The sequence below is a fragment of the Magnolia sinica genome, chromosome 10 (genome assembly GCF_029962835.1).
Source record: "Magnolia sinica isolate HGM2019 chromosome 10, MsV1, whole genome shotgun sequence".
NCBI lineage: Eukaryota > Viridiplantae > Streptophyta > Magnoliopsida > Magnoliales > Magnoliaceae > Magnolia > Magnolia sinica.
Genome location: NC_080582.1, coordinates 56,364,491 through 56,508,669, shown reverse-complemented (window position 1 = coordinate 56,508,669; position 144,179 = coordinate 56,364,491). Strand labels below are relative to the sequence as shown.

Sequence of the window (144,179 nt, the reverse complement as noted above, 5' to 3'; positions counted from 1 at the left end):
TGAACACCAGTGAGAGGGTTTCTAAGAATCTGTGTGGTTGGATGATCTTTAACAATCCTTTGTTCAGAATCAGTCTGATTAGATGAAGTATCAGGTTTATCAATTACAAGAACTTAATCAATATCTGAACTTGAGACAGGTGTGCTTAAGTGATCATCAATGACCACATTGATGGATTCTTGAATCACACCGGTCCTTTTGTTCAGAACCCTATGAGCTCGACTGTTTAAAGAATATCCTAGAAAGATCCCTTTATCACTCTTCGTATCAAACTTTTTCAGATTTTCACGATCTCATAAAATATAGCACTTGCTGCCAAAAACTCGAAAGTATTTGACAGTAGGCTTTTTATCAAACCACATTTCGTAAGCCATTTTATTATTACCTTTACTAGTGTAAACCTGGTTAATAATATAGTAAGCTGTATTGACTGCTTCAGCCCAAAGGTTCTTAGAGATCTTCATACTATTCAACATGACATTAGCCATTTCTTGAAGTACTCTATTTTTCCTTTCAACTATTCCATTTTGTTGTGGAGTTTTAGGCATTGAAAATTCATGTAATATTCCCTGGTCGCTATAGAACTTCTCAAAACTGTTATTCTCAAATTCAGATCCATGATCACTACGAATCTTACTAACTTGAGAATATTTTTCAGTTTGAATCCTTTTAAGAACCTTTTTTACTTCTTCAAAGGTTTCTGATTTGTCCCTTAAGAAGACTACCCATGTATATCTAGTAAAGTCATCTACAATTACCAAGATATATCTTTTCCCACCTCGACTTTCCGTCCTGGTAGGTCCTACTGGGTCCATATGGAGAAGCTCGAGTGGTCTTGATGTGGTATTGGAATTCACCTTTTTGTGTAAGTTCCTTGTTTGTTTGCCAATCCGGCATTCACCACATATTTTATCTAATTTTTGTAGTTTGGGTAAACCTCTTATAAGTTCCTGTTTGCTCAATCTATATAGATTTCGGTAGTATACATGTCCAAGACATTTGTGCCATAAGTCAGTCTCGTCTATATGGACCATGTAACATGATTGATTAGATGATCTGGATTCACTAATAATACAGCAGTTTTCAGACATTCTACGTCCAGTTAGTATTACTGAACCCTTGTACTTTAGTATCTCACAGCTTTGATTAGAAAACCGTACACTATGGTTATTGTCGCATATGTGAGATATGCTAAGCAAGTTATGTTTTAGACCTTCAACATATAAAACATTTTTAAACAAAGGAAGGTTATAGAGTTGAACAGTACCTTGGCCCATAATCTTGCAGTTGCTACCATCTCCAAAAGTGACTGAACCGTCAGTCATATCTTTGAGATCGGTGAATAAAGCCTTGTCGCCTGTCATATACCTGGAGCATCCACTATCTAGGTACCACTTAGAATAGCTTGTTGCTTTGAAAGCAGTATGGGCAACCAAGCAAGTGATCTTTGGAACCCATTTCATAACCATTTTGGGTTTAGGAGGATAGCAGGTCTTCTTTCGATTGTAAGAGCTATAAGTATGACCTAGTGAGTTAGACTTTAGAAGCTCCTTAAGTAGATCAACTATCTTTTCTGCCAAAGGACTTTGGTTTTGCTTTTTATAGTTGATATGTCTTTTAGGTTTTTGAAAAGACTAAAAGTTTTTAGAAAACATTTGATCCTTCTCTTTTGAGTTTAAGATCTCTCCCTTTACAAACGTGGGAGAAGTATTCTTCGGTTTAGGAGTAACACTCTTGTCATAGCCCAGACCGAATCGATCGCCACATTTTCTCAATCCAGATAAGAGTTTTTCTAATTTAGGATCACCTTGGGCATATTTCCAGGTTTCCTTTAAACTCAAGAGAGAAGAGACTTCATGTTTTAGTTGTTCATTTTCAGATTTAAGATTTTCAAACTAGGAGGTTTTAAAATCTAAATCACATTTTGTCTTTTCAAAACAGTCTGAAATATGGGACTTTTCTAAAATAAGAGATTCATAAATTTCTTTGAGTTTAGAAAATTTCTCTTTTTGAAGTTTTAATTTCACAGCAATTTTACAACTTTCCTTGTATAGGGCATTGTAAGCATCCTGCAGATCATCTTCATTTTCATATTCACTATTCAGATTTTCTTCATTAGTCGAGTCATCATTATCTGAAAAAGTGAATTTGGCTAGAGTCATAAGGGCCTTAACATCACACCCTGACTCAGTTTCAAAATCTTCTAATTCAGAAGAGACTTCAGAATCAGAGGACTCATCCCAAGTAGCCATCATACTTTTCCTTTTTGACTTGCCCTTATTAGGACATTTGTTAGCTAAATGCCCATACTCATGGCAGTTGTAACATTGACTGTCTTTTAAAGATTTTCTAGTTTTAGATTTAGGTTTCCTTTTATCAAATGATTTTTGAAAATCAACCCTCTTTTTACTTTTAAAGATTTTATAAAATTTCTTTGCCAAAAGAGCCACATCATCCTCAGAGTTTTCAAAATCATAGTTTAAATCATTTTCAGAAGTTTTTAAAGCAATGATTTACCTTTTGGAGCTTTAAAGGTTAACTCATGAGTTTGTAACGAGCCAACTAATTCCTCAACCTACATATTGTCCATATCACAAAGTTCCTGGATTGCGATTACTTTAGAATTGAACCGTTCAGGAAGTGAGCGTAGTATTTTAGCATATATCTTGCTTTCAGGAATTTTATCGCCTAGACCCCACATAGAGTTTACAATGTCATTTAATCTGGTATAGAAGTCCATGAACATTTAATTTTCTTTCATACGTATTTCCTCAAATTTAGTTGTGAGGATTTGTATCTTAAATTTCTTAACAATTAAAGTACCCACGTGTGTCATTTCCAATATATCCCAAGCATGTTTTGCAGAATCACAAGATGTAATTCTTTTGAATTCATCAGGTAATAGTGCACAAGTAATTGCATTTAGTGCTTTAGCATTTGCACTACTCTCAGTTTTCTTAAGTGTGGTCCAAGAGAAATATGGTGTAATTTTCATAGATTTTGAACCATCAATCCCGGTTACTTCAGTGGTAGGAGGGGTCCATTCATTCATTGTGGATAGCCACACACTTTCATCCATGGATTTGAGGAAAATCCTCATCCTGGCTTTCTAATAGGCATAGTTGGAGCCATCAAAGGGTGGAGGCCTAGTGACTAATAGGCTATCAAAATTTGACATCTTTTATATAACTGAGATCGTTAGCTCAGGAATTAAATCCAAATAAAAAGTAATAAGAGCAAGCTATTAGGCTTTGATACCACTTGAAATGGCCAAGCTATATGTCCTAGAGGGGGGGTGAATAGGACTATGCCAAATTTTAAGATAAATACAGCGAAATATGAAACAAAGAATAGATAGCACTATACACCAATCACATAATAGGAATGGAAAGCAACGTCAAATAGAGAAATAGAAACACAAATTATTCTAAGGACAACCTTACACCAAAAACCAAAGTTTATGGTAGGACAACCTTATTTCTAGAACAAATAGAGAAACAGAAGCTCAACGTAATAAATAGATAGCAAAAATATAATGCTGAAATGTAAATCTAAATTATTACAACATTTCCCACTGAGCTTGAAATGTAAAATTTACAACATTCACATCCACACATACATTCCACAATTCTGAATGATAAAAGATAGGAAATATAAATCACACATCCACAACACAAAGAATTATAGTGGTTCGCATGTGTTCACCAACTATTAAACAACAGCCACACAAAATGCTACTCCACTCCTAATATCCTCACACAAGGGATATTAGCATTCACTATCAAATAGGTTTTCAAAGGTTCACCCAAAACGTTCACAATTGTGTCTTTTTCAAAGGGCTTACACAATTCAAAAACCCTCACTTCTAAGTTTTTTAGCTCTCTTCAGATAATCAACAACTTTGAGATTTTTCTAGCTTAACCTCAAATAAAACCAAACAAAGTAAATTACACAAATTATAAAATACCTGATTTTCTCCTTCGTTGTAGCAGCCCAGAAGAACCAAGTCGGAGTAGAGATTTGAATGTCAAAGTTCAATGTCCAATACTCACTTTATAATGGTTCTATGTTCTAATAGATTTTAAATTAAAATAAAAGGGCTAGCTCTAATTGATTTTGATTCCAGAAAAAGGAAAATAACAATTCCTCTTTTCAGATTAGATTGGAATGCAAGAAACAAAATCAATTAACAATACTAAAGAAAGAGAATATTAAATATGCACACTTAGCTTAAATGGAGCACCGACTTATCTCTTAGAAGACCGAATTAATTTAGCTTGAAGTTCTCCTTTCATTCTGAGATTCGTGCTCTATTTATAGGTGAACAAATCACACATTCGACTGGTCTAAGGACCTCTACGACTGGTCGTAGAACCAATAGATATTTGAAAAATTCGGGCGCAATAAGATTTGGCAGTTTTACGACTGGTCGTTGGTGGTCTACGACTGATCGTGGGTCTCCTACGACTAGTCATAAGTTTCACACAACTAGTCGAAGCAAGTCGAATTTCAGTGCTGTATATTGAGTCGTAGCTCTATGACAAGTCGAAGATGTAGTCGACATTGTACCTACGACTGGTCAAACAGTCCCCAGGACTAGTCAAAGCCTAACAGAAAATTTTTAATTTTTGTAACAAACTTACAACTAATCCACGAATTTCTTAGACAGGTCGAAGCAGTGCTAGGACTAGTCGAACAAAGTCCAGGACTAGTCTTAGAATAGACCAAACTCACTTATAGAAAATATATGAATTATGTATCCAGAATAACCTACTCTAAAGTCAACCTAAGGTCAGTCATACCTCAGGAGTGAAGTAAGGACATTGAACAAGGAGACAAGTGACCTTTAAAAGTAGTGAAGCTTGAAGTCTTTATGGAGCTCAAACTTAAAAGCTTCTTGAGATCTTGAGGTAGAACTTGAAAGCTTCTTAAGATTCTTGACTTGTGAACAGTGCTTGTCAACCTAAGTTGATCTTGAGTAGAGCATTGTTCTTCACAGATGCAAGCTTCATAATAGTGTCTTTGGCACCACAAATTTGACAACACAAAGGGCTATAAACTATGGCACTTACAAAGTCTATTTTGGAAATTATTTCAAGATTTCTCTTTTAGATTCAGAATTTCAGAATATCATTTTTCTGGCCAATTTTCAGGATTCCTTTTCTCCACTGCAAATCTTCGATTCTCTTCATTCATCACTTGGTTTCCTTGGATCTTTGGCATGTGAATTCTTCATTAATGACTTTCAAATCTCAAATTCTTCATTATCTTCTTTTGAGCTCTAAATCCATCCTTTTAAGCACATATTCATCATAAGTTTCTGAATCACCTCGCATGACAAAATTGTATATAATTAAATCAAATTATCAATTAAATGCTAGGAAAATTAATGTAATTGAAGGGTTAAATATGTAATATTTGAGTCTTAACATCTAACCGACTTTAAAATCAGATTAACTGGTAGTGACAACTCCAGTTAAACATATTCCTCTGACACTCTTTCCCAAATAAGGTGATCTCACCCCACCACGTAAGAGCGATCCTCCGTTCAAGATCTGACTTCCACACTAAGGACCATTAAAATGAGTGGACGTGCTGTGTGGGTAGGCGCTCACAATAACTAGTCAACCCGATTTTTTAATGGGTAAGGTCTGACATATTAGCAAGCTGCAGAGCAAATACTTGAGTCAATTGTGTGTGGAAATGCCATGTAAAAATGTAGTGCTGATGGATGAGATAAGAGGGGGTTTAAGAAGGGGATGAGTATTTCCTAATGTGAATGCAATTTGGATGATGTTGATCGAGATTAAGTGGAAAAGAAGGAAGGTTTGTCGCAAGGGTCAAATCAAGTGATTTGGATCGGGGTACTTGGTTGCTCAAGTGGCTAAGAATCAGACTAGGCTAGGCTGACCTGACTGGACTCGTCTCCTTCATTGCTCACTTCTCCTTGGTGGAGGGGTGGATATAGATGGCCAAGGGCTTAAGGGATAAGGGAGAATTTTCTAGATTGGTTGAAGATGTAAGACCCATATCCTAGTCCGTACTGTTCTGTCGACTCCTGCGATCCTTCCCGTCGAATTCCGGTAACCTGCGACGTATAATCAATATTTGCACATGACCCTAAGTCATATCCTATAGATTTGAGTCGACTTAATCTGAGACTTATATCATTGCGACTGCACCGTCGCCGCGGTTCCAACGCCGCGTCTTGCATACCGATCCGATACCCTGATAGGAAGATGTGGGCCGGCGTTTATTTCGAAGAAACGCCGCGCTTTTGCAATCCCAAGAGAATCTCTACAACATATTCCATCAATCAATTAATCAATCACCTCATGTCGAGTACAAAGTAACTCATGCTTTCTTTCTCCACAAGTTAAGCAACCACCAAGTCAACTCTCTCTCACCCTCTCTCTTACACAACCATACATATCAAGTACACATCACACATCACTCACCCTTTCACCCATCACACTCATCCCTCACTTCTCTTACAACCCTTTCTCTCTCTCTCATTTCTCAACACAACTCCCAAGCTAGTAAAAAATGCACGTCCAAGCTCTTCCATGAGAGAAAAGTGCATGTGTGTGGCCCACTTTCCATTCCAAAAATCCATCATCCTAGCCCTTCATTTCTCATCCTCTCCATCAAAGTGAAGCACAAGGAGACCGGCGTTCCAACGGACCGAGAAGATCGAACGGTGGGTGCTTCTATAGGCTAGTTTTCATATTTTTATGATGGGCCAAGTGAGGCCTACCGATCAATGGCATGGATCTTACTTTGGATCCTACGATGTGGCCGATGGCCCACCTTGATCTTCATAATCATTCCATGATGAGGCCCAGCCATTCTCCATGGACCCCATCATGATGTTTATTTTTTTAGCTTGAAAATGGGTCATCTAGACCTTCTATTTCGGTGGAGAAAGGATCTCCACCGTTGATTTTGATCGGTGGGCCCATTAGAAATGGGACCCACTTGGTGTATGTAATAGATCATGCAAGGGAGGGCCCATAGTGTCGGGGTCCCTCCATCATCACCTGTCTCTCTTTCTCTCTCTCTCTCTCCCCCTCTTTTTCATGTTTTCGTGTGATGATATGGCTGTGTGGCCCACCCGGATGGACCTCACAATGAGGCATGTATTTTATCCAAGTGATCCATAGGTGAGGGCCAACTTTATATGTATTGTATCCACACCATCCATCATTTGGTGGCCCACCTGAGCAAGACCCACCTTGCTATATATGTTTTACACAGACCGTCCACGTCCAGGGAAGTCCCTGGACGTGAAATGAAAACACAAATATGAGCTTGTTTCAAGCTCTTGGGAAAGGCCACTTGTATAGGCCCCATCTTGATGTATGTTCGTAATCCAAGCCGTCCATTTCATTCCTTAGATCATTTTAGGCGTTGAGCCAAAAAATGAAGCTGATTCGAATTTTTGATTGGTCATAGCATAGCAAACAACGTTTTCTACCATTGAAATTCACCCTGATATTTTTATACGCCGAAACACATCAAATATTGGGCTCGTTTGGACGGTCATGAGCCATAAAGTGAAATGGATGGGCTGGATTCAGCTAATGTGGGCCCCACATATGAAAAACCCCAGGATTTCAGTTTTTCAAAAAAAAATATAAAATAAAATAAAATAAAACATATAATAGCAGCATTGCTGTTGTGCTGTCAAAGGCGCAGGTAGCGCCTGCTGCTGGCGGGCGGACGAGCAGGGACCCACGAGCCCCAGCCGTGGGCCCCACCATGATGTGTGTATGTCATCCAAACCGTTCATTAGGTGGGCCCCTACTTGAAGTGAGCCCCCTCCAAAAATCAGCTACAACCAAAGCTCAGGTGGCCCACATCAGAGGAAACAGTGGGATTGAACATCTGCCCTTGAAACTCCTTTTCTAGGCCACAGAAGTTTTAGATCAAGATAAAATTTATTTTTCCTATTCAGCCAGGTCCGTGCGACCTTATCAACGGTTAAATGTCAAATAAACATTGTGGTGGGCCCACGTGGGACCCATAGAGATGTATGTGTTTCATTTCCCACCGTCCACTGATCGTGGATGGTGGAACCCCTCCCTGATTTATGTGTTCTATCCACACCGTCCACACTAGACGGTGGGACCCACCCCCACATGTGGGACGGTGTGTGTGTGTGTGTGCAGTGTGTGTGTGTGTGCATGTGATGCATCCAAGCCATCCAGCCCCTTTGAAAGCTCATTTGATGGCATGAGCTAAAGATTGAGTCAGATCCATAGTTCATGTGGACCCCACCCTTGATGTAGGTGTTGCATCCAAACCGTCCAACCACTTGACGAGCTTGTCTATACAGGCTTAAGGCTAATAATGAGTCAGATCTAAGGCTCAAGTGGACCCCATCATTGAAAATAGTGGTGACAATGACATCCACCGTTCAAACTTCTTAGGAGCCACATTAGCTTCCAATTAAGCTTACATTGTGCTTCCACTTCATCTAGCTCTATGTTAACTTATGAATTGGTTGGATCTCAAACACATCACGGCGGGCCACTCCGTGATATGAGCATCCATTGATGCCCACTTTGGTGTGTTTTGTGGCCATCTGTGAGGCCCACCTTGATGTACTTTATGGCCTATCCGTCAAGCCCACTTTGATGTATTTTTGTGGCCCAATCGAGGGGCCCACTTTAATATACATGTGACTCATCAGGATGTATCTTTGACCCATGAGCGAGGCCCACCTGTTGCCCATTTTGAGGCCCAGGTGCAGGGCCTACCTATCATGTATTTTGGAGCCTATGGGTGAAGGCCCATTGTGATGTATTCGAGGCCCATGGGCAAGACCCATTATGATGTATTCGAGGCTCATGGGCTAGACCCATTGTGATGTATTCAAGGCCCATGAACGTGGCCCATTGCGATTTGTTTGAGGCCCTTATATGAAACCCAACGCGGTATATGATAGGCCCATGAATGGGGCCTAACGTGATGTATGTGTGGCCAATACGTAGTGTATGAATCCCTGATGTGGGTCACTCCTTGGGAGCAATGTTGGTTAGATGTCCACATTAATAGGCAATGATGGTTGGATGTCCACATTGTGACCTTCCCTTAGGCCTTGTTAGGCCCATTCTCATCATTCTCTTAGTGGGTTAACCCAAATATGTAGGCCCCATTTGCCATAAACGGATGGCTTCGTGCTATCGAATTTGATATAATCATGGCTGAAGGCCAATCTTTATATTATGGTTTGATCGATCGTTCATATATGGATCTCGCCATGTATATAGGCCGATTATCGATGCCGATTATTGGTGTCAATTATCAATGCTGATTATCGGTGCCAATTGTCGAGGCCGATTGTTGAGACCAATTCTGACACTGATTATTGGTGTCGATTATCAATGCTGATTATTAGTGCCAATTATCGAAGCCTATTGTTGAGGCCGATTGCCAATTCCGATCATCGAAGCCAATTATCGATCGATTCCGATTGTCGTAGCCGATTGCCGATTAGCGATCGATGCTGATTATCGTGACCGATTGTCGATTCTGATTATCGAGGCCAATTATCGATTGATTCCAATTGTCATGGTCGATTCCCAATTCCAATTATCGAGGCCGATTATTGATCGATTCCGATTATCGTAGCCGATTATCGATTAACGATGGACGCTGATTATTGTGACCAATTGCCGATTCCGATTGTCGTGACCGATTGCCGATTCCAATTGTCATGGCCGATTGTCGATTCTGATTATCGATCAATTTTGATTGTCATGGCCGATTGCCGATTCAGATTATCGAGGTCGATTATTGATCGATTTTGATTGTTATGGCCGATTGCCGATTTCGATTATTGAGGCTGATTATTGAGGCCCAATGTGATGTATATGCGACCCATATTTGAGGCCCATTGTGATGTACATTCAGCCTGTGTTTGAGGCCCAATGTGATGTATATGCAGCCCATATTTGAGGCTTGTTGTGATATGTATTCAGCCCGTGTTTAAGGCCCAATGTGATGTATATGAGGCCTATGTGATGAGGCCCATTGGGATGCATTTGAGGGTCAGGCGATGGAGCCCATTGCGATGTATGTTAGGCCCATATGAAAGCCCATCATTATGCGTATTAAGCTCTTGAGTGAAGCCCATGGTGTTGTATATTTTACCCTTGTGTGAGGTCATGGGTCCACTGTATGGGCCATTCCTTGGGGGCAATGTTGGTTAAATGTCCACATTATCGAGGTTGATTGTCGATGCTAGTTATTGATACCGATTATGAGTATGTGATAGTATAACATCATGATACATGCCCGTACGCATCATCTGCATGTTTGTTATGAGATATGATGAACCATTGCATATGCCATAGTGCCGGTTGTTATGAGACTCCCTGATAGGCAGAGATTGTCTCACATGAGCGCACGATATGCGCAGGATTGATGCATGACTGGATTGTATGACTCATACATCTTGCATTGTGTGTTATGATTACTGCATGCCCTAGTAACATCAGGGTCATAGCCTCCACAGGCATATCGTGAATGGCTAGATGGGACACCGGAAATCTGTTCTACATGGAGTGCTATAGATATCCCTAGGTGAAAGTTCCTAAACCCTCTTGGATCCAGAGGTTGCTCCAACGTCTAGACCGAGTGGATGCATAAGCGCATGAAGGCCGTATACCGTTAGGCCGCGTCTCCTACTGTGTCGTGGTCGGTTAGAAGGAAGTGCGGCCTTACCTACCCGAGAGGAGGGGGCAATGCTAGGCTGAGTCTGACTAGCTCGAGGAATGGGTCCGTTATCGATGAGTCGAGTCCGATATTGGCAGGCGGATAGTGAGGTCTCTTCCACTCACCTTGTTGCGCCGATGGGACGGCAACCTGGTTTGGAGTGTAATAGACCTCGGTGATTTCCCCAGATAGCAACCATACTAATATGTGGACTTATTGAGCAGGAATTGCATATCCATTCATTCATTGATTCACTATCCACTCGGGCTGGTGGTGCGTAACTATTTGTTATGTGTACCTTCACATGGCCAGGATTTCGGTTGGGCGCGTGACTAACCTGAGATCAGGAGTTTACCACATTGAGTCAGACTATCCAAATTTAGGTATGGGACTGGTTTGGATAGAAGTCCCTTGTGGTGGACCCCGTAGCCTGCGATACTACGTACTATCACCCCGACTTCACATTCCAGCATGGTCATTTCATTCGCACCACATATTACATTGCATCTGCAGTACTTAGCATTTTTTGTTACTATGTTTTTACACTTACGTAGCCTAGATGATGTTGATGGTATTTATGGCTCGTCAGGATTTGCATATTGCACTGCATCCTTAGCATCTGTTATTGTCTTTTTATGTTTCGCATCGCATGGCCTTGGTATAGCCGATAGCATTCATGCCTTGCATCACATAGCTTTGGTACAGCTGATAACATTCATGGACTTACCGCATATTTTCGCATTACTCTGATATTGTATGATTCATGATCTTGTCAGTATTTTCGCTTATTCCGATGGTGTATGATTTATGGGCTTTATTATATACTTGGCACTTACCTTACACACACTTTCACCACCCTCTAAGCTTTCTATAAGCTTATGCACGATAGAAGCATGTAGGTGGCGTTAGGTTGCAGCAGCGTTGAGCTTGGAGCATGCAGTGGTCTTCTGAAGGTTTGATTTTTGACATATGTATTTTCCTTTTAGCATTGTATTCAAATATTTATATTAGTAGATATGTGATGATGATGTTGTCTTTGTGATTTGGGTAAACTTGTGGTTATGCTTCATAAAAAAAATCATACTGAAAATCCTCCTTGTAGGATCCCAGGATCGAAATCTGGCGGATGCGTGCTGGGAGCCGAGAATGGGGGTACTACAGAGGCTATCAACACCAGATTCGGCGATCGAAAATTTTATGAGCCTAGTTTCTGAGTTTGGGGCGTGACAGAAGATGCTTTGGAATGAGGATGGGGATATTTATAGCCTCTTGGACTGGTCTTTTGGTAATTGCTAAGAAGTCTAGGTGTAATGCCCCGAAAACCGACTCCTGTGTACATCTCACGAGATTCGAGTTTTGTGGTGTTAGATAATATGCTCAAGGAAAACTCTTTGTAGTTTTTATACATCACATGCATTCAGATTCATGAATATATACATTCATGATAATAAAATCAACCATACTATAATTCTTATTCCATTTAGCCATAAAAGTTCAATTAATCGTTTAAAGCTCACTCAGGTGGGAGCTTATTACAAAAATCTAAATTCACATTATGAAATGTAAATAAAAGTAAATTAAATTGGAAACATCAACAACATAATCTCACGTTATTCTTAATAATATTTTGTAGGGAGATCATCGCCTATGTCTTCAACTTGTGCATCACCTACATCATCTACATGGTTGGAGATGGTCAATGCCCTACTCATAGTAATGGTTATCCTTGAAGATTAACAACAATTCAAGTAATTCATCACAATGAGACAATATAAAGGTTCTAATACATCTCATATTCCACCACTATGAGTGGCATAAGTATGCACAATCAATCTATATGAATGAAAGCCTAGCATAGTATGCGCAACTCATCATACATAGTGACAACCACATTGTGGAATATAATTTATAAAAGTCCGAATCGATCCACATTCCATAACAATGGAGATTTGTTAGTGTTCGATGCTACCGTAGATTTACATAAATACCTTAAGACAATACAACTCATAGAGAGACTAATTGCGACATTCAATCCTGAAAAGTGATGTATCATGCACTTACGGATTACATACATAGATTTGTTCATCACTAACTAAATTCAAGTATTTATGTATCAACCAAGAGGGTCACTACCTAGAGTATATTACATCCACAATATATATACAAGTCACTAGTTTTGATTCATTCATCACATCAATTATATCAATAGAGAATTAAATCGAACCATGAGAGTTTTGGAACTTTAAAACATATGTGCAAGTCATAAAATAAGGAAAGTAGCATAAGGTTAACCTAATAAAGGAAAAAAGAGAAGCAATAAGCTAAATTAATAAAAGAGAAGAGTAGCAATAGACAAACTCAATAAAAATAGAAAGAGAAGCAAAAGTCAACTCAATACAGAGTGAAAACACACATTATTCTCAAAATCAGCAAAAGACATGGCTTTTATTCATCACTCGTGAATTCATAAAAAGCCCAATATTATTTTCATAAAATAATCAATCTAAAATTATAATAAAATAAACCCCAATATAGTAAAAAATAGTCCATACACTTTAAAGTGATCCATAAGCACAACAATATGATTTCGGGTTAGACGGGTCACCCACTAAGTCCTAAATACCCCAAAAGTGGGTCCCGTTATCCTAATATTTAAAATATGAATTTTAATTCATATTAATATCAATAAAATCATAAGATTTGCCAATATAACCATTCAGTCCACTAAATGCACAAACTATGCATCATTTGGGACCTGAACGCGTGTAGTTTTGCAATTTAAGACAATTTTGTGATCCAAACCACAAAATCTGTCCAACATGATTAAAATCATATCTTAAACATAATTATCATATGGATAAATAATTTATAATAGTCCAACAACTTATTATCATGAAAATCATAGTGAAAATCAAACTATCCAAATTTTATGGCGAAAATAAGACAAATTGTATATAAACTTAAATTAAATTGGTGTAAGCTTAAAAGAATCCATCACCTCAGATTCTAGATCATTTTAGGGCTTGCCCAAGTAGGAAAAATAAAAATTCAGATTTTGGATGGTTTAGATTTCACATTTATAGCGTGTATCGAAACTAGAACTTCGACCAGGCGGTTTATAAAATAGAAAACTAAAAAAATATTAATTTAATTAAATTAAGGCTAAACTACCTTAAGATCAATGGACAATGATGATAAAGAAGAAAATGAAAAACTCATTTGAAGTGGTTGGGACACCCACAGTTCTCTCTCTCTCTCTCTCTCTCTCTCTCTCTCTCTCTCTCTCTCTCTCTCACGTGGGAGAACGATAAGGGGGCTAGACATTCAGCCCTTCCCTCATTTAGAGGAAGGCTAGGACGTTCCCTTTACGTGGTGGAATGTGGGAGTAAGGGTGGCTCACTTATTGTATTCGGGATCCAAAACATTCACGAAATTAGGTTTTTCGATCCCTTTCCAAGGTGTACTTTTGTGTAACCATCGGATCATTATAGTTTCACTTTCCAACCAAGGGTTATCCACACTTTTCATGTAGATTGCTCACTTAGGTTGTAGTTCACTTAGATTGTCACGCCCCAAACTTGGAAACCGAGCTCACAAAATTTCCGATCACCGAATCCGGTGCTGACAGCCTCCGCAGTACCCCATTCTCGACTCCTAGCGTCCATACGCCAGATTCCGATCCTGGGATGCTACAAGGAGGTTTTTTTTTTGTACATTCAACTCGTAATAAGCATAACCACAAGCATACCCAAATCACAAAGGCAACATCATCATCACATATCCATTAATATAATTAGTTGAGTACAATGCTATATAAAAATAAATACAAAAATCGAAAATCAAGCTCCAGAAGACCGCTGCATGCTCCAAACTCGACAATGCTGCAACCTAACATCTCCTGCACGCATCTATCGTGCATAAGCTTATAGAAAGCTTAGAGGGTGGTGTAAGTGTGTACACAAGATAAGTGCCAAGTATTCAATACAATGCCATCATCATACAAGACCGGAAATACTGGTGATCCATAAATCGTACAATATCAGAATAAACAGATATACGAATAAGATCATGAATTATCAGAGTAAGCAGAAATACTGACAAGAGCAGGAATTATCAGAGTAAACAAAAATACTGACAAAGTCATAAATCATACAATATTAAAATACACAATACAAATCAGTGTGCAAATGACGAGTCATAGAGAGCCAAATATCAGATGCAGAGGATGCAATGCAATATACATTCCTGATAAGTAAAATGAATAGCGTCAACCATACCATATACTGCGGATGTAATGCAACATGCAGTGCAAATGGAATGACCATGCTGGAGTGTGAAGTCGGTATGGTAGTACGTAGTATCACAGGCTATGGGGTCCATCACAATGGACTTCTATCCAAACTAGTCTCATACCTAATTTGGATGGTCAGACCCAATGTGGTAAACTCCTGATCTCAGGTTAGTCGCGCGCCCCAACCGAAATCCTAGCCATTGCGAAGGTACACGTAACAAATAGTTGCGCACCACCAGCCCGAGTGGATAGTGAATGATGGATGAATGAATGAGTATGCAACTCCTACTCACTAAGTCCACATATCAATACGGTTCATCTCTGGGATCATCACCGGGGTTTAGTACACTCCAAATGGCACTACCGCTCTCCTAGCCGCACAGTCCAAGTGAGCGCAAGAAACCTCACTATCCACCTGGCCAATAGTCTGCCAATACCTATCCAGCATGTCGATAGCGGACCTATTCACGAGCTGGTCAAACTCAGCCTAGTATTGCCCCCTACCCTCGGGCGGGTAAGGCCACACCCTCTCCCAACCGACCACGACACAGTGGGAGACGCAGCCTCCTGGTATTCGGCACTCGGGCGCTCATGTATCCACTCAGTCTCGACGTTGGGGAGTCTCCTGGCCACGGAGGTTTAGGAATTTTCACCCAGGGACATCTATGGCGCCCGTATGCTAGAACCAAACATTTCTGGTGTCCCATTTGGCCATCCACGATATGCCTGTGGAGGCTACGGCCCTGATGTCGCTAGGGCGTACAGTAATCATAATGCGAGATGTATGAGTCATACAATCCAGTCTGCATCAATCCTGCGCATACCGCTCGCTCATGTGAGATAACCTCCGTATATCAGGGAGTCTCATAACAACATGCACAATGACATATGCAATGATCAACCACATCTCATAACAAACATGCAGATGATGCGTATGACCATGTATCATGATGCTATGCTGTCACATACTCATAATCGGTATCAATAACCGGCATCGACAATCGATCTCAACAATGTGGACATTTAACCAACATTGCCCCCCGAGGAATGGCCCTATAGATCCTAGCATATAGTGGACCCATGACCTCATACAAGGGCCCAAATATACAACAACATGGGCCTCACTCAAGAACTTAATACACATCATGATGGGCCTTTCACATGGGCCTAACATACATCACAATGGGCTACATCACATCGCCTAGCCCTTAAATGTATCACACTGGGCCTCAACTACAAGCCGCATATACACCATATAGGTCTCAACAATTGGCCTCGACAATCGAAATTGACACTCAGACTCAATAATCGGAGTCGGCCTCGACAATCGGAGTCGGTCTCGATACTTGGCCTCGATAATCGGGATCGATCAATAATCAGAATTGACAAATCGGTCACGACAATCGAATCGATCGATAATCAGAATTGGCAAATCGGTCACGACAATCGGATCGATCGATAATCAGAATCGGCAAATTGGTGACGACAATCGGGATCGATTGATAATCAGAATCGACAAATCGGTCACGATAATCGGGATCGATCGATAATCAGAGTCGGCAAATCAGTCACGACAATCGGGATCGATTGATAATCAGAGTCCGCAAGTCAATCACGACAATCGGGATCGGTCAATAATCAAGGTCGGCAAATCAGTCACGATAATCGGGATCGGTCGATAATCAAGGTCGGCAAATCAGTCACGATAATCGGGATCGGTCGATAATCAGAGTCGGCAAATCGATCACGATAATCGGGATCGGTCGATAATCAGAGTCGGCAAATCGGTCACGATAATCAGGATCGATTGATAATCAGAGTCGGCAAATCAATCACGACAATCGGGATCGGTCAATAATCAAGGTCGGCAAATCAGTCACGATAATCGGGATCGGTCGATAATCAAGGTCGGCAAATCAGTCACGATAATCGGGATCGGTCGATAATCAGAGTCGGCAAATCGATCACGATAATCGGGATCGGTCGATAATCAGAGTCGGCAAATTGGTCACGATAATCGGGATCGATCGATAATCAGAGTCGGCAAATCGGTCACAACAATCGGGATCGATCAATAATCAGAGTCGGCAAATCGGTCACGACAATCGGGATCGGTCAATAATCAAGGTCGGCAAATCAGTCACGATAATCGGGATCGGTCGATAATCAGAGTCGGCAAATCGATCACGATAATCGGGATCGGTCGATAATCAGAGTCGGCAAATCGGTCACGATAATCGAAATCAAAATCGGTCATGATAAACGGCATCGATCGGTAAATCTGCCTCGATACTCAGAATCAACAATCGGTCGTGATAATCGAAATCGATCGATAATCAGAATCGACAAATCGGTCATGATAATCGACCTCAATCGCAAGGCGAGGCCCATATGCAGACGACCGATGATGGACCAAGCAATATCAATGGGGTTCATTTGTTGGGTTAACCCACTGGAGAATGATGAGGATGAGCCTTATCAGGTCTAAGGAAAAGTCACAATGTAATAACCATCACTACCCAACAATGTTGACATTTAATGATCATTACTCCCAAGGAATGATCCACATAAAGCCAAATATATAGTGGGCCCATAGCTTCACACAAAGGCCTAGTATACATCGTAAAGGGCCATAATACATTGCATGGGCCTTACCACCTGACCATAAATACACCATAATTGGTTACGACTCGTGGAACTCAATATATAGCAATGGGCACACTAATGGGTCTCACACACATCAAGTAGGTTACATCAATGGGCCGCATTAATGGGCGTCATACACATCAAGTAGGTTACATCAATGGGCCGCACAAATGCACAATGGGTAGGCCCTGCACATGCAACAGATGGGCCTCACCAGATGGTTGTTGTGGATATAGAAGGCATACATCTAGTGGGTCACACATCCCACAGATGTCATGAATAAAACATACATTGAGGCTGGCCCTATATGACCTGGATGGTTAAGATAGAACATATGAGGTGGGCTCTGCTCACGGGTTCCAAATACATTACAATGAGCCTCAACTCACGAGCCCCAAATACACTACAATGGGCTTTACCAAATGGGCTGAAAATATATCACAATGGGCCTCAATCCATGGGCCCTATTACATCACAATGGGCCACATCATACGGGCCCCAAATACATAACAGGTGGGCCCTGCACCTGGGCCTCAAAAGACGCAACAGGTGGGCCTAGCTCACAGATACACCACGATGAATCTCATGTATGTCAAAGTGGGCCTCTCGATTAGGTCACAAAATACATGGAAGTGGGCACGACGGATGGGCCACAAAGTACATCAAGGTGGGCCTCTCAGATGGCCACAAAATTTATCAAGGTGTGATTTGCCGTTTGGACCGTGTGTTTGGATGGTGTGGATAAGATACATACAGCATGGTGGAGCCCACACGTGTGTGGGTCCCACGGCCGCAACGGATCATGGTGACGTCAATACATCAGAGGTATGTCAGCCAATCCCTCTAGTGGGTCCCATGTGCATGCCCACCAAATACAAGATATATGTATATATCATATATCTATATATAACATATATAATATTATTTAAATTTTATAAGTTCCAGCGTCCAGGTGTGGTGGGCGGATGGCTGGGATGTACAATACATCCTCCCAGCCACATACAGGCATACATCCGTGGGCTCCACCTCCACACGTGCAGCACGTGTGGAGTGGGCCTCACGGCAGCCCAAAGATGGACGGACAGTTGGATGGCAAATACATCATCGTGTGCACCACCGTCCAGCATCTGGACGTTGGATACAATGCATATATTGTGTGGACCCACATGGGTGCTGACGTCAATACAGCAGCTATATATAGCTGCGTGCCGTACACTATCCAATCCATTTCCATGCAAGTGGGTCCCACGTGGGGCCCACCATAACATTTATCTTCCATCCAAACTGTTAATAGGGTCACAAAGACCAGAATAAAGGGGGAAAAACAAATTTCATAATGGTCCAATACTTCTTAGATAACCTAAAAAAAAGATTTCAATGGCAGCCATCCAATCCCATTGTTTCTTATGATGTGGGCCATCCGAGCTTCATATATTTCTGATTTTTGGTGGGGACCCACTGCCCTAAGGGGCCTACCCAATGCACAGTGTGGATGTTCTACCACATCATGGTGGAGTGTACGGAAGGGACCCACGTTCCTGGCCCTCTTGGACGCCACAACAGCGCAGGACGCTGCTGTGCAACGTGCACAGCAGCAGCGCCTGCTGCTTGGATATTTTTTTTTTTTGAAAAACACCGTGTTCTCACGGTTTTTCTTAGGTAGGGCCCACCTCCGAAAAATCCAACCCATCCATTGGACTCCTTACCTTGAGACCGTCCAAAAGAGCCCAGTATCAAATATGTTTTAGTGTACCAAAATATCAGGGTGAGTTTTAACGGTGAAAAACACCATTTGCTACGCTATGACCCACAAGAACCTTGGATTGGCTCCATTTTTTTGGGTCAACGCTTAAAATGGGGTAAGAAAGGGGATGGACGGCTTAGATTAAAAATATATATCAAGGTGGGGCCTGCATGAGTGACCCACCCAAAACCCCCTTTTCTTTTCTTTTCTTTTTTTTTTTTGGACGTTTACACACTCACTGTAAGCTCTTCCTTCACTGACGTCCGACGCTGGGCGGTTTTGGATACAGCATATAAATTAAGGTGGGCCCCACCTTCAGACATGCTGTCCAGGTGGGCCACCATAGGCATGGAGGGTGTGGATAAAACATGCACCAAGGTGGGGTTCATCAGGGCGGCCACACAACCATATCGTCGCTCAAAAATAATGGAGAGAGAGAAAAAAAAAAAAAGAGGCACCCACCTTACTCTTCTTCTTCCCATATACTCCATTGCCTCTAGGAAGCTCTATCAATGGTGAAGATGACGATCTAGAAGTTGCATTGGTGAGGATATAAGGTAGGAGATGGTTGGACGTCCATGGTTTTTTTGCCAAGGAGAATGAGGAAGAAAGAGTGAGGGAGAGAGATAGGAGAGAGAGGGGTGAAGGTTTCTAGGCAATTAATGATTTTTTTTTACTTTTGGGGAAAAGGGGAAGGGGTGGTTGCTTGTAAGGGGTTATGGCTAGGGTAGGGTAGGGTGATGTCACCCCTAGGGTGACATCATAGTAATTATTTTTTTTTCTAGGAAAGTACAACAATAAGGGTAGGTGGGTCCCACGATTAAGTGATCAATGACCTAGATAATGCACGGGCCGGATCTCATAATCTGAGCGTCGCATTGACGCACAAGACGCGTCGTCGGAACCACGACGACGGCGCGGTCGCAATGACATAGGTCTCGTTTTGAGTCGGCTCGGGTTTACAGGATATGACTTAAGAGTGTGCGCCAATGCTATCTACGCGTCGTGGGTCGTCAGAATTTGACTGGGAGGACCGCGGAAGTTTATGGAATGATACGTGCTAGGATACGGGTCTTACATAGATTTTGGATATACTAGCTAGTTTCGACAAAGGTGTGCTATTATACGGAGTGAATTTAAGACTATGCAGGAAGGGGCCCACTTTGAGTGGCCGACTAGCCCTTTGAATGGTTTCACATGCCCAAAGGTTGGTTTGTGCATCATCTATCTTTTGGACTTAAGGTGTAACTCGATTTCTGTCTTGTTTGTGTGGTGTTTACATCATCCGATGTGTTATCTTATATAGTTTCTATGAACATCAACCAAAGTTGTAATTTTCACAATGGATGGACACGTAGGATGTGTTTTAGACAATTCATGAGATGTACAGTTCATCTTCAATGATCGAGTCCTACATTTTGTACAAACTCGTAGTAGAATGATTTTAGTGATTACGTGAATCTTCATTGCGAACGGATGGTGGAAAATGGTCCAACTTGACCTCCCACTCCAAGTTACTTATGCTTTAAGTTAACTAGTTTTAAAAGGATTAGGAAACTTCTAATTAGGTAGATTTTGAACTAAATCGAAGTGCTCTCCTAGATTTCGATGATCGACACATAAAAGGTGTGATCTAAGACCATCATTTAATCAAGTTCATTGCCCCAAATCTTAGAAAAATAATTTTATGATCATGAAACACTAAATGAAGGGTTTAGGGGCTGATTTGTTAGTTTGGATATTTCCATGATGATATAAGAGTAGAGGTTTGGTTTGATCAGTTAAATCATTCACAATAGCTTAGGTTTAAATTTTGGATTTGATTAGATCACCAGAAGTGGTCCGTTTATTCATTTCACGTATAGGTTAATGTGAATCGTTATAACTCTTGGGTCACTTTGAAAATAACATTTATATATCTCCATTTGTAATTCCAACGATGGGTTTAGGGTTTATCAACATGATGAAGAGAATGGTCGGTTTACTTTTAGAACCACCTTTCCCAACTGATGGTTACAATGTGTGGATACACTAGATTTCCATTATGGAGGAGTCTTTTTAAGATTTTGCTTTTACAGAATTGTTCCTTAAGTCATTCTACATTAATTCAAGTAATTGATTAAGATTATTTGGTTAGAAAATGTGATGGGTCTGTAAAATCATTTTCGTAAATTTTATAAATTATACTGGTGTAAGAAAGATAGCATATTTTGATTGGAATCTATATGCTAAGCAATTTTCATAAAAGAAGTTCCTCTTAATTTCTAATTAGGAAAGTTATATACACTATCTTTCGTACTGGTGGAAGTGAAAGCATTCTATAATGTATTTAAATGAAAATTTTCTACGTAATAATCTGAACTTTTTCAAATTCGAGTAGGAGAAATCTGGATTATTACAATACAGTTGGAAATGCTTAAAGGGCTGAGATTTGAGATGGTCATGTGTCAAATCTCATCAATTGAATGAGATAGTGAAATGGGTAATTTAGGTAAAGGAGACGAAGTAGTGGAGTCTCTTTCCATGCCCACACACTTGCCTGCCTTTCAAGAGAGCTCCACTTGTGTACCTTCTCCTGCCAAGGGAGAGGTGCCACGTGGCGTGTGACACCATAGGCTGCGCACATCACATGGATCCCCATCTTGCTTTCACTGGCATATTTTTGTGTTAGTTTGCGGGCCATTGGTTAATATGGTTATACTTTGCAGTAGTCCTAAAGGTCCACGGAGCCTAAGTTTGGGATTGTTTTGGGCTTGGTTTTGGGCTTGAAATGGGATTAGTTAATTTGTTGGCTTTAGCTCCCTTAAATTTAAGGTTAAGTTGATTGGGTGAGGTGCCCAGGTTCAATCCTGTTAGCTTATCGGTCTTAGGTGGGGGCGTCAGCAGGGATACTAGTTCAAAAATAATGCAGATCCAAAAATTCTCCGCTGGACCCAAACAAACAGTGGTGATTTAATCCCCCATCATTAAAAACTTCTTAGGTCCCATGGTAACGTTTATTTGCCACCCTAATGGCTGAAAAGGCAACAAATAGCGGGACGAAGGGAGGAAACAAATATCAGCTTGACCTGAGACTTTGTGCCCAACAACAACTTTTTAACGGTCAATCACCCCTGTTTCCTATTGTGCGGTCCACGTGAGATTTGGATCTACTTTATTGTTGGTCTCATGCAGTAAAAGGATCTGATAAAATGAATGGACGGCTTGGATATAAAAGAAATACATCAAGGTGTACTTCGAAGTCTGGGCCACACCGTATTGGGTGCGGCTGTCCGCACCTAATCGGCTACGTTTTCGTCAAGCCTCGTGGGCAGCAATTACTAACGCTACTTTTCTAGTGAACAATTATCCAAGCTCTCCGGCCATTGGACTTTGGGGGAACGGATTGGCTACTCCCCCTGCCACCAGCCCCGTGGCTGATGGTCGGTGCTCTGTGGGCCCTACTATGATGTATATGTTTCATCCATTCCGTTCATCCATTTTTAAAGATCATTTTATGGATTTACCCAAAAAATTAGAAGGATATAAATCTCATATGGTCCACACCACCTGAAAACAATAGTGATTGGATATCCACCATTAAAATACTCCTAAGGTCCACTGTACTGTTTATTTGACATCCAATCTGTTGATTTGGTCAGACATGCCCAGATGAAGGGAAAAAACAAAAATCACCTTGATCCAAAACTTTTATGGCCACCAAAATGTTTTTAATGGTCGACGCTCATTCAACACTACTTCCTATAACGTAGTTCACTTGAGATTTGGATATATCTAATTTTTGATTTTATATTGTAAAATTATGTGTAAAAATAGATGGACGGCATGGATGAAACACATAAATCATGGTGGGGCCCACAAAGCACCGACCACCAGCCATTGGCTGGTGTCAGGGGGAGTAGCCAATCCGTTCCCGGACTTTGGAGGCGTGGAAGAAATGTAAGGTTGAGATGGCTTAACGTGTAAACTTCTTAATGCTTACTCAGACTGGCCTGTGGGCATGCCAAACAAAAACATTGCGTGAATCTTAACCATTGAACTTATCATACATATTTACTTTGTTTGTTTTGTAAAAGATGAGATTAATTGCAAACTTCAGTAGCCCCCACAAATGAGACAGATCCAAAACTCAAGTGGGCCGCACGATAAGAAATAGCGAGGATTAAACGTTCACTGATGAAATATTCCTGGGCTAATATTTTGTGCTTTCAGTTCATCCCAGTAGAGATGAACTTATGAACGATATAGATGGTGCATAAACATCACGGTGGACCTATGGAAGTTTCAACCGTAGACATTACCCTACCCACTTTTTCTTGTTGTGTGGCCTGGTTGAGTTTTGGATCTAGGTAATTTTTGGGACCACTTTCTAACATGATCTGAAAAAACGGATGGACGGGATGGATTCATCAGAAACATCAAGCTGAGCCCCACCTGTGGAATCCTTGCGACTGCGGAATAGTTGCAGCCCGGCCTCACCCAACGCGGTGCAGGGCCCTGCCTCATGCGCCACGGTGCATCCCTGAAACTAGGACCTACCTAGATTCATTTTTTGCATATCCACGCCGTCCATCCGTTTTGATAGAAAATTTTAGTGTGAGCATTCAATCACAACTGTTTCCTACGGTTTTTAATGGTGAGTATTCAATCGAAACTATTTCCTACGGTGTGGTCCACTAGAGGTTTTTATATATTTAATCTTCTTCTTCATGACATAAAATTATATTTAAAAACGAATTTACGTCATGGATATACAATATATACACACATATGGGCCCAATAGTCAGGGCTGCACTGTGTTTGGTAGATCCGGGGCCGCACCTTATGCACTCTTTCAGTGGACTCGCGGGGCAGAGAGAAAGGCAGCTGAGTGCGTTTGCTTTTGATAAAGCAAAAGATGAAATAGTTACTTTTGTGCGGAGATTTCTTCCTTTCGAAGGTAGAGAGTTGCAGAAAACCTTGTTTTTAACATCGAGGCTTCGGAGAGAGAGAGAGAGAGAGAGAGAGAGAATAATGGCTGACGGAGCTGTTCAGTTCGTCATAGAAAAACCGAACGATTTTCTAACGAAGGAAGCGTATTTCCTAATTCGAGTAGATGAGAAGGTCAGATCTCTTAGATCCAAACTTGAATGGATACGTGCTTTTCTCAAGGATGCCGATCGTATGCCCAAAGATAATGAAAGAATTAAGCTTTGGGTGTCCCAAATGAGAGAAGTTGCCTTTGATGCCGAGGATGTCATCGACGCTTTCATCTTTAACGATGAACAACAACATCAAGGGAGAAACCCTGGTTGGATGGGATCCCTAACAGGTATTGCTCGTGGCTTCAGAGATATACTAACGATCCATGATGTTGGAAAGAAGATCAACGAGACAGAAGGAAGGCTCGAAGAGATCTCATCCAACAGATCTCAGTACGGCATCGACAATCTACCACCATGTGGAGAAGCTTCACCTTCTTCAAATCAAAGCCAGGCGTGGCGGGAGAAGAGGGATCCCATCGTCGAGGAAGCTGATGTGGTCGGTGTTGATGACAAGACAAAGACATTGGTGGGGCGGCTGATTGAAGGAGATCTACGATGTACGGTTATTGTGATCAATGGTTTGGGAGGAATCGGAAAGACTACTCTTGCAATGAAAGGTTAGTGTTTCAGTTTTCATGCTCCAAGTACCTGAAAAGGAAGAAAGATCTGGTGGTACTTGATGATATATGGACTAAAGATGCTTGGAAGGGTTCGGTTTCTGCATTTCCAGATGAGAAAAGGGGCAGTAGAGTGATGCTCACGACTCGCAATGAAACATAACACTTCCTGCACCTGAATGCCTTTTAAATCTAGATAAGTTGGGGAGAGAGATGATTGCGAAACATGGAGATTTGCCTCTAGCAATTACTGTATTGGGAGACCTTCTATCAAGGAAAGAGCAGTCTGGTAAAAAGTGGGTTGGATAAAGTGTTTATAAGTGTCCAATGGTGGCTAAATGAAAGCAAAGATCAGATCTAGGGCACATTGACACTAAGCTAGCATGACTTGCCCTATTACTTGAAGCCCTGCTTTCTTTATTTTGAAGCATTTCCTGAAGACTCTTGTGAGTGACTTGATTAAGCTGTGGATAGCAGAAGGATCCGTGCAACAAAAATGAGAAGAAGAAATGGAGGATGTTGCAGAGGATTATCTCGGTGAGCTCATTAGTAGAAGCATGATTCAGGTGGCGGAAAGGAAGAGGAATGAAACAGTTAAAAAATGCCGCATTCATGATCTTCTATGCGACTTCTCAATATCAAAAGCCAATGAGGAGAGATTTCTGTCCGTGTATGGGAACTTAACGCCTACATCACCGACAATAGCACGCTGGCTTGCAATTACTTCTCGTTGCATCTGGAAGTCCATCTCTCTCAACTGCGCCGCTCTACACATCCGCTCTTGTTGTACTTCAGTAGACAGACTGAAATTCTGGAGAAACCGCAGCAGTTGAAAATCCTCTAGGGAGCTTTCAAATTACTTAAGAGTGATGGATCTAAAAAAAGTACGAATCTCCAGCCTCCCTGATGAAATTGGGTATCTAATCCACTTGAGGTACATATGTTTCTCAGGAATGTACCTAGAGATGCTACCATCCACCTTTACCCACTTATCCAATTTACAGACTCTCAATCTAAAGAATACAAGTATCCACATGCTACCAGATGATATTGGGAAGATGGACCAGATACGGCACCTACTGCTCTTCAGACAGTGTCGAAGCAGCAATGGCACACAACTCCATCACTTAAGCAAACTTCAGACTCTCACATCAGTAGAAGCGGGCAGCTGGATAGAAGATGGGTTGGAAAAACTGACCAATTTAAGAGAATTAGGAATAACAGGAGTGGAAATAAGAGGAGATCTCGACATGAAACAGTTAAAAATGCCGTATTCATGTTCTTCTATGCGACTTCTCAATATCAAAAGCCAAGGAGGAGAGATTTCTGTCCATGTATGGGAACTTAGCGCCTACATCACCGACAACAGCACGCCGGCTTGCAATTAGTTCTCGTAGCATCTGCAAGTCCATGTCTCTCAACCACTCCACTCTACACATCCTTTCTTTGTTGCACTTCAGTAGACAGATTGAAATTCTAGAGAAACTGCAGCAGTTGAAAATCCTCTAGGGAGCTTTCAAATTACTTAAGTGATGGATCTCAAAAAGGTACGAATCTCCAGCCTCCCTGATGAAATTGGGTATCTAATCCACTTGAGGTACCTACGTTTCTCAGGCATGTACCTAGAGATGCTACCATCCATTCTCAGGCATATACCTAGAGATGCTACCATCCACCGTTACCCGCTTATCCAATTTACATACTCTCAATCTAAAGAGTACAAGTATCCACATGCTACCAGATGATATTGGGAAGATGGACCAGATGCAGCACCTACTGCTCTTCAGACAGTGTCGAATCAGCAATGGCACACAACTCCACTTAGGCAAACTTCAGACTCTCACATCAGTAGAAGCGGGCGGCTGGATAGAAGATGGGTTGATAAAACTGACCAATTTAAGAGAAATAGGAATAACAGGAGTGGCAATAAGAGGAGATCTCGACATGACATTATCCCGTTCCGTTAGTAAGTTGGTCCTCCTCAGATCATTGTTACTAATTGCGGGTCATCAAAGCACAATTCCAGCTTTAGAGTTCTCCTCAAATCATCAGCATCTATATAAGATGGAGTTGAGTGGATGCATAGAGAAATTACTGGACCTGCATGAATTCCCACCTAAGACTGTCAAAATTAGAGCAAGACCAGATGGGAACGCTGGAGAAGCTGCCAAAGCTTCGGATTCTCAAATTACAAATTAGTTCTTACATGGGAAAGGAAATGGTTTTCTCCGTCGGAGGGTTGCCACTGCTTGACGATTTGTATGTCTATATTGAATGAATTAGAGGAGTGGAGAGTGCAGGAAGGAGAGATGCCCAATCTTAGATGTTTATGTATTATTTACTGCAGAAAATTGAAGATGCTCCGTGATGGATTGCGACATGTCACCACCCTTCAAGAATTGATTTAAGATCCGACACATACCTTCTCTTATCATCTAAGATTGTAACTATGCTTTCTTCTTCTTCTTTTTTTCACTTTTTCTTCCTTTTTTTTTAAAAAAAAAATTCATATTCTTATCTTTTAGAAATATTTTGTATTGTGGTGTTACTATTCTCTCTCCCCATCTGTGTCTCTTTTAATTCAGTGCCAATCACGTGCTATCTGTATGGTGGAAATGGGCACGGCTTCAATGGATTGGGGCAAACCATGATGTTTGTGCCTTACATCCGCAACATGTATCTGTTTTGACAGCTTTCCATAGGGCAAGGTAAAATAAAATAATTTTTTTTTTAAAAAGGAGATTCAAATCTCAGGTGGCCTATGCCATAGAAGACAATAGTGATTGAACATTAAAAACCTACTGTGAGCAAAATAAAAATAAAATGGATCAATATAATATTTGTTTTTTCCTTTCATCCCCAGCTTATATAGATCCTTTTAAGGGTGGGTATTCAATCACTACCGTTTTCTTTGGCCTGGTCTACCTAAGATTTGGATCTGCTTCATTTTTGGATAATGTCCTGAAATGAGCTATCAAAATGGAAGATGGATGGTTGGCGTGGATTTAAGCCACCATACATCACGGTGGCCTCAAAGTCGGAAATCCACTGTAGTCGCTCCGGTAGCAAACTAGCAATGGTATTTCTCATGAACCCTGCTCCATGAGCACCTTAAGGTATAGTGCTCCTAGTGGCTTAGTTACACTAAGACGGCTTATTTACACTAAGACGGTCCTGTCCATCAATCTGAACTGTTCATTATATAGGGAACATATATCTTACACTACAGTGCAAGAAGTTTTCAATGGTGGTTGTTCAATCAATAGTATTTCCTATGGCATAGCCCGCTTTAGATGTGGATTTACCTTTGAGATCATGCCCTAAATTTTGTGGGCAAAATGGGTGTATATAAAATATGGTGTTGTGTGCTACACTGTGCAATCCAAGTCCTTTTTGGTGTCACACACATACGAACACTCACTCACATCATAAATGATGGCCCGGTCATATATTTTAACACGACCTTCTGTTATGAAACTATGTCAAACAACTACTTGCTCTAAAAGCCCGGGTTGTAGACTCCTTACTCTTACCCGGGTGGTAGACTCCCAAGAGTTTCAACACTGGGTCAAGGGTTCAAGTACCCACCAGTGATGAAATCCCACGGCATGCATGTGTGGGGTGTGTGTGCATGTGTGAGCGTGTGTGGGGGGGTGTTTGTGTGCGTGTGTAAAAAAAAAAAAACTCAGGTTGCTAGACGATGGCATAACAATGTATATAAAGGGACTTTAAACTCAACAACTTAATTTGATTTCGAATTGGTTTGGCTTTTTCTTTGAATACCCCTACGCACCAATTGCAAGCAGCTGCAATTTTTCTTTGAATACCCCCACATATATTTTCGATAAGATCTGAGTGGTCGGATCAAAAGAAACATGTAGTAAGAGGCCAAGGTCGAGCATCCGAGGTAGCCTATATAGCCGTCCCGATGAGTAGTTTACTGAGTTGGGCTCTTTGATGGTCGTGATCGAGCATCCCCTTAACATTAAGTAGATTGTCGACTTGTTGACTTGACCCTAAATATCGTATCCGAGCATCGGGACTGAGCTCCCTTCCTTAGTAGAGCATAAGACACAATCCAAGATGACCATCATCTTCATCTTATCGAACGGTGTAGGGGCTCTTCTACAAGCCTTTCGAGCAGGGTGTGCTTTGTCTTATACGGGGTCATGCCTCAAAGGCTCTTCCAAGATATTTGAACATCAGCTCTAACATAGACGAGGTCATGGGGGAGCTCGGCGTCGTACAATTGAAATACAACAGTATCATTTTCTGGCCGTTAATAAGCTCCTTGGTCATGACTGACACTAGCTGACAACGTGACGCGCACAGATGTTCGAGCCAACGTCGTACCTCTAACTAACCTATTTTTACCCATAACAAGGTGTATAAGGTATTTATCTCTTTTCATTTTTTATTTATTTTTTCATTTGGTTGTCTTGTTGGTTGTCGGTTGTAATAAATATTATTTCATAATATTTTGACTTATTTAATTTGAATGCATACTTTTTTAATTTGAGAATTATTTTAAACTTAAAGTGTCAGTGAAAGAATAAGTCCTCAAGCAAAAAGATCTCGCTGAGAAGAATTGGCCTCATTTCCTTTCACTAGTCGCCTAAATGAAGCACACTATCAGCGGTTGAGAGGGCTCTGGATCTCTGATCGCAGTGTCCAATCTGTTTGGACACCAACAATTCAATCAACCTTCAAACGCATCCTACTCACATACACATGTAAAATTTAGACCCTCAGTCACACCAGTAGTCAAATTTCATTGGATTGAGTGCAACAAGTGTAATTCTCCTGAGGCCAGAAATAGAAACTTAAGGTTGTTTGATGAAATATACTTAGGGGTCGTTTGGCATCGTGGATTGGAGGGGATTTAAGGGGGTTTCAAATCCATTGATTGTTTGGCAACATGAGGGGTTGTTTGGCACTGTAGATTGGAGGAGGTTTCAAATCCCCTGGTTGTTTGGCAGTATAAAGTAAATGGGGGTTTCAAATCTAGGGGGTTTGTAATCCACGATGAGAGCTTAGATTACACCTAAAATCATTTCAATAGTTGTAGGTGTAACATGTGTTTCACTATACACTATCATTCTATTGGGCACATGACCCACTAATATTGTCTAGCATGGTCCAAACATTGTCCATGTAAATCAACTATTAAAAATTGTTGATTAGTCACTCAAAAATGATCTTGTGCTTGTGGCCCATTTGAGACTTGGAATTTCATCATTTTCGAGTAAAGTATATATTTCAGTGGGCTTATCACAGCTATTGTGTCAAAAATTAGATATCTCACTCATTAAAAATATTAAAATTGATTTGGTAATTAAATTCAAACGCCCGTGAATATACCATGCATAGGTTCTTTTGGATTAAAGTTGATTGTGCCAAACAAACTGGGAGGGTTTCCAATCATGGGGGTTACAAATCCACGCTCCCAAACAGGCCCAGAAAGGGTAGATCCATGATGGGAAAACAACGGTCTGGATTACTAAGCCACGAAACCACCAACACGTCCGGTACAATTCCCTTGAAAGCTAATGTGTACAACACCACAGGAAACAACGCCTACCGTTTACGCCTTCCCAGGCCCACAGTGATGTTTATCTGTCAAACCCGATCATGAGGTCACTCAAGACCTAGACGCAGAGAAAACATAGAAGGGATATTGGCTGTGGTAAGCGTCCAATTCCCACCATTTTCTCTGCTATGTTACGCTTCAGCTTTGGATTTCCTTTTAACTTTGAGTTCACGGCGTGGACAAACCACATAAATCAAACCGCGTCGGTAAAGACGAGTATCTCGAGCAGCAATAGCCGACAACGCCAATGTTAGGCTCCAGTGGTCCACCATGTTTTCTCTGTAAAAAAACACACTCCATCCACCGGAGGACCATTATTTGAACCGAATACACAGATGAAAAGCCAAGTTAAAAACTCGCATGGGCCATACTCACGTGGTGAAGCGCCCCTGAGCTATGTTCCACGCTGATTTTTAAATATTCTCTTCATTCTGGTGAATCACACCTGATTAACGGTTTTGATGAAAAATAACAACATGGGTCCCCCCCGCCCAAAAAAAAAAACCTGTGGTTCGCGTCTTATCCCATTGTTCCATGTGGTGTGTCCCATGGGTCTAGCTGATTTTAGTCTTAGGGTTAGGGTTAATATCGGGGAAAGAATTAGATAGACGGAGTGGATTTTACACAGACAACATGGTGGGCCCCACAGACCTGGGTTGCGGAGGAATTCGTGTCAAGAACATCTCTCCTTTGTGAAAAATTTCAGTATGCAGCTGTGAAAATGGCGGCAACAGCAGCAGCTGCGAGAAACGCCATCCTGAGGCACGTGAGAGTGAAAGTCCATGCCCTTGGACGACCTCCTCCTCCTTGCTTGAAGGATCTCCTCCTCGTCCTCGGGCGAGGCTTCTCGGACGAGGTTAAAGGCTCATTCCTCGACAAATCAGAGGTCTCCGATCGCGTAATCTCCGTCGTCAAGACTTCCACAAAGTCGATCCCTCGAAGGTCCAAAAAACCCCAACCTTGTCTATCTAGGGTTTCTTTTCCTTTTCCTTTTCTTTTCGTCATAATAGAAAAAAAATAAACTAAAATAAGCCGTTTGTCAGCGTGGATTCTGAGGATTTGGTGCGGAATTCAGTTTGTTTAGGTCTTTTGGTAGGGAAGCAGATTGCCTGCGAAGGCTTTTGCAGGAACTTCCTGTTGGAAAAAATAACAATCTAGAACAGAGATGATAGACGAAAAATATAATGAGACAATCAGATCTGTCAGGTTCAAGGCTCGACTTGAATAGTCAATTTCTCAAGACAGATTTGCTGCCATTTTTCTGGTAGTTTCAGCAAGTGCAAACGAAGGAAATCTGCAAATTGTCTTCAGGATGCAATGAATTCTCAATCCGAATTACAACACAAAAAATTACATATTTAAGTGTTGAACAGATCTCTAGTTTTAACACCGATATGCCTTCTTAATGTATTGGAAAAACACAGTAAGAGGTCAAATTCGAGAGTACTGCACAATAGAGAGAGAAGAATGCATTTCCAGATTATAATATCCAGGATTTATAGTAATTGAATGGTCATGGAGTTCTTCATGTAGAGATACCAAAGAGCCTCTTTAAGACATCCACACTCATTCATAGCAAACAACATCCTTCATGAAAGGACATGACCCTTTGTCCTATGGCAGTTATTTATGTACCTTTTTAGACAAAAAATGGTCATCCAACAATTTAAAATTGTTGAGACATGTACAACCATATCACAGTCACTCTCAATCAACACTAAGGTTAATAATACTTCTGGGTAGTCAAGTTGCACCATGGTCAAAACAATTTGAACCACATGCCAAAAAGAATAAGGCTCTTTTGGCTCTATATGACGATGCGCACATGCGAAGTGCTAAGTGCGCCTAATAAAGGGCCCAAGCCGCACACGCACTATCCTTGAGGAGATTTGAACCCTGGTTGCAGAAGCAAAAACCCCCTCTCTTACCAACTGGCTATACACACTATTTATTGAAAGTTTAAATAATAATATATATATTTACTTTCTAAAAATAACTCTTATTTTTGAAATTTATTTTTATTACAAAAACACAGCACTTCCTCTGACGAGAATCTTCGTGGAGCTCATCGTGATGTTTTGAGAGATCCATGTTGTTTTTCAGATCATGACATGAGCCCAAAAATGTGGTAGATCCAAAACTCAAGTGGGCTGCACGACAGGAAACATTGAGGATTGAACGTCTACCATTGAAACATTCGTGGGGCCACAGAAATTTTGTATCAGGCTAATATTTTTTTGTGTTTTCGATTCATCCAAGTAGGAATATGGATGGCATATAAACATCACACTGGATCCCAGAGAGGTTCAACAGTAGGCATTTTCCTACCTACATTTTCCTGTAGTGCAGCCCACTCAGGTTTTGGATCTGCCTCATTTTTAGGCCCATGTCCTAACATGATCTAGCAAAATAGATGGACAAGTAGATTTCTTACAAACATCATGGTGGGCCTCACCTAGCTTCCTGTAAACGCTTCCACAAGCAATCTGCGTCCTTTTTGGTAGAAAGGATTTTGAAGGATTTGGATTTTTGATTCCTCCAAAATCCCACAAAAGCACCCTTTTTGTTTTCCCACCTGAAAGCTGATTCGAAAAATCCACAGGATTTTAAATCCATGCTTAGAAATGACCCCTAACACTTTCAGCAGTGTTCATGATTTTTTTAATGGCACATTAGGGTGCAGTAACAATTTTGAATTACACTAATTAGTGGAGTACCTTCGAATCGACGAACAGTGATTGGAATTTCATTGTGTTAGGTTGGACTTGAAATGAACATATTTGCATTTGATTAGAATGTAATTTCGTAATTCAGTTCCCTCGGGCATACAAACACAGTTTGGAATTCTCATTCAAGAACTGTCACTACGCTTCCTGACATTGAACAATCTGTAAATGCGCCATATATTGTGCGCATTTGCAGTAGTTTACATGTTGTGGCAACTCAAGCCGAATCGTACTGATCATGGGGCTGTTATGCATGGAGCATGGCCTGATATTCACACTGATCGGACGATCTTAACCATCTGGTTTCATTCGTAGAACTTTGGCCGCCGACGTTTTCTTCTTAACTGTCTATTTGTTGCCCACCACATTGATGGTTTGAATCACTGCTATTTATTCATTTCCCGCCCTATTCTCCATTGGGCACATTATTTGGATGGTCTTGACTCTAGATGGATGTATTCTGTGTTCCATGTGTATGATGGATGAATGCTGCAATTTAGTGAGTTGTGGCAAACACACACCTTGACATCATTTCATCAATTCAATGTAAATACACAATGTGAACAGGGTTTTAAGTAGTGGCAATTGTGTCCATATAGTCTAGCCAAAAAATTGATATGTAGCACTGCCCATACTGGTTGTATTTAAGTGCAGACTATCGTGATAGATTGCCACCATTTCCAAAATGACTGTGAGTCATCCACATATGTACAGCAACATGCACTGTCCGAATCCACATACACTCGGACCTTCCTTCCACTTCACCAAAAGTTTCTAGTACCCACCTTGGCATGTGTATACAATCTGATTGCCAAGCACATTTTCAATATTTCATCGCACTGTCATGGTAATCCAGGTGTCTGCATTGCTTGTTCTTCCTCATCCTTATGGGGTCCATAGTATGTGGTTCAATCTTCAAAATTGAAGATAGGGCTGATCTTCAATTCACTTGGAAGCTTGATAAGTTACACGCTCTCCAAGCCACTTTTTGGTGGTAATGACCCATATTCCCTGAATGCATTTTGCCATATGATCCTGTTGGGAATTGATTAAGCTTCAAATGCGCCATTTCTTGGTCGCCTTCCTTACATTGCGCTAACTGTTGCCTAGTTTCAAGCAAAATTTTTTTTTTTATAGTTTTCATTACATTTTGCAATCTTATGCTTGACATCACGTGTATCACTTTATATGTTGCGGAAAATTCTCAGATGCTGGCTCGGGCTTGTAGTAATTGGCAATGGTTCCAGATCGATAGGTTGTTGAGGCTCAATCCCACCAACAATTTTGAAAGGTGATGATGATCCCATCTTACGGTTCACGGAAAAGTTTTGGACAAACTTTGCTTGAGATAGGAAGGATCGCAGTTACTTATGCAGATCACCCACGAGTCACCACAACAAATTTCGTAATCTCCTGTTGACCACTTCAGTCTGGCTGTCGGCTTATGGATGGTATGCACCTGGGAATTCACTTTAGTTCCTATCTTTACCCTAGGTGTCGTGTAGAAGCAACTCATTTACTTCACATCTCACTATGATGCACCCCATCTTGGAGAAGTGATCAACTAAAATGCAGGAGTCATGACCATGTTGCATCTTTGGCAGCTCGAAGGCAAGATCTATGATCTTCCCATGGTCCACTTGGTACAGGTAACAGAATTGTACAGCCTAGTGTTTGTGTACATCCTTACCAAGTTGGCATGCTCGACATAGTTGCCCAACAGTCTCAACATCTCTCTTGACGCCAAGCTTGTAGAAATGGTCTTCAAGAATCATGGTTGTTGTCTTAATCCTGAAGTGGCCACCAGAGTGCAACTTGCACACAACTAGCTCTCACAACAAGCCTTTTGGAATGCATAAACTCATAACGTAGAACAAATGTCCAATTATCTGGGGAAAATCGCTGATACTCATCATCTGATCAGGTAGGCAAAGCAAAGTAAGTCTTCCAAAGTCTTTACAGTTGCATATTCTATCTTGATCTCGTCAATCCCTCTACAGAAACTGCACAGTATAGTCAAGAGAGCATTTTTCTGCTGAGGGCATCTGCTACATTTGTTCTCTATGCCCGCTCTCTGTTTGGGGTTAAAGGTGAACTCCTGAATATATGCACTCCACTTGGTAATGCCATGGCACTCAATTTCCTTTTGGAGTTTAGGTACCCCAAGGCCTCATGGTCAGAATGGAGCACTAACTTTGGATGAAATAGATGGTGTCTCTGTTTCCTGGATCAGAACACACATACCTACCCGACAGCATCACATGCTGCTTTGAAGACTTGGCAGCTTTTTAAACTCTTCAAAAGCGTCAATCGCTGCTTTAGTCTATTCAAAGGAACCTGCTTGTGTGCACTCAGTAATTGGTGCCATGATGGAACTGAAGTTCCTAATAAACGTTCAATACAAGACTGTTAGCATGTGAACTGTGAACCGTGAGAATGCTTGCCGGAGCCAGCTGGTCAAGGGTAGCCTTTATCTTGTCAGAATCAGCCTTGGCATGTTCAGTTGACATAATGCATCCTGGGAAGACTACGTTGTGTTACACTTCTTCAAGTGCATGAAGATTTTCTCTTTATGGTGAACTCCCATCAATTGTCGTAGATCGATTAAAGGATCATCAGGTGAACAACTGTATATGAGATTATAAGAAATATCATCAAAATAAATAAGCCTATGAATGGCCGTAGGATCTTTATCATCATCTGCATTGCTATCACACACTTTTGTCAGGTACCATCCTTCATTGGCATCGTAGCATAGCTGCATAGGCACCTGCAAGATGATTGTTTTGGATCCTGGTGGAATTCAAAGATTGAGTACCTCTTTTCCCTCTATTTCAGCCTTTGGTTAGTAGTTGATGTTTGACCTTGGGCTTGCCCAATCCACCCATGTCAATCCTTGGATTCTTGGTTTGGAAAGCCTATTAATTCATCTGCTCCATTCTTCCCTGGTTTGGAAAGAAGTGGTCCGCAGGTTCGTCCTTCACCTTCTTCAGGCCTGTCCATGCGTGTTCTTCATCATACCGTTCGAGACTTTGAGCTAATACAAATTTAAATTTGGTGTTTTCCAATTTGTCATCTACTAATCAAAGACTTCTTCATCTATCACAAACAAGGTATACCAAATTGGATACGTATCGGCTGTAACGGCCGATACGTATCAATAACGGTGGTACCCGTTACACGATACAGGGCTGTATCGGCCATTCCCAGTTTTTGTGCCCGTATCGGCCGATACGGGCCCGTAAAAAAAAAAAGACGTACCTCTTTTCCTTTCTTTTCTTCTTCTTCTTCTCTTTCTTCTTCTTCTTCTTCTCAGGCAGCTGCAGCTGCGGCTGCGGCTGCGGCCTTCTTCCTCCTTTTCTTCTTCTTCTTCTTCTTCTTCTTCTCTCTCTCTCTCTCTCTCTCTCTCTCTCTCTCTCTCTCTCTCTCTTTCCCTCTTTTTTTTTTTTCTCTCTTCTTTCCCTCTTTTTTCTTTTCGGTTTCCCCCTCTCTCTCTCTCTCTTTTTTTTTTCTAGGCGTACCACGCACCAGCTAGCCGCTGGCTGTAGGTACGTGTCACGCTAAGACGAGCCCTGACACTCCTTGAGCTCCGAGTTGTACGAACAGTTCAAAGGAGATCAAAGTTATATGGGCTCCATAGTAATGAATTTATTACATCTACACCGTTCATCTATTTTCAGAGATCATTTTAGAGCACTATCCAAAGAATGAATTATATCCCAAGATCATCTAGACCACACCAAAAATAGCAGCGGAGATAATATTTTCCCCGTTAAACAATTCGTAGGGCCCACGGTAACGTTTATTTTCCATCCAATCTAATCTGATCAAACCCGAGTGGGCGATGATGTATATATTTTATCCATGTTGTCCATCCATTTTGCCACGTCATTTTAAGTCAGGATCTAAAAAATTAATAATATCCAATTCTCAGGTGGACCACACCATAGGAAATAGGAAACAATGGTTATAAAATGGTCACCATTAAAAATTTCTTAAGGTCCATTGTAATGTTTATTTTCAATCTAACCTATTAATTGGGTCACACTGACGTGGATGAAGAGAAAACACACATGTCAGCTTGATCTAAAACTTTTGTCGCCCCCAATAAATTTTTAATGGTGAACGTTTAATTATTGTTGTTTCTTATGGTGTTGTCCACCTGAGCTTTGGATGTGCTGGGCTCATGCCCTAAAATTATTTGGCAAAATGAATGGACGATGTGGATATAACACATTCATCACGGGTGGGGCCCAAAAAATTTTGACACGTGCTACACTTCACAATCCGAATCCTGCCTAATTTGATCCTTAAAAAATTGTACACGTGACATATATTAACTTAAAATTTAGCAATTAAATTATGGACTGCAATTGCTAACTCATAATGCCAAAATCAAATTGTTTAAATAGTTTTAATTGTTAATTTGTGGACTTTTATTTTTTAAAATAGGGCCTTTTGATTTTTTTTCATGATTCACTATCCAATAAATGTCCACCAATTCATAAGTGGGATAATGACAATAAATTGCATGAATTTGAGGCTAATTTAGTATATAGATTGGTCCTCCAAGTCAGCCTCAAATTCGCAACGCCATCTACCTGAATTTAATTTCATTTTTTAAAAAAACTATTGGGAGAAATGATATCAAGTTGTTAAGTATATGAATTAGATATTTAGAAAATTAAATATGTGAATTTTGTAGTCAAATTCAGGTTATCTGATTCATAAATTCATCAGACAGTCTGATACAACTTCTCACCAAAGAGTGGACCGTTACACCACCATAAACATGTTCCAATTTGTAAATGAATGCATATTTGGAATGCTTAGAATATTCCGGATTTAATCCATATTTTTTTCATATTTTTTTGGCCAAAAAAAAAAAAAAAAATTGCGCCGTTACGGGCCGTTACGCCCTCGTATCCATATCGGTTTCGGAGGGCACCGTTACGCCAACCGATACCGATACGGGACACCTTGATCACAATTGTAAGTGATTTGTTGACTGCTTCAGCTCATCACAGATGGATGGTTATCCTTTTTTCTTCGTTTTCTTTTTTCCTTTTTTAATTGTTCTAGGGAAAAATAAAGGACCACAAACTCATGCTTGAAGCCCAAGTATTTTGTAACTCTTTGTTAAAGCGCTCAAAGATATACGATCCAGGAAAATTTCACCTCTCAGCCCACTCTCTAATTCAAGGAAAGAACATGCTTTAATGTACTTATAAAAAAAAAAATTGCATTGTTACCACTTAATATAGGACAAAATTCCTGATCACACAATGAAATTAATAATTGATGAAACAACGTATAAATACACCGATTGTTGTTGATGCCCACGTTTCTTAAAAGGGAAACCGCGGTAAAACCTCCAGCTAGAGCAGCTCAAAAGCTCCAGCATCGTGATACAGAACCTCCAATCACTCAAAATATATATTCATTCATATAACCATGAAGCTGGTTGTCATCTTCTCCATACCACATTTATGAGCAATCGTCATCATTATCATACAAGCTTATCCCAACTTAATGGGGTTGGCTACATGAATCCTGTTTCCGCCATTTCACTACTAAGGACTACAACCTGGGATAACCATAGGGGCTCAAGGCTTTTCTTACTACCTCAACCCATGTCCTTTTGGACCTTCGTGTTTCCCTTTTAGAGCCTTCAACTTGAACTTGAACCCACTTCCTTCTAACTAGTGTAGTTATTGGTCTCTATGGCACATGCCCAGACCATCTAAGTTTACTTTCCTTCATCTTATTACCTATTGGTGTTGTCCCAAGTTCCCTAAAATGCAGGCTAATCTTGAATTCTAGTTTCAGACATTAATTCTCTCAAATCTACTAAATCCTAATTACTAAGTATTTAAAACAATCCAAAAAGAAGAATACTCAAAACTCATCACAATTTTCAGCATAAATCTTTCGACCATGTTTTGAGGCCCACCAACTAATCTCGTGACCGGACCTTTGAGATGAGCTAAATAATACTCAAAATGGACATCTGAGCTTGAAATGATGCCTTCTGGAAGATGATTATCTTGCGTCCCGCGGGATTCGAAGATTGGGGACCTCATTTCCCACTAGCCATTCGTTGTAGCTTTGATTGGCACTTGATTTTTGTCACCTTGATGTTGTCTAATGACTCTGCCTTAGTCTTAGGACTTTTGGTTTTATTCTGCAGGTTACACCAAATGCCCATTTCCAGAATGACCTTGGTCTCGACAGTTTGGACACGGTAGAGATTGTCATGGCTCTTGAAGAAGAGTTTGGTTTCGAGATCCCTGACAACGAAGCAGACAAGATCAACTCTGTCAACCTTGCCGTCGACTTCATCGCTTCGCACCCTCAAGCCAAGTAAACCAAAATGAATGTCAGTGTCCTCTGCTTCCACGCCTTTTAAGCCCTCTCAGTTTGTTTGTTCGTTTGGTGTCTGAGCGTGAACCAGAATATAGAATTTTGGTCCTTGCAGTCTCTCAGGGGAATTCTAGCTGAATTGGAAAAATGTAAGTTTGCTTGCCCAGTGCTGCATATGTTAAGAGGACCCACCATTTCGTTTGGTGTTTCAGTCCACCGCCACGAGGATGTGGTGCCACTTGGGTGGGCCATGGCACAAAAGTACGGTTGATCCATCACCACTGTGAGTTTGTGGTGATACATGTTACCTAATCAGGACTAGTTGGGCAGACCGTGGCCGGAAAAATTGCAATGTTTGATGGTCCTAATAAAAAGTCCCAAGAACTCACATTCAATATTTCAAATAGCACTCGTAGCATAGTGTCGCGTAGTGTAGCTAAATAGCATAAATCCCCTATAGCGTACGCCATAGGAGTTGTAGCCTACGCTACAATGTATTTTTTGTTTAAAAAAAAAAAAAAAAAGTGAAGAGTGATAAGAACATTTATTTTTATTTTTATTTTTATTTTTTGTTTGTTAATAATAGTGTAGAATTCATAATATAAAATAAAGTTAAAACTAAACCTTTCTTTTCTTTTTTAACTTTCACTTAAAATGGCGGTGATCCTTTTTAAGTTGGTGTGAAATTCACATGCTAAAAAACCTTTAAAAGTAAACTTAAAGAAAAAGGGTTTGGAAAGAGGGTTTTTGAAAACTCTTCTTTGTATAGATGACATCTGTATTTTACCTAATACTCTTAACTTATGGGATTTTTATTTCTTTTCATACTTGTGAGTTGCGACTTGGGTTTCAATTATACATTCTTAATTAAAGTGGTTTGATTCAAAAAAAAATATATATTACAATGGTTTGCTTAGAAAGTTGTTGATGTGATAGTTATTTGATTTGATTTATGACTTTATATGTAGATTGGCTTTTGATAAATGATAGTTAATAACTTATTTAAATATACTTATAATATAAAAAAAAACTAATCATCTTTTAGCCATTTTTATATTTGTTTTCTTTTTATCTTACTATTTATCATATTTTCCCTATAGTTAAATTTAAAAAAAGAAGTATTGTGTAATTTACATTACACGCTATGCTATTTATGCTACACACTATAGAGGGCTGAACACTACGCAACACGCTACCGCTATTTAAAACATTGCTCGCATTCATGGTCAAATTACTCACCCAATTTGGATCAGCTTGTTTGGTCTTGAGTTGGGAGTGACTCAGAGTAACAGATCGGATTGGGTCTGACTGAGTACAAATTGACTTGGATGAGTCACACAGGGATCAGTTTGAATCTTAAAACCATGCTCACAGGATCGTAGGTTTTGAACAATAGAATATTTCTTGCGTTCTTTGAATTGGCTGTAGCGGGGCCATGGCTACCCCTCCAATCTCGGCTCCCCCCAGATGTGGACAGGTGACATGTTCATGACATCCAAGCTGTTCATCAGTTGGGCCCACCGTGTATGTGCCATGGCACAAAATTAGGCCAGTCTGCACATTGGGTGAGCCACGCAGATGATGGATGTGGACAGTTGGTCAATATGTTTCAATTTGTCCATTTTTCTTTCCTAACATGTGACCATCCTATATACTGAACTGGCTCAGTTAATGGGCCACCGCACATACGTGGTGGTGCCCACCTGATGAGTGACCTCGATCTCACAAACACATATCATGGTTGCACTTGTGGCTGTTCCATTCTGATGGACTTGAACTTCTTGAGGAGGGGTGCCCATGAGGGACATGTTCCGCAGGTGCATGATGTCTGACAATGTCAAGTGGGGATAAATGAATGACTTGGAAATTGGGTCTCTACTCGTGGCTCAGTGTTAGACTCAGTGAGTTTCAATACTGAGGTCATGGGTTTGAGTACTCATGTGGTGTGTGTGGGTATGAGTGTGCATGTGTAAGAAAGAAAGACCAAAAAAAAAAAAAAAAAGAAAAAAGAAGAAGAAGAAGGACTCAAATGTTTGTGATGTATTTAAGGCTTGTTTGGCTTTTGCTAAAAAAGTGTTTTTTTTTCTTATGATTTTGATTCTGAACATCAGTATTTAAGGCTTGTTTGGCTTTTGCTAAAAAAGTGTTTTTTTTTTTTTGCCTTATGATTTTGATTCTGAACATCATCTTTAGGTTAAGTGTTAAGTGTGCATGGTCGGCCAGTTGATTGTAGAGTCACAAGAGTTTCAACACAAAGGTCATTTTGTTCGAGTACCCATTGTGTTGTGTGTGGGTAGGTGTTAAAAAGAATGATTACTCAGGTTTTTTTTTTTCGCCTTCTTTTCCTGCACTTGTTTCTGCTTCTTTTTTTTTTTTTCTTTTTTTTTTTTTTGTAATTAAGAAAAAAACTGCCTGCTTAATATAGGATTTACAATCAGAAACCTTTTTTCAATTTTTATTTTTTTACTAGGTTCCCTGATTAAATTATCATTCTGGTGCCTTCTATTAACACAAAAGTTCAGGGAGGTCATGCAATCACAGGGGTTGGTGACAGGGATGGGCCTATTATGATGTTTGTGTGAAATCCACACCGTCCACCAAGTGCATCACCTGATGTTAAGATTAGGACAAAAAATCAGCCTCTTTCATGATTCAGGCGGACCACACTGTTGGAAACAGTGTACACGGCTGTGTTCACCCTCCAAGCTGTTTTCCGTGGTGTTGCCCACCCCAATCATAGTTAGGCCTCATTTTTTTGTCTAGGCTTGAATTTTGTTGTGGCATCTAATGGTTGAAGTGGATTTTATAAATAAAGGGATATCTCTCTCCCAACTGTTTCATTTGTTGTGGCCCACTTGAATCACAGATCAGCTTGATTTTTTGGCCCTGGGCCTAATGTGAGATTGCCTATCTAATGATGGGAGAGGATTTCACTTACACATGACAGTTGACCCCCTAAAAAATTGAGTGTGGCATCCTTCTCCCCACCATTCCCTCGTTTACACTAGGGGGCATGTGAAATCCACTCCAATGGTTATGTAATTTAGGTGGGCCAAAAAATCAGGCTGACATGTGATTTAGGTGGGCCATAAGAAAATCATTGGGAGAGGTCCACCCTTGTATTTTATAGGGCCCACCATTATATGAAATCCACTAACCATTAGATGCTACACCAAAATTTTGGACTGAGGTAAAAAAACAAAATAGGGATATTCGTGGTTCAGGTGGGCTACACCAAGGGCAACAGTTTTGATGATGAGTGCTGCCTTCGAATAGTGTGTTCCACCTGAATCATGGATGGGCTGACATTTGAGCCCTGGGCCTAACATGGGGAGAAGCAGCTGGTGGTCTGAGTGGATTTCACATAACATCATGGTGGAGCCCGCTCGAGCTGCAGGCCCCTATGCTGGCAATGCCTAAGAAATCACCCAACTTCGTTTCATGGGGCATTTCATGGGGTATGTCATTGAAAACCATTTTGAAAAAGGTACCCCAACACTGTAGTAGAGCAGTTCCCACACATCTAGTTCCAAGATTTAAGCCATCCACCAGTTGATCCAACCATGTTTTCCCAAAAATTAATTTGGTCCACTATGAATGTAGGCCCCAATATCAGAAACAGTAGGATGTGTTAGATTGGGTCCTTACTCATGTCTCCGAGCTACTCACAAGAGTTTCAACAGAGGTCATGGATCAAGTACTTGTGAGTGCGGTGTAAAAATTAATAAAAAGAGAGAGTTGGATGGGTTAGAAAACTTCTGCCAAGTATTTGAGAGCGAGCTGCACATTTGTTTTGCAAAATGTGGCCCACTTGACTAGTGCCTAACCTAAGTCATCGGCTAGGGCATCCATATATTGGTGCCTTTCTAATGGATGGATTGGATCTGGGACCCACATACCATGGTGGCTGTGGTGTGTACATAAGTTCTATTGCACATGCCCTTGTGGGCTTGGCAAATTTCATGTCTGCATCGGAAGTGGGGCGGACTGGACTTGATTAAACTGGACTTTCTTGTAACCCTGTGGTGGACTTGATTGAACTGGACTTTCTTGTAACCCTGTTGGAAGTGTAGGCTGTCACCATCCGTGACAGGGAGATTAGAAGAAATGAAGTATTGACAGTTTCAATCACAACAAGAGCTCAGGTGAGCCGCTCCCTCGATCCACGAATAGTGGGATCTTTTTTACTGCATCACTGTACTATTGATTTCCCAGGGTCGATGGAGCATCGCTCATCGCGCAGGTAGGGAAGCGAAGTGGGGATTCGGATGGAGATGCTGCTCGCTTCCAGAATGCAAGGAGCCAAATTCAGTTGGTAGGGCGAGCGGGCAGCTAGAAGTAGAGGTAGATCCAAGACTTCAGCGGGCCATGTCACACGAAACAACGGGGATTCAACTCTCACCTTCAAAACCTTTAATGGAGAAATTGTTTTTCTTAAGCATGCGCTTTTTCCCATTAGCAATTCTTTACTAGAGAATCAATTCATATTAGTTAATTCACGCCATCCATGTCTTCCCCATCCACATTCACCATGCAATCTGGGATCCTCATTTTGGTCAACCAGCTGTAGAAGCCTTTACTTGAGGAGGTGCTCTTGGCTCAATGAATATCGCTTATTCCGGTGTTTGTGGCACACATGCACAAGATCCAAGCCATCCATCAAAAGGATGCCGATGTGTAAATGCCCAGGCCTAAAAATCAGACCCACCAGGCCTGTGGGTCGTCAAGTGGGCCACATTGTTAGCCTTAGTTTATTTGTACATCACTTAATATCATATATAAAGTGTAGCTAGCCAGACTAGTGTACTGACCCAATTTTTGTCAAGGACATGTAGGCTCGGACCATCCGATGGATGGTTTGGATGCTGCACACGTGTGTCACATCAGCACGTCCTGCAGTGTGGCCCACTTGAATTTTGGATCTTTCTCCTTTTTGAGGTCGTGTCCTAAAATAAGCTGGTGAAACAGATGGACAGAGTAGATGTCACAAGGACATCGTGCTGGCCTCACACAGCTTAGGGTTATCGATTTTTTGGTAAGCCCTGTTTTTTTTTTTGGCTTAGCTTGTTAGTACACCCTCCACTATTAGCCACCCTAATCGATACCATGACCTCAGTGTTGAAACTTGAAACGAGGTATCTTCTCTCAATCTACCACTTGAGAAATGGATCAGGGCGTTGGTAAACCCTGGTTACTGGAAAGGTGTCCACTGCTGATGCATCAACGTCTGTTGTCACTCACACGTCTGTTATATGGGTCCTTAATTACTGTGATTTTGGGTTATGGCCCATTACCAGTGGGCCACAACATGTAATCAATTTGGGTTACATGTATGCCATTGCCACATGTAAATTGGCTGTATATGATGATAGAGGAATGCTCACCTGCACACCAGTTCTCAAGAGACTTTTTCACAACTCATCACACGTTATGTGGGCCTAAAATCTGAAGCTTCCATGTGATGCAGCACCCCATGAAACCGCCTGGGCCCAACTTTTACCCATAGACAAAAATTTGATGGGCCACGAAAAAGAGAGGAAACTGTTTCCTTTTTATATGGCCCACCACAGTTTTGGATCAGAGTGAAAGTCGGCCTCTGGCAGTTTTATGGGGTGCTGCATAACATGGACGGTTCAGATTTTAGTCACACATCACGTGTGATGAATTTTGAAAAAGTTCTCACGATTTCTCGTGAGAACTGGTGCGCATTCCTCGTGATAATCATACTACAATTTTAACTAAAAAATGTTGCTGACGTGGGGAGGACATGCACACGAGATCTGAGCCATCCATCATGTGGGTTTCCTTGACTATGTCCACGAACTAAGTATCTGGCCTTTCAATTAGCATTAGGCGAGCCACCACATGCACTGAAAATATTGGCCAATGGTCCACAGTCAACATGCATATGTGGCCACCTGATGAGTTAATCGGGTTAATTCTAGGGCAGGGAGCATCAGCAGTGGGGATGACCTGATGGACGGCTTGGATCTCGTACACGTGCTACATGGCATGCGTTGTAGCATGTGGATGGTAAATGGATGGCTGAAAAACTTAGACAAACTTCTCTAAACCATATAACGTTGAGGCCCCATTCGATGAGCCTCCCCCTAATTCTTAGGCAAGGGTGTCTAAACTGTGGACCCTCTTGATGGAGGGCTTGGATTATACATACGTGCAAACCTCCTTAAAAGGCAATTACTACTTTCCTTCTTGTACTGTACCTCCGGCCGCCCAGGCATCCTTCTCCACACGCATCGCACATGGCAGTTCCATAAGCGTGCAGAGTATTTGCATAGCGCACTTTCGTCGTGAGCATGCAAATAGACTAAGATATCCCACTCATCAGTGGTCCAATGAACGCCGGCCATTGATATGTTTTATAAGCGGTCCATGAATTTCTTACAGGGATGGCCCATTTTACGAGCGACTGACCTGATATGCATTTACACGTGGGAACTCACTTTGTGGAAAGATTTTTTAAGCTCACGCAGGTATTCCAATTTGGCTCGTGCGAAGGTGTGTGGTTCTGCTTCCTTATACACCCTTGTGTTAGCTTAGCTCTTTGTTTTTCACATAACCCGCTGCAAGATTTGCTCGAATGTAATACGTTATTAAGACAAGAATAGGGTGTATGGAGACGACAGAAAGGAAGAGAGACGAGGCTCAAGTTGTAAAACGCTAGGTACCTCGCCTTGGTACAGTACGGGGTTTTTTTTCATTAATAAGAGGTAAATGAATAAACGTGCATTGTTGATGCAAAAATCTTGTTAGCCTTTTCTGCACCTTCGTGTGCCTGCATAAGAGAAAAATAAAAGAGACCCTGTGTCAGGCCTGTGTCTTAGTAACATTCCGTTCCTTAGGATTCCGCGATCCACATCGTCAAATTCTGGCGACCCGTGACCTGTAAATAGCATTTGCGAGCAACCCTGAGTTACGTCCTATGAACTCGAGCCGACTCAACCCGAGACTCATGCTATTGCGACCACGTTATCGCCACGGTTCCAATGTCACGTCTCGTGCGCCAATGCGACGCTTAGATTGTGAGTTGTGGCCCGCGCTCTACTCCGGCCATGGACCGCACGTTATGGGACCATAGGTTACCTAATTAAGTAAGTTCCCTAGAACCATCATGATGATGATGTCATCCTAGCTAGCCTAGGGTGACATCACCACCCCATGCTTCTTACATGTAATGATGGCTAGCTAGCCATGCCTCTTACATGTGTGATGATTATCTTACATAACAATGATTACATCTCTACATCCCTCTTTCCTTCCCATTCTCTCTCTCATTTCCTTCCCTAGCAAGAGAGAAGCCATGAACTTCCCACCTTCGAGAAAAAAATTCAGCCACTCCAAGCTCTAGTTCTCCACTAATCCAACCCTCTAAACCCCATCTCAACCATTAAATCTTTTCCCTTGGAGCTCTAGAACCTAGAGGTGGAAGAAAAGGAAGGAGATTTGAGGTGGGTGTCATTCTTAGGAATAGATCTTATATTTTCTTCTTTAGAATTTTGATTTTCTTACATAGAGACATGTAGGACCCACAAATCAATGGTGGAGATCCTACTTGACCCCTTGGGTGTGGCCAATAGCCCACCCTTGTTGCATGCATGAGCCATGATGGGGTCGTTCTCCATGGACTCCATCATAATGTTTTATTTGAATCCATGCTATTGATGGGTCATCTAGACCCTTGATTTGTGGTGGGGATGGCATCCCCACCTTGATTTACTGATTTGAGGGCCCACCCAATCATGGGACCCATCTTGATAAATGTATGGTGTATGTTGTAGATCCTAGAGGGGCCCATAGTGGCGGGGCCCCTCCATCAGACATCTCTCTCTCTCTCTCTCTATTTTTTTATGATGATGTGTGGCCCACCTGATGTGCACAGCACATCCAGACCGTCCAGCAGGGTGGGACGACCCTATTGTCCAAAAATCTGGATGAAGGTTGGCCAACCTTGTTGTCCTGTTCTACATGCAAGGAAATACATTAAGAAGGGCTTGGTCTGATGTGTGTGGCCCATCCAAGAGGGCCCTACCTTGATGCTTGTATTTTATAACCTTGTTGTCCAGCAATCTGGACAGCACGTTGTCCCATTTGTGGCGCCCACCTTGCTGATGTCTAGCAGCATTACTGCTACCTGGACCGTCTGGGACAGGCCCTGACGGAGGGAAAACACGAATATCAGCTAATCCAAAGCTATGGTGGGCCACCACGTAGACCCACCTTGATGTATCTGTTATATCTCCACCGTCTAAAGGCAGGGACGATGGGGCCAGGTGTGGCACGTGTGTGCTGTCCACACCGTCCAACGTGGGACGGTGTTAGACGCACCATGTTGCATGTGTTTTATTCAAGTTGTCCAGTCCAGCTGGACGTGGACCCCACCTTGATGTTTGGCTGTTATCCACACCGTCCAGCCCAGCTGGGACGTAGACCCCACCATGAATTATGTATTATATTCACATCGTCCAGCCTGCTAGACGGTGGGACTAGCCATGATGTTTGTGTTGTATATCCACGCTGTCCAGTCCAACTGGACGTTGGACCACCTTGATGGATGTGTTTTATTCCACGCCGTCCAAGGGCCAGACGTGGGACCCACTAATGTATCTGTTTCATTCAGGCCGTCCATGTGCTGGATGTCCAGCAGACCCACCATGATGTGTATTTCCACCAGGCCATCCATGGGCTGGACGTCCAGCAGGCCCACCGTGATGTGTGTGCTGCATACACATTGTCCATTTGGTGGTGCCCATCTTGCAAGCCCATCATGATGTATTTTATCCACACCGTGCGGTGCTGCAAGCCCACCATGTTGTATATGTTCTATATTCATGTTGTCCATTTATTTTCTAGAACATATGGGCTGCCCCATAAGGCCCACTGTGATGTATGTGTTACACCCACTATCCTCCCATTGTGCTTAGATCATGGGTTGTTTCATTGGGCCCAATGCGTTGTATATGTGGCTCTTGTGTGAGGCCTAATGTGATAAATATGAGGCCTATGTCGTGAGGCCCAATGTGATATATACGAGGCCCTTGTATGTGGCTCATTGTGATGTACATGAGTGAGGCCCATTGTGGTGCATATGACGCCTATGTGATGAAGCCCAATTGTGATGTGTGATTCCACCATGATGTATATGACAATTTTTATGATGCCCATCCATCTCTTGGCTAGAATAAGGACTATGGGTCTCCATTATAGGATAGGTTCTAAATGGGTCATGCCTTGGGAGCAATGATGGTTAAATGTCCACATTGTAAGAGTAATGGTGGTTAAATGCCCACATTTTAATCCTCCTTAGGGCCCGTTGATTAGGCCCATTCTCATCTCCTCTTAGTGGGCTAACCCAAGCTATTGGGCCCCTATTGTTATTAGCATGATCCACCTCATTGGGATTACCCCAAACCGTTGGGCCTCCATTATTGTTGGTGTTTCTATCATGCCTTGTAGATTTGTCGAAGGTCATAGAGCCCACCTTGTGCATATCGAGCCCATTGGGAAGCCCAGTTTGCTACGTGTCGGAACGGGCGAGGAAGCTCACTCCTTGTTCCTAGGCCCATCCTTGTCATGAGGAGAGTACATCGTTACCGTACATAGAAGAATCTGGGGTATCAGATTTGGTATATCCACTGTTGAGGACTGACCTTAATATTATAACTGTTAATCATGCTAGTGTGCTTGAGTTAGTAGGACATACTGAGTATAGGCTAGCATAACATCATCTTACATGCTCATGCGCATCATTTGTATGCTTGTTATGAGGAGTGACTGATCATAGCATATACCATTGGGCGGATTGTTTATGAGACTCCTTGATAGACAAAGTCGCCCCACATGAGCGCTCGGTACATGAAGGATTGATGTATAATTGGATAGGGTGATTCATTCACCTTGCATTGTATGATTCGATTGTTGTATGCCCTAGTGATATCAGGACGGTGGCCTCCATAGGCACATCATGGATGGCAGGATTGGATACCAAAAATTCTTAATTCCAACACTGGGGCGCCATAGATGTCCCTGGGTGAAAGTCCCTAAACCCTTATGGTACCAAGAGGATGCTCCAACGTCGAGACCAAGTGGATGTAAGAGCGCACGAGTGCCGAATACCATTAGGCCGCGTCTCCTACTGTGTCGTGGTCGGTTGAAAGGGGTTATGGCCTTATCCGCCCGAGGGTAGGGGGCAATACTAAATTGAGTTTGACTAGCTCGTAAATGAGTCATCTACCGATGCGCCAAGTAGATATTGGCCCACTACTGGCAAGGTAGGTAGTGAGGTCTCTTCCACTTGCATGGTTGTGCGTCCAGATGGGGCGGCGATTTGGTGTATAGTATACTAGACCTCGGTGGTATTCCAAAGATGAGTTGTATTATTATGTAGATTCAGATGAGGACTGGCATGCTTGAGTTGCATCTCGCATATAGCATTGGCCATGTAGACCTTACATCGCATAGCCTTGGTATGGCTGATAGCATTCATGGGCTTGCCAGCATTTCTGCATAACATTCGTAGACTTACCAGCATGTTTCCGCATTACTCTGATATTGCATAATTGCCACTTACCTTGCGCACACACTTACACCACCCTCTAAAATTTCTATAAGCTTATGTACAATAGATGCATGCAGGTGACGCTAAGACGCAGTCGAGCTGAGGCAGGAGTGTGCGACTGAGCTTCTGGAGTTTCTGATATCGATATTGTATTTCCCTTTATGCATTGTACTCAAAGTTTTTTTTATTATAGTGGATATGTAGTGATGTTGTTGGTTGTTGTTTGTGGGTTATACTTATGGTTATGCTTCTTATGAAAGAAATTTATGTTGAAAATCCTCCTTGTAGGATCTCAGGATCGGAACCTGGTATATGGGTGCCAGGAACTGAGAATGGGGTACTACGGAGGCTGTCAGCGCCGGATTCGGCGATCGAAAACTTTGTGAGCCCAGTTTCCAAGTATGGGGCGTGACACCCTGGCTAGTACAGGGACCCACTGATGCCTAAGTCAGGTAGGAAATTTGGGTCTAGTCGAGTAAGGAGTTTTAGGCTAGAGATTGTGTGTACCTTTCACCATTAGAGATGCTTCTATTTATAGTTGAGAGAGGTGGTGGCATAGAAGAGATCTCCCTATTTAGTAGGGGTGTACCATAGAGGGATTCGGATCTCGAACGCGTGGGGAAATCTTTCGAGATCCTTGGTGAGGGTTTTGGGATCCCAAGCGTATCGCGGGTATCCTACGAGATCTTTGGAGAAGATTTCAATAGGATCTCTTTTAGATAATGTCTAATCATTCGGGATCAGCGGAGATGTGTAGTAGGAGGCCGATGTGATTTTGGCAGACCCGACCCGGGAGCATTTTGCTGACCTGACCTGGGAGCATTGTGCCGACCTGACCTAGGGATATCATGCCAACCTAGTTCCTTTAGTGGGTGGTTGAGCTTGTTGGGCAACCCAGCGAGTTCGGACTATTCTTGAACGATCGAATCCGTTCTTATTTCAAGCTCAGACTCGGTCGTCATCGGTCAAGGTCTTCGCATATGGCACATATATATATCTGAGCTATATTTTACTTAGTGGCTAATACTTTTTTTTGCCCATAACATGCATAAAGTCTATTCCACCCATAAGATAAACCCCCTAAGTTTGGCCTTGATTTGAAAATTTTCAGGCTAAATTAATTCTTAGGTGGGTAACCCCCAAAATATATACCCAAAATCTTTAGGGCCTGTTTAGGAGCGTGGATTTAGAACCTCCTGGATTTGGAACCCCATAGATTTGAAACCCCGTGGATTTGATATCCTCTTATAGTGTTTGGCACCCTGGATTAGGAATCAACTTTAATCCAAACGTAGATTTGCACGGTATATTTACAGGGGTTTGAATTTAATTACTAAATCAACTTTAATATCTCTAATTAGTGACGTATATAATGTTTGACACAATGGTTGTAATAAGCCTGCTAAAATATATGCTTTGCCGAAAAATGATGAAATTCAAGTCTCGGATGGGCCACAAGCACAAGATCATGTCCGAGTGACTAACCAATGATTTTTAGCCATTGATTTGTATAGACAATGTTTGGACGGTGTTGATTATCATATTAAAGTAATTATAGTGATGCAATTGATAATTTAATTGTTTTTTAATATCATTAGTAGGCCATTGCCCAATAGAATAATAGAACGGTGACACATGTTACACATGTAACCATTGAAAGGATTTTAGGTGTAATCCAAGCTCTCACCGTGGATTTGAAACCCCTCTTCCAGGTGATTTGAAACCCCCTGGATTTGAAACCCCCAGTTACTTTTTGCTATCAAATAACCAGAGGATTTGAAATCCCCCCAAATCCATGGTGGCAAACGACCCCTTAAATTTAAGTAGTATGTCTCGTTAAGTTTTGGAATATTGTTATTTTTGGGTAGTTCTTTCATCACTAGATGAATGGATTGGATGGCACATAAGCACAATGTTAGGCCATGCACAAAACAAGTGATGGGCATTCCTTTCCAACAAGTTCCCATTGTGTGGCTTAAGTTTTGGATAATTGTGATTTTTGGGTTCAATGAATAGAACAAGGCAGAGTATTTGATGGATGAGGTGAATCTTATGAAAGTTTCACTCATTTGTGACTTTCTGTTGGTGAAAGAGAAGCTTATGGCATGCATCAAATTTTATTTTATTTTTTTTAATCTTTTTCCTTGGAAAATATAAACCATAATGTGATATTTGTAAGTGAAATCTTCACCGCATGTTGTTTAACAGGTATATTTTGGAATAACTACAATACTTGTAAATTAATTTAAAATACCTTTTCATATCACTTAAGTAGAGTTGTTGCTTCTTAAAACTTACCATGATATCATTCCATTGGTTGGGGCCAACTTTGTATGCTTGAGAATAAATGTGGGTTTGGAATTATCTCTCTTGAAACATTCACCAAGGCTTGCTTTCTCAAACAATTTTGAAAATTTCTTCACAGAAAAGGAGAGATTTTGGGAAACGTGAGTTTGCTCTAAATCAAAATCCATATAGTAGCTCAAAATCTCTCCCAATGTGTTGTGGGCCAAGTAAAACATCCTCAATATTTGCGACATTGCCAAGATTCATATCAAATTCCTAATTGGCAATGAGTACCTTAATAACTTTTGAAATTACCCCTTATTGGGATAAAACAATCTCTTGGCCTATTATGGTGTACAAACCATCTAAGATCTTAATATGGTCCCTAACATTTTTGTTAATGCTTTTATTTAAGATACTGAGTGGCATTTTTTAAAAGGGCGAACTTAAATAATAAATAAATCAGAATAAATCACAAATCTCAATAGCACTATTATTGAAAAATTGATTCAAACTTAGTTCATAGGACAACTTTACACCAAAAACAAAGTTTTAGGTAGGACAACCTGATTTCACGAACGTTTGTAAGGATCAAGACTTCAAACCAAGTAAGAGATAATAAATCTATCTATTACAATCATTCACTAGTGCAGAAACAAAGTTACAATCATTCACCACATATACAAAAATTAAACATTCACTACAATACCAAGAGTTATAGTGGTTCGGTGTGTACACCAATTGTTCTCAAGCAGCCACATCTACTCCACTCCCAATAATCACAACCCACATGATATTGGCGTTCACTAAAAATAAGGTTTTCAAAGGTTCACCTTAAAACCTTATACAGTTGTGATTTTAGAAGGGCTATCACGAACAAAAACCCCACACTGAGATTTTCTGGCTATCTCAGTTAAAACCAACACATGAGATTTTCTGGTTATCTCAAAGAAACCAAAATATAAAGAAATAGAATTGTACTTATCTTCTCTTTGAAGACGTTTTTGATGTAACCTGTAGAACAGCTTCGCTTGAAGTAGAATGTTTAATGTCCAGTAACACAAATAAGGGTTTTAGGTTCTAGATTGATTTTAAATTAATTCAAATCAAAAGCTACTTGTTTGAATTCTTCAAATCTCAAAAAAATAGTGATTACTTTCTTTTAAAAAATAAGATTCATGAAAAGATATCAAAGAATTAAAACAAAAAGCTATATAAACAAAATATCAAAATACCATGCAATAGCTTGAAGATAGTGGGGACTTCTCTCTCTCTTGGTGAAGGCTTTTCTTAGTTTAGATAAGTAATTTCGGAATGAGAGAAAGCCTCTATTTATAGTTAGAAATGTTGTTGCTTCGACGCATTTAAGATCTAACAAAATTTCAAAATTTGGGCGTGATCGGATAAAACTGTTCTTCGACTGGTCAAAGGTCCTGCTCGACTGGTCGAGCATGGGCTTCGACTAGTCGAGGGTGCCAAAATATAGTTGTTGGACTTCGAGTCGAGCAACCCTCGACTGGTCGAAGGTCCCTATTCGACTGGTCGAGAAACTACCAGAAATATCTATTTTTTTACATTTCAAACTTAGACTGGTCGAGACACAGCTTAGACTAGTCGAATCAAGGTCTAGACTAGTCGAACTTAAGCCTAACCAAAGTATAAAAACCCATATAAGTTTGTCTTTTGAAAGCACCTAAGTCCAAGGTCTTTTTAGGGTCTATTATACCTGAGAAGAGTGGACATTGAAGTGTAAATCTTGAATCTTTTTCTTAAATCTTCAATAAAGCATAGTTGATCTTATACTTGAAGTGTGGTCGAAGGTGGAGCTTGATCTTCTACTATTAGTGTAGTAGAACTTGAACTCAGAACCTTCCAACTTCATGACTTGTACTTAAGCTTGCACTTTCTAACTTCATGACTTATACTTGAAGGTGAACTTTCCATCTTAATTCACTTGAAAGTGAACTTTCCCATAAGTTGTTTTGTCTCATTGAAATTTGACAAGCAAGAGTTTGCTTTATACATTATAGAACTTACATATTTTTTATACACAAAATTGGTGCTTTTATTTAAGATACCAAGTGGCATTTTTCATACACAAAATTGTGGGGCCTTTGAAGAAAATAGGGTTTGTCATATTGTTCTAATTGATGATGAAATAATTTAGACCTTACACCCTAAGGGCTTCTATACCTCTACTTTGACACTCAAGGCTTATCAAACTATGAATCTTGATCCCCCTTGGATGGACCTAATTTGGTTCAATGGCTCCATCCCCAAGCATTCCATCACTATATAGTTGGTTTTTTCTTTACCATCCAATAAGTCAAAAACCTTGTAAACACCTTTATGGGTCAGGTTTTTAGCTTTGTTTAGTAGGCTTTATTTCATGACCCTTGCATGGCATATTTAGAGAAAAAGAAATAATCGCACATTCAATTTTAAATTCCTCACAAAGTAAGTCATTATTAGTCATATTGTTAATGTAACGCCCCGAAAATCGGGGGTCGAGTAGAAGCTCAACTCCCGAGTTCCAACGCATCACTTATGCAACATAGAAAATGATGTTTAAATGTTGTCCACATTAGTGCATTAAACATGAGTGAGATTATACTAAAATAACATATCATACTCCAGAGATAATTAAGTTAAGCAAGCGGAAGACTGAGCTAAGTATATAATGTATAAGAGTGTTTCTCAATCCCCAAAGTGTGAATAGGTTACCAGGCTAAATATATACATGTGTTGATCCACAATATGCAAAATACAAAAAAATGTACATGTCAAACTAATTCATATAATCCCTGTGATCCTGTTGAATCAGAACAAGGTCAACAAGGACCCGCCTGATAGCTGAATATAGCAGAATTCTTCCTCCTTGTCCATGAAGTCCATTTCAGCTTCATAGACTTCGCCATTACCTACATCTACAATAGAGTCTGGGTGGTGTTTTAAAACACCGTCCTAGGTGGGAATGAGTAACTAATTTAGTGGAACTATAAAGCAAATGTTAATATGTTATCAATTCAGTCAAACAGTAATGATAAAGTAGTACAACAATCATGTCTTAAGTACTCTTATTAATGCAAGGATGGTATGCGACAATGATGAATGCCCTCGCCTGCACTCCCTCAGCGACAACATCTCACGATAGCGCATGCAATACTCCTGGTAAACGTGCACTTCCTCGCCAAAGCACATGCAATACGGTGCATGATCGTGTTAGCCAAGTTCATATTTAGGCTTATTCATATAACATATTGGGGAAGTTAAGGTACCTCTTTTATATCATTACCCAAACAATGATCCATCTAGGGTTGTCAATCCTAGTCAATCACATATGATAGGCAAGTTCATGTCACTACGGGAGGCTCGTCACCATCCGCGTAGACTTGTTTATACTCCAGGTCACTACGGAAAGGCTCGTCACCTTAGCGTAGTCCTAATGTATACTCAAGGTTACTCCACCAACGCCCTACCAACTGGCAGTCTATTTTCAAAGGCTTGTCACCAACCCGACTGGGGACCACAGCCAGGCTACGCCGGGGTAGGCCAACAATTCAAATAGTGTCCTATACCATCGTATTCGGCTCACGAGTTTGGGTTGCTTACTAGTCACTACGGGGAGGTTTATCGCCCCAGCATAGGTCGACAGCTCGACCACGATTCCCATACCCACCATGCCTAGCTCATGAGTCTTAGCGGATCGTGGTGCCATGGTTAAAACGGGCTTTTATATTAGTAAGTGATACCTTAGATTTAAGCAGTAACGTTCATACATGGTAAACATACAATAAGCCCATTGGTTTATTAGACAAGTTCGACTGGTACGAGCGTACGCTAAATTAATCGACATGGTACTACTGTCGACAATCATCGTATGACTCAGATTCATCGAACTCATCTACTGTGGCGAGACTAGTTCGGCCACTCAAACGGGAACGATTACTGATTGCCTGGACTACGTAGTAGTCCCGATCATACTCAAATGTAGCATATGTATGCATGTGATAATCATATAAGCATTTAATGAACATTTCAAAAATAAATCCCATTTGAGCATTTCAACAAACACACTGAACATGATATTATACATATGCATTTCATACATAAATCACATAATAGTAAGAGAGGTTACATAAAGGAAACTGTAGCTATAGATAAGGTAATTGAGAATCCTATCTCAACACCCTCATTAAATATATTTCAACAAGCATTTTCTCATTTAGGCATTTTATCAAACACTTAGACTACACATATTAACATACAAGTAATAAACTAGTTATAATATATTATAGCAAATCCTTTCACAAGAGAGTTGTCACACATACAACAATCATGTATTCCCAAACAGCAATCATGGCAAACATAAATCATAATTCCATATTCATACAAATATTTCAACAAACACATGGAATGCATTAATTTCAACATAGTTCATATATGTGTGTGTGTGCGCGCGCGCGTATGTGTAATACGTGAAAAACATCACATCTAAGCATACGTAATAGTACTTAAGTCAGTTATAAATCATTAACTGATATTGAAAGCTTTGAAAACCATAACCTAAACGTTTATAGTCCGCACCTTTCGTCGGAAAACTCGTTTCGAACTCGGTTTGAATACTATGCCTCCGTATACGGAACAACGGATACCTAAATCATGAAACAGGTTAACTATTATGTCGATTACTCTATTTGGATTCCTGAATCAAGATTAGGGTTAGGATTTCCTTCTCAAATTAAAGTTAGATCGATGGCGTAGCGATGGTGGGGTGGCGATTCGACGTGTGGAGTCATGTGAGTGAATTCCAGCAATGATCTCCCCATCTCTCTCTCTTCTCCTTACTCTTTTCTCCTCTTTTCTCTCTTCTCTCTCCTAGGGTTAGAGAATTCGCATGGAATGAGAGAAGGGTGGGTTAAGGCCCTTATATAGGCTCAAAACTGATGTCAATGGCCCCAGGGTCATGGTATACTTAAGTTACAGTCAAAAGGCATCTGTTTCGGGCCAACGGAGCTCATCTGAAGGTCCATTGCTCGCATACGATCTGAAGGAAGTTCCCTGACAATGGATCTATGCCAGGTTAAGGTTTCGGTCCAATCGGATCAGTGGATCGATGTGAGGGACCAATTTTAGTTCAACGGTCATGGCCACTCGATCAGGGCCACAAGTACACTAACATGTGTAGAAAAATTCTCCTGATCCAAGGGTGTAATTGGGTCAGAATCTGATGGCCTGAAACCTTAAATTTGGTCTGCAAGTGAACGGCCCAAATCACTTAAGTTTTAGTTCATTTTCTAAAGATATTCGCGTTTCTCACACACGTTGCTTCGGGCTCAAGTTGTGCATTTCAAAATACTATTTGAACTTGATTTCCGAGAAGTTTGTCAAGCCCGATAAGGTGATCATAACCGTGTAGTTTCGTGGTAATCGAATTTTCGACGCGTGGTCCAGGTCCGATATGGAGTTTCAAGATGCTCCCGAGAACAACTGGGTTTTAAGATTGATCCTAGATTTTTAGGTAATGTTGGGTTATCGATTCTAATAGTTTTGGGTCTTGCAGTTCGTATAAAAAGTGGTTCAAGCTAAATTTATCAATTATTTAGTTTTGTACTTAACTAAATTTCGCCCTGATTACGACAGAATAAAGTCCTAGGGTAGGAGAAGCTGATCTATCCAAACAACCTATTTATTTTGTGATGTTCCATAAGGTTAATGGTAAAAAGCCCATTTTTTTTATATATTTACTATTTACAGTAAATTTTAGTTTAAGTATTGTTCTCCATCATTTAAACTTTAGGATTAGTGTCTAATATGAAAGTACTTAGAAAATTTTGAAAAATAAGGTGGTGAAAGGTGAGATTTTTGAAGGAAATGGGTTGAAAGGGGATTTGAGACTTTGGGATTGAGTTCTGAGAAGTTAATAAGGTGCTAGGATCGACCCATTGCCTAAGGACATCTAACTCCAAGTTGGCAAAAATCCAAAATGTTATAGTTAATGACTTACGATCTAAAGTCATTTTTATTTTTGGCCTAGCTATCATTGTCGTCGCCACTCGATCTCTTTTTGCAACCTAAGACCTCTCTATGCCCCCCCTCCCCCAATGACTTAAAATTATCATCCAAGAGATCCTCGATCTTGCTGGATTCTTGCTTATGTTGAAATTAATAAATTTAGAATTGGCTTCCTTTGCTTCTCTTCTTCCCCAAGAGTCATCTAGGTAATTATCTCAAAAGTTGGTGTGCATAGATCGAGAGATAAAAGCCTTCGAGCTCTTTTTCTTGGAATCTCTATATTAAATAGTGCTTACATTTTAGGTGCTCTCATCGAAGTCTACAATGAGAAGGTATTATCTACTATATCCAACCCGAATTCTTCCTCATGGGTATACTGATGCAATGTAGATCACTGATTCTAACGAATCCAAGTATGCTACTTGAAGGATCTTTACAATTGAGGAGTTGTGATTTCTTGAAGATTCAAAAAGTAGACTTGTATATCTTATTCTATCTTGAAATCTAAATACACACCTTTGACAGCTGGTAGTAAAGAGATAGAATCATTACGAAACCTATTATTAGAAATATTGTTATTAGCAACGCATTTGTCACCTATTTTATTACTATAATGGTGAAGCAATATTGTCAATGGTATATAACAAGACTTATAATTGAAAATCTAGATATATCAATCTAAGGCATAATTTTATACCGCTGCTACTTGATGCTAGTTTTATAATAATTTAATACATGTGGTCCATCAATAATTTAGCGGACCCATTCATCAAGGGACTGACAAGGGATACTGTCAATAGAACATCAAAGTAAATGTGACTTGAGAAAATTTTACAAACACCAAACGAAGAAAATCTAACCTAAAGTTAATGAGTTCAACTTAGGCTTTCTTATCTATCTCATTATGTGGTGTATGTGTAATGTTAGGTACCTATAAAAAGAAAAAGAAAAAAGAGGATGACTATTTGCTCTTAATGAGTTCTTTCAATTGTGTTATATAGGGGCATTCATGAGGACTCACTTATATGAGTATTGGAAATAAGGTCGTTTCTTAATGTTTTAGAGTTTTGGCTACTCATGAGCTCATGAATCCATAATTGAGCACAAAGCCATTATTGTGCTGATGATTTTGGAACACTCGACAATTGATAATGTGTATGTGATATATCAGATTGCATCACATGAAATACTTAGTTCAAGACCGTTGTTATTGGTAATTTTGATGTAAGTTTGGTGTATATATATTAAGTTAATATTTAATTCTACAAAACACTTTCTCCTATGTACATATCTTCCTTAAGTGTCCTTTTTTATTTTGAGACATACTAAAATTTTATTTTTTTATTCAAATAAAATAAAACAAATGAATATAAAAATGTTATGATTTATTGTGAGTCTTAGTGACAGTTGGATTATGTCTCATTGTGACTCTTAGATTTAAAATTATGGGGAGATTTGACATTGATAAAAAAAGACATAATGAAAAGTCACGTCTTTTCATGAAAGGGAGTCTAAGTGGCCATTTTAAGTCTATAAAAACTCATCTTTAGGTCATTTTAACACACAATAATATCCAACAATTGCCTTCTTGATATTTTATTCACCATTTTTTTTTGTGCATTTTTTAAATTTAGTAAAAATTACATATATTTAGGGTACAAATTAAAAAAGTGTAAGCAAAAAATAATAAAGAAGTCAGGAGAATCGTAAGCTGAAATTGCATTAAATGTATATGAGAAGAGTAGGTTTGCAATTAGTAAGCTTAAAGCTTAAAAGCTTGAATTAGTAAATGCAACTCAACCTACTCCGCCCGACTTTCAGTCCTACACCACATAGTAAGCTTAAATTGTATTAAATGTATAAAACATTAAATGAAAGTTATCTTACATTGATTCACTTGAGTGTTGCATTTGATGGGGTTTTTCCTCCTCATGATAGAAGAGCAGACAGAGCAGCTCGACCGGTCGAGTGGTACTCAACTCAAAGTATAGCGAGTTTTGGTTTAGAAATTTCGTGGTGCTTGACCAGTCGAGGGAGAGGCTCGACCGGTTGAGGACCCTGTTCGACCAGTCGAGGTTACACAGATTCATGTCCGGATTTTGTGCAGACTGCGTAAATTTGAGGTGGTTTTCACAGAGGTGCGGAAAGGAGTTGTCTAAACTATAATTAGGGGTCCTAGGGTTATTATAGGGTAATGCAAGAGAGTTTCCTAAAGCTTTACAAGGGTTTGCTAAAGGGTCTAGGGCTATCAAAGGGTGAGAGAAAGAGAAAAAGAGAGAGAGAGGAAGCTTGTGGAAGGGAGGTTCTACTCGTAGAGGTGATTTACTTCGCAGTCGACGTCTCAGCGCTTCTACGTCCTCGTGATCGGTGAGATCTCTCCATTTTTTATTATTCTCTTATTGTGCATCCACTCCTGCATGAGTGAAGAAGGTTTGATCCAAGTAGTGTGTGCTTGGGATCGGTTGTAACATTCTACTTCATAGTGAATTATTGCTCTTGACGAGGTCCCGTGGTTTTTACCTCTTTGAAGGTTTTCCAAGTAAAAATCTCTTGTGTCGTGTGGTTTGTGCTTTGATTTATTTCATTGCTTTATTATCCCATAATTCTAGTATTTTTGGGAGGCTACATTATAAGGTTTTGTGCAACGGCCCTCAACAAAGTGGTATCAGAGCGTTTAGGTTGGTTGAATGGAGTGAGATCGGTTCTCAATTATGGAAAGTGGCTCATCAATGATGATCAGTCTCAATGGTTCTAACTGGACCATATGAAAGATCAAGATGGAGGACTTGCTTTATTGTAAGGACTTGTATTCTCCAATTCAAGGAATATCAGTAAAGTCAAAGGATATGTCAGATGATGATTGGAAGAAGTTGGACCGGTAGGCGGTGGGATTTATTAGACAATGGCTGGATGATTCCGTATTCCACCATGTGTCTACGGAGACCTCAGTCACTAGCCTATGGCTGAAATTGCAAGGGTTGTATGAGAGGAAGACAACCGATAATAAGATTTTTCTAATAAGACGACTTGTGAATCTCGAGTTCAATGATGGTGGTTCTGTGGCTGAGCACATGAATGAGGTTAGCAATATATTGAACCAGCTCTTCGCTATGAAGATGATCCTGAACGATGAATTACAGGCTTTGTTATTGCTTAGTTCATTGCCTGATAGTTGGAAGACATTGGTAGTGTCTCTGAGTAACTCCGCGCCAGACGGAAAGGTGTCCATGGAACAAGTAACTAGTTGTCTCTTCAATAAGGAGACAAAGAGGAAGTCTCAGGGGTCTACTCAATAAGAGGCCCTTGTGATACAAGATCGAGGGAGAGGAAAGAACAGAAAAGGCGGAAAGACTAGAGATAAATCAAAAGGCAATTCGAGTACTAAGAAGGATGTTGAATGCTGGAATTGTGGCAAGAATGATGAATCAGATTCCACTACGGTTGCTTCAGATGACGACGTTGTAGTTATTCTTTCAATAGATCATGATGTTTGTCTCACGGCTACGAGTCTAGACGCCAACTGGGTGATAGAATCGGAAGTCTCGTTTCATGCGACTCCACGCAGGAATTTCTTCACAAGCTACAAGTCAGGTGACTTTGGGACTGTGAAGATGGGAAATTCCGGCATATCAAAAATCGTAGGGGTCAATGATATTTGTGTGAAGACTGATGTGGGCTACACATTAGTTCTCAGGGATGTGAGACACATTCAAGACCTTCGCCTCAACTTGATGTCGACGGGAGGTTGGATGATGATGGCTATGAAAGCCGTTTTACTGGTGGGCGCTGGAAGCTCATCAAGGGTTCGTTGGTCGCAGCCAGAGGGAAGAAGTGTTGTACCATTTACAAGGCAAATGTTAGTATGTGTAAGGGTGGGTTGAACGCAGCGGAAGGTTCAGCTACTAACATGTGGCATAGGCGTCTAGGGCACATGAATGAAAAAGACTTTAGCTACTAGCAAAGATGCGGCTCTTTCCAGACGTGATAGGTATACCTCTCAAAACCTGTATTGATTGTTTATCAGGGAAACAACATAGAGTTTCATTTGTTAAATCTGTTTCTCATGTTAATAAAGTGCATGTATTAGATTTGGTTTATTCTAATGTTTGTGGTCTTATGAGGACAAAAACCTTAGGCAGGGCATTGTATTTTATCACTTTTATAGATGAGCATCTAGTAGGGTTTGGATTTATGCTTTGAAATCCAAGGACGAGGTCTTTGGTGTGTTTAAATTGTTTCATGCTATGGTCGAGAGAGATAGGTAGATCATTGAAGTGCATTCGCACTAACAATGGTGGTGAATACATTGGCGACTTTGATGAGTATTGTAAGTCCCTGAGTATACGGCATGAACAGATGGTTCCTAAGACCCCCCAACAGAATGGTGTGGCTGAGTGAATGAATCGCACCATTATAGAGAGAATTAGATGCATGTTATCCCATGTGAAGTTGCCTAAGATGTTCTGGGGAGAAGCAATGCACACAGCAGTGTATTTGATAAACACAGGTCTTCATCAGCCCCATTGAATGGAAAAGTACCCGAGAAAGTGTGGACTGGACAAGATCCATTGTACAGTCATCTCAGGGTGTTTGGATGCAAGGCATCCGTTCGTGTACCAAAGGATGAGAGGTCTAAGCTCGATACGAAAATCAGGCATTGTGTGTTTTTGGGGTACGGTGATGAAAAGTTCGGCTACAGATTGTGGGATCCGACTGCGAAGAAGCTCGTCAGGAGCAAATATGTGGTTTTCTTTGAAGACCAATGTATTCAAGACATTTGTAAGCTAGAAAAGACGGAGCCTAGTTCAGGAGAGCTAGGGGATATGAATCCAGTTATTCCTCCTGTGATGCTTGATGATGGGAGAGTACAACAATATGCAGAGGACGAAGGAGTTCCTACAGAAGATGGACTGGGAGAGCAGCCCCCACTTGATCCACCTGTTGAGCCACAGGTGAGGAGGTAATTTAGGGACAAACAATTGTTTAAGAGGTACTCGCCGCATGAGTACATTATGCTCATTAATGAGGGAAAGTTAGAAGATTATTCTGAGGCCCCAGCCGACAAGTATAAGGGGAGTGGTTGAAAGCTACGTAAGTGGAAATGAAATCCTAACATAAGAACCACACCTATGATATGGTGAAATTACTTAAGGGCAAGAAAGCTCTGAGCAACAAGTGAGTGCTTAGAAAGAAGATTGAGCAGAAGAATTCACAAACGAGATTCCAAGCTAGACTTGTAGTGAAATGGTTCCGTCAGAGGAAGGGTATAGACTTCGAGGAGATATTCTCACCAGTGGTGAAGATGACATCCATACCGGTGTTGCTTGGGTTGGTGGCTAGCATGAATCTAGAGATAGAGTAGTTAGATGTTAAAACTTCCTCTCTCCATAATGACTTGGACGAAGAGATTTACATGCACCAACCAGAGGGGTTCGAAGTCAAGGGCAAAGAGCATATAGTGTGTAGGCTAAGGAAGAACTTGTATGGGCTGAAACAACCGCCAAGGCAATGGTACAAGAAGTTCGACTCGTTCATGTTAAAGCATGGATATGACAGAACGGAGTCGGACCACTGTGTGTTCACGCGCAAGTTCTCAGATGGTGATTTCTTAGTTCTGCTATTATACGTTGATGACATGTTCATCATGGGTAAAGACATCGAGAAGATTGACAGGCTGAAACAGGAGTTGGGCAAGTCGTTTGCTATGAAAGACTTGGGCCCGACTAAACAGATCATAGGAATGGAGATAACTTGTGACAGAAGCAGCAGGAAGCTTTGGTTGTCACAAGAGCGGTATATTGAGAAAGTCCTAGAGCGGTTTAATATGAATGCAATGAAGCCGGTTAGTACTCCACTGGATGGTCACTTCGGATTGAGCGATAGGCAGTGTCCTAAGACGAAGGCAGATATTGATGAGATGCAGAAGATACCCTACGCGTCAGTAGTAGGAAGTTTGATGTATGCTATGGTGTGTATGTGCCCAGACATAGCATATGCGGTTGGTGTTGTTAGCCGGTATCTTGCCAATCCTGGTAAAGAACATTGGGCAGCGGTGAAGTCGATACTGCGGTATCTGAGAGACTCATCCAGATTGAGCCTATGCTATGGTGATGAAAAACCTGTGTTAGATGGCTACACAGATGCAGATATGGCAAGTGACATATACTCCAAGAAGTCTACATCGGGGTTCATGTTCACGTTTGCAGGGGGAGCGGTCTCTTGACAGAGCAAGCTACAGAAGGTCGTATCATTGTCGACGACAGAGGCCGAGTATATTGCAGTCATAGAGGCATGTAATGAGATGCTTTGGATGAGGAGGTTCCTACAGGAACTTTGTCTGAAGCAGGGGCAACATGTGGTCTATTGCGATAGTCAAAGTGCTATACACTTGATCAAGAATCCAAGTCAGTACTCCAAGTCGAAGCACATAGAGATTCGGTATCACTTGATCAGGGATATTTTGGAACATAAGGTGTTACAGCTTGAGAAGGTCCACACGGTCGATAATGAGTCAGACATGATGACCAAGGCTTTGCTTAAGGGCAAGTTTGAGTTTTGTAGAAACCTGACTGACTTAAAGAAGGTAAATTCCTCCTGAGTTGGAAAGAGGGAGATTTGATGGGATTTTTCCTCCCTAGGATAGAAGAGCCAACAGAGTTGCTCGACCGGTCGAGTGGTACTCGACTCAAAGTACAACGAGTTTTGGTTTGAAAATTCCGTGGTGCTCGACCAGTCGAGGGAGAGGCTCGACAGATCGAGTGGGCCGCTCGATCGGTCGAGGACCCTGCTCGACCAATCGAGGTTACATAAATTCATGTCCAGATTTTGTGCGGACTGCGTAAATTTGAGGTGGTTTTCACAGAGGTGTGGAAAGGAGTTGCCTAAACTATAATTAGGGGTTAAAGGGTTATTCTAGAGTAATACAAGAGAGTTTCCTAAAGCTTTACAAGGGTTTGTTAAAAGGTTTAGGGCTATTAAAGGGTGAGAGAAAGAGAAAATGAGAAAGATGAATCTTGTGAAAGGGAGGTTCTGCTCGTAGAGATGATATACTTCGCAGTCGACGTCTCAATACTTCTACATTCTTGTGATTGGTGAGATCTCTCCGTTTTTCATTATTATCTTATTGTGCATCCACTCCTGCGTGAGTGAAGAAGATTTGATCCAAGCGGTATGTGATCGAGATTAGTTGTAACATTCTACTTCATATTGCATTGTTGCTCTAAACGAGGTCCCGTAGTTTTTACCTCTTTGAGAATTTTTCACGTAAAAATCTTTTGTGTCGAGTGGTCTGTGCTTTGATTTATTTCATTACTTTATTATCCTATAATTTTGATATTTTTGAAATGCTAAATCTTAAGGTTTTGTGCAACGGCCCCAACAGCATTTGTCTTATTTTTCGGCTCACAACTTAAAAATGACGTGAGAAAATGGGTGAACAACGTGTATAGATAAGCAGATATATTACAGAGGGCCCCTACACAGATAAACTCGTATATTATGGTGGGCCCCGACAGAGATCTGTCGATTCTTGGCCAGAGAATCAGACAGGACGCAATCCACTTCCTCATGGATGGGGTATTGCATTTAAAATGAGGGAGGAGGAATTTTTGGGCAGGAACGACTGGGCCGAGCTCGGGCTTGAAATCTCTGAATTCTGAATGAGCGGGCCCGACAGCTCGGCTGAAAGAATTCAAAATCTGAGCTGACACCTAATGAGGCCCGGCCTGTTGACAACCTTCCTTGGAAACCGGAAGTCGGGTCCATCCGGAGGATCATCCAAAAGACCGACTACCATGGGACCCCCACCTGTCAGCTGTGTGTGGGACCACCACGGTGTTTTTCTTCCATCCAATCCATTCATCAGATTCTCGTCACTAGGATAGATGGAAATTTCAAAAACCACGACATTACAAAACCCAGGTGGCCATAACTAGTGAGTCACACTACCTAGTGTTTTTCGTTTGCAAAACGGTGGTAAACGTTCACAGGATTTCATTCTACCCTGAAATCGAACAAAAATGGGAACGAGAAACTTCTAGGGATTCTAGAGCCCGAAACTGTAGAAAATCTGAGCCCGATTCCATAAACGGGTCTGAAAATTCCGGATAAGATATCCATTTTCTCCTCCTATCTTCCTAAGCAGCCTTCTCCAACCATCAGAAGCAACAGCAGCAGTCAGCCATGGCGACAGCAGCTTCCATGGATTTCGCTACTACTTTCTTCGGCTTTGCAAAACGACAGGCAAACGCTCTACGAATCCAATCCTCAGTCTTTCCCTTTCCACGGAAACTCTCTCCTCACAACACCTTTACCACAACAACAACAGCAACACTGCCTTCCATTTCCCTGAAATCAATCCGTCTCCCAAACAGTCACAGCTTCTTCTTGAAATCCTCGCCATTGCCTTCGAAGAAGACGGGACAGCTTCGGAGATTCAGGGCATCAGCTGCGGCGACTCAGAGCGAGAGCTCGGATGTTCTTACGAAGATTCCTCCCGATGATCGCATTCCGGCCACCATCATTACTGGATTTCTAGGCTCTGGAAAGGTACTCCTCTCTTTGAGGTGCCGGTGGAGTATGCGGATGCTTGCGGCATACATGTCACTCAATCCAAACTGTTCAAATAGTGGGGCATGTTTTGGGTCTGACGTTACCCGAGAATTACTCTGAATGGAGTATTCGGACTGTCTGACTGACGACTAAAACATAGAAAGTTAAAATGACATGAGTCAATGTCCGAATTGATGAATAACTGTTATTGAATGGAGGTTAGAATTGTACAATCAATCTGATTTTGTGGTGTGCCCATCTGTAGTGGGTCCCATGGTATGGATGGTTTAGATTGAGTATGTGTTGCAGTGTTAGCAGTTGTACACTGCCAGAGTATCATTGTTTTTCTCTTACGGGTACAATATTCAATGTTTGACTGAGCGTAAATTGATGGACGTTTAGGATGCGATGATGCGTCCAAACCGTTATCGGATTGATTTGCATAATTAGTCTAATGAAGTGGAAATGGCCAAAATTGTAATAACATTCCATAGCATTAGTGCTTGAACTTTTCTGTTACCTTTCCAAAAGGAAAGAAAGTAAAAAAGAAAAAGAAAAAGAAGGGTTTGGACTCCAAATCGCAGCTATGCTACTTTCCATTTGAACTTGTAAGGAATGCAAGAACAATTTGAGGGCTCTTTCTCATTAGGGGCACTATCAAAATGGCATTATAATTTGTTCATTTCCTGTTGTTTAGGGTACCATTAGTATAATGAAATTTCATGATATTTGGTGCAACCAACCGAATGATGATGGTGCAACCAAATGCACCCTTAAACTGAATGTTCAGAAGTCAATTCATTTGTGTATCCAAACACAACCTTATCTAAAGGGAGTGATCCTCTTGACTGGAAACATACAATTCCATGTAGTGGCTCCTAGCATCCCATCGATTGAATCTCTCTCTTTGAAGATCCATGAAATCATTAAGCATGACCCAAATATGTTTCAAAGACCAACCAGACTATCACTGTCATGGGCTTTTACATAATCTCTATATGTGCCATTTAGTATTAAAGCTCTATTATGAAGGGTCAGAATCCAGGAAGGCAGATGTTTCTCTAATCCAATATCTGTCTGAAAAAAGAAGAAAGATCTTTCGACCATTTCCAACTTCAAATTCTTACAATCATTAAAAAAGAACTTTGAATTCTTACATTGCTTTACAAATTAGAAAATAGATGGACTTTTCTGCATGATAGATTTTCATATACCTTCACATAGAACTATTTCACCCTTTTCATTTGTAGGTAGATTCTCAATTGAACTATATTTTAGCTCATAAAATTCATTATAGAGGAAATGACCAAAGTCTGTTTGACACCATTTTATTTCAGAATGATGACCAAGTCCCTAATTGCAAATCCACGTGTTTGAAGGTGGACTTGAATGCTAGTAATTGGTACGTGGGGTTGCCCCATGCTCTTAATGTAGTAGGGCAAGCTCCACTATGTCATCAACTCTTTATTCAATTAAATTACTACAGTTCAATTCAACCAATCATCCAAGCTCAGCCTTAGACATAGCATTCATAATTCTTTACCACTATTTATGTTAATGCAACCACATTGAAGAACTTGATCTAAATTGAATATATCTGAAAATAATTGCCAAACTCGATCTTTCAATAGGTGAAACTCTAATATAAAGGATTGTTTGCACAAAATATCTATTAGTTGAAACTAGTATACATATGGTAGACTGAAAGCAACAAATGTCCAATGGGAGAAACTAATGCATTGAGAGGCAACACATGCTACAAAGGAATAACTTTGAATCAGTTGGTTAATCCACCTCCCTAGCTTTTTTGAACATCCTGCTTGGGGCTTTTGCCACCACACCAAAGATGAAGGTAGAGAATGCCTGAATTAGACCTCTTGATCCTCTGGAGAACCCTTTTAGGCGATCCGTCGACATTACAGAGAAAACCATTGAACTCATTCATTGTTGCATCCACTGCCTCCACCTCTCACCAATTCTCCTCCTTTGCCGGCATATAATTCACAAAATTCTAATCCACTAAATTGTGAGCCTTTCCTTTTTTTTTTTTTTTTTTTGAGAAACTCAATCGTGAGCCTTTCATGTCAAGCTTGCAGATGAACTTGGGCCTACCTCTGGATATCTTGAGTCTATACATTTATGCAGTAAAAGAGCCTTGTAAAAAATGTCTCTCAAAAACAAATGTCATTTCTCATTTTAAAGGCATACTCGTTAGTACTTTTGTAAGCCTTGTTGCTGAGACTTAGAAGGCCTGTAACCTCTCTAACATTCAGCTCTTTCCTTGGAACGAGTGAGAACTTCCTGCTATTGTGTGGTTCAAAAGATTGCCTTTCATCTCCTCTTAGAACCACTCGATTGTATCGATAAGAAAACTGTCCGGGTTAGCTCTTCATCACCACTGAATTTTCAGAACCCCTGGTCTTTACCTCCTCCTCCTCCTCTTTTTTTTTTTTGACTTGTGATTTTTTTCAAGTCCTGCAACTTGAGCTTGTCCCAATTTATTTGGGTGGGTCTTGGTTGACTCGAGTGAGTGAGCCTCAAGTGGGAATGTGGGATGCAATCTGGTTGCATCTTGACCCAGTCATGCAATTGGTAAAGGCGCTAAGCGGACTCGGAAGTCCTGGATCGATTGTCTTAAGGAATTTTGCGTTGCAGAAATTTACTATTGAATTGCATATTGCTGATTGCCCTTCACTTGTTTCACCACCTGACTGTCATCCACAACCAAGCTGTGAGTTCTATTGCGTCTTCTCCTGGCATTCACCATACCCTAAGAATACTTTGCAGTGTTGTAGCCTTCTTGCAACCATAATGTGTTGGACCTTTCCTTCCACTTATTTTTCTACTTTTTCTTCTTTCAGAGTTCTAACTGTAGCTCATTAAGCAGTGGTCTTTCATTCTTGGTGATATGCGTATTTTCTTCCATTCGGCTGATCTCTCAGAAAATTTTCCAAGATCTTTGCTTTGTCCTCCTCTACTACCCAAAGTGTCTCAGTTCTACTCTTTTATTTTCCTTTTAACATTTTGAGCTTCATGATTAACTATTTTCCCACTCATTCCTGATGCATTGCTTTCTCCTTCATTTTAAATAAAAATTCATTGCTTTTTAAAAAAGGAAAAAAAAAAAACCGAGTTTTTTTAAAAAAGCCGATGATTATTATTTCAAGGTTGAGGCCGAAAGAACATAAATACAAAGAGAAGAACAGAAAACAGAAAAAGCTAAAACAACAAGGGAAATTGAAGCTATTCTATTGCCATAAAAGCAAATGCCCATTCTAGTACATACGCTTTAAACCTCTTGAAAACCTCCAGATTCAAGCTGTGCCTATTCTAAAAACAGCTATTGTTCCTCTCTTCTCATATAGCCCAAATACCAACCAACAATGATATCTTCCATTACTCTTTCCCTTCCTTGCCAATGCCTTTGCCGTGCCACGCCCAGAATGACATTTCAATAGATCCATGCATGACCCATGTAATTCCAAATTCTTGAATTAACCTTCCCCAAAGTCCACTAGCAAAGGAGTAATGAAGGAAGAGATGGTCCACCGTCTCTGCATTTTGCATGCACATCAAACATATATTTATTAATACCATATTCCTCTTTCTCAAATTATCAATTGTTAGAACCTTATTCCTTCCAACCAACCACATCAAAGCTACTACTTTGAGGAGGACCTTGTAGTGCCACATATGAGCGGTATGACTAATTTTCCTTTCCGAAGAAGACTCTTAAATGAACCTGTAGAAAGATTTAACTGAGAATTTCCCATATTTTGCATTGATCGACACCATCATTTCCCTCTCACCATGCACTAGCACAACTTTTTGAAGCATTCTTGGGAGCTTGATCATATCTTCTACTTCATTTTCCAACAAATTCCTTCCGCATAAAGGCGTTCATTTCACATAATTTCTTTCCACAGAGAAGCAATTAGCAACCATAACCAATCTTGGAAAAATTGCTAGAAGAGACTTCTCACCCCTTTCCAAACCTGAATACCACTACCGGCCCCCAATGAAAAACCAACCCCCTCATTGAGTTTCTGATGAGGACATTACGTCACATACACCCTTACGTACATATCAGAGGAGGAGGTGGGCCGCACCGATTTCTCTGTGGCTAGGCGAGTACCCATGATTGTGCTAAAGACCTCATGTGCATGCGCTAGCATCTAGCAGACTCTACACCAGGAAGATGCACATGGGCTGCTTTATGAAGTGATTTAAATCGTTGGATCGGAGGGACGCGACGATCGGGTCATTGAATCGCATGGATTATATGATTCGGCCATTGATCGTTGATCATCCACATCAGTTTTAGACTTTATATTATATTTTAGGATTTAGTTTTTGATTATTTTATATTTGGACACATTATGAGTGTTTTAGTTGATTTTATTTAGACTAGGGTTATTTTCATTTAAAATTCACAAGACACGGGATTATTGTAATTTTTGAAACTTATATAAAAAGAGGGGGGGTGTGTGACCTCTCTCCCATTGGATTTTTGTGATAAAAAAAAGAGAAAAGCTCTTGCTTTCTTCTCCCATCTTCATGCGATTCGAAGATACTTCCATGCGATTTGGAAGGAAGATTAGTGCGGGGCTAATCTTCATCAACGGAGTAACGAGGTCTCCATCTATCCTCACACCATCTTCTCTTTTCTTCCCTATCCAGATATTTTCTTCAGGTTCTTCATTCTCTCCATCCCAGATCTTCGTTTTCTCCCAAACCCTATTTTCCCATAACCATCTACAGTCTAAACCCTAACCGACCTAAACCCATCCTCTCACACCACACGTGTGACCGTACGACCACACATGTGAATCTCACTCGCCTTTTCTGGTGTCCCACCATCATTATATCAAAACTCCTTTCTTCCATCCCCGAAATTCTAACCCTAAACTTAAAATTCCTAATTTTCGTACTTTCTCAAATTACCCAGACCCTAATTTTCATCCTAAGTTGTATTAGATTTTCTAATTTGAAGTAGGCTATTCCCTATGCTAATTGGATGTCCCTACATTCATTAGATCCCAGTTTCTTTTTTATTTAATGATCTTGTGTTACGATGTTGGTGGCTAAGTCAGGATTATGCATGATTTTCTTTTGATTTTCATGATATTTGTGATGAATATAGCGATGTTTGTGTTTTTTTATTAAATATCTTAATTCGGCTATTTAATCTTACACGTTACTTAGTCCATGCATCGGTCCTGCATCAGTTTCCCTTGCAAACCTGCTATTGCTTTCCAAGCCCCCGATCTCCATAAAGAGAACTTTCTCATCCACCTTTCTCATTCCTCTTCTCCATATTTTCTTGATGATAACCTGTCTCCATAATTGACCTTCCTCCCCTCTAAACACGCCTCAACCACTTCCACAATAATGCCTGATTGATAAATTCCAAACTTCTTATACTAGCTCCCACTTCCTAAAACGGTTTGCAAACCTCCTCCCAATTCAGTAAGTGGAATTTGTGCTTTTCTTCTTCTTCTCTCTAAAGAAAATCCCTTCTAATTTTGTTCAACCGGAGTAACACTGGCTGTGGACACCTAAAAATCGACATAAAAGAGACTGAGAGATTAGATATTGCCACCTTAATAAACGTTAACCTTCCTAAATATAAATGTCTTCTTTCTAACTTGATAACTTTCTTTCGAACCGTTCCACTTCCTTGTCCCACAAATGTTTGGCTGGTTTACCTATGCATAAAGGTACACCTAAGGAGGTTAAAGAAAAAGATTCCCGCTGACATCTAAAAATTCTAGTGATCTCACTAACCTCTTCTTTGGCCATTTGAACCCCCCAACAATTCACTCTTGCTCATGTTCACCCTTAAACCAGAAACTTCTTCAAAACACGCGACTGTTTTCCTTAAATTATCCACCTTTTGTGCATCTGCATTACAGAATAAAATTGTATCATCTGCATACTGTAAATGAGATACCTGAAAATTTGACTCATCCACCCTAAATCCTTCTATAAGACCTGTGTCCACTCCTCCTTGTAACATATGACTTAGGGCCTCCATTACTAGTTGCTACAACAAAAAGATACTGAGATAGCAGGTTCCCTTGTATTTAAACCTCTCGATACCGAGAAATAACCTTTTGGAATTCCATTTGCCAAAATAAAAATTTTTGGTGACATGACAAAACTCTGAAATCAGTTTCTCCATATTTGAACACAGCCCAGTCGAGTGAACATGTAATCAAGAAAAGCCCTATCTACATAATCATATCCCTTTTCAATATCAAATTTACATACTATCCCTTTTTTCTTGTCATTATGCCAAAAGTCAATTACTTTGTGAGCTATCAATTTGTCTCTCATTCCTCTCGAAGTGTCAAGAGGTTGGTATGGGATAATGCAGGCTAAATTTTGAGCTTAATCCATGTGTTGAACTATGCTCAACTATGATGGTAGTGACAAGGTATTGCGAGATATATAGGTGTCATATGGTACAGAAGTCTTGCAAATATAAGTGACAAGGTTGAGTTTTCCTTGCATATTGTGAACAATTTAAATGCTATTGAAACTTAGATGTTTGTTGCTTCGTACGTGATAATGCTCTTGATGGCAATATCACTTCGTCTTCAGGGATTTTGCTTACTATCGGTCCCTCAATGTAATCTTCTTTTGTACAATTATGGTTTTAAATACCATCCGATACAACTTAGCTCTCTTTGGATGAGTTGACCCCAAGCCAAGGTTGTCTGAGTCGCTGAGTCCACTTGTGACTCGCTCAAGTTTTTGAATCCCTACCATGTCAAAACTGGCGAAGACTCGGTGGAGGACAAAATCAAATGCTACTTGGGTGAGTTTTTCTGAGTTTTGGAGTGACCTGGTGATTCTTCCAAGTGACAAGAATATAGCGAGTCTTGACTGTAGTGTATTTTTAGGAATTTCTTTTCTTTCTTTCTTTTTTGTTTTTGTTTTTGTTTTTCCAATTTGGATTGTGATTTGCCGAATAGAAAAAGAAGGAAGAGGGGATCATGGCATTGCTATGAAAGATTTTGATGCGGAGAGAGATTACAAGCAATGGTTTGGTCAGTGGAGGCCTTCATCGACATGATGGGATCCCCTCTCTCTCTCTCTCTCTCTCTCTCTCTCCCTCTGTGGATGAGAATCAATGATTAGGGTTCCTTAATGAGAAGCTCTCAAGTCCAACCAGTTGGACTGTAGGTTATGATCCACCCAGTGGATAACTGCTATTGACATGTAGTTGTTTGTCCCTGGGTATGGGAAAATGCTCTTGATGGCAATCTCTTCCTCTTTATGGATCATGGGTGATTCTCTCAAGAATACTGTTTGATGGATGAAAAATGTTTCTCCTCCATGATGGTTTGTAATTCATTCTTTGACATGTTCTTGAGCCATGGCGGTTCTTTATTTGTTCATCTTCAGTGTTAAACCTTGTTAGGTTTTGTTATTCTTGTATCCTTGTTAAAAATATATTCCTTGAATGAATGAGGGGGAGTGGAAAAAAGAAGAAGCTTTGAACACCCCATAAACTAAGAATTCTGATATTGCGATCATTCCCCATATCCTCACCAATATTGCACGCTCTGCTCTTGGCTATTTTTATTCACTGGTCAGTCAAACACAGATCATCAACGTAGCTATATCCAAGAAATATCTTACTGGTTGATCAGCATTCTTTGGCGGATGCTCTGAATAAAGGGGCTTGTAAGCTGTCTCTTGTAATAGGAAACACTTTTCCACTACTTTAATGGGTTGTTGTTTCGCCTTTTCGGTTTAGTAAATTTTCTGTTGCTGATAAAAAAAAGAACTAGCTTATCTAACAACTAAAATTTTCTACACCAGCCTTGGTTTTTCTCAGTCTGTTTTGAGTCATAATACTTTATTGCCTTTGTGGAGTTATTATGTTATGTTTTTATTTGACTCCATGCATTGACAAACTAACTATTGCTTATGAACCTTAAAAGGTTCAAGGTAGTAAATCAAGTTGTGGTTTATATGTTTGTAATTGCTGCTGGTCTATTCCTTTTCTTCTCGAATCTTTGGCAACGTTACATATGATTTGCAGTTTACACCCTTGGCAGACATGATATATCCATGCAACTACTTTTTAGAACTTTTTAGGAGATGTGGTTCCTGGAGATCTCTTTTATGGCTGTATTTAATGTGCAGTCTTATGCGGAGATCTCTTTTAGAGCCATAATTTATGCGCAGTCTTGTGCATTTGCCTTCCTTTTTAGTAGAATTTTGTTACTGGAACTTCATTTCTAGACTCAGACTTTCGTGCTAGCTGATTTTATATTGTTGTTCTTGTGACAGACGACTTTACTGAACTATATTTTGACTGCTGATCATGGAAAGCGCATAGCAGTGATTGAGAATGAGGTATTTGTTGTTGGGTTTGTAATGTTTATTGAACATTATTGAATATCTTCTTTTGCCACTTTGAGCTCTGATTTACTAAAATGTTTATTGAACCCTAGAAATTAATCTTTTAACTCAATGGCAATGATTGATGTATGCAGCGTGAGATACATTATTTGAATCCGTTTGACCATCTCTGTGTCCATTTTTCTTTCTATATAATCGCTTGTGGCTGTGTGGTCGCATGGGTGTGTGGTTGCATGCGGGTCATGGGTTGATGCATGGAAGGTCATGTGGCCATGCTTCTTTCTATGTGGTTGTGGCTGTCTGCTTGCTTGGGTGTGTTCTTGCCTATGGGTGTGGGTCAATGGATGTGAGATCATGTGGCCCATGCTGCTTTCCATATATGTGCTTGTGGCTCTGGGTGTGTGCTTGCATGTGGGCGTGGGTCAATGGATGTGAGGTCATGCGGTCCATGCTTCTTTCTATATATTCACTTGTGTCTATATGGTTGCATGGGTGTGTGCTTGCATGTGAGTGTTTGTCAATGGATGTGATGTCATGCCAGATCATAAGAGAGTGTGTGTGTGTGGTTCAATGGATGTAAGATCATGCTAGACCATGTGAAAGTGTGTCTGATTGGGCGTCTGAGGTCATGCCAGACCGTTTGAAAGTGTGTTGGTGTGTGTGTGTGTGTGTGCTGCCATTTATCTTCTCCTAGCTATTAGGGTAGGCTTTATGAATCCTGTTTTGCCAATGCATGCGTGTGTGGGCTTGCTCGTGTGCATTTGCATGCTTTTGTGCATGGCATGCCAGTGTATGTCTATACTGCAGGTAGACATGTGCGAATGTGTTGTTTGTTCTCAACACACACACACACACACACACACACACACATATATATATATATATATTTGTCATGGTGACTTCTCATTTTACTTATCTAATAATATTATGAACAGTTTGGGTCTCTCCTTTTGTCATGTCTCGGTCTTCTCCTATGCATTGGCAAATAGGCAAAGCATCTTTTGGGATAAGGTAATTGAAAGAGTTGAGAGGAAGCTGTCAAGATGGAAGAGTAGTTATCTCTCTTTGGGTGGCAATTAATGTTATTAAAAGTGGCTTTGTCAAATTTGCTGCTTCATTTTATGTCTGCCTTAGGTGTTCGAAATCGCTTATGGATAGGCTTGAGAGGTTGAGACAGGTAGACAAGTGTATGTCCATACTGTAGGTAGACGTGTGCGAATGTGTTGTTTATTCTCTCTCTCTCTCTCTCTCTCTCTCTCTCTCTCTCTTTTATTCTATTGTCATGATGACTTCTCATTTTCCTTATCTAATAATATTATGAATGGTGTGGGTCTTTCATTTTGTCATGTCTCGGTCTTCTCCTAGCTCTGGCAAATAAATGAAGCATCTTTTGGGATGAGGTAATCAAAAGAGTTGAGAGGAAGCTGTCAAGATCAAAGAGTAGGTATCTCTCTTTGGGTGGCATTATTGTTATAAAAAGTGGCTTTGTCTAATCGAATTCACTTATCAGAGGATGGTGAGTTGGAGAGACCGCTCTAGATAGAGTTTCTAAGGCTAGCTCGGCTTTCTCTGGAAAAGAATATTCTCGTGTCTTGTTCTTTCTCAATCTACGGAGATGCAGTGATCTGGTCTCCCCCTTGCCATGGAAGTTTGTCGGATGAGGAAGCAGACAATTTCATCATGCTTCTGGAATGTCTTCACTATTTCTCTCTTTTAGTTTGGGAAAGGTACACGATGGTGTGGACTAGAGACTAGTCGGGCTGTTTCTCAGTTCGCTCTTTCTGCAAGTTGCTTGAGGATCTACTTTGGGAGAGCAAAGTGACCAAACTTCCTATACTTGGGTGGCTGGTGGGTAGGAAAAGGGTGCTCACAAATGATGACCTTCAGAGAAGGTCAATGGTGCTTTCCAACTTTTGCGTAATGTGCAGGAATAATGTGGAGTCAGTTTACCACCTTTTCATTCATTGCCCTTTTGCTAATAAAAGTGTGTAGAGCTGCCTCGATATCTTAAAATCTCGTGGGTGATGTCAGGGTCAATTGAAGTCCTTTTGGCTTGGCACAGAGGAGGGGTTGGAAAAGAAGGTAGGGCTGTTTAGAAGCTAGTTCTGATGGCAGTTTTATGAGCTATTTGGGGGGAGAGGAACAATCGGTGTTTTTAGAATATGAGTGGGTCGGTGATAGAGGTGGTTAGAAGGGTTAAGCAAGATGTGATGGAATGGGCCTCTTGTTTAAAGGTCGCCGCCTTATGTTTTTCTTTGGCGGTATCTTTTAATAAAAGTTCCATTGCCTATCAAAAAATAATAATAATAATTTTATGATGGGCTGGCATCTAGATTTATGTAGATTCATTAACTTTCCTTTAGACAAGTATAAGTTGATCATCATTAGTACAAAGACTTAACTACATCTGCATTTTAGTAGTTTATTTTTGTTGGTTAACCCTTTTCTCTAAGGCTATTACTGTTTGTTGTGCAATTTGCAGTTTGGTGAAGTTGACATTGATGGTTCATTAGTAGCTGCTCAAACTACTGGGGCTGAAGACATTATTATGCTGAATAATGGTTGCTTATGCTGCACTGTGAGGGGTGACCTGGTTCGTATGATTGGAGAGTTGGTTGATAAGAAGAAAGGGAAATTCGATCATATTGTAATTGAGACTACAGGTTGATTTTCATTTCCATTATTGTCTTGTGAGCTTTTAGCATATGTAACAGTTCCTTTAAAAAAAAAAAAAAAGTTGTAACAACACTTCTAGTAGACATATTTTGTTTACGTTTTCTTGTTGTTCTAAGATTTGCAATTCTAAAAACTTTCAAGTGTTGGATATATAAGGCACATGTTGGCATGGAATCAGATGTGTTTTTGTTTCCTACTATTTACTTCTACACATTCTATACTATTTCTTCATGATGTGTCTTTTGTTATTGGACTGCATATAGATCGATATGTCAGGAAATCATTTTTGCTGTGGGTAATGTCTAACAACTTGCATCCATTTTTAAAATATGCAGTTAAAGTAAATATTAAAGTCATATGGTACACCTATTTTGGTCATTATGATGTTAAAGATATGCTTTTCAAATGTCCAAGTCAAAAGACTTGATTATAGATTTATGCACATTGAAGATGCTTCAACCATGTAAAGGATTTTGTCACTCTCTTTCTCTGTTCTAATATGTTATGCAAAATATGATCCTTTATATTAACAATGAGTCATGTCATCATGGTAGGGATTACAAATAGCAATAGAACTCTTCAGATAATAGAAACTTCTATTCAACGGTTTCTCCAAATGTATGGTTTCTTTTTCCTCTCTCTTTCTACCTCTCCAGTTAGGTTTAGCTGCAGGCTCCATAAACATCAGTAATTTCCTTGGAAAGATGTAGAAAAGACTTCCGATATTGATTATCAGTAATTCTCCTTTTCTTTGATTTTTTTTTTTTTTCATCTGTAGTTCTTTCTCAGTCAAATTATATATATGTATGTATATATATATTTATATGTATCTATTAAGGCTTTTCTCCAGTGATTATGACTTACCAATCATCTGTTTGCATTTGCTTCCAACTTGCTATATTGCATTTCATTTTTCTGATTAATTACTTGCTGAAAATTTCAAATGTTCCCTCAGCTTCTATGGTTGTTATTGCTGCTGTACAGGCTTAGCAAATCCAGCACCGATAATCCAGACATTCTATGCAGAGGATGTAGTTTTCAATGATGTTAAGTTGGATGGAGTCGTTACCTTGGTCGATGCAAAGCATGCGGGTTTTCACCTAGATGAGGTTAAGCCCAAAGGAATAGTCAACGAGGCAGTGGAACAAATTGCATATGCAGACCGCATTATAGTGAACAAGGTATGTTTCCCAATAAATGTTGATTTCAATTTGAAATAGTGTTTCAATGCCTAGACCATGGTTATCTATTGCTATCTGGTTGAAATTCCTGAAAGCTCAAGTCTGGCGCAACCCTCACATGTTGAATTTATGGAGGTCTTACCTACATATTTCACAACCTCGTCAATCGTTAAAAGAACAGTAATACTTCGTTCTAATTTTTGTGGAGTTTCAGTAAATTGAACACTGCTTTGACACACTGAGTTGAAAACTGGATCAATTGCAATCTTCAATAACGGCCTGTTTGATTGGAGGTAAATGGTGGTAATGTGTGGTAAAACCATAATGATGGTTTTGTCCATCTTGTTTGGAAGAGACGGAATTCCACCTCGAAAACAGTGCACATTTCAACCTCATTTCAAAGAAAACTCTGTGGGGCCCACCATGATGTATGTGTTATATCCACACTGTTCATTCATCTTTTCAAATCATTTTAGGGCATGAGCCCAAAAAACGAGGCAGATCCAAAGATCAAGTGGACCATACCACAGAAAACAGTGGGTTCAATGGTGGACATAATTGTTCCCATTGTGGGCCACTTGAGCTTTGGAGCCCAAAGATGATATGGCAAAATGAATGGACGGCGTGGATGAAACACAGAGATCATGGTACAGCCCACAGTTTTGCAACGTAGCACGGTACCCAACGCGAGGCTTGTAAAGATGCTGTACATTTCTAAAAAATAAGAAGTAAATAATTATTACTCATTTACGGTTGACTACATGTAATTGTGACCAATCATACAAACCCTAAGGGCCTGTTTGATTTTTGTGTATCAGGGAAATACCCTTGAAAAAGGTCATTATTACCTTTTTACTCTGTTTGAAATTTCAAATGTATTTTCATCTCGAAAATTGGTCCAAAAAGCTGACTTAAATTTGTGGACCCCACTGTGATGTGCATGACATATCCACACCGTCCATTTGTTTTATCAGAAGATTTTAGGGCCTAAGTCCAAAATTGAGACAAATGCAACGCTCAAGTGGCTCATACCACAGGAAACAATGGCCTTAAACGTCCACCATTGAAAGTTATTTTGTTTATTGGGCCCACATTAATGTTTATTTGTCATCTAACCTGTTCATGAAGTCATAAAAACATTGATAAGGGGTAAACACAAATATCAGCTTCATCCAAAACTTCTGAGGGCGACATAAATTTTTATACGGTAAGCATCCAATTTCCACTGTTTCCTGTGGTGTGGTCCACTAGAGCTTTGGATCTGCCTCATTTTTGGGTTCATACCCTAAATGAGGCTGACATATAGGATGAACGGTGTTGATACATCAGGTACATCACAGTGGGCCCTACATTCATTTGGCAACCATCCTCGGTTCTAGTGCCGAAAAGTGAAGCCGTCAAGCGTAAGAAATGATGCAGTAATTACTTGGGTAAGTAATTATTACCCATTTACCAGGTAATTACCTCTTACCTGAAAAATCAAACAGGCCCTAATTGTCATCATCTTTATCATACCCTTGTCCTAACTGTTTTTGGTCGACTTTATAATCCTGTTTCGCCGATCAATCCTAAGGCCCCACGGTACATGAACAACCATTCATATCCCATTTCACCCCTCAATCCAAGTCTTTTTAGGTATTCTTCTCATCCTCTTTTCAGGGCTGTCAACACTTACCAACATTCCTCTCCTTGTAGGAGTTGTCTTTTTGGTCTTCCCACTTCAATGCCTAATAAATATTCCAGTGCACTCAAATACTTGATGGAAAACATTCATAAAAAATACTTCTTAACTTTGCTTTGCTATGCGCACAGGTGTGTGCAGTAAAGATCGAGTAGAGGCTAGTAAAGATCGAGTAGAGGCAACACAGGGGCCAGCATGTAAGAGACATGGGAGATCTAATCCATCCATTGGGTTGGTCTATCGGACCTTGTATATGTTTTAAAATCTGGTCCATTTAATATGTGGGCCCCGAAATTGGAAATGGGCGGATGAGTTGGAAAACTTCAACCAAGTTTTTCACAGCTGTACATTTGTTTTGTAAACATGGCCAACTTGACCAGTAGATCAACCTGATTCTTGGGCTAGGGCATCAATATAGTAGTGTTGTTCTTTGGGAGGCTGGCTAAATCTTATAAAAGCGGCATTCTCTAATATGCTAGTGTACTTTATGGCCCTTTTTAAATGTCCCAAGTCAGTGCTGGATAGATTGGACAAGTTGAGAAGAGATTTTTGTGGAAAGAGGCCGAGGAGAGAAGAAAGTTCAAACTTCTTAGGTGGGAAGAGGTTTGCATGCCAATTAAAGAAGGTGGAGCCAGTTTGAAGGATCTGGGTCTTGTGAATGGAATGCTCCTTCGAAAGTGGCATTGGAGATTTGGGAGGGGGCTTATAGTTCATAAATATGGACCTTAGACAAGAGGGGTGGGATGTGAAGCATTCTTCTCCCTATTGTGCTTCTAATATTTGGAGGGTAATAGCTTTGATAGAACAATTTTTTGATAGAACAATTCAGAGGTTCTTATAATGGCAATTTTCTAGTTTGGGCCTGCTTTGCATCCTGGTTTCTACTCGGATCAAGGTTTGGCCTGCATCTTTGTCTCCTACTTTTTTCTTCTTGTTTACATTGATATTGTTGAAAGACACATCATCCAGCTAAGTAGGCATTTGATGGTTATTTGTAGAAATATTTTACATTACATAAATAGTCAAATTATTTCCAGATTAGAAAATTTTCAACAACATACTATTTTAACATTAATACACATTTAACATTAGGGCGCTGCTGCTGTCCTAACACTGTTCTCTGTTTCTGACATGCTTGTCCGATACAATCATTTCGTTTATAAATTGAAATGCCTTACTACATAGAATTATGTGGTATCAACCATTTCGAAAATATCAGCCGATAAGTTATTAGCAGGTCTAGAGGCACATTTTAATTTAATGTAACATGGCTATAGGCAATATCAGTATTTTAATTCTCTATCAGAGTAGATTCTGGGAAATCATTCTTCTTATTTTTTATTGAATGGTAGAGAGAGAAACGTTAGGTTCAATATACTATGAGCAATATCACGTACTGATGTGCTATTTTGGCATTATTATTGAGAATACCATTTAAAGAGCTGTTGGATGCTGTGTTATAGCCAGAACATAGATTACAGTGCTTTGTTTCTTTAAAGTGAGGTTGATGAACTATTTGTTGCTGTCAGACTGACCTTGTTGGTGAGCCAGAAATTGCTTCCTTGATCCAGCGGATAAAGGTTAGAAATCCTGCTGCATTATTTCAGATATACTATTCGGGATTTGATTTCCTTTCTCGGGCTACTATATGATGTTGTCACTGAACACAGAACATCAATCGGATGGCTCATCTGAAGCGGACATCCTTTGGTAAAGTTGATCTGGATTATGTTCTTGGGATTGGGGGCTTTGATTTGGAAAGGTTCTATTTCTTTCTCTTGTTGCCTTTGGGTGATTAAGTAGCTAAATTTTCCTTTGCAGTTCAGTTTTATCTTGAACAACTTTCCTTATTAACTGATTATCCTTTGTATGTTTGACAACAAGTTCCTTTATTACTCGGTGGGTAAATATTTCCTGCTGACATATATTTTCATTTTGTTTGGAAGTTATTCCTGGATAAAGTATATTTCGCCTTTGGTCAGTGTGACATGTTGTCTTGGATCCTAAGACCTAGATCTGCAAAGGTAGTAAGCCTCTCAGTAGGATGAGTTGGGAGTTCCAGTCACAGAGTAATGTTAATTGCATTTGAAACGTTCTGGTAGGAAATGAAATCAATTTGTTGTAACATTCTTCATGTGCCTCTCACCTCAGCTTCTAGGATGTGAGGGTCACATTGTTGAGGTCATCAATTCAATCCCTGGCTACCAACAAAGGAAACATAATGGACTCTATGATGGTACGATGAACAATAGGTGTTATGAACCTCATATGAGTCATGAGATCATATCGATGCTAGTATGCTATTAATATCCGTAAGTTTCAGGTTGATAACAGTCAGATTCTAACATAGCGGACATTTGTAGACGGACAACTGTGCCCAATAGTTGAATTTTGTGTTTGCGTGAGGAGGAAACAGTCGTCCACTTGTTTCTGCACTGCTCTTTCGTGCAAAAGTTTGAGGATACTTTAGCCTCTTGATGGTTTCTTGGATCAGTCTGGAAAGATTGGGGATCTCTTCATTATGTGGCATTTTGTAAAAAGAGGGAGGAAAAGACGAACCATTCAGTGGGTCATGTTGTTATCCATTTCTTTGATCGTCTGGCTGGAATCCAAAGTGGACATTTAGAGATAAATTGTGCAATCTGGATCAGGCCTTTCAAAAGGCGAACTGCTTTGCAGTAGATTGGGCCAAGTTCTCCAATGCCTTAGCCGGTTGTCCCGTCAAGGCCTTCCAGGAGTTGATCTTCATCATATCTAATATTTTCTTCCTTTATAATTTTAATAAAAATTTAGTCATTCTTTAAAAGAAAAAGGCACTTAGAAATATGTATAAATGCTAACTCAATGAACAGGGGGGGGATTGCTTGACATTGTCTTGTTGACAAGTAAAACCGTTTTATTAATAAAAGAAATATTACCTTTTCGCGTTTAAAAAAAAGAGTCACTCTTCCATAAAAAAAGGAATAAGAAGAAGAGGACCTAGAACATGTATATGTATAAAATGCTAACTCAAGGAGCAGAGAAGGGCCTTCTTATGAATATCAAGAAATTTTATTAGAAAGAAAAGAGAAATACAACCTTAGTGCAATAAAAAAAGGCCCAAGAAGAATGGGCATTAATACAGAACTCTTTATTATTATTATTATTATTATTATTTTATTATCTACAATCTCCTTGGAAACGTGATAGATCGCTTGGCCAGGGAATCTGCTGACTGGTTACCCAATGCAGAATGTGGTGAAGAGAAGCCTGCAATTTATCCTTTTGGTCAGCTGCTTCATGCATCAAAGAAGCTAGCTTCCACGGCCCTTGGTCTTTTAATATCTGCTTAATAGCCTTCTATTATGATTGGACTAAATTTTGATGTACCGCAAGATGAAGGCCAAACTTGATGTACCACAGACGGCAACTATATGCATCTAAAAAGACTAAATGACCCTACGAGACTCTATATGAAGGAGATTACACACCGTTACTAAAATTCAGCTACATATATCAGGGACTACAGTTTTCTAGCAGCTATATATGATGGATTGGATGCATGAAGGACTCAAATAAACGAAACCCTAAATATGTGGTGAATTCCCCTACAAGAACCCTAGGCTCTGATACCAAATTTGATGCAGGACGTGAATTTAAATATGATATGCAAGATTTCAGGCTTAGATCACACCAATTCAGAAACAATCACACAAATTCCACATCCCACATGAAAATCCAAACATTCAATTAAAGGGGAATCTATGCGGATCCAGGCCTACACACGTTAGGGCTGGATCAATGAAAATTATGAACCAAACAATACTCAAAGGGAAATAGAAATCAACCACACATGCATAAGAATCAGTCCCTAATCCAAGGGATTCCCCAATCTCAATTCAAGGAACCCTAGGATGAGAAAAGAGGCAAATCAATTAGGGATAATGTAATCTAGGGTCAGGATTTATGAAATTATGTATAAAAGAGAGGAAAATAAGAAGAAACCTGAACCTAAGACAGTCCCTGCGTGTGGACAGCGAGCCAGGTGCAGGTGCATGTGCGCCTGAGGCTAGCCGCACGTGTGGTGGGGGACGGAATCCAGAAACGGATTCCTAGGCCTTGGTCGGCCAGGCTTGGGCTGCAAAACCCCCAAATCTGACGTCGATCCGAGCTTTGGTCTGAGTGTGGTGCTCCGCCGAAGTTTCAGCTCGCCTGCGGGCCGAAATCTGGAAACCTGCTGTAATGAAGAAATCTGATGCAACAAAAAAGACGAATTCGAAGTACGGATGGTGAGGGAAGATGGAAAAAAAAGATGATGGAGGATGGGGGTGGATCGGGATCGATGTGGCTTCGCACCACGGTAGTTAGCCCTTCGAAAAGGGAGGGCTTCGCACCCACTTTTGATTTCTTCCACAACTCACGAAGAGAGCAGAAAAATAAAGTAGGAATTTTTTTTATTAACTTCAATGAATCAAAAGAACTATAAGGTGTGTCTATTTATAGGAAAAATCCTATACCCCAAAAGTCGCACTGTGTGCGCAACCTATTACTTGGCGATAAAGTGAACTAAAATAAAAACCAAGCAGAGAAATCTAAAGCGTTTGTAATGTTCTAAATAATAACAATAAACAAAACCTAAAATATGAAATCAATCCGACGAGTGGGTTACGATCATGAGATCCCATGATGGGCTTTTCTTGACTATCGGGCCCACTTTTTTTGAACAAATACTTGTCTTCTAACTAGGAGGCCCTCCCTGGACGTCGTCATCGAGCCAGATCGATGATGGGGTCCACCTTCTGCGTACGTACGTGCGTAGGAGTGGTCCTGTGTGGGCTTGCATGTGCACGATGTCCTCATCAACTTTTAATCCCTTTATCTCATAGCCCAGGCCCCACATCGCATGGGTTAGGACCTCGGCCGAACCCCCTTCGTGGGCCCCAAATCACATGGGCCGCCCACCCCGAGTGTGTCCCCGCATCCCATGGGCTACCCCACTCGAGCCTGGTGTGAAATGTGCATTAATCACCCCCGGTGAGGAGTCTCGAACACGAGACCTCCTTCGTGGGCCGCACCCACCCCAAGTGTGCCCCTGCATCCAACAAGCGACCCCACTCGAGTCCAATGTGAAAATGCCCTTGCATTACGGAGCTAGAATCGTGAATCCCTGGCAGGCAATGATTCAATAACTGATCTACCATATGCTGTTGAGAATGCCCCTCCAATGCTTGAAAGACTTGATTGCCAAGTGAGCAATGATCGAAGTTGAGCTTTGAATGAATCTGGGGAAGGTGGGGACCACTTCACTGAAACTTTGGGATGGAGATTGTCCCCTGAATGATCCCGATCCAATTACTTGAATAGCACCATAGGGTTACGTTTCAAGTTTCAGCTGACCATGCTGCAACCCCCACTCAATCGCGGATACAAAAATCTTCAGCAGTAGGACCTTTGCTGAATGCCCCCTGCTATGGAATATCTTAGCGTTCTGCTCAAGCCATACATGCCAAATCACCGCCTTGATATTTAGAGCCCAAATGATAGAACCTCTTGCCCTTGGTCGCTTCGCATCCATCTTCTTAGGTGCGATTGTGATAAAAGAAGAGTTCATGTCCCTGCTTCTGATGCCTCTATCAAAGAACTCCTCAAACATTGCCATAATGTCTTCCTATTGAAATTTTCTTTTTGAAAACCAGCACCATTTTATTAATAAAAGAAAAATATATGCAGAAGTTAAGAAAAACATGTGTGAAGGTTAACAAAAAATGTCATAACAGCCTTTATAATGGGAACTGGTCATATGTGGTGTTATGTAAAGAAAAATACCTATCAGACAAACCTGTTAAATAACAGCCATTATTTTCTTAATGATGGCTTTTAAATAACATTGACAGTTATCTATATGGGATGCTTCTTTAAATTGAATTGTGTTACATTATGGTTACGATGTTGTCTTGCAGTCAAAACAACTGTTTTTTCTCATGGCACGATATTTTCCATTTTCTTAGTGGCCTTTCTGTAAGGAGGATGTTCTTCTCTATATGACTACATGAGATTATGTTATATGACACTGTTTTCTGGCCATTGTGTTATGTAACGATAATGCTTTTATAATGCGATTACAGTCTTTTGAACCTTACTATTTACAGGAACTAAAAGGGAAAGGTGTTACTATGTTTTACTGGTTACCTTCTATAACAAATAATTTTTTTATATTTTTTTGGCAACTTACAAGGATTACATTAAACACCAAAATGAGGAAACATACATACATTCTTGGGTGGGGTTGAGCCCTGCTATTGTTGATATTAATCAAGCGTGGATTTAGACAAGATATCTGAAGCATGTTCACTTCACTATAGATATTCTTGGTGGACCAACTATGGATCTTGAAAATCTGGGCCTGACAATTCCATAGTTGCAACGAGTTCCAAGTGGGGACTACCTTATTTAACAACCTGGATAGATAACAGAGAGTGACCCTCAATTTACTGCTGAATGTATAAGTTGATTGCTAGATTAATGTCCAGTAGGAGAGCAGTGAACTCCATCATGTTAGAGGAGCAGCTGTGTAGCCTTTTATAATAGGAAGCTATACATTTTCTACCAGAAGTCCGGAATTACTCCTATGCCCCTAACCTGACGACTGCCACAAGCAGATGCGTCAAAGTTAAGTTTCCGATATTTGTTTTTCAATAAAATTTTCCCAGTTAGAAGGCACCTATTTTGCAAAGATGAAAATCCCATTTGCCAGAGACAATGGCCTTTGGGGTCTGTTTGGATTGAAGGAAAGGAAAGGAGATGTTATTTCCAAGGAAAGGGAAAGGAAAAGTTGGTTGAAAGGGAAAGAAGTTTACTTTGTTTTTCAATAAAGTTTTCCATAAAAATTTGGACCCATTTTCAAATCAATTTTTTGGCAAAATAAAACCTGTCATGGGAGATTTACCTGGGAGTTGGTGGCATGTGGCATAGGTGGGACGCTTGAAGATGGACAGTGGTACATGGGGCGCTTGAAGATGGATGGTGGCACATGTGGAATATTGGCATGGGCTACATGTGCATGCTTGAAGATGGATGGTGCCGCATGTGAGGCGCTTGAAGATGGATGGTGCCACATTTTGGGGCACACTATTACATGCGCCCATAGTAGAGAGTGGTTTGATGATTATAATGTGAAGAAGAGAGGAGAAATTGAGAGAGGAGGAGGAGAGTTTGGAAAGATGTCGTGTTAGGCTATCTTGCCCTAACACACAATATTTTATTATAATAGAGCATATAGTACACTGCAGGAGAAGAGGAAAGTGTGCAAATGCACTTACACCAAAAAGGGCCACTACACTATACACTAGCATTCTCTATACCCATATATGCTACATTAGCATATGTAGGGGTCTTGAAGATGAACATTGACAATGTTGCAAATTGGCACATGAAAGCCACTTGAAGATGAATGGTGGCAAATTGGAATGTGTGGCACATTTGGGGAACTTGGGGATGGATGGTACATACCACACGTGGCATATTGGTATATTGGAAATTCCCTTTCCTACAAGTGTGGGAACCGTTGCGGGAATTACTTTTCCTTTTCTTTCCACCAATCCAAAGAGGTTGATGCCAATGGGTGAGAATACTGCCTTCTTGATGATAACTTTTTTAGGATTTATCAAATTAAAAAAATTCCAAAACAAGAATAATAAAGAGAGTAGGATAGAATATTTAAAGATGCAATGATTTTGCTTGAGCCAAATATGGCATGCAATGATTTTGCTTGAGCCAAATATGCCATAGAGTAGGGAAATAGGGACTTCCAGATTTTTTACGCACTGCCCTTTTCAACATGAGGCACGTTGTAGGCTATAAAGGCATCATGAACCGAGGCCAGCATTGGAAGATACAGAAAAAAAGGTTAGACCAGTGAATCCAAATTTTGATGGAGAGCGTCACTTCTTTTGTTTTTTTGTTTTTTTGTTTTTTTTTTGTCTTTTGTTTCTTATAAAAAGAGTTTCACAATGGAAAGTTAAAGTGGGAGATGAACTTTCCCTTTCTTTACACCAATCCAAACAGGTTGATGCCAGAGGGGTGAGATTACTGGCTTCTTGATGAGATTTAAAAAAAAAGGATTTATCAAATTACAGAATTCTGAAACATCTCTTCAGGTGTTTCCAGTGTATAGTGTATCGATATCATTACATGTATTGATGACTGGGAATATGGAAACACATATTGATATTGTTGATATTATTTCCAATACTCATGAAAAATATTGCTCACGGAGGAAACATTGGAGAAAAAGGTGGAATTTTCAGTGAAACTTCATGTGATGCTAAAAGACTTTAGATATTTAGGAATCAAAACATTGCCAAAAAAAATCCTCCATTTAGGGGGCCTAAACCATGTGGTATCGTTAAAAACCAGTGCAATAGTAGCCAAAATGAGTTCATATCATACAATACTAGTATAGCATACGTAATACATCTACAAACTAAGGGAAATGGGGGAAAAAGAAACCCTATCTGGCTGTCCCTCAAATACACGTGGGGCTATGAGGCAGCTCGAAGCCATCATCTCTCTCCCCATCCATCCATCGATCCATCCACACAGAGAAACACGTACATTATATACATGCATGCATCCATCTGTAAAAAAAAGAAAAAAAGAAAAAAAAAAGAGTGCCCATCCACACATACATGCATCATACATCCGTCTATACATAAAAAAAATTTGAAATGAAAAAGAATGTTTATAAAATAAACAGATTTTTTTTCATAATTTTTAAATAATTGAAAAAGTATTTTTTTTTTCCTCAAAAAATGGAAGACATCATTAAACATCCATCCATAAATGAAAAAAAAAGTATTTCATATTGAAATAAGTTTATTTCTAAATAAAATAGATTTTTTAAATTCATTTACGTAATTTTTTTCTGAAAAATCAAAAAGTTCAGTCGAATCGATAGATCGACTAACTCTCACCATGATACTAAAAATTCAATCCTCAATTACAAATTTTAGTGGTGAAATTGGAGAAAAATAGGATTTCTCCAATTTTCCCCAGTTTATACCCCAAATATTGACATTTTCAACTCAAATCCATATCAATGCATGAGAATCATGTATAAAAATGGATTTGAGTTGAAATCCATGCCAAAATCTTAAGAAAAATGGATATTTTTGAAAATAAAACTCACCTTCAAGGTTAGGCCCACTTCCGCTCTCGTTGTGTCAAATCTCTCCCAAATACAAGCTTTGAAAAAAAAAAAAATAAAAAATAAAAAATGGACAGTTTTCATTTTTTAGTTTTTTTTACTTCTCTAATTTGGCACTTTTCTAGAAGCACTCCCGATGTCAGCGATAATATCACCTGTATCACCAATGCACAGAAGATTTATACTGGTGACATGCTCATTAATATTGACATATGTTGGCAATATGCATGATAAAGTCGATAATATCACCGATACAAAGAAATTCTTCGGTTTTCAGCTGTTTCCATATCGCTACCCTAGCAATACCGATAATATCAGGAATATTATTGATAATATCACTAATATTTTGAATGACGTGTGTAAGAGTCCTAGAGGGGGTGAGTTAGAATATTTAAAGATGCAGTGATTTTGCTTGAGACAGATATGCCACAGAGTAGGGAAACAAGGACTTGCATATTGTTTACGCATCAGCCTTTCCAATATGAGCCATGTTGCAGGCTACAAAGGCATCATAAACCGAGGGGCCAGTATTGCAAGTTACAGAAAAAACTGGTTAGACCAGTGAGTCCAAATGTTGATGGTAAAAGGGCAGGTAATAAATAGTTGATGATTGGTTTTGGGAGGCATATAGAGGAGAATTGGGAATATTTTTTTTTGGATAAGCATATAATATGTAACATCTTGCCATACATATTGTTGTGGAATCAGATCAGGGAGAATCTTCTGTAGGGATTGAAATTTGAAATTGGGAGACACCACTCTTAAGTTTATTAGCTGGATGAAACTTGCGAAAATTTGGAACTTCTTAGAAAAGAAATTAAATTGGCAATTGGAATCATAGACAAGGGTCTCTTGACTTTCTATTGTTGTTGGAATGTGAAAGGTGTTAAACACTATTTCTGCTTATTCGAAGACTGTATTCTCAACTAGGTAATGCTTGGGGTTTCAGGTCTTTGAAAAATGACAGCACCTTTATTGTTGAAATTTCTGCTAAGTACAGCTTGATAGAGGTTTGGGAACTGAACAGTTTACACGAACCAGCATTCTGTTTCATATCTTGAATTGTACAACAAGTCAATCTTGCAGGGAATGGGTGGCATGAAGGTGAATATTAATGGGTAGTTTGCTTAAAAAACGCTAATCCATCCTAAAAGCTTCTCAAATATTGGATCTGTAGCTTGTGGTGACCAGGAAGAGAAAGGAAAAGTTCTGCACAATAATTATAATAAGTGCTGATTATTGAAGACGACCTTGGAGAGACCGAAGTTTGATCACACCAATAGCATTCGAGGGTTCAGCCCTATAGCTCAATGGAAGGTGTTGTTCGCGTAAACCCTGAGGTCTTACCCACCAAAATGAAGTGCTGAATGGAGAAAAAAGTGTGAATTTCTTTGATCTAGATATGCTGCCTCTTGTGATCTGTCATTAACAGCCTTTACTTAAAATAGATCTGATTTGCATCTCTGATTACATAGAACAGAATCCCTAAGAAGCTGTGATTGGATCCACTTGAACACTTAAACTAGATCTAGTAAATGATGATACCACTAAATGTTGTCAACTGATAACAGTTGTGCACCATTCCCTTTCTGCACTTGAGATTCACCTTAATTTTACACAGGTTTCTTTTTTCACGAGAGATTGGCAAGTGACGGAAAAAATGCACATTTACCTATTCTTGTAGGCAACTCAGGGGAGGGGGCCTTTGACCTTCATCCATTGAAGATTTTGCTTTTCTCAGTAACTAGTGATGAAGGATAATCTCTAATGCAAATGCTGTAAATAAGGTCCCTTTAAGAAATTTATTTCACAGTCCACAGGCATTATAAAAAATGTAAAAGTGGTTCCTCCTCTTGTAGGTACATGGGGCCAGTCTGACCAAGGAGACTTTCAGGGAATATCTACTTGCTCATTCTAATGAAAATTGAGAACTTGGTTACGCTTGCGCTGGTGCAGCTGGCAATGTACTTCTAGTATGGACCAATCCGTGTCAAATTCACTTGCACCATACCACAGTCCCTTGGGTGGACTTTCAATTCTTTGATATTGCTTGTACATTACTTTAGGACATTTTGAATAGGATACACACTTAGAATCTAGGTATAGTACAAACTCATTTCCATTACTTGGTTTTCATTTTTTCTGAATTCTACATGCTTTCTAGTTTCATTGCACATCTTATCTGATCCTTCTATTTCTTCCATATCTTAAACATTTTCCCAAGATTATGCTAACTGTTCATTCAAACATTGCCAGGATAGAGAGTGCTGTCAATGCTGAAGGTTCGAAGGATGATCACGATGATCATGATCACAAGCATGACCATCATCATCATCACCATGATCATGAAGAACATGACCATAAACATGGTCAGTATATGCTCTTTAATCTTTTGCATTTCGGTTGAAAAGAAGCTGCTTCTCCCATCATTGTATATTGATGATAGTAGCAGGATGTTTACTCAAGTTTCGGGCATGCTGATATGTATCTGCATGTATTCATATCTACAGGCCAAGATACTGATCGTGACATGCATAATTTGATTTGTACAGTATGTCAAGGCTACACATATCGACAAGGGTGTTGATATTCACAGGCAGCTTGTCATGGTGTTTGACTTGCTCTGTTTTGTTTCCGAGCTGAAAATAGCTGTACTCATTCTATTCCTTTCTTTCTTTAGCAGATTTAGGTGATAGACCTGCTGTCGAATGATCAGTCCCTGTTGGATCAATTCCGTTAATCTCTAATACCATATGGTTGTCAATTCCTGACCAATACTTCAATGTTATTACAAGATACTCATGTTTGTCACTATTTCATGATATAATTTGTAGGTTGTACTTTACGGGTATATTCTAGCCAGTTGTCTATATCAGATAATACTTTTCTTTTTCTAGCCCACACTTTTTAATTTTTTGGTGATACCTTTTAGGTCTATATGATTTTTTAGTGGATAACATTAAGAAGCCACCATGGTCAGATCAAATTTGTAATGCTTTATGCATCTCTCCAAAGATGTAACATCACTTTTTAGGAAAATATTACTTTGGTGTCGAGGATTTTTCTCACATACATTCTAGCCCTTACATGATAAGGCTTAAATGTTGATGATGATGATGATGATCATGATGACAACAATGATGATATTTTAGCCCTTGCAGATTACAGTGAGTGCAACTGTTCATCTTCATTCAACAAGATAGAGAATGAGTATAGCATCTTATCCTTGCATGTCACCATATCCATAATCCTTTATAATTGGGTAACACCAAAGATGGTATTCATTAAGAAATTATTAATCTGAGAAATGTAGAAAAAGAAATTAATTGGTATCAAGAAAACTTGAAAATAATAGAAGATATGCTTTGGTAGTTTGATATATGTATATATGTGGACGGATTTGTTGGCATTTTATTTGTCATGGACACATTGTCTTCATGTTTTAATCTTGATCAACATGAACCTGATCAGTGTTCCATTTGCGGTGCAGAACATCATGCTGATCACCATGCCCATGATCACACTCATGATCCTGGTGTTTCTTCTGTTAGCATAGTTTGTGAAGGGAGCTTGGATCTCGAGAAGGTTTGTTTTCAATGTTCTTGCATCTTATTCTTTTGAATCTGTATGCTTGTTTGCTTCCCTGATGTTTGTTTAGCTTCTTTTATGAAACTTTGGAATGAACTTTCTTATTCATAACTCGTGCACTTTGTATACATCTCACCGAGCAAAGAGTTGGTATTGGTAGGCCATCGTGACCATGACCAAAATTGACTTTGTGAGTTTGGTAAACATCTCACCGAGCAAAGAGTTGGTATAGGTAGCCATCGTGGCCATGACCAAAATTGACTTTGTGAATTTGGTAAGCATCTCACTGAGCAAAGAGTTGGTATTGGTAGCCATCGTGACCATGACGAAAATTGACTTTGTGAGTTTGGTAAAACTTGGCTGAGTTGTTTGAGTCCTTTACTAAAAGTTCCAAACATTATGGTATGTGGGACATGGTCCATTCAGAACGGTGTTTCAGAAACCAGGTGACAACGGTCATAATTACTGAAAGCCAGGTATTCTAATTGCCGTTGTTTCATGATGTAGAACAATGGAATTGAACTTAATTTGAAATATTATTATTATCTTCCACTTTAGGATCACAAATCCTATCATTGGGTGCGACAAGACTGACAATAAAACCCAGATAATTGACTGTGGAAGTACATCCAAGCAGTCATCTAGTTGATTCAACTAGGGAAGAAGAAGAAGAAGAAGAAGAAGAAGAAGAAACCCTCCAGCAAGAGTGAAGGGAGAATGGAAGAATCTAACAAGTTCTAGTATAAAGAATCCACCCTTCCATGCATATGGCTCTTTATATATAGGCCTTCTTTACAAGCTCTCCCATTTGAAATTGATTCTTACTTGTATCCACTGTTGCTCCTAATTTTGCTTAATTACTTGTGACAATCCTTGCACATTAATCTTCAAAAAAAAATAAAATAAAAATAATAATAATCCTTGCACAACATGGATAAAGGGTACAACCAATTGGACCTTAATAAGACTCGAAAAATTTCTGAACTACTCAAATACTCAAATATGCCCAACCATATGGCTTTATAGGTTGTATGGTTGTACAAAACCACAAAAATAAAGGTGTGGTTTGTGCATGAACCCCTAAAAAGCCTTTAATTGACTTGTGGTTCCCACCAAGGTGTTCTGTTGCGGTATCGATGGGCGTAACGGTGCTCACTGTTATCGATACGGAGTGTGTAACGGTGCAAATTTTTATTTTTGTTTTAGTAAAAAAATTATGAAAAAATATCCATTAAATCCGGAATATTCTAAATATTCCAAATATGCATTCATTTATAATTTGGAACATGTTTATGGTGGTGTAATGGTCTACTCTTTGGTGAGAATGTTATAGCGGGTTGTCTGATGGATTTATGAACCTGACAACATGGAATTAATTGCAAACCTTTTATATTTAGTTTTCTTACCATATAATATCTATATAAATTTACTATAATGAATGTAATACCAAAACATCTTATATTTTCAAGTTTTCCTTTTATTTATAGTGCTAGTGCATTGCATACTTGGTGACTCACATGCATTTTATTTCAATGTATAGAGTTTAGGGACTTTTGTATCTTATTATGTAATTTATATACCTAACAATTTGATATCAATTTCCCCCATAAATCTTTAAAAAAATTAAAATTAAATTGAGGTAAATAGTGTTGTTGATTCGGGGCTGATTTAGGGACCATTTGATGCCCCAAACTAGCCTCAAATTAATGCAATCTTTTGGCACTTATCCCACTAATGGATTGGTGGACATTTATTGGACAATGAAAAATGAAAAATATCAAATGGTCCTATTTCAAGAAACAAGTGTCTGCAAACTAATGGTGAAAATTGTAGGAGTCATTTAATTTTGGGATTATGACTTAGCAACAATGGTCCCAAAATTTAATTGGTTAATTTTGAGTTGATATATATGTCATGTATAAATTTTTAGGGCCATGTACTGGGGTCCACTCGATTATGTATTATATATCCATGTCATCCATCTGTTTTGGCAACTCATTTAAGGGCATTGGAAAAAAATAAGGTAAATCCAGATCTCAGGTGGACCACTAGTGGGCCAGGCAGGCCACCTCGATGTATTTGTATATCAATGCCATCAATTTGTTTTGCCACCTCATTTTAAGGCATGGTCCAAAAATTCAGGTAGATCTAAATCTTCGGTGGACCACTAGTGAGCATCCCTTTAAAAGTGGGGCCCACCTCAATGCATTTGTTGTATATCCATGTGGTCCATCCTTTTTGCCAACTTATTTTAGGGCATGGTCCAAAAAATGAGGCTGATCCAAATCTTAGGTGAACCACAAAATAAGGATTTAATTCCCACCATTAAAAATTTCTTAAGACATTTTTATTTTTTGGATCAAGCTGTTATTTGTGTTCTCCCTTCATCAAGGTCAAAGTCTATGTGACTTTATCAACAGGTTCGATGGAAAATAAACATTATAGTGGATGGCATGGATATACTACACATAAATCAAGGTGGGGCCCACGTAACAAAACAGTGCAAGTGCACTGTGTAGCATGCACCGCAGAACATTTTAAAAAACAAATTTGAAGTGCGTGGCTGTGAAACAGCCACGCAGTCCATTCGTTTTTCCCAAGACCGAAATGAAAAGAAGAGAGGGAAACTGAAAAGAAGAGAGAGAGAGAGAGAGAGAGAGAGAGAGAGAGAGAGAGAGAGAGAGAGAAGAAGAAGAAGAAGAAGAAGAAAAAGAAGGGCAGCAACAGTGCCGCAGGAAGGAGGAGGAGGAGAAGGAGAAAAGAAAGAAAGAAAAGACGTTTTTTTTTTCCTTCTATTTTCTTTAGGGTTATGGCCCGTAACAGTTGTTACGGTACCGTAATGTGTTGTTATGGACTGTAACGGCCGTTATGGGCACAAAAAAGAGGGGGTGGCCGTTACGACCCCATACACGTAATGGTCACGGCCGTTAACCGTTTTCGAACACCCTGGTTCCCACAGTCTAATCGGACTATTGAAAACCTCGTGCATTGACCTTGGGTGTCCACTCTTTAATCGGAACAGCTTGTGGGGCTGATCTTTGGACTCCTTTATAGATGGATGGCTTGGATGTTTCAGTTCCCCTGTATTTGGGAGAACTTATCCTTGTGTTTTTGCTAATAAATGGGCACTTGTCAACTTTGTATCACATCTTCATAAAGTTTTGCTTGAACCCAATGATGAAGGCAAGGCTTGATCATCACTAGGCTTCCAATTAGGTTGTTGTTGTTTCTTCCAACCGTTCATGAATGGAGACCTTCAATTGATCTTCAAACTGTCTGCTCTAATAGTCGTTAGGATGTGATTAAGGTATCTATCTCAACTTAACACATTCCCTCTCAGAATTTGCCAATTGATTATTGAGCTGTTGGTCTATCTTCTTCTTCAATCTAGCCAAAATTTCCATCTTGTAGTCCATCTGATCCAATTACTAACACATAAATCTGTTCAGCAATGGATCTGCTAGTTGATTCATTAGTAGATTCAAGAATCCAACCATCAGTATATCCATCATCTTGGATTGGGCAACTTTCTTTTGAGACTTCTTCCATTAGATCTTTATACCACTTCTCAAGAGGTTAGGTTCCGTTGCAGTAACGTTTTTACTCTAACTTGTCCCCACTGAATGAGATCCGTTGTGACATTTGTTTCTATGCCAGCTATCAATGATGTCTTGGAGCTGTTCGTTAGTGTGTTTTTTTTTTGGGTGCAGCAAAATCACCGAGCGAAAGTTCTCAATTCGTGTGCGGTTGCAACAATGATGAAGCAATCAAATCATGAAGTGAAGCCAAAATGGTGAAGGCATCTGGTGATACAGAATCCAATCACCACAGGAAGGAAAGACAATCACCCCTTGGATCCAATTCATAGATGGCAACCTGATGAAGAATGACTGCCGAAGTTAAAAATAACAAGGCTCTAAGATCTAGTTATAGAGGGCGTCTTTTGGTGGGGGGTGTTATTGATGAGCAAACAGGTCACAGTGGAGATGGCTAGGAAGCGAGGCCACATCTTTTTTCACTTCGTCTATTGTTTTCTGTCACAGAGATGGTCTACCCCCCTCTTCCTCTCTATGTATATAGGCACTAGGCAGGGAGGGAAGAGTTTCCCAAGGAGGCAAATTGTTCCCTAAGAGGGGCCATACAGATTTTCCCAAAAGAGGAAATTTTGTCTCACTAGCTTCAGGGAGCAAGTAATGTGGGGATTGCATAAATAGGAGTCCACAGTGACCCACGTCCAACAGTTTCTTGTCATTCAAAACATCTCATTAACTTTTATCTACATCTCGCTAGCAACTTATGATGGTCCAATATGCATCTCCATCTCCGAATAACTAAGTAATGGAGAAGATTGTTGCAGTAAGTGGTGGAATATGGATAAGGGCTATTTTAACTTGTAAGAAGCGTAGGAACGACAGCTTTTTGTAGACTTCTCAACGAGAACATGTAACTAGAATGAGCTTTTATAAAGTGAAGGGTGGGTATCGGAGATATATGACAAGAAAATCAACAAAACCTAACTACAGATAGCTGTTAACGGGGTGAATTTGTAAACAGGTTTTAGGGCTGTCTGTTAGGTTAGAGATGGGATAAGGAACTAGGTTTTGGTGTAGATTTGGGGCCTGTTTTGGGCACAGAAATGGGACTCAACTGAAGTTGAATTGGGGGCTTAACTGTGGGCAGATTTAGGACTGAATTTAGGGTTTTCTATGCAGGTTATATTTGGGCGATGACGTGGGGCTGAGATGTTGTCTGTTGTTGGAGAAAGTAACCGGGCCGCAGTTATGGACTGATTTAGGGACATGTTAAGGGCTGATTCCGAACAATTTGGGGACTTGTTTTATGGTGGGTTAGTGGCTGGTTTAGGTTTTGACACAAGACTAAGGGACAGGTTAAGGCTATTTAGTTGGCTGTTAAGGAATTGTCTGAGGCTGAGACTAGAACCGATTTTTAGGGCAGATTGCTGGCAGCTTATGTTCTGTTGGGGAACTGAATTCATGGAAAAAGGGAGCTGTGATGAGATCGGGTGAAATGCTGAAGTTGTAAGTTGGTTTGGTCGTAGCTGAAAGGATGAGCTGGCATTTAAGTTTGGTTGCGGATTTGAGGTTAAATAATAGAGGTTGAGATAGGACTCCTTTAAGAAGTTGGGTGGGAATAGGCCTGCACTTAGGTTTAGGTGCTGGGTGTTAGGCTAGGGTTTTAATTGAGAGGTCTAGGTTGGAAATTGGGAAGAGAAAAGGGGTTGCGATTAGGAGCAGGTAAAGGATTAGGGGCTGGGGTTGGCTTTGGGAGTGGTTGTTGGCGTGGGAGAAAGGGGGGGGTTAGAGTTAGGGTTTAAGACGGGAATTGTATTTAGGATTATTTAGGGATTTTAGGGTTGGGGTTACATTTCAAGGGGAAACCTGAAAGCAAAAGAAAGAAAAACAGAATTCCCTAGTCGGAACTGCTCTGATATCAGAATTGGTGTAGCACAAGGATGAACTGGATCTAATCGAAAGACTACCCTTTATGAGAGCAAGTTTGGACACCCTTGGATGCCACAAGATTAAAATTAAAAACCAAAATAATGGACTGTAGAAATAGAGTCCAACAGTTTGTAGTTGATTCAATGAGAAAGAAAAGATGGAAACCCTCCAATGAGGCTGAAGGGGAACGGGAAGAATCTAACATGATGTTTTAGAACTTGGACCGGGCCATCACCCAAATATGTGGGTGTTTCAATCCAACTGCAGGTCCAATTGAACAGACCCCAACTGGTACTCAAAGATGCCCCACAGTATGGCCTGTATAGGCTGTATGGTTGTACAAAACCACAAAAAATAAAGCCCTAAAAATCCGTTGATTGGACCATTTCTTGGATTTGACTCATTGGATTGGATGTGTGGGCCAAACTGCCCAATCATATCATTGAAATCTCATCTGATGGATCTTGTGGGGTCCAAATGTCAATTGGATGTCCACACTTTGATTGGACAGCTTGTGGGGGCCATCTTTGGACTCCTTTTGTAGATGGATGGTCTGGATGTGTCAGTTCAGTTCCTTATCGTCCCATATCCATTGGTTTAGCTTTTGACATCTCTATTCTACGTCCTGGAAGGTAGACCCAACCCACTATTTCATTTGTTATTCTGTTCCAAATATGAATGTTTTATCTATGTCATTTGTACTGCGTCTTGACTTCCATTAGTATTTTCAATAGAATGGTCAAGACTGTCTATCGATTTACTTAGCTCACACCTGTGTGTGTGGGTTTATATATGTACAAAAGCATTATTCACATATTTATGTACCAGTAATGTGGCCTGAGGCTTTGCACAGCATACACTGATTTTCATTTCTGAAAAATTGAGCCTGGTTCAATAATTGAGACTGTTGGCCTGTTTCTTCCTGTCTGAAGGGATCATCCACCAAAATCCCCAAGATTGGAAGATCCTAGCCACCCTTGGGACGTGTTCCTAATGAATGTACACCTTTGCTGTATTTCTCTCAACTGTATATTTGTAGGATACAAATCAAAAGGTTGCATATCTCCCACTGAGGATATTTCTTTCTTCATTGTCCAATCCCCCAAGGGACACTATAGCTGCCATCTAGATTACAAAACCATAACCCCAATTATCAGAATTGAAAACCCAAATGTTCCATGCTGAACCTCGTGCCAACTGTCGGGTACCCTGTAATTCCTCACTATAAAAGAACTCACCCAAAATGTGGTTGGAGTTCTTTAAACATGGTTCTGACCAGAATAATTATATAATCCACATGGTACCACTTAAGCTTTAGGTTCTGACCAGAATAATTATATAATCCACATGGGTCCTTAGTCTTGCTCGGGTGGTAGACTCAGGAGTTTCGACTCCCGGTCAAGGGTTCGAGTACCCATAAGTGGTGAAATTCCACTAGCGTGAGTGTGTGTGTCTTAAAAAAAAAAAAAAAAAAAGCTTTAGGTTTGGAGCAGTGTATTAAATAGCGCGTACGCTACGTAGCGTAGCGTTGTCGTAGCACTACATAGTGTAACCAAATAGCGCAAATCCCCTGTAGTGTATGCTACAGGGGTCTTAGCATACGCTACAGCTATGTCGCACAGTTTTTTTTTTTTTTTTTTTTTCAAGTTTTATGTATGTAAAATGGTGTAAAACTCATATTATAAGAAAATCTTATAATGTAAATTTGAAACCAAAATTGCTTTATTGTTTTTAGGGGTGTACATTGCGTCGAACCGAGTCGAGCAGGCCTCAGCTCGACTCGGCTCGGCCACTAGCTGACCTCAGCTTGAACTCGGCTCGGCTCGGCTTGGTTTGGTCAGCAGCGCGGGCTGAGTTCGAGCCAAGATTGAGCCGAGTTTTCCATTAAGGCATTTTCACAAACACCTGGACTGCAACTTCAAAATCCCACTGTATGTAAAACATAAGCAATGGTTTTATAGGTATTTTATCAAACACCTTCTAAGCAACATAAAAACCAAGAAAAAAAGGGTATTTGTTTCATGTACATACCTTCCTTGCCACTAGCCACACTTCGTTGAGTCATTTCATCAAACACTTGGTGAGCAACATCAATAGCAAAGTAACCGAGTCACCGAACTAGTTCGATTCGAGTTCGATTCGAGCTGGATTCGATCCGAGTAGAGTCGAGCTGGGGCTAGCTCGAACTCAGCTCGAACTCATTTTCGAGCTAAAAAAATCAGCTCGGCTCGGCTCGAACTCGGCTTTGAACCGAGTTGAATCGAGCTTTTTCGAGTCGAGTCGAGCGAGCTAACCGAGCTAGCTCGGTTCGTGTACACCCCTAATTGTTTTTAACGTAAAACAGTGGTGATTTTGATGCAGGACAATTAACCACTTGCTCTAAAAGCTTGAACTGTTAGAGTATGGCGAATTAATCCATTTATCTCATAGCCCAGGCCCCACATCTCATGGGTTAGGACCTCGGCCGAACCCTCCTCGTGGGCTCGTGGGCCCAAAATCACATGGGCCGCCCACCCCGAATGTGTCCCCGCATCCCACGGGCTACCCCACTCGAGCCCGGTGTGAAATGCCCCTGCATTAGATTTCTTTATTAAAACATGTGTCAAACTCACAACATAAAGATAACTAAAAAACTTAAACCTTAAAAGAAAAGAGTTTGAAAGAGGGTTTTCGAAAACCCCTCTTTCAAACCCTAGCCTCCGACACAACTACTCATTCGCTTCTTCGAATCTATCGATCCAAAAGGCCATTGAAGGGGGTTTTTTGGCCGATCATTAGAGCATACGAGATAGTCTATTTGCTGTATTTTGAAGAATATTGGAGCTGAAACGAAGGAGAAATCAGATTTCCCTTTATGCATCCATACGGCTATGAAGTTGCTAATTTCAGATTTTTGATTGATTAAATCTCTTCTTCAACCTGCAAGAGATATTTTCCTGCCCCTTAACGAGTTCTTTTTTCATTTAGAATGAATATTTATTTATTTATTTATTATTTATTTATTTTTAACTTTTCAAAATGCTGGTTATCATGTGATATTTGTAGGATAAGGTTGGTATGCAATTTTTTTCGTTTTCTTTTCTTTTTGAGGTGGTGGTAGGCATTGTTTTCTATGGTGTAGCCCACGTGGTGCCCACTGTAGGTTATGTGGGTGTGGATATGCATTGTTTTCTATGGTGTGGCACACGTGGGGCCCACTGAGGTGTACGTATGGGTGGATGTGCATTGTTTTCTATGGTGTAGCCCAAGTGGTTTGCTTAGAAAGTTGTTGATGTGATAATTATTTGATTTGATTTATATGTGGATTAGATTTTGATAAATGATCATTAATAACTCGCTTGAACGTGCTTATACTTGAAATTTTCTTTGGGTCTTTTATATTTTTTCCTTACCATTTATCATATTTTTTCTATTTTAAATTAAAAAATAAAAGTATCGTGTAGCTTACACTACACGCTATGTATTTACGCTACACGCTATAAAGGGTTGAACGCTACACCACACACTACTGCTATTTAAAACACTGGTTTGGAGATGTGGGGCTTTTGGTTCAGTGATCCAAGCTTGCCTTCTCAGCCATTTATTTGTTTGGCTGCCTAACATTCAACCAAAGAAAGTGAAATATTTACTATGGCTAGGATCTTCCAATCTTGTGCAACTGACACCAAATATACTGTACAAACCCTTGTCCCAGTAATTGCATCAACACATGCAACACAACTGTCATGGATTCATTTCTGATATCTTGACCAATATGAATTAGTATCACCTGATTCACTTTTGCTCCAGATGTGCATGCATTTAACTTCTTATCTTCAGTTATGGTTCTGAATGAGAGACCATTGAAAACCAGTCCTATGAGAATTCTCAGCAATCTTATTTCCACTGCAGGCTAATATGTGGTTAGGTACATTATTATTGGAACGCAGTGATGACATATATCGTATGAAGGGTCTCCTTTCTGTTGAGGGTATGAATGAGAGATTCGTCTTTCAGGTCAGTACCATACATCTGAAATTATCTTTTACTGTGGCTGTATGCCTTTTTCTTTGTTGGTGATTTAACTAATTATGATAATGTTTCATAAAAAATGGATGTTCCTTTATCATAATCATGGTGGACATTTTTTCTCTTCGTTAGAATCTCACGATAAGTAACCTTTTAGTTTCAGTTGGCTGCATAACTTGCACTAGCTTCACTGTTTTTTTAAAAAGGATATCCTTCTGTTTTATCTAGCTCCATTTTTTGTTAAACCTCGTAGTAAAGCTAATGTTAGTGCATGTTACTTGCTGCACTTGAGTAGGATGTGAACGGGAGAAGAAAATAAGAAAAGAAGAGGTTTTTGGCATACACAACAATTCAAAGAGGTTAATTTAGTAGGATTTTCTCCCTCTGAGAATATTTTCTCCAAACTCAATTGTTTTCTATTACAATCTCCTTGCCATTTGGCATCTACAAAGGCACACACACACACACACACACAACACACATATCCGAACCTTCTTTCATTGAACTAACGAAGAAATCTGCATTAGACCTATCACAGTCTAAGTTATGGGGTTCTTGCATATGATATAACCATTCTTATTCTTTACTAATGCTAGGGATTAGATTGGGTAGGTTCTGTGGGTGTTGGGTTGGGAAATGATAATTCTTCCCTAGTGCAAGGGATTTGATTAGGTCAGTTTTGTAGGTCGTGGTTTGTGAAACATGTTTCCTAACATAGCTTGAGTTCCCAATCGAAATTGTTGGAGACTGTAGGGATTGGGGAAAAGTACCATAGGCTGTTGGATGAATTGGAAATTATTGAGAATAGTGTAGTTACCATGAGGGCATTCTTTATGATTTCCGTCTACTATGAGGTTATTAATGTCATCTATGTAAATACCTGAAAAGTTTGACAAGTTATTTATAATCTTCATAGGTAGACTTGAAAAGCTTTTAAACACCATACCTTTGTATTCATTTCATTTACTCAATAGAGAAACGATTCCTAAGCTTCAAGGTTTCGTGGTATCAGAACGGGTCCCTAATTCAACTCTCATCCAATTCTGTCAATCCTTTAGCATTCACAATTTGTCAATCTCTGTTCACGTGGCCTGCTAATCTCATCTGCACGGTCCGTTTTGTTCCTCTTTCCTTATGTTACCATTTTCTTGCCCAAGCTCAGGAAGAACTTGGACATTAGACCCTTCTTGGCTAAATAATCATTATGGAATTCCCTACCCTATGAATATGAGAAAAGGACACTGAGAAGGTGCTTCTTAACTCTTTTTTATTTTCTCCACCTTTCTCCCAAGCTACATGGGTAATCTCCTACAAAAAGATCCCACGAGATTGCATTTGAAGAATTTCCCTTGATGATGGAAAAAGAGTGAATTTGAAGGAGTTTGTGGAAACCCCCTAATTTCCACTCATTTGAATCTGATATCCTAATTAGCTCGGCATCGACATAGCAAATTTCCCCACCAACATCTCTGATAATTCCTCCAATGTTGTCTTGCCAAGGATTGGCCCTAGAACAACCATCGAAGTTTGAGCTTCCACAGTCCTGGTGGTGGGGGCTTCCATGCCACTAGGGGACCACATGGACTAAAGTGTTGTTTAGTAAAACTTAATTTTAGGACCTATCACTGAAAATCAAGGTATTCTGTAACGGTAACGGTGGCCATAATGGCCACCACAATTACCTTTACGATACGGGTCGTAATGGCCAATACGGTCTCTTTTATTTTTATTGAAAGAAAAAATCCAGAAAACCTGTATTTGTCCTATAATGTTGAAAAAAACCTTGAAAAACCTATATTTGACTCGTAATAGACCATTACAGGGCTGTTACATCCTTTACAAGGGGCATATGGGCAGTTAATGGTGTTATAGGTAATTTTTTCCATAACTACTGTTACAACTATTACGACTCCATAACGTGTAACAATTGCCATAATTACCTTTATGTAACGGCCTTTACAGCCTCGTAATGGCCTTTACAACACACCGTGTTGAAAATTATTATTTTCAGTGACTGTTACAGACCGTTTGGTGAAAAAAACAAAAAGAAAAAAGAAAGAAAGATTAAGCACGTAATGTTAAAAATCACTTAAAATCAATGATTTTTTTACGGCCACATGCCCTTCACTTTATCCCTTATTGTTGAATGGGGTAAGTGATTTTGCTTTAAATTTTTTTTAATGACCATTGATAAAAATATCCCTGTCAACATTTTGAAATGACGCCATTGCCCTTGCAAACTCCATAAATGTAATGCAAGGTGATGTGGGAAAGTTCTGAGCCCCACCATGATGTATGTGTTATATCCACACCATCCATCCATTTTGCCATATCATTGTAGGGCATGAGCCAAAAAATGAGGTAGATCTGAAGCTCAAGTGGACCACATAAAAAAGCAATGGGGACAATGATGCCCATCGTTGAAACCTTCCTAGGGTTGACCATGATGTTTATTTTCCATCCAACCTATGCATAAGGTCACATGGACCTAGATGAAGGAAAACGCAAATATCAGCTTGCTCCAAAACTTTTATGGGCCACAGGAAGTTTTCAATGGTAGACATTCCATCTCCACTGTTTTTCGGGGTGTGGTCCACTTGAGCTTTTGATTTGCAACATTTTTTGGTTCATCCCCTAAAATGACTTGACAAAATGGATGGACGGTGCAGATATAACATATACATCATAGTGGGTCCACAAAATTCTGCCACGTTAACTAGGTACCGACCTACCCATGTGCCGTGTTCTACAGAACGCAATTGGAGTAAAAGGAAGCTGATGAGGCGTTACCAGGCTACACGTTAGTGGGTGTTGCCCTAACCATGGGGCCTACCTCGATGAATGTGTTGTATATCCAAGCCGCCCATCATTTCTTTCTGAATCATTCTAAGACATGGTCCCAAAAATGAAGCAGATCCAAATCTCAAGTGGACCACACCATAGAAAACAATGATAATTGAATGTCCACCATTTAAAACTTCTTGAGGGCCACAAAAGTTTAGGATGAAGCTGATATTTGTGTGACCTAATCAACAGGTTGGATGACAAATACATTACAAAGGACCCTAAGAAGTTTTTAATGGTGGATGTTCAATCATCATTATTTCCTGTGGTGTGGTCCACTTGAGATTTGAATTTGCCTCATTTTTGGATTCATGCCCTAAAATGGCTTGAAAAAATGGATGGACGGCGTGGATATAACGCGTACATCATGGTGGGCCCAAAAAACTATGCCATGTCAACACAGTACCACCTGGGTACAATGTTCTACAGCATGCAATCTGAGTAAAAAGGGAACGGAGCAATAGTTACAAGATAACACGTTAGTGGGTGCTATCTTGACCGTGGGGAGAGCAGTAGTTACAATTTAACACGTTAGTGGGCGTTATCATGACTGTGGGGCCCACCTTGATGTATGTGTTGCATATCGAAGCCGTCCATCATTTTTTTTTTTGGATCATTCTAGGAGATGGTCCCTAAAATGAAGCAGATCCAAATCTCAGGTGGACCACACCATAAGATCCAATGGTGATCGAACGCCCACCATTAAAAACTTCTTGAGGGCCACAAGTTTTGGATGAAGCTGATATTTGTGTTTTCCCTTCACCCAGGTCTGTGTGACCCAATCAACGGGTTGGATGGAAAATAAACGTTACAGAGGGCCCTAAGAAGTTTTTAATGGTGAGTGTTCATTCATCACTATTTCTTGTGGTGTGGTCCACCTAAGATTCGGATCTGCCTCATTTTTTGGGTTCATACCCTAATATAGCTCGGAAAATGGATGGACGGAGTCGATAAAATACATGCATCACACTGGTCCCACGAAACTTTTCTTGCACGACAAGTACCAAGTGGGTGCAGGCGGTGTCACTATGAATTTGAGTTCGCGTAGAACACAACACGCATGTCGTGTTTACATAGCAAAGTTCTGTGGGTCCCATCATGACTGATGTGTTATATGCACGCTATCCATCTATTTTGCCATATCATTTTAGGGCACGAGCCCAACAACGAGGCAAATCCAAAGCTCAAGTGGACCACACCACCAAAAACAGTGGGGATTGAATGCCTACCATTGGAAACTTCCTGGGGCCACAGAAGCTTTGGATCAAGCTGATATTTGTGACCTTATGAATAGGTTGGATGGCAAATAAACATCATGGTGGGCTTTAGGAAAGTTTCAACTGTGGGCGTCATTGGCCCCATTGTCTTTTGTGGTGTGATCCACCTGAGATTTGGATCTGCTTTATTGTTAGGCCCATGCCCTAAGTCGGAAAAAGAGATGGATGCTATGGATATACAACACATACATCGAGGTGGGGCCCACAGTCAGGGTTACGCCCACTTGGCTGGATCCAGGTTTGTTGAAGACTATTTTGCTAGTTTATCCCATCTTTCGTACATGTTGCATTTTGTAGATGTATGCCTGTCCAGAGTCTGAGCTGAGGGTTCCATTGTAAATGGATCATAACCTCAAAATCAAGGTCATCTAAAGATCTAACAGTTCAATTTTTGGAGGTCAAATGGATGGCTAAAACTAAATTGGTTAGCACACAATATCATTGTGATAATCTGGATGGATTAAAATCATCCAATCAGTATGATCTTTGAGTTATTTCTCCATCTAAAATGGAGTCCACCAATGGTGTGGCCCATCACCACAAAACTAAAGGCCATGTGTAGAAATTGAAAATCTGAATATACAGGGCATATCCTTGGGACGAGTATCTTCTACTTGCCTCCTTACACAATTAATTCATGTTACTACACATGGCAAACATAAAAAATCCAAACCATTCATCTACTTGGCTTTATTTGGCGAGGAAAGCATTAAAATTTTATTGGATTAGACCAAAGTGTTCCAAATTTGGAGGAATGACAATAACAGGTTACATCTCATACTCTACAAAAGATGAAATTGGGACAATAGGGGCAAATATGACAAATTCCTGATTTTCTGACATTTTTAGTTTGCTTTTACCTAACATATTTTTTTTGTGAAAAAAAAGTACTTATTTCAGATATCAGGACTTTTTTCACGTAAATTACCAAACAGAATTTCCAGTACTTAATAACTAAAATTCAGCACTTTAAGTTTTCAGCACATTAATTAATTTCAGACCTTATTTTTCAGTTTACCAAATGGAACCTAAATCGGTCCTCATTGATCTCCAACAACACTCTCTGGAGATAACATCTTTAAACATTCTTAAATTCCTTGAAAGCATAGGACCACAAGATGACCCTTCCCTGACCCTTTTCAACCATCTGGGCCATAGGTTCCGATGCACTCCTGGTGGCTTTATTATATGTCTACTTCCAAATCAACCACCAAACTATAGGGAGGGTCAGCCGCCACAAAATTCTGCCTCTAGGATTTTTAAAGCTGAACATCGATGATTCAGTAAGACTCCACTGAACCTGAGTGGGTCAAGTATGTACCCCAACAAGACACAAAACCAAACAAAAAAAAAAATGAAGAAGAAGAAAGAAAGAAAGAAAGAAAGAAAGAAAGAAGATGAAGGGAATAGGCAAAGAACTGGCGTCCTTTTTAAATGTAAAACTCCAAATTGAATTTCAATCCCAATAGGTGGCCCACGGGATACCTTCGACAATAATAGAGGCCCCTGGGCTCAAATCTAGACCCAGAAAGAGCTTCGAACAGAAAATTTAGTGGTCCAAGAGGTACTTCCATGCTGACAGGTGTCAGGGATGAGTTCTAACAAAGCGAGAATGGACTCTGGTGGGATCCAGCAGCGTTGGACTGCCTTCAGTGTAATTTTGGTGCCAGAATCAGGGTCTGGAGGTATTCCTGTGTGATTCGGCAGTGTTGGACTGCTTCTGATGCAATTCCGGTGCCAGAATCAGGGTTTGGAGAGATTTTCATGAGGTGTGGTGTCTGCAGACTGCTTCCGGTCAGCAGCACAGGAAGATGTTCATGCAGATTTGAAGCAGGAAAACCAGCTGGAACTAGATTCCAGTGTTGTTCAAGGCTTTCTGAGATTTCTCTGGCGGAGTTCTCTGCTTCTTGCCGGATTGGATCTGGAGAATGGGGTTGGAGACTCTCTCTCTCTCTCTCTCTTAATAGTAAATTAGGGTTATGTGAATGAATTCTAATCTAATCGGGGTGGTTTCATGAACAAGAGTTCTAATCTAATCACCAATCACAATCACGATAAAGACTCCTAGCCTAATCACATTTAACAAAACCGAGTAAAAGATCAGAACCAAAAGATATTGTTTATTGCAAGAGTACACAACTGTGTAAATTAATCTCATTTCCTGATTTCCACTGTGTCATGTTTCCAAGGGTGTTTTCCATGTCCACATTTCGATGTCACCCTATCCAAACACCCCCTAATGGAAGAGTATGAGAAATGATGACGGAGAGCAAAGAAAGAGGAGATGGAGAGATTGAGATTAACAAGTGCTGGATATTTTATGAGGGTGACACTTTTGCTAAGCAACTTCAGTCAAAAAAGATTAAGCTAGATCCTAGTTCTCTGTAATACACCAGTAATCCTTTGTAGCACAAAAATCACACAAGAAAAGGTTCCTTCCCTTGTGCAACAGACCAATGGCCTGTATTTGGAAACAATGGGCCGACTTGTCCAAACAGAAAAAACCTGGGAAGACCACATATCCTCGTGTTGAGGATTATATAATCCCACTATAATATAGTTGTTTTGTAAGCTGGGTTCTTGATCATGCTTCATTAATTACTCATGGTATGTTAATGGTGCAGGGAGTTCATGATATATTCCAAGGTTCTCCAGATAGATTGTGGCAGCCGGACGAACAGAGAGTCAACAAGATTGTATTTATTGGAAAGAATTTGGATTCAGAGTCCTTAGAGAAGGGCTTCAAAGCCTGTTTGCTGTGATTTGATGACGGCCCACCAAAGGGGACGAATACCGTTCAGGTAACGAGCAACAAAACCCGTGTGCTTCAATTTTTATTTAATTTACAGTAGAATTCAAGCGGGGTATGTTTTCTTCGATGCCCACGATCTAGCCTCAATGGCATCTGACATGTGAATCTACCTTCATTGCAGTTTGTTATGAATGGAGAGTATTGGACGACTTTATCCTCCATGACAAACCCACATACTATTTTTCCTGCAACTGCGTGGTGATCAACTGCCCTTTGGGATATTGGGATTTTGGATGTCGTGATCAAAACCACATGGCACGTATTTTATAAATAACCATTCATATAGTTTTATCAGTTTTTATTCTCTCTAGGTCGGCAGAAGCTGATTTTCTTCTCTTTCTTACAAATTGTAGATATTGGTAGGCACCTGTGGCCATGGTCCGCTATCATCTGATCGTAGTTCACGCATTACGTTTACTGGAATTACTTGGGTTAGTCATGCTTTGGCTGACCCGACCTTTGTGTTGAAATACCTATGGATTCACAATCGAAGGTCTGTCAGGCCGGACCAGTCTTACATTTTCACCGTTGAAATACCAATGAATAAACATTGGACGGTGGGAGCTGTTTGATAAACGGTCAGTTTTACCCATCATAGACTCAGTCCTATTTCCAATCAAATCAATGCAGCATCTAATTCTCCAACTATGCGGAGAGAGGTTCGTGATTGAATGCAGGACCCCTGGCTGATGAATGGCCCGGATCTCTGATACTCATGCGGCATGCATGGATCTAGGAAACATCAGTGCTTGGGTGGTGACACTTTGTGATGGACAACTTCATGTGGATGAGATCCACACCGCCCATCAGGTGCACCACACATTTTAGGTCCTGATTCGAACATCACATTGATCCAAAACTCTGGAAGGCCTCACTATAAGGAAAAATCTGTTTTGAAATCAAGTGGTGTGGTCCACTGGTTTTTTTTTTTTTTTTTTTTTTTTTAATATAAAAAAAAAGAGGAACTTCCAACTTGGTGAAAGAGTGAATTGAATAGATTGGATGACAAATATATACCATTGTGGGCGCATACACAATTAGCGGTGGGCATCCCATCACAACTCTTCCTTGTGCTATGGCCTACCTGAGTTTTGGACTGACCCAATTTCTTCTTTCCAAAGTGAACATGAGGCAGCGCACCTGATGGAAAGCATGGATGGACCTCATGCAAGTTATCATCCAGGTGTTGCCCGGTTAGCTGTGTGACACTTGTAATCAGGACAGCGCGGTTCCTATGGAAGCCACCACCAAAACGCATCAGAGGTGAATAATATCTTGATGCACTAGTTTTTTTGTCCCTAGGGATCGAACTTATGAATTTTCTCCCCAATTGGAGGCTGCTAACTTTCAATCGGTTTCTTACAAACCAACGACTAATAACAAAAATACAAAGACCGACTATATACACGGAACATTAGATGGTTCATGTCTGCAGATATTGATTATTTTTTTGGTGATCCTCCATCTTCATATTGTAACCTCTCCAACTATGTAGGATCAGTAATAATCCTGATGGACAGCGTGCATTAATGGTTGTAGTGCTGGGATAAAGAGAAGAAAAAGAGGAGGAGATATTGAATATTTTTTTGGTTATTTTCCATCGTGTAACCTCTCCAACTATGTGGGTCCTTACTCATGCCTTGGGTGGTAGACTCACAAGAGTTTCAACCCAAGGTCATGGGTTCGAGAACCCATTGTGGTGAAATCCCACCGTGGTGTGAGTGAGTGTGATAAATAAATAAATAAATAAATAAACTCCAATTATTTTGGATCGGTAATAACTTCGATGGAAAGCGTGTGTTATGGTTGTAGCGTTGGGATAAAGAGTAGAAGAAAATGAGGGGAGAGAGAACGAATGTGAGAGAGAGAGATACTCACACCCGCACTAGATTGTATTAAATATGTCCAGAAAATGCCGGCCTAAGCCAAGCGTAGAAACACACTTGAATATATATGATAAGCTCAAAATTACATTTTCTAAATCTTGAGTCTGAGATTCTCGACTGGTCGAAGGTCCCTTTGACTGATCGAAGCCCTCCTTCGACTAGTCGAGGGTTATGAAGACGGTGTACGGTTTGTGCGCGGACTGAGTAAATTTGAGGCGGTTTCTAGGGAGGTGCATAAGTGGGAGTTCCTTATCTATAAATAGGAGTCTCTAAAGCCATTCTAAAGTATTCTAATGCTTTCTAAAGGTATTTCAAGAGTTCTAAAAAGGTTTTAGGGTTTTCAAATGGTGTAGTAAGAGTGAGATTTGAGGTTATTCGAATCGGGTAAGTCTCTTCTCTTTGTAATTTTTTATTTTCATAGTGAAGATCTGTTGCTTTGTGCCATGGTTTTTTCCTTAAAGGTTTTCCATGTTAAATCTTTGTATTCTCTTGTGTTTGCTTGGTGCTCTTAGATTACTATCCTATATCCAAATCTGTGTGATTCCGTAGATCAAATCTCAACAAGTGGTATCAGAGCTATCGTTGGGGCACAGTTCTGAATCTGCAAGATTAGCAATAATGAGAAGTACTAGGTATGATATTGAGAAGTACTCAGGCAAAAATAACTTTGAGTTATGAAAGATCAAGATGATCAGTTCCTTAACTAAGCAAGGCGATGATGGTGCTCTTGAAGCGAAAAAGTCTACTATGACTGATGATGAATGAAATACTCTTGATAAGAAGACATTATCCTCAATCCGTTTATGTCTCACGGATTAGGTTCTCTACAATGTTTTGAGGGAGAAAACTGTGGCTAGTTTATGGGTGAAGTTAGAGGATATCTATGTAAAATTTTTTTCTGAAAATCGCCTACACTTGAAGCGGCAATGGTATAACTTTAAGATGGTAGATGGTGGAGATCCGGAGGCCCACATCAGCAACTTTAATAAATTGGTTTGCAAATTGCTGGATATAGAGGAAGTGATCAAAGATGAGGAACAAACATGTATGTTGTTGAATTCTCTTCCGGTATCGTATGAGTCATTCAAGGACACAATGTGCACCATAAATAAAACCCTGAGTGTCGATGCTGTTATCTTAGCCCTTCAACAGAAGGCCATGAGAAAGCTAAACGACCACATGGGGACATCTTCTAATGCACTAATTACGAGAGACATAAATTCTGAGCGAGATACAGGATCTTCAAGACTTAGATCCAAATCGAAGGGCAAGGACAAAGGAAAACTAAAGTGCTGGAACTGTGGGATGTCTGAACACATGAAAAAGGATTGTACCAATCCAAAAGTAAAGAAAAAAAAATTCAACGGCTTATTCCGAGGAGGCCAATGTTGTCACATCTGATGAAGAGACAAGTGGTGGTGAAGTTCTGTTTATGCCCAGCACAACAATCATGCAGATGAGTGGATCCTAGACCCAGGAGCGTCATATCACATGACTCCTCATCGGATTTGGTTCGCCAGTTACAAGGAATGCGATGGTGGACTGATTTTTATGGGCAATGACAATACATGTAATGTTGTGGCTATTGGTACGATGAGTATCAAGATGTTTGATGGGATGGAGCGTACACTGATTGATATCAGGCACATTCCTGATATGAAGAAAAGTCTGATTTCTTTCAATGCACTCGAGGTTATAGGGTGCAAGTTCACTGGTATTGATGGTGTCCTTAAAGTTTCAAAAGGGGCATTCGTGGTTATGAGAGTGCAAAGGCATAGAAACCTTTACAGGTTGATCGGGAACACTTCAGCAGGTGGAGCCGCAGCAGCTATTGCAGATTCCACGTCTCTACGTATGTAGCATGCTCGTCTGGGCCACATGAGCGAGCGATGCATGAAGGTACTATCTGATCGCTGTTTGATTTCAGCATTTAAAAATTCTGATTTAGATATATACGAGCATTGTATATATGGTATACAATCTAGATTATCTTTTAAAATTGAAAAACATGTATGTAAGGGAGTGCTTGATTATGTGCACTCTGACGTATGAGGGTCATCGCCAGAGGTTTCCATTAGAGGGTCGTCATGGTTTATTTCATTCATTGACGACTACTCCAGGAAAGTTTGAGTTTACTTCATGAAACGTAAATTCGAAGTTTTCACCATATTCAAAATTTAAAAGATAGTGGTGAAAAAACAGTCAGGGCGAAAAATAAAAGTTTTAAGGACTAACGATGGTGGAGAATTCACTTCCACTGAGTTTAATGAATATTGTAAGGATGAAAGGATAATTAGGCACAACACAGTGCGCCACACGCCCGAACAAAGCGGTGTGGCTGAGCAAATGAATCGGACTCTCTTGGAGAGGGCTCAATGCATGTTAAGTACTACTGCGTTGGGCAAGGACTTATGGACTGAGGCCGTTAAAATGGCTTGCTATTTGGTGAATCGGTCTCCTTCTACGGCAATTGAATGTAAAATTCCAAAGGACATATAGAGTTGTCATAAGGTTGAGTACTTAGATTTGCGCATATTTGGTTGTGAAGCTTACTCTCATGTACTGTCAGTTAAGAGAGATAAGCTATACCATAGAGCTAAAAAGTATATTTTTGTTGGCTATGGTGTTGGTGTGAAAGGTTACAGGTTATTTGATAAGGTCACACGCAAGGTCATCACTAGCCATGACGTCAGATTCGATGAAAGCTCTCTATTTCGTAAGAATGATTAAGATGAGTAAGAGGAATTAGAAAGGTTGATCGTAAACATCTAGATGGATACAGATGATACTCAGGTAGAGACAGATGCCCACACAGAGGTACATGATTAGGTGGAGTAGCCACCTGTGAAGAAGAACCTATCGCGTGATCGCAGGTTACCGGTAAGATATAGGGACGACTCCAATATTGCATCTGCCCTCGTTACAGATGAGGAGAACTCGTCTACTATTCAGGAGGCTCTGAATGAGCCTAATGGAGAAAAGTGGAAGGCGACTATGGAGATGAGATGGACTTGTTGCACAAAAATCACACATGAGAGCTAGTGGAGCTTCCAGTGGGCCGAAAAGTGATTAGATACAAGTGATTATTCAAAAGAAAATAAGATAGATACAAAGTTAGATTGGTAGCAAAGGGTTATGCTTAGAGAGAAGGAATCGACTTCACAGATATATTCGCGCCGGTGGTTAAACAGGTGTCTATCAGATTTGTGTTGGCACTGGTTGCCCAATACGATCTCGAGCTGGAACAAATGGATGTTAAGACTACATTCCTGCACGGGGAGTTGGAGGAACAGAGATACATGAAGCAATCAGAGTGTTACGAAGGGTAGAAAAAAAGTTTGCAGATTAATGAGGTCATTGTACGGCCCGAAACAGTCGTCTAGGCAGTTGTATAAAAAATTTGATTCTTTCATGTTGAGTTAGAAATTTACTCAGAGTGAATACGATCACTATGTCTATTACAAGATACTGAGTGATGGAAAATTCATCATCCCAGTATTGTTTGTTGATGATATGTTGATTGCCAGTCATAATATGTATGAAATTAATGTACTGAAGACTCAGTTATCAGGGACATTCGAGATAAAAGATCTGGGGGCTGTAAAAAGGGTTCTCGGCATAGTTATTCATAGAGACAGGAAGAGGAGAAGACTTTAGTTATCACAAGTAGAATACTTTGAAAAGGTATAGAGTAAGTATAGGATGGACTAGGCAAAGCCGATGAGCGTTCCCCATGCGGCTCACTTTAAGCTTTCCTCAAAATAATATCCTAAATCAAATGAGGAAAAGTAGGTTATGTCTCATATACCTTATTCAATTGCAGTTGATAGTTTAATGTATGTCATGGTCTATACGAGACCAGATATTTCACAGGCAGTCGGTGTTGTGAGTAGATACATGTCAAACCTCAGCAAGCAACCTTGGGATGCGGTGAAATGGCTACTTCAATACATTCGAGGCATAAAAGACTACGTCTTAACTTTTGAAAAGACGGGGGCAAAGTTGGTAGGGTATGTGGATTCATACTACACAGGCCGTGTGGATTCCTGAAAGTCTACTTCAAGATACTCATTTGTACTAGTAGGTGGAGCAATTAGTTGAATTTCGAAGCTTCAGTCCATGGGGATCTTTCCACGACCAAAGCAGAATATATGGCAATGATGGAAGCATTTAAGGAAGGTATTTGGTCAAGAGGCATGATAAATCAGTTAAGACTTCAGCAGGAGCCCGTGCCAGTTAACTGTGATAGTGAGAGCGCTATCAATTTGGCTAAAAATTCTGTTTATCACTCACGTACTAAACACATTGATGTTCGTCACCATTTTATCCGACAGGTACTTGAGGAAGGAGGCATAATACTGGAGAAGATTCACACCAGCATGAATCCAACAAACATGCTCACCAAGGTTGTTCCTATGGAGAAGTTCAACTTCTGTACAACTTCTCTAGGCTTGGCGATGACATAAAAGAAGGATGGAGTATGCACGAGAAGCATTGATTGTAGTTATGATGTGATGCAGAGATAAGAGAAGAGGGCAAGAAGATACACGTTTGAAGGTTTAAGTCATGGTGGAGATTGTTGTTAAAACAAATGCCTTAAATCTTGAGTCCAAGACCCTCGACCAATCGAGGGATTGCCTCGACTAGTCGAAGGTCCCTTCGATTGGTCAAAGCCCTCCTTTGACTAGTCGAGGGTTACATAGACGGTGGACGGTCTGTGCGTTGACTGCGTAAATTTGAGACGGTTTGTAGGGAGGTGCGTAAGTGGGAGTTCTCCATTTATAAATAGGAGTCCCTAAGGCCATTCTAAAGTATTCTAAGGCTTCTTAAAGGTATTGCAAGGGTTTCTAAAAGGGTTATAGGGTTTTCAAAGGGTGGAGTAAGGGTGAGATTTGAGGTTGTTCGAATCGGGTAAGTCCTCTCTCTTTATAATTTCTATTTTCATAGTGAAGATCTGTCACTTTGTGCCATGGTTTTTTCCTAAAAGGGTTTTTCACGTAAAATCTTTGTGTTCTCTTGTGTTTGCTTGGTGCTCTTCGATTTCTACCCTAGATCCAAATCTGTGTGATTCTGCAGACCAAATCCCAACATATTATGTTTTAACATTAGATCTAGCCACTACATTTTGTTACTTGCTTTTCTATGTAATTAGATTACCTCTAATGATTGTGCAATACCCAAAGGTAGAATGTCTATCCATCATGGATCCAACCCAATTAGAATTGGCATACCCTTCTACCCAAAGATGATAATTGAAACTGTACATCATTCCTTGTCCAGAAGAGCCCTTAAGTATTGCAAAATATGAATTATAGCTTCCCAATGCTGAGTCTGGGGCTGATGTATAAACCAACTAACGATCTCTACCACAAAGAATGTCTGGCTTGTGACTATGAGATAGATGAGCTTCTTGACCAGCCAACAATACTTTTAGGATGTTTGAACAACTCTCCCTAGTCATTTATTAATTTACAATTTGATTCCATTAGAGTCACAAGGCTAGCATCCCATCATACCAGTCTCTTCTAAGAAGTCAAGAACATAATTCATTTGGTTGAGATTAATTCCAAATGAAGAGTGAGCGACTGCAATTCTAAAAAAGTATCTAATGCAACTGAGATATTCGATTTGAAATTGTCATTGAAAATGACATTTAATATTAGTAATTCCCATTGTTCGTTGTCCATGACTATTATGTCATCAACGTACAAGATTAAGATCACAATTCCCTTCTCACTTTGCTTTAAGAAAAATGAGTGGTCTACTTCACGCCGACGAAAGCTGACAAGGAGAAGTGCATTGTTGAACTTTACAAACCACACACATGGTGATTTCTCAAGGCCATATATTTTTCCAAAGTTTAAAGACGTTCCCCTTCTCCTTTTGAGCAACAAACCTTTGAGGTTGCTCAATGTAAACTTCTTCAATTAAATATCCATGTAAGAATATATTCTTAACATCCAACTAATAGATGAGCCATATGTGAGTTGCAATAGGAAGCAACACTCAAATGGAATTTAATTTGGCTACATGTGAAAATGCCTCATCATAGTCAAGTCTAGCAATTTACATATAATCCTTATCCACAAGGCACACTTTTGGTCTTTTAGTAAAGCCATTTGGCTTATATTGAAATGTAAATGCCCACTGGCATCCAACTGTGCATTTATTAGGAGGCAACACGACTAACGTCTAGGACCAATGTACCAGTATAATTCATTGCTTCGATTTCATCTTCCAAACCCTTCACTAAGCAGAGCGAACCAAGGTGTCATAGTATGAAGTTGGGGCCAAATGGCTAGTTAGGACCATAAAAAATGATTTCAATGATGGGAACAAACAATAATACAAAGAAAAACGAGAGAGTGGATGTTGGGTGTAATAGGTATTGATCTTATATATTGAGTGCATGATCTTTTACCTTTTTGAAGTGCAATGGGTAAGTCGAGATAAAAAACAACTGATGATGTTTTGCAAACCTCGATAGGTGTTGATTGACATGGGGCTTGAATTTTCAATTCCAGTATCTACACTAGGAGTAGGATAGAGGGTCACCTCATTTGAAGGGTCAAAACATGGGTGAGGTTGGACTATAAGAGGTTAATCAGTCGAGTTCATGTCCTTTTTACGGAATAAAAATGAACTTGTTCAAAGAAGCTTACATTGAAACTAATGTGGACTCAATGTGTTATAGGATCAAGAGAAAGATAGGCTTTTGGAGACCTAAATTATCTAAGAAAATTTTATTAAAGAACTTGAGGGTCCATTTTTTTTAATTGGGTGTCCATCCTTTGAATAAAAGCAATACACCCAAACACACAAAGAGGTATGGGAAATGATTGTTTATTGAAAAAAAAAAAGAATAGAAAAGGGGTTACACGACCATGAAGAATAAATAAAGGTTGACCGTTGTTAAGATAATGGCCATCAAAATTGCATAGCTCCAAAGATATTTTGGGACATTCATATGTAGCATGAGAGATATAGCCACTTCCAACAAATGCTTATTCTTCCGTTTTGTGGCATCATTTTGTTGTGTTGTATATGCACATGAAGTTTGTGTTAGTGCACTTGTTTATCAATCACGTGAGTCAATGTGTCAGTGGGTCGGTTGAGCCCTTAGAAGCTGAAGACCGAAAACACATGAAGACATGAAATATCAAGGAGTAAAGGAACAAGTAAATTAAGGTACCTTAATGACCCAAACCTTAGACCCATTTACGTCCAAAACAACCTTAACCCCTAGATGATCCATTTTTCTATAGGTAAATCTTTGCCTGGTCATCTCATAGCCTTAGGACCTTAATTTGATCATGCTAAGATAGGCTTTAAAGGTTTAGAGTTGTTGTAAATCAATATCCCAAAACAGCAGAACTCTTGGCATTTTTTAGCAGATCTCGATCTTATCAACAGGCCGTCGATAGGACTCGATAATATAAAAGAGTATGCTCAATTCGATCGAAAATGGCTGAAACAGTCCAACGACAAAACTGACTAAATCGAGAGTTCTTCGATCCTATTGAATGATAGTTCAATCCTATCAGTAGAGTCTTTATTTGCCCATTTTATAGTTGTTGCAAACCTTTTCTTTTATATTGGGCATTCGTTCATTAGGCTTTTTGATTGGCTTTTTGTATAATTAAAGACTAAGTGTTTCCACACTTTATTCCTCTCCTCGACTCCAAAACAAAGAGATTCATGTCATCTTCCATGTGATTAATCACTCTAATGAGCATTCCAAGCTCTATTATGAAGATGTGGTTGAACTTTTTCCTCTTTTAGACATTAGAAATAAATCAATAGGTAAATCTTGTCTAAACATTTTTTTAAAACACCCATCTAAGTGAATCTCCAATTAGAACCAGTTATCACATAGTTGTAGGAGATTCAACATCTCTCTCATTACAATGTCATCTCAATAGGAAGATCGTTGTCGATAGCCGATTTAAAGAAGCGAAAGAAAATTGACTTCAAAGATCGAGAGAGCACAAGAGAAGAGGATTCAAGATTGAAGAAGCATCTTTATAAAGGCACAACAACGAGGGTAAATCCACCCAAGGGTTATTGTTTAGAGTCCACAAGTACTCTTTTCCTTTGTGGAATTAAGTATAGAGTTTGTAACCCAAACTTGAATTCACTGAACACGGGTGTGTACGTGTTAGTCTCAATGGAAGCCTCTAGTGGGATTGTACGTAGGTCCTTGGATTAGGACCGCATCAATTTTAAGTAAGCTAATAGAAAATCTAATAAGTCTCCGCGGAGCCACCGACATTGGTGGAAACATGGTCCATTGACATGGGTGTATACATGTTCCACCAATATGGGTGCGTATGTGTAAGTTCTTTTGTAGAATTGAAGGTTCGTGGTGAACTTATTAAAAACCATTGTAAATGTTAGTAGTAAACCTATTGAAAATCATTAAGATAGTGAAATCTAGTATACTTGAGTTTGAGTGCACTCATCGAGAATGGAGTAGGTACTTAACCAAACCACTATACATCGTTGTATCTGTGATTGTCTTGTGGATGCATTTCTTGTAATATCCCGGAAAATTTCGTGTAAAGACCCGAGTACCACCTCAATCAGGATTCTCATAGGACTCAATCCTTTAGAAGTTAAATGTGGAGTAACTAGCGCTAAAATCGATTACTTGTGAAATTAGTACCAATTACTTTAAATTCGATCTGTAAGACCCAAAACCTGTAGAATCGTTAGCGCTACGTTACCCTGAAATCTAGGATTCAATGCTAAATCCAGTTGCTCTCGGGAGTACTTGAAAACTTTGTATCGGACTTGGACCGCGCGTCGAAAGTCTGATAGTGATGATCTTAGACAATTATGATCACCTTGTTGGGCTTGACAATTATCTCAAAAATCAAGTCCAGATGATGTCCTGAGACGATTTGCTTGAGTCCGGAGTAAAGAGTGTGAGAAAGGTGAAATTGTTTAGAAATTAAATATGAATTTAAGAAATCTGAGTCGTGTCGCTTGCGCGCCGATTTTAAGCATTCTGACCGTTGGATTCTGACCCAAATTTACCCTCGGATCAGGGAAGATGGCCCACACATGTTAAAGTGCTTGTGGCCCTGATCGAGTTTCGGTGATCGTTGAATTGAAATTGGTCCGCCATGAGCGATCTGGAAACCTGATCGGACTAAAAATTTAACTTGCTTAAGATCCAATATTAGTGAGCTTAAGTTCGATCACACTCAGAAAAAGGACCTTTAGAAACACTCCATTGGATCGAAATAGACCCGATTTGGTTATAACCTAAGTATACCTTGATCCTGGGGCTATTTCCATCAATTTTAGGCCTATATAAAGACCTTAAACCATCACTCTCAAACTCCATACGAATTTTCTAAACCCTAGCTAATAAAGAGAGAAAAAGAGAGAGAGAGAAGTTGGTGAATCATCTTGGCATTCTTTCTAGTTACTCGGCGTACTTAATCCTTCGCATCTGAATCGTTATTCCGACGATTCAAATCTCATTCTTGGGTAAGTCAATCAAACCCTAACCTGTTTTGGAGCTTAGAATAGTCTAAGTGTTGATGTAGCTAATTTAATTCATGCCTTAAGTTGTCTAGTCGCTGTTGACGAAGACTTATCGTCTAAATCAGATCTGTTGCGTACTTTTTGGTTTAAGGTGCGGACTATATTCATATAGGTTATGGTTTTCAAAGCTTTCAATGTCACTTAATGATTTACTATTGACGTGGGTGCCATTTCACATGCCAAATGCGATATCTGTTTTGTTTTACGTATATAGATAATCTATGTTGTAAGTAATGTGATTCATGTGTTTGTTGAAATGTTTGTATTGCATTTGAAATTTGACGTTGTGATTGCCATGACTAATTGTCGTAGGAATATGATTCTTATTTATGCGACAACTCCTTGTCAAAGGGATTTGCCCTAATATGTACTATGGCCGACATACGTGATGTATGTTGCCAAGTATAGTCTAAGTGTTTGTGGAAATGTCTGAATGAGTTAGTACTTAGTAAGGTGTGAACCATGAGGCAGTTGAGATATGAAATCCCAATTACCTTACTTATGTGTACTATTTCCTCCATGAACTGCTTAGTCTAACTATCCATGTTGATTATGTGTATGATTTCCTCCATGCAAGTTATTAATTTTACCGCTTTACTTATGAAATGCATGCGTATGGATTCTCGTTATCTTGCATCTTATAACATATTTGCTATTATAGTTGAATGTGTATGGGGCCATATTATGGTCCAGGCAATCGGTAACAAGCATTGAGATCGTGGTTGAGATTCATTCGTCACGTAGGACGTGTTTGACAAACCCGAGTCGTATTAGGGTTGTCGACAGTGGTTTGGCCACACAGAGTGTTTGCGCACTTCATGTCGTTCAATTCAACGTGCGCTCGTGCTAGTTGAGCTCGTCAAATAACCCGATTGGCCCGATGGATGTTCACCATGTATGGACGCTACTGTTTGAATCTAGGGTACCAAACTTACCAGTGCAATCCCGTTAACCATTGTACCTTGATCCGCTAAGACTCATGAGCTGGGTATAGTGGTATGGGACATCGTGGTCGAGCTGTCGGCCTACGATGGGGCAACGAGCCTCCCCGTAGTGACCAGTGAGCAATTCAGACTTGTGAGCCGATTATGGTGGTATGAGACACTATATTCGTGCTGTCGGCCTACATTGATTGATGACGAGCCCATTGTAGTGACCTCGAGTATACCTTGATACTGCATTGAGGCGACGAGCCTTATTATAGCAACTAAGGTATGATTAGGCATGCATTGATTGGTGACGAGCCCTTTGCAGCGACCTAGAACCATAATATCGTATGAGATTGTCTAGGACTGACGACCCTAGAATAGATCACTGTTTGGGAACCGATATAAGGAAGGTACCTTACCTTCCCAATCATGCTGTATGAAAATTACTAATAACAACTTGGTAATCATATTCGTGCACCGCATTGTATGTGCCTTGACGTTGTGGAGCACTGCGGGAGGTTGTCATGCGTACCGTAAAATGAAGACGCTGAGGGAGTGCAGGTGAGGGCATGCATCATTTCTACATACATCCTTGCATTAACAAGAGTAATTAGGACATGTTTGATTGTATTGCCTTATCATTACTGCTTGATTGAATTGATAATATGTTAACTTTTACTGTATAGTTCCACTGAGTTGATCACTCACTCCCACGTTCTGGGACGGTGTTTCAACACCAACCAGATTCTGTCTTAGATGTAGATGATGATGCGACCCCCAAGGCAGAGCAGGAGTATGAGGATGATGAGGAGGCATTCTCCTCTATGCAGTTCTCAGGCGGGTTCATGTGAACCGTGTCCTGATCTACAGGGATTCAGGATTTATTTTGTAATGGTTTATTTCATTTTGATACTTATATTTTGAGACAAACACTTGTAATTATGACCTGGCAGAGCATACAGATCTTAGGGACTTATACATATACACATATATTTCTTCAGTCTTCTGCTTGCGTCTTTCACCTATCCCTGGATTATGTTTGCAGTTTGGCTTAATCTACTCCATGTTTTATGCACTATTACAGACAACATACATTTATCATTGCATATGTTGCACAAGTGATGTTTTGAAACTCGGGAGCTGAGTTATGCTCGACCCCCTGAATTTCAGGGCGTTACAAGTTGGTATCAGAGCATAATTTGGATTAAACCGGACTGGGTTATGGTCACACAACGCATGCTGATGCCACCTTAGCATAGGAGGGTGTGAGATAAATCTAGAAACAGTGTAGGATTTCCAGTTGCACCTATCGGCGAAAGTTTACTGAAAACGATCACTGAGATCGAGTCTGTGTACACTCTTGATCACACACAACGACCCCAAATCACTTCTAGACCCTCCACTGACGGGTTTAGACCGTGTATCATCCCATCCTAGCCGTTAAAAACCCGGTAAGCTTGGATCTGTATCAGGTTCTATTCATAGTGACTCGAAATGAGTCGAAACGGACTAGGGGCCCAATCGGGGCATTACCAGGGGGACCCAGGGTAGGACCCACATCATTTTTAGACCTGGGGAGGGGGAGGACCTCTCCCCACCGACGAGCCATCACCGGTTAGTCCAGAGACCGGTGAGGCCCTCGCCGCCTAGTGGGCCCGGACGGGCTGGGCCGATCGGGCCGATGCTGTTAGGGCCTAGTGTGGCCCACTCATCCAAGGTTGGCCGAATATAACTCCTCCCAAACCCTCCTTCCTTCATAAATCAACCTGCATATTTGGCTAAGGAAGCAAGTGCCACCTTTTGAAATCGAAAGTGTTTTCTGTCTCAGAATGTAATGGCAGCTTGTACTTTTGATATGAAATTTGTATATGTGCTTGCGGGTTGGGATGGTTCGGCCTCTGATGCTCGAGTTTTACAAAATGTGTTAACCCTTCGACTAGATTGTTTCCTTGTTCCTCATAGTAAATACAGCTTGTTGTTATTTCCTCTAAAGAGTAAGACAATGGCAAATGTAATATCCTTAATATACATACCTTGGTTTGTGTAGGAAAATACTATATGGTTGATGCGAGATATGATCATTCTCCTGGGTTTATGGCACCCTATCGAGGTGTCAGATATCATTTGAATGAGTTTCGTATAGGACGAAAGCCTGCTAACAAGAAAGAAATCTTTAATTATCATCATGCACAGCTACGAATGTCATAGAACGTTGTTTCGGTCTCTTGAAAGGCCGTTTTCTTGTACTACGTGTAGCACCACAGTTCAAGTTTATAACTCAAGTAAAGATTGTTATAGCTTGCTGTGTTATACACAACTTCATTCGTGTGATCAATATTGATTTGATATCCCGACTTCTGAACGTGCCGCTTGGCGAGGTTCATGCAAGCGAGAAGAATCTGAGTAGTGCGCGTGAAAGGGATCACCACACGCTGTTCCTTTGTGGTCGTCTGGTTGAATGGCAGCCTAACAGAAGCCTTTTAGCGATCAACATGACGGACGACTTCCGCTTGCTTCACCACATCTGCACATTCAACGTCTATCTTAGGTGGAGCAACCGCAGTGAGTGCACGCGCCTGATGGTAGATTTCTTGTACCAGGTGGGGCAAGGAGAGAAGCTGTGTGTGCCTATGTACATCTTGCGATAGATAATCCTTATCGCACGTTCGAATAGAAGGACTGAATCACTCCCATTTGGCCGACTCATCTGTAAGATTGCACATGAGTTTGGCTACAGACTCGGGGTGGAAAAGCCGGTACCTGTCTATTACATCAATGAGACGACTCTTAATCAAATGGATATCGGGCCTCGTCGACGATAAGCCTTACTTGACGAAAGTGAGTATGAGACTGAGAGCGATGAGGAAGAGAGTAATGAAGAAGGTGGAGCTGAAATAGAAGAAGAAGAAGAGAAGGATGAGGAAGAGGTGGAGGCCCAGGACTCGAGTGAGAGTTCTCCTCCTGTGGCACCTGGGCAGGGCACGGATCAGGCTGCTAGGGATGCCCGTATAGCTCAACTTGAGGAGGGTCAAGCTGTCCTACCTTGATCCGCTAAGACTCATGAGCCGGGCATGGTAGTATGAGACACCGTGGTCGAGCTGTCGGCTTACGCTGGGGCGACGAGCCTCCCCGTAGTGACCAGTGAGCAATTCAGACTCGTGAGATGATTATGGTGATATGGGACACTATATTCATGCTGTCGGCCTACATTGATTAGTGACGAACCCATTGTAGTGACCTCGAGCATACCTTGATACTGCATTGAGGCGACGAGCCTTATTGTAGCAACTAAGGTATGATTAGGCATGCATTGATTAGTGACGAGCCCTTTGCAGCGACCTAGAACCATAATATCGTATGAGATTGTCTAGGACTGACGACCCTAGAATGGATCACTGTTTGGGAACCGATATAAGGAAGGTACCTTAGCTTCCCAATCCTGCTGTATGAAAAGGACTAATAACAACTTGGTAATCATATTCATGCACTGGATTGTATGTGCCTTGACGTTGTGGAGCACTGCGGGAGGTTGTCATGCGTACCGTAAGATGAAGACGCTGAGGGAGTGCAGGCGAGGGCATGCATCATATCTACATACATCCTTGCATTAACAAGAGTAATTAGGACATGTTTGATTGTATTGCCTTATCATTACTGCTTGATTGAATTGATAATATGTTAACTTTTACTATATAGTTCCACTGAGTTGATCACTCACTCCCACGTTCTGGGACGGTGTTTCAACACCAACCAGACTCTGTCTTAGATGCAGATGATGATGCGACCCCCGAGGCAGAGCAGGAGTATGAGGATGATGAGGAGGCGTTCTCCTCTATGCAGTTCTCAGGCGGGTTCATGTGAGCCGTGTCCTGATCTACAGGGATTCAGGGTTTATTTTGTAATGGTTTATTTCATTTTGATACTTATATTTTGAGACAAACACTTGTAATTATGACCTGGCAGAGCATACATATCTTAGGGACTTATACATATACACATATATTTCTTCAGTCTTCTGCTTGCATCTTTCACCTATCCCTGGATTATGTTTGCAGTTTGGCTTAATCTACTCCATGTTTTATGCACTATTACAGACAACATACATCCATCATTGCATATGTTGCATAAGTGATGTTTTGAAACTCGGGAGCTGAGTTATGCTCGACCCCCCGAATTTCAGGGCGTTACATTTCTATACTTGCTTATGGTTGAATTTGGTAATTCGTATGGATGCATAATTAGAATGTATGATAGACACTTGATTTGTTGCACACACAATTGATATTTCATATCTCACCTCATAAACTAGTTTCTTAATTAGTTATATATTTGTAGTTTATGATCTTGGACCTAATTAGCCTTTTGGCTTAATTGCATTAATTGGTAAATAATTTTAAAAGGCTTATTCAATTCCCCCCCCCAAAGGACTTAACCATAATTCTAAGCTCCTAGCATAGCGGATAGACCGCAATTTCAATTTGATGTAAGATACCAATAATAGATAGGTCAGTATGGAGTGAGATAGATAAATATTTAAGTGTATTATTTGAAAGAAGATATCAAATTTCTCTTTAAAACTACGTTTGAACTTCGGCTTAAAATAATTTAAAATAGTTAAACACTTTAAATCTAGTACAAGAGCAGTCATTAATAAATAAAATAAAATATCTAAATTTATTTAAACTTTGAATTCAAAAGGAAACCCATGCGTATGAATGAACTAATACAAATATCATAGGTTCATGATTATTAATTCTATGAACGTAACTAAACCCAATGTGTTTTGTTAACTAATAAGTTTCATAATTTATTTGAGATATAAAAGGTAATGATGGAATAACTTTATGAAGAATTCAAAGGATGGCTTTCCAAATTCGCCATGGTACTGAAGAGCTTCATTATTTACAATACTGGCAAGAGCAGATCCACATCTGCCTAGATCGAAGTAGAAAAGACCTCAAAATTCACGCTCCCCACCAATTGTCACCTTCATCCTGGGGTTCTAAAATACACAATAAGATGAGAAGAAGTTTATAGAACAATTCATTTGTTTTGTAATCTAACTAACGGAAAAAATATTAAATAGGTGGAAAAAAGATAGATATAAGAGTAATATTGTGGATGCTGGGATCCCGTGTCGGAATCGACTTGAGGCTGCTTTCTCCACAGGTTGCCTTTATTGAGGGCTTTGTGCTGTGATAGATTAATTATATTTGACTAGAGTTGCCAGTAGCCAATTTCTTCGTCTCTACAGTCGGTTAAACCCTATTGAAATGTTAGGGTAGAGATATGAAGATTTCATATCCTAAGATGACTATTTGGTTTTGTGATCAGAGATTTTAAGAAAGGAATTGCGGTTATGGAGAGGGAAGGTGTTAGGCACCCACTTTGTCCGTACAGATATACGGTCTTTACTTCACAGGATCTAATTGTTCTTGAGGGTTAGGATTCAGTTCTCGTGTATGAATGCGTGCAATGCTTGTACCAAAGTACGAAGTAATTGGCAGGTTTTCTGTTGGATAGGATCCGATTTAATCAGCAAGCCTTAGAGCATACTTTCGAGCCAATTTGGTGCAAAATGTGTTGAGTGATGAGATGAATTTTGCGCTATGCAAAATACTATGGCTAGATGCAGCTTCATTGAAAACAGTTGGGTAGACAATAGTGTCGCAAAGATCGTATTGAGTGACTGGGATTGAACTTTGATCGACTCAAGAGGCTAGTGTTAGGGTTGAAGCTGGGCTAGGCTATCTTCCTCACTATCACTCTCCTTGGTGGGAATGGCTAAGGGGGATGCTTATGGATGGGTAAGGATACTTGATTGTGGATGCTTCTTGGATGCTTGAAATGTGAAGGTAAATGGATATTTATAACACTCCAGCCCGATTTTCTGGTAATTTTTATAGAACTTGAGGTTTAAAAGAGTTTGGATAGCTAACATTTGAGATCACCATGTGGCAAGATTTCATGTGTTGGTTTGGATGGCATAAGGTATAATTTTGGCTTAAGGGAGGGTTAGCAGAGCAATTACTGAGATTTGCACATGCATAAAATAGGTAGAGAGGACAACAACACATGAGTGGGCAGCTAGCCAAAGTACGGCCAATGCCACATGGCGAGCGGCACCCTGGGTGCCGCTTGTTCTTCCTTTTTTGCTTCAGCTTTGGAGGGAGGTTCCTCTTGCACACGTGGACAGATTTGGTCCTCCGAAGCCGCCTTGTTGTCTCTCCTTTCCTCCAAATTGGACTTTAGAATTGGCTTGGGCCAAAATAGGTATGGACTTGGCTTGACAAGGTGTGTTGATTGGGTAGGTTATGTGAGTTGACTAGGTGGGTTGACTCAAAGGTTGACTCCATGGGTTAGATTTTTCCTAAAGTTTGGGTTCATTATAGTTTTAGGGTCGGCTTCTAGGGTTTTAGGGTTTGGATTAGGGTTCATATTAGGCTTAAGGGTATGGGTTATGTTTTGGCTTAGGGTTTAGAGTATGGATTGGGGTTTATGTTCAATCAAGCTTATTGCCCTAAGGTGGGGTGTCTACAAATGCCCCTCTTTTGGTAGAGGTTGTGTGCAACTGAATGCTAAAGCGAGTGGACACCCCACCCTCCGTGGTCATATTAAAATGCGGTTTAGAATCATTGTCTACCTTTGTATTTGAGTCAGTTGATTGTTTGAAAGTAGATGACTTGCACATATTACGGGGGTTTGGTGAAAATGTTGTGAATGTCCCTGTTGTTTCTATAGCTTTACAAGCAACCAATCGTAACCTTTTCGTTCTTGATTAGTACTAACATCCAAAGAACCCAGTACACTAGAGCCCCTGCACTTTCTGCGGCCTTATGAGCATACTGTCTGGAACTAGAATGCCCATTGCTTCCTATATCACCCCAGGAGTACTTGTTTCATTTGATCATCGAAGTAGTTAGCTTACCCTATGCTTTATGCGGCCTTATGGGGATCTCACTACGCCGACTTGGACTCGATCAAAGTATGCAAATATCCAGGACTAGGTATGTGCAGGTGATCCTTTTTTGCATAGTGTGCTGGTTTTGATACTTAGGTTACAATTTATTTTTTCACCTTTTTGAATGGTTTCTTCTGACTAGGACTTAGCCTATCATTTATTCATAGCATTAACATTTAGTGTGATCATTTTGTCACTCTTAGTTCAGACTGACCGTTCTTCATGTGCATGCAGATCCAACAATTATGGGGAAACCGAGAATCACCAGATCTTATTTGTTTTTGCACTCGCCCCCACCTAGAGATATGGAAGATCTCTTAATGGCTCAGAAGCTTGGAGCTCCTTTTGAAGTTTTCTTGGTAAAAATCGCTCCACACTGGGGAGTGATACTTCGTGGGGATTTTTATTGCAAATGATTTTTGTAAATGTGATCCATCCCGCCTGATTATCTCCACTAGGGATGCTTGTGGGATTTTCCGCAAACTGGTTTTTATTGAAAACATGCAAATGACCTATCTATCTTCCCATGGTTGGGTAGTTGAGCTCGGAATTTAGATCTGTTAGGGATGATAATTGACAATTCAGATTGTTTTCCTCTGCCACGACCATGATCTAGATCAGTTTGATAGTCGTGATCAAGATTCCAATCTATGGTCAATTGATTCCGTCATCTTAATGTCGTAACGACTCATTGGAGCTGATTTAAAGCTTCGATGGGGGATTTTTCTTAACCTTTCATGAATGCTTTTATTGGAGATATGTTTTTTAATATTTTTTGAAATGATTTGATATGTCAAATTGTGAACTTGTTAGTCGTAGTTGATGTTGATTTTTATTAAAATATTTAAATTTTTTGAAATGATTTAGTCTATTGGATCACGAAATCGACAGTCGCGATTGATGCTAATTTTTATTTGAATTTTTTTAAAAGATTTTTGGAAATGATCTAGTCCATCGGATTGTAAAATCAACGATCATGATCGATGTTAGTTTTATTAATTTTTTAAAAATAATTTTTAGAAATGATCCAGTTCATTGGATCGTGAAATCGATGGTCACGATCAATGTTGGTTTTTATTGAAATATTTTGTGATTTTTAAAAAATAATACATTCCATCAGATCGCGTAATTAACAGTCGTGATCGATGTTGGTTTTTATTGAAATATTTTTGTGATTTTTTAAAATGATCCAGTTAATCAGATCACAAAATTGACAGTCACGATCGATGCTGATTTTTATTGAAATATTTTTTGTGATTTTTGGAAATGATCCAGTTAATCAGATCACAAAATCGACGATTAGAATTGATGCTAGCATTTATTAAAATATTTTTTATGATTTTTAGAAATGATCTAGTCCATTGGATCGCAGAATCGACCATCACGATCGATGCTGGGTTTTATTGAAACATTTTTTTTTTTGTGATTTTGGAAATGATCCAGTCCATCGGCTCGCGAATCGATGGTCGCGATTGATATTGGTTTTTATTGAAATATTTTTATGATTTTTAAAAATTCAAAAAAGTCTTTTTCTCTCTTTTGCAATTTCTCATAATAAAAAAATCAGATTTGAAATTTCCCTTCATTGTTCAAATTTATTCCTCTTTCTTCCATCACTTCTCCCTTCCATTCGTGCAAGATTCTCTTGCAAAATCAATTCCTAAGGCTCTTCTCTTCCCAAGGGGAGAGGGTTGTACCCAATCCCATCAGATGAAAAGTGACAAACGGTCTAGTAGGCGCCGCTCGTCGACCCTTTGTCCACTGGTTTTTTCCAAGTTGTAGTTAATGGGGTGTATGGAGTTTTTCTATATAAGGTGGTCCAAGGAATGGTCGTCCCACTATCTGTTTCAACGATTCCTCTCTCCCTTTATCATTCTCTCTTCTTTCTTCATTCTTCTCTCCTCTTCCTTAGTTTTTGGTTTGTTTTTTGGTGGTGGCCATTTTGAGGACCTTTTGGATAGTAAGGTGGTGCAAGTAATCATTCCTTTCTCATCACCCATTTCATTCCTTTCCTTCCCTTTCTTTTCGTCTCATTTTCTTTCCATTTTTCTTATGTTTTTCTCCCTTCCTTTCTCTATAGGTCATGTTCTTATTGACCAAAGGAGACCAAGTGTGTAGCAAGTGCAAGTTCTTTTGGAGACACAAAGGTGGCACATGGATATGAAGTCAGAGCTTTTTTTCCATCGTTCTTCCATTTCTCATTTCACTTTCTCCTATTTTGTACAAATGTTATTTTTCCCGTGTATGTCAAGTGTGCATGGGGAGGATTTCATTTTTGGAAGGAGACCTTGCCATGCAAACAAATGGTTCCAAAGTGAACCCTTGGGCCCTATGTGTATTTTGGTGGGCCCAAGGTTCATTTTAGTTCCATCATCTCTTTTCTTTTCATGTACTTTTTTCCTTTTTGTTTATCTTCTTTTCTTTTTTCCTTGAAGATGGTTGGGCCCACATGAAGTTTGGGAGGCTCACATCAGATTTTTTCTTGCCAATACCTTGTAAAATGGTTCCAGTTTACCCGTAGGCATCAGAGAATGACCCGTGAACCATTGGGCCCTATTTTGTCTCAAGTGGGCCTTGGAATTTTGTCGGGCCCATTATATAATGAACCATCAGCAACTGAAATGAATGAACAAGAAAAGAACTCATCAAAGAAGAGAAAAAAATGTCGAGTATATGTATATGGTTTGTGGCCCCATAGTCAATGACCTAAGGCAATGTTCCAGAGGATGCGACGAACATTGCTTGAGTTGGCAAAAAAAGTAAATGGAGTGGTGCCTAATTTTTTTCCCCATGTTTCTACTCAACAACTTTTCCAATTTTTCCTGAACTATAGATTGCACAAACTCACTTAGCTAAGAGGAAGCATCGATGCTGGAAGACTCCTCGTCAAGGTAAATAGCCAAGTATGCTTAGTGAGGAGGCCCCTAATTTTGTTAAATAAAATCTCTGCACGGTCCACTATGTGGTTGTTTTCTTATAATAAATGCATGTGCATTGTTTCCTAGAGGGAAACTTGTAACTGTCACTAAGAGAAGTTCATCCTCTCCTTTGCTGTTAGAACGACCCTCATGCGACCCTCATGCATGGTCGTCACTCACCTCTATTATTGTTGCCCATCCCATAAATTAGTGTTATGATATCACTTGAGTGTTATGCTATTGATGCAAAATCTAATGATTTGGCATGCACATCATGCGTGCAAAACACATCTAATAAGTGAGAATCTTCTCAGTAGCCAAAAGTTGGGCTTTAATTGGTTTCAATTAGGGTTGAACAATTGCAAGAAATAAGGAAACACATATTTCTTCCCCTTAACGTTGAATATCTTGAGTAAATGGATGGTGGACTTTTCATTAGTTAACTAACCTTCAGAACTTTGCACAATGATCATTGAAGCTATCACTTTGTTTCATGTTTTGAAATTCCTTAAAATTTTCATACAAACCTTATATGTTATTTTTATTAAAGCTTTAGGAAAGTTTGCTAAACTTTCATTGCATTATTATCATGTATAATGGTGTGATAGATATTGTTTGGACAACCCCAAGTACAGGGCTGTGATGTAGTAATAACTTGATGAGAATGAGATCATACCCACATGGACTTATAATTGTACAATTTCTGGAATACTTTAGAATTAGAACTAGAACTAAAATAACTAATGGAATTTGCTTTAACAAATAATTGTGAGAGAAATTATTAAGGATAAAACTCTAGAGCGCCAAGGATCCACTTATAGCTATATCTTAATGTTAATTTACTTGATTTAATTGGATTACTCAATTGGAATCGAAGTCTTATCCTATCTAGTCGAATAATGGAGGGGTTAAACCATTATTCATAAACCAAAACAGATTTGTACTTCAATTGAATTGGTTCCCATATCATGCACCAAAATATTAATTACAAGGAATCCAAAGCATCTATCGTGCCCGTAGTCCATGATGGATCAATGAATTTTATAAATCAAGCCCTTGTAAAATAGACAAGAAATTATTCTTAGCTTTCCTACGCATTTAATCCGCCTGGAGTCGACAATGGATCAAAGTAAACTAGAAATAAATCTTCATCTAAACCAAATATCAATGAATTGTTCAACAAGATAATGAAATACTTGAATAAAAGTAAACTAAACATTAAGAATAACTACAAGCTTCACCTCTTAGCCCTAGCTAAGAGATTAGCCAATTAAATAAACGATTGAACTAAAACTCAAAAAGAAAAAATATTAAAACCAACTAAAATTGAAGGATTAGAGAAGCATGAGGACTCTATAGAGGCTCCACAACTCCTTGCTCCATCCATTCAACCCAAATTCTTCTCTAAGAAAGCCTAAAACATCTCTTTTAATAGGAAAAATCTGCATCGACTTGGAACCAACTTCAATTTGCGCACTTTTGTTATGCTTCGGTTGCAGCCGACGGTGACATTCGGTTGCATCGAACGAAGCATTCAGTTGTATCGAATTAATTTCGGTTGCAACCAAATTTCTTTGAGTTGCATATGAAGTCTCTGTCTTCCTTAGGTCGCACCGAACTTGGCTCAGTTAGACCGAATGTCGAGCCGTATTATCTCTAAAAATCACATTTTGTTGCTGAACTATTCTGTGCACATCAGTCAAACCGAATCGACCTTAGGTGGGACCGAATAGTCTGTTATTTTTGTTGTTGGACTTTGTGATTTTGCCAGTCTTTTCTCTCTCCTTTGCACTTAGTTTTTTTTTGTATCTTTGCCACTTGAATTCTTCATTGATCACTTCTAAATCTTCTTTTGGTCATTCTTTGAGCATTAAATCTTTTCTTTAATCATTATTTTCCTCTTAGCTCTCCAAACACATTGCATAGGAAAACATATGTAATTAGATCAATTAAGCACATCTATGCATATAAAACTAATGCATAATAAGGAAAAAATATACAATATTTCACACTCAACAGACATGCTCTTCCACACTAAGGAAGAGCCAATTCATCACTTGATAATCGTTTTCCTTTCATTTGAGCATAGTTTGAATTTTCAGACAGCCCATTGTCAGTGAGGTGCATCAACTTTCTTTTAGAAGCAAAGATAATTCTAACTGAATATCTCACAGGACGAAATTGCTCAACCCTCGTAATTTCACAGAAGAACTTTATTAGAGATCTATTTTTATTTCCATTGAAGATGTCATATTCAATTGGGGATGAATCACAATATATTGGGAAAAATCTCAATAATTCAAAGATAAATGCAAAGTGCAATGAGCTAGAAGAGATATACCTGGAATGAAGATTTGATCTCAATAAAGCAATGGATGATGAGCAACACGATCAAACGCAAGTTGATCTAGAGAAGATGAAGACAACCCACCAATAATTAATGACCCATAACCAATCGCCAACACATATCAGTAGCAATCAGACACCCACATGTACCAGCGATTAATGGCCCACACATGAATCAGATGCCCACACTTACCAACAATAATGGACACCACACATACCAACGATTTCTTCAAATCTAAAACACTACATATCGAAACAACAACAAAAAGGGAGCATCTTTAATGGCCCAATAATTAGATCATCAAACTTAGCCCAACGGGCCTCTAGATCTATCATATTTTTTTTTTTTTTAAAAGGAGGAAGAAGATGAATAATTTCTTCAAACCATTAATGACAACCCATAACCCAACTGGTTCCGAGAAGATAAGAGCATGGAGATGGATTTAGAACTTTGAATCGGTGACGAAAACATACCTTAATCAGACCCTCTTCACTACCAATCAAAGTAAAGATCTCAAGGCTCTAATACCATGTAAACCTCCCCAACTATGAAGGATCAACAATGACGCTAATGGACAGTGTGGGTGAATGATCGTAGGGATAAAGAGAAGAGGAAGAGGAAGAGAGATAAAGAGAGGCCTTGCAGAAAGAGTGGAACGTGATGTTGGGGTTTTTTCCTGCGGAATCACACAGATATGGATCTAGGATAACAATCCAAGAGCACCAACCAATCACAAGAAACACAGAGATTTAACGTGGAAAACCCTTGCGGGAAAAAATCACGGCACAAAGTGATAGAAAATTTCACTATGAAAGAACATATTAAAAAGATATAGGACTTACCTGGCTTGAGAAATCCTCAAACCTCACCTTTTCTCCACCCCCTTGAAACCCTAGAGCCCCTTTAGAAACCCTATAACCTTTTTAGAAATACTTAGACCTCTTAGAATAGCTCTTAGTCCCGTACACATGCCTATTTATAGGTTTAGAAAGAAATCTAAGCAAAATCGGAAATAAAATTTGTAGAATCCGCGTTTCTGCAAATGAACCTGCGTAAACCTTCAATGACATCGAACTAGCTTCGATGTCATCGAAGAAGGACAAAAACTGTCCAGTGACCGAAGCCTAAAACTACCATTAAATTCGATTTCATCGAGTTTGCTTTGATGTCATCGAACTAGCTTCGATGACATCGAAGCTAGTTCGATGTCATCGAACAGATGATTTGCAAATTCATGACATCTACCAGTAACAATCTCCACCATGTCTTCAATCTTCAAATGTATAGCTTCTTGTCCCCTTCTTTTATCTCTGTCTTGCATAATAGCTTAATCAACGCTTCTCGTGTACACTCCGTCCTTCTTTTACGCCATCAATAAGCCCAGAGAAGTTGCACAGAACTTGAACTTCTCTGTAGGAATGACCTTGGTGAGCATATCTACTGGATTCACGCTGGTGTGAATCTTTTCTAATGTTATGCCTCCTTCTTCAAGCACCTGTTGGATAAAATGGTGACGAACATCAATTTGTTTAGTACGTGAGTGATAAATAAAATTTTTAGCCAAATTGATAGCGTTCTCGCTATCACAATTAACCGACATGGCGTCTGCTGAAGTCTCAACTAATTTATCATACCTTTGAGCCAAATACCTTCTTTAAACGCTTCCGTTACTACCATATATTCTGCTTCAGTCGTGAAAAGAGCTATCACAGACTGAAGCTTCGACATCCAACTGATTGCTCCACCCACTAGTACAAATGAGTAATATGAAGTCGACTTCTTGGAATCCACATTGCCTGCGTAGTCTGAATCCACATACCCTACTAGCTTATCCTTGTCTTCTCAAAAGTTAAGACGTCTTTTGTACCTCAAATGTATCGAAGTAGTCATTTCATTGCTTCCCAATGTTGCTTGCTAGGGTTTGACATGTATCTACTCATAACACCGACTACTTGTGAAATATCTGGTCTCATATGGACCATGACATACATTAAACTGCCAACCACATTCGAATAAGTTACATGAGATATAACCTACTTTTTCTCATTTGATTTAGGACATTGTTCTGAGAAAAGCTTGAAGTGAGCCGCGTGGGGAACGCTCACTGGGTTTGCTTGGTCCATCCCATACTTGATCAGTACCTTTTTAAGGTATTCTGTCTGTGATAACTAAAGCCTGCTCCTCTTCCTGTCTCTATGAATATCTAAGCCGAGAACCCTCTTTGCAGCCCCCAGATCTTTCATCTCGAATGTCCCTGATGACTGGGTCTTAAGTACGTTGATTTTAGACATATCATGATAGGCGATTAACATATCATCAACATACAATACTAGGATGATGAATTTGCCATCACTCAGCATCTTGTAATAGACACAGTGATCGTATTCACTTCGAGTAAATTTCTAACTCAACATGCAAGAATCAAATTTTTTATACCACTGCCTAGGCAACTGTTTTAGGCCATACAATGACCTCATTAACCTACAAAAATTTTTCTCTGCCCCTTTAATTTCGTAACCCTCTGATTGCTTCATGTAGATCTGCTCTTCCAACTCCCCTTGCAAGAATGCAGTCTTGACATCCATTTGTTTCAGCTCGAGTTCGTATTGGGCAACCAACGCCAACATGAATCTGATAGACCTCTGCTTAACCTCCAACGTGAATATATCTGTGAAGTCGATTCCTTCTCTCTGAGCATAACCCTTCGCTACCAATCTAGCTTTGTATCTATCCTGTTTTTTTTTAAATAACCACTTGCATCTGATCGCTTTTCGTCTCACTAGAAGCTCCACCAGCTATCATGTGTAATTTTTGTGTAATGAGTCTATCTCATCGTTCATAGCCGTCATCCACTTTTCTACATCAGGCTCACTTAGAGCCTCTTAAATAGTAGATGGGTTTCCCTCATCTGTAACGAGGGCATATGCAATATTAGAGTCATCCCTGTATCTTGCAAGTAACCTGTGATTACGCGGTGGGTTTCTTCTCACAGGTGGCTGCTCCAACTGATCCTATACCTCTATCTGCACATCTGTTACTGCCTGAATATCATCTGTGTCAATCTGGACATCTACGATCAACCTTTATGGTTCCTCTTGCTCCCCTTGATCATTCTTGCGGAATAAAGAGCTTTCATCGAATCTGACGTCACAGCTAGTGATGACCTTGCGTGTGACCTTTTCGAATAACATATAACCTTTCACACCAATACCATAACCAACAAAAATATACTTTTTGGCTCTATGGTCTAGCTTATCTCTTTCAACTGACAGTATATGAGAGTAAGCTTCACAATTAAATATACACAAATCTGAGTAGTCCAGCTTATGACTATTCTATACTTTATCTGTGATTTTATATTCAATTGTTGTAGAAGGAGACTGGTTCACCAAATAACAAGCTGTGTTAATGGCCTCAGTCCATAAGTCCTTACCCAACGCAACATTACTTAACATGCATCAAGCCCTCTTCAAGAGAGTCTGATTCATTTGCTCAGCCACACCATTTTGTTCGGTCATGTGGCGCACTGTGTTGTATTTAATGATCCCTTCATCCTTGTAATATTCATTCAACTCAGTGGAAGTGAATTCTCCACCATTCTCAGTCCTTAAAACCTTTATTTTTCACCCTGATTGTTTTTCCATTATTGCCTTCCATTGTTTGAATATGGTAAAAACTCTGGATTTACGTTTTATGAAGTAAACCCAAACTTTCCTAGAGTAGTTGTCAATGAATGAAACAAACCATGATAACCCCCAAATGGAAACCTTCGGCGATGACCCCCATACATCAGAGTGCACATAATCAAGCACTCTCTTACATGCATATTTTTCAGATTTAAAAGATAGTCTAGATTGTTTACTATATATACAATGCTTGTATATATTTAAATAAGAATTCTTAAAAGCTGGAATCAAACATCGATCATAAAGTACCTTCATGCCTCGCTTGCACATGTGGCCCAGACGTGCATGCCACATACGTATAGACGTGGAATTTGCAACAACTGTTGCCGCTCCACCTGCTGAAGTGCTCCCGATCAACCTGTAAAGATTATCGTGCCTTTGCACTCTCATAACCACGAGTGCCCCTTTTGAAATTTTAAGGGCACCATCAATACCAGTGAACTTGCACCCTATAGCCTCGAGTGCACCGAGAGAAATTAGACTTTTTTTCATATCAGGAATGTGCTTGGCTTCAGTCAAGGTACTCTCCATTCCATCAAACATCTTGATTCTCATGGTACCAATAGCCACAACATTACAGGCATTGTCATTGCCCATTAAAACCTGTCTACCATCGCATTCCTTGTAACTGACAAACCAACTCCGATGAGGAGTCATGTGATATGACGCTCCTGTGTCTAGGATCCACTCATCTGTATGATTGTCGTGCACATGTCTGATCATGGACACAGACAGAACTTCACCACCACTTGTCTCTTCATCAAATGTGACAACATTGGCCTCCTCGAAAGAAGCCGCTGAATTTTCTTTCTTTGCTTTAGAATTGGTATAATCCTTCTTCATGTGTCTAGTCATCCCATAGTTCCAGCACTTCATTTTTCTTTTGCCCTTGCTCTTGGATTTGGATCTAAGTCTTGAGGATCGTGTACTTTGATCAGTATCTTTGCCCCTCGTAATCAGTGCATTGGAAGATGTCCCCATGTCATTGTTACGCTTTCTCATGGCCTTCCCTTGAAGAACTGAGATAACGGTGTCGACACTCAGGATTTTATTTACGATGCACATCGTGTCCTTGAATGTCTCATACAATGCCGGAAGTGAATTTAACAATATACATGCTTGTTCTTCATCCTTAATCACTTCCTCCATATCCAGCAATTTGCAAACCAATTTGTTAAAGTTGCTGATGTGGGCCTCCAGATCTTCACCCTCTGCCATCTTGAAGGTATACCACTGTGACTTCAAGTGTAGGAGATTTTTAGAGGATTTTTTCACATAGACATCCTCTAACTTCGCCCACAACTTAGCTGCAGTTTTCTCCCTTATGACATTGTAGAGAACCTCATCCATGAGACATAAACGGATGGTGGCTAAAGCATTACTATCAAGAGTCTCTCATTCTTCATCTTTCATAGTCGGTTTCCACTCCTCAAGAGCCTTAACTTCGCCTTGCTTGGTTAATAGACTAATCATCTTATTCTTCCATAACTCAAAATTATTTTTATATGAGTACTTCTCAATATCAAACTTGGTGTTTCCCATTCTTGCTAATCCTGTAGATTCAGATCTGTGTCCCAACGAAAGCTCTGATACCACTTATTAGGGTTTTGTCCTGCGGAATCACACAAATATGGATTTAGGATAGCAATCCAAGAGCACTAAGCAATCACAAGAAACACGGAGATTTAACGTGTAAAACCCTTGCAAGAAAAAACCACGGCACAAAGTGACAGAAAATTTCACTATGAAAACACATATTACAAAAATATAGGACTTACCCGGCTTGAGCAATCCTTAAACCTCACCTTTTCTCCACTCCTTGAAACCCTAGAGCCCCTTTAGAAACCCTAGAACCCTTTTAGAAATACTTAGACCTCTTAGAATAGCTCCTAGTTCTGTAAACATGCCTATTTATAGGTTTAGAAAGAAACCTAAGCAAAATCAGAAACAAAATTCACAAAATTAGCGTTTCCGCAAACGAATTTGCATAAACCTTCGATGACATCGAACTAGCTTTGATAACATCGAAGAAGGACAAAAACTGTGCAGCGACCGGAGCCTAAAAATACCATTAAATTCGATTTCATCAAGTTTGCTTCAATGTCATCAAACTAGCTTCGATGACATTGAAGCTAGTTCGATGTAGCTTCGATGTCATTGAACAGATGATTTGCAAATTCAAGAGATCTATCAGTAACACGTGAGAGAGACAGATACACCCTTATTAAGGTTTATGATATTAACTATGTCTGAAAAAAATAGGCCAATTGCCGAAACCCAAAAACACACTAGAATACATGATCAAGCCCAAAACTAATTTTTTTACACATCTGATATGTGTCCCACGGGACTAACAATTAGAATAAGATATACATGCACTTGCTTATGAAAATGGGTGTATCAGTACACTATTCAATTTCTCATGGATTAAGACTTTATAATTCCTCTTCCCTATTATAGATACCTCACCTAGAATGAGAAAAACTACTTCCTAAAACTATAGTTGGCCTTTATAAACAACATTAGATTGACTCGAAAAAATGTTATAAATCCAAACAAGTCAAACAAAAAGGATTTATGGAACCTCCTAGAATTTACCAACTGCCCCAATCGGCAGAACCAGAACCGGATAAGTCAAATCCCTCCTAATCATCCGGACCCTCCAGACCTCTTATTACCAATGTACATGACAATATAAGTCGAGAAAAAGACAAATAAACCGGTGGCAATAAGATTAATGCCAAACTAAAAAGAAAATTTCAATATGAAAATATTGCACTTATTCCCTCGGTGAAGTCTATAAATAAGGGTCTATGCATTCGATTCTAAATATAGATGTAACTCCCTGAGTTTTCGAAACCTGAGTATATGACTTGTTTTCCGAAAACCCGAGTGTTAACCTTTAAAGACATCTAATCCAAATTTCACGTGCATTTTTTTTCTTTTTCAGAGTTGGCAGTTTAGCGGAAGAGAAACAAATTAAGCATAAAGGGAATTTTCATGCACATTCAAAATATACGAGCTGCTGCCCAAAATGACTTATACAAACCAATGTCTCTATGTTACTAAATACAAGAATTACACAATTTAACACATGAGAAATAATAAAATGCATATAAACTTGAGCCACAAGATCGCGCAACTACACTTGGCAGATACAGCCATGCGCCCTTGATAAGTGTACCCTGCTGTTCATCAATCTTGACATGGATATTATTTAAGCCACTTGCACTACCTGTATGGTTATATATTCGATGAACGAGTGGCCAACTCAGTGTGAATTCTCCTCAATATTACACACTACCGCATTAGGTAAGTATAACTTAAATAAAAATCATACAAAACAATCCAATGCAATCTTATTAAATACATGGATGCGTAATGCACATCAACTGGGGATGCTCATCCAGTTGGCTTTTGGGCAAAACTCATGCATGTGGCCGGTCACCAGTGAAAGTATATCCCGTACTGCATAGTTGCCAAACTCACCAAAAGTGGGTCGATAGTCGGTGGTCTGAGAGTTAGCGAAACGATACCACAATTAAGGCCTAAGGGCACGTGCTACAACATACGGAATTAGCCACCTGTCATCTCTCGTATGTTATAAATGTATGATTAGCCCAACTGTTATTATTCTAATTACAACCAGTCAATTTAAAAAAAGCTCAAAGGTCACTACGGGGGGCTCATCACCCAGCGTAGGCCAACAGCTCGGGCATAGGTCCCATACCACCATCCCCGGCTCATGAGACTATAACATTAGGATGTTTAATGGAACCTCATCAATTAATGGCCAATCATAGTTCAACATGTGGAACTTACCATCACATGGTTGCACAAAAATAATACATCAAGTCCACATAGGGCAAATACCAAAACTAAGTCACATACGTAAATATCAAATCAAAGCCACATAGGGCAAATATCAAATAAAATGCTACATAGGGCAAATACCAAATCAATGGGATAAAAAGACCATCCTCAAAAGCCACGTAAACATAACGATCCATGGATGGTAAGCCCACATCAATATTCGCATCATTTAAAGTAACCAATAGGTTGAGGGTCCATTATAATCACAATCAATCAAGTTATATCCCAAGTCTGGATGTACATAATAGTGAATTTTTTCACTAATAAATATACCAATTTAAGTTCCACAAGAAATTCATAAACATGAAAGGATATACAAGTACAACATATAGATGTTCATGCAAACAAAGTGTTGAGCACATGATTGATAATCAAATTCAACAACTAACACAACTAATCATAAATTAGAGATAATTATCAGTTGAAATAAAATTAAACTATTACTTAACCTAACAGGAAAGTGGAAAGCTCAAGGGGAAGAAATCATCACCTTATTGTTCGAATTGCCTACTAGTGTCGCTAGAAGGTATGTGCACCCTTAGATACGGATCCTACCATGAATCGCAAATCATATGGTTAGATCAAAGTTTCACTCACCATCAATCCAAGAGGAAAAAGAGAAAAATAGTTGGAAAAAAAAGCCACTGCAATTTAGAGTATAGTTAGGATCAAGGATATCCGACCATTGCTTTTAAAGAAGGGGTGTTTGATCTCCCATTTTCCTTATCATATCTTATTCCAGCAAGTATTTCATTCGACACATTCCCTCTGAATTAACCTCATTTCATGCTTTCTTTTTTCTTTTTTAACAAATTGCTTTGAGCTTACGAGCTTTATAGAGCGGTTTCAAATGTAACCTCATTAGAATACAGCCAAATCCTCAAAAAAAAAAAAAAAAAACTAAAATCCTATAAAGTAGAGACCACACACAATGTAGGCAAAAAAGGGGTGCCTATTTTCTTCCTTTTTCGTCACTGAGGTCCTTACTCAAAAATCTACGATCGTAGACCAATTACAAGAGTCATTCGGATTGAGGAATCTTGGCACAATAATTCTAAGATCAACTTTGACACACATTTTAGGCTTATACCCATCAAGGTAAATGCCATAGATGAGATCTTGGCTAAGAATAATATTATTATATATATTCGATCGAAGATGAAAGATGATTGAGAATAATTGATAATTATAGGCATAACTAGCTTTATTCTTTTACCATTATTTTGGAGATAATTTTATGTCTCATTTGTTTGAGAGATTAATCTTAGATTACAAGGGAATTTGTAGTTTTTAATTTAGAAATTAAAATAGTGAACGTGTTATTTAGTTGCTTGAGAATTTTAGATGACTGTAAAAAAAACTAAGGATGGCATTATAAACATCTTTTTTAATGATTGGCCAGCAAACCTTATAAAAGTGTGCATTAAACCCATTAGGCCTAGGGGCTTGTTTGGGTTTGCTGACTTAATGATAATTTCAATCTCAACAATGGAAATTGGTTTACAAATGCCATCGCTTTCATCTTTAGACAATTTAGTAAGATTATCAATAAGTCTGAAATCCACTCTGGTAGCATCCCTTTAATCATAGTTTAAGGTGCTCTTAAAATGATCAATGATTATATCTTTTAGTTCATTTTAGTTTTCAGTAAAAATATTGTCCTTGTCTTTTTCAAATTTTGGATGAAGTCTGTTTACTCTTGATAGAGGTGTAAAAATAGTTAGAGTTTGTATCTCCTAGGTTCAGTCTAGATTCTCTTCGCTTTTTAACTTAATATAAAGA

At 39.9% G+C, this 144,179-nt stretch overlaps 2 protein-coding genes, 2 long non-coding RNA genes and 1 pseudogene across 4 annotated transcripts; all 5 read left to right on the top strand.

Moving 5' to 3' along the window:
• Positions 1–25,071: 25,071 nt before the first annotated feature.
• On the top strand, positions 25,072–27,478 carry LOC131258404 (disease resistance protein RPH8A-like). Its single transcript, XM_058259717.1, has 2 exons — positions 25,072–26,666; positions 26,701–27,478. The coding sequence occupies exons 1-2, from the start codon at positions 26,577–26,579 to the stop codon at positions 27,241–27,243; spliced, it is 633 nt and encodes a 210-aa protein (XP_058115700.1). The 5' UTR covers positions 25,072–26,576; the 3' UTR covers positions 27,244–27,478.
• Positions 27,479–30,949: 3,471 nt separating this feature from the next.
• On the top strand, positions 30,950–39,917 carry LOC131258402 (acyl carrier protein 2, mitochondrial-like; annotated as a pseudogene).
• On the top strand, positions 34,818–36,460 carry LOC131258403 (uncharacterized). The gene is made up of 3 exons (XR_009178085.1): positions 34,818–35,284; positions 35,361–36,217; positions 36,322–36,460. It is a non-coding gene; the product is annotated as an uncharacterized LOC131258403 (long non-coding RNA).
• A 26,693-nt stretch (positions 39,918–66,610) lies between the features above and the next one.
• On the top strand, positions 66,611–110,536 carry LOC131258401 (uncharacterized). The gene is made up of 11 exons (XM_058259716.1): positions 66,611–67,147; positions 75,458–75,523; positions 78,012–78,192; positions 79,190–79,386; positions 82,597–82,647; positions 82,738–82,829; positions 92,508–92,620; positions 93,742–93,836; positions 103,193–103,297; positions 110,055–110,231; positions 110,364–110,536. The coding sequence occupies exons 1-10, from the start codon at positions 66,782–66,784 to the stop codon at positions 110,190–110,192; spliced, it is 1,404 nt and encodes a 467-aa protein (XP_058115699.1). The 5' UTR covers positions 66,611–66,781; the 3' UTR covers positions 110,193–110,231; positions 110,364–110,536.
• Positions 110,537–131,262: 20,726 nt separating this feature from the next.
• Positions 131,263–132,127, top strand: LOC131257484 (uncharacterized). Its single transcript, XR_009177439.1, has 2 exons — positions 131,263–131,547; positions 131,654–132,127. It is a non-coding gene; the product is annotated as an uncharacterized LOC131257484 (long non-coding RNA).
• The last annotated feature ends 12,052 nt before the right edge of the window (positions 132,128–144,179 follow it).

Excerpts from the sequence above, each read along its gene's own strand:
- LOC131258404 (XM_058259717.1), top strand. The coding sequence starts at position 26,577 with ATGGATCTCAAAAAGGTACGAATCTCCAGCCTCCCTGATGAAATTGGG. Across the intron at positions 26,667-26,700 it reads TACGTTTCTCAGGCATGTAC|CTAGAGATGCTACCATCCAC; the intron begins CTAGAGATGCTA and ends TCAGGCATATAC.
- LOC131258401 (XM_058259716.1), top strand. The coding sequence starts at position 66,782 with ATGGCGACAGCAGCTTCCATGGATTTCGCTACTACTTTCTTCGGCTTT. Across the intron at positions 79,387-82,596 it reads ACCGCATTATAGTGAACAAG|ACTGACCTTGTTGGTGAGCC; the intron begins GTATGTTTCCCA and ends TGTTGCTGTCAG. Across the intron at positions 103,298-110,054 it reads ATGAGAGATTCGTCTTTCAG|GGAGTTCATGATATATTCCA; the intron begins GTCAGTACCATA and ends TTAATGGTGCAG.